The sequence below is a fragment of the Trachymyrmex cornetzi genome, unplaced genomic scaffold, assembly GCF_001594075.2.
Source record: "Trachymyrmex cornetzi isolate Tcor2-1 unplaced genomic scaffold, Tcor1.1 scaffold345, whole genome shotgun sequence".
Classification (NCBI taxonomy): domain Eukaryota; kingdom Metazoa; phylum Arthropoda; class Insecta; order Hymenoptera; family Formicidae; genus Trachymyrmex; species Trachymyrmex cornetzi.
In genome coordinates, this window is record NW_017298164.1 from 57816 (window position 1) to 178204 (window position 120389).

General features: G+C 33.5%; 1 protein-coding gene across 1 annotated transcript; it reads right to left on the reverse strand.

Annotated features, from left to right (window-relative positions):
- Positions 1 to 29982: 29982 nt before the first annotated feature.
- Positions 29983 to 105436, reverse strand: LOC108763202 (uncharacterized). The gene is made up of 3 exons (XM_018510630.1): positions 104429 to 105436; positions 41585 to 41822; positions 29983 to 30527 (listed from the first exon to the last, which is right to left on the reverse strand). Exons 1-3 carry the CDS (start codon positions 104549 to 104551, stop codon positions 30196 to 30198), a joined length of 693 nt encoding a protein of 230 aa, XP_018366132.1. The 5' UTR covers positions 104552 to 105436; the 3' UTR covers positions 29983 to 30195.
- Positions 105437 to 120389: the final 14953 nt, after the last annotated feature.

A 120389-nucleotide genomic window follows, 5' to 3' on the forward strand; every position in this document is an offset into this window, starting at 1 on the left:
GTTCACTTCAGGCGGCTCTTTTATAATAGACGGTTTCCTGCAGCAGCTTTTTCTCTTACAGCCTTCGTTTATTCGAGAGTCAAATCGAGCGGAGCAGATTAAAATGGTGAGAGCACACGGAAGCTCATACACTTTGTACCCCGGGGTCATTCACACAACAAAACAGCTTCAGCGTCTTCCTATGCTACTATACAATGTGCTAACAAACAAGATGTATACATACTGTAATTGTTACATAATTAATAAAATGTTATACATATAAAAAATAAAGACATATTTTACATTTTAGCTTCTAATCAATAATTTTCTTAGCGACATTTTGTATATCAAATGAAATTTGAAAGAATTTATAACACGCTTAATGAAAATTAATTTTAAATAGCACGTCTGAAGATAAACTCAAAATGTATCGAATCATTTCAATCTATGCCGTAAAATATATTGTTCAAATTTATAAATTCACTAGTGGCCCGCAAACATAAAATACAAGGAGCATTTAGCCACGCGCAGGGTGTTTTTTACGAATGTCTTGTATTTAAAATTCTCTCTTACGTTAAAGATACACATTATACTATTAATGTACGTAATGTTTTAATTAATGTATGTAATGTTTTCTTGATGTACGTAATATTTTATTTGGAATTAAAAATCTGTTTTATCGACAACGATCAAATTTGGCCGTCGCTCCAGCATCCCCTTAAGAATGTTTTATACATATTTTCAAAATGATAAAATTATGAAAAAATTACGGCAAATTAAAAATAATACGACAAATTTGGTGACGGTTTACTATCTGGATTATAAGTTATTTTAGTATAAATAGTAGTATTTTTTAAATATATACTTTAATAAAAATAAATGGAAATGTATTATAAAATAAACAATAAAAATCTCAATTTTTTAATATAAGTACATTATATATTCAAGATTCAAGATTATTTACAGAGTTATATTGCGATTCATGACCTAGTTGTCCAGTAAATAAACAAAATATTTATTTGTTCTATATCTTTGTAAAAATAATCAGTGAATCGCAATAAAACTGCATAAATTATTTTGAATATTTAAAGTACTTATAAAAGAAAAATGTAAATTTTTTTATCATTAAAAAAATTTTAATTTTTAAAAATAATAATAGATAAAATAAACTACAAAAATGTGTTATAAAAAAATATAATCTTATTCACACAACTTTCATATGTATATAATTTATTTGAAGTGTAAATATTAAATATACTTCCATATTTAATATTTTTGCAGGAATTGTACGTCTAATACATCCTTATGTATCGAAGAGATATATATTTTTGCAACCTATTGAGATATATATTTATTTCAATTTATGTCATAATATTGTTTAGAACAAAAAAATGTGTAAAATTTTAAGTCTTAAATGTATCAAAGTTATATATCTTTTATCGTCTATAACACGTTATTCACAATCGATTCTATATCATCCACAGCCAATCTTATTTTCAAGAGAATCTTAATTATTTATTCGACATTCAAATGCTTCAAGATGTTTCCTAGACAATCAGAACTCTTATGAGAGTTTCGAACATTCTGTACATTCCAAAGATTGTTTAAGATCTTCCAGAAATTTTCAATTTCGAACAATGTTCGAAACAGTTCAAATCGTATTGTAATCTTTATACAATTAAATTATTTAAAAGCCTACGTGAGAAGAACTCGAACAATTCTCGCAGCAACCCAGTGAGAAATGACAATGGAATCGACGTCGAATCAACGTCGATTCGACGTCAACTCGATGATTTTGACGTCGAATCGACATTGATTCGATGTCGATTCCATTGTCATTTCTCACTGGGAAAGACATGCATGTAAAAATCGAAATCCTAAACCGGGGAGTTATCATGTTATTTTTCCCTAAAACGAAAACGAAGAAAGTGAACATTTTTATGGATATATATACATATACACACATATATACAAAAAATTGTCACTTTTCCCGTTTTCACATTAGAAAAAAGTAACATAATTGATTCCCTGGAGAAAGGCGGGAAAATATTTCTTAACCGGTCGTTCACTGGCGAGTCATTTTACAGTCGCGCGTCATTAGCAGCGCGAAGTGGCAAGCTCAACCCTCCGATCCCTGGTATACGTGCCTGTTTATTCACCTGCTATCGACGATCCCCCGCTAAAAGGATCGCTTCATCGGCGCGTAAGGGAATTGCTCACGATCACGCCTCCGCGAATTTTGCACGAACCGCCGGATAATGCCGCAGGCACAGGTACATACACACGGACGGAAACATCGCACACATACGTCGCGATCGCCTGTGGGAGCAGTGAGGCGTTCTCATGCGGAGTGTGGAAAGTGCGGCCGTTGTGCAACAGGATTTCCCAACCGCCGATCCGGTCCGGATGGACCGCGCTCCGGGATTTAATTTTCATTACGCGTTTGATAAGCGCCGCCATACTTTCGCGGCGATTTAATCGTCCGGCGCTTATGAGATAGCCGCAAATGAATATTATCGTGCGATAACATTAATAACTTATTAGCCATTATGATTTATTGGCGAACGGTCTCTTCCCTGGTTGATAGAGGCAATACCCGCATAGAGTGTCGTTCTCTTCTCTTTTCTTTCTTTCTCTCTCTCTCTCTCTCTCTCTCTCTCTCTCTCTTCCTCTTTTTTTACACTTTTATCTTTTTCTTCTAAAATGCTTTTCTTTCTCTTAATTATTAGCTCATTTTTGAACATGTTCTTTTCCTACTTTGCTTTTATACTTAAATGGAAGTTTGTTTTTAAAGGGCTTACTTTAGAACACCAATAAATGCACCGTCTCTTTCTCTCTCTCTCACTTTCTCTTACTTACTCATTGATTTAGATTGTAACATTTAGATTAATTTAGTAGTAATTTAGATTTAAGCTTACTTGTACTACTTGTATTTTTTAAATAGCTGAGAAAGCAAATAAAAGGTTCATTTTTATTATCATTCTCTCTTTCTCATTTTCTCTTATTTACTTATTGATTTAAATTGTAACATTTAGATTAATTCATAGATTGAAGATTACTCCGTATGACTTGTATTTTTTAAATAGTTGAAAAAGCTAATAAAAGCTAATAAAAAGTTCATTTATTATCACTCTCTCTCTCTCTCTCTCTCTCTCTCTCTCTCTCTCTCTCTCTCTCTCTCTCTCCCTCTCTCTCTCTCTCCTCTCTTTATCGATCAATACTATCCTAGCGAATATGCAAACGTGATGCGTTTCTGTGGCGATGAGGGTGACAATGAACGTGTTGTCGAGCTTGAACGTTATCGAGATGTGTGTCCATTACCTGTGACGGATGCGACATCCACGTACGCGGCATTGTCGCATTCACCATCTGCGTGGAACAATCGCGATACACGCGCACTGCTCATGAAAATCAGCAAGGGAAAGTTTGGGGAAGTTCGCATCTCGGGCTAATGCTCTCTAAAAGAAATACTCGTGTAATAGACTATCGTTTACACGGACATCCTTCATCGGGTTTAATAACATACTCGTATCCGTAGTTATGAAACTGATCAATCATACAGCTATTTCTCTAAAGAATAGAATGACTGTGATTAACCAGTTTCTAACTACGGATGTTATTCAACCCGATTAAGGGTGTCCATGTAAACGTAGTCATAAACAGGTCTTTAACTTAATATCGATTGACGTGAGGCGTTTACCGCATCTATTTTCTATCGTCGCTGTAACGAGACAAGTTCTTAGACAGCAAAGATAAATAATATCACGTTTAATTTAGGTACATCATATTATATTGGATTTTGTATTAATATTATATTATTACATAATTTCATAATTGTTATTGTTATGATTTATGTACGTATTTTGTTGAAACACAGTAACCAAAGATATATCAAATTTCGCGGCGTGAATTTCATTTAATATTAACTTGTAATACATATATAAATTAAGTGATATATAAATATTACTTGTGTGGATATCAATATTATGCACGCTTGTCTATATATTAAATTTAAACTACCTCGAAACCCTAGAAAGTTTGTGTCGACCGCAGCCGTCGACGGTTTTTATTCGACCACGAGAACATTAGATGTATGTCCACTCTAAAGAATTACATGTGTTAAGTTCAGAAGCAGTTCGAGAGAAATAAAAAGAAGTCTCCGAGAGCGTGTGGAAAGAAAAAGCGAGAGATGATGAGCGACGGAAACGTGTGCTACAGAAAGTGCTACAGAATAAGACAGAGGATAAAAAAGAATTAAACTGTCTACTTTTCTCCACGGACTATCACGAGTGATAAAGAACATGATCTCAAAGTATCTTATAAAGGAAACTGGGGAAGTTTGACCACCAGAATTTCAATTCTGTATTTTGAATTTTTTGACCATACACATTAAAATATACTGAAACTTACGATTAATAATATTTCATCAAATATTATTTTTAAAGCTAATCATGATGATCTTTGCTGTTTTATCAGACATTAAAAATATAAAGAGAAATATAAAACTGTTTTTGTAATAACTGTTCTGTTAAGCTCGCTTTAGATGATTTCAAAATAAAAATCTGACGCATTTTTATTTGCAATTTTTATGCTGTATTTTAATATATATAATATTGTTTATATTATAATAATGTAAGATACATTAATAATATGTATTTCAATATATTGTAACTCCGGCAAATATGCCGCGCTGGGATTTACGCCGCAGAAATCAGAAAAAATAGGAGTGAGGGTAATTTCCCCGCAACTATTCTATATTACATGCCTTTATGTTATACTAGTGTTGTGTTATAATATATTTTATACATGAATCTCTGATTATTTAATTACTTTTCGTATTACACAATAAATTTTAAATCGACATCAAATTCGAAATACTTATAAATTTTAATACAAATTATAGATTATCTGAAACTGGTTTTATGATAAGTAACACTGGAATTATATATTTTCCAAATGCAATATGTGGACAGTCAAATTTGAGCGAGGGCATCTCGTCGAAATTTATTCTACAAGTCGCTATAAACCCATAGAACAAACGCGTGCAAAGACAAATAAATAAACTCGTACGTGTATTCGCTGGATGTTAAGCGCTAGATGTGAGACGATCCTGCGGGAAGCACAGATCCAATGCATACAACGTTCCAGTCCTCTCTATGTATGCAGTATTAACTACGGGCACCAATGTAAATATATAATGTGTCTCAGCGGCTCTTCAACCCCTGTTACGGTAACATTTCAACGGAGCTCAACCATAATACCCGAAACTATTGAAATCTCGTCCCCATGTGGATAATGCCGCGTGAAACGCCAACGTTACAGGTTTATATAATTCTAGGAGCTTTCCTTCATGTATTCAGCGACATTTCGTTCGCAATGTTTTCGAATTCGGATAGGTTGCTACCAAGTAACGAATCAAAAAAATAAAAATTTTAAGAAAATTTTTTAAATTATTTCTTAATCATCCACTTTTAATTATTCAGCGAAAACGTATTCAGCCCCCTTTTTTAAATATCTCGACACGTTTAAAAATTATTTTGTAAACTTGAAATGTGCAGAATACAAACTTTCTTTAAAATAATTTATTATTTTAGTCATTTTTAAGTGTATAATCACTTTTAAATTTCAAACAGTATTACAACTAAAAATTAGCTAGAAAATTTATTATTAAAAAATCGCTTTTAGATAATTGAAAATTCCAATCATAAAAGATCAATCAATGGTACTTCATGTCAGACCATATCAGATTATATAGAATACAATCAAAATTAATAAATGCTTCTGGGATATCCAGTACGTAATACATTTGAAACTCGAGGTGAGGATGTATCCTACCTGATCCTTCAGGATTTAGAGCAGCGGTAGCGTGAAATCAGATACCACATAAAAAAAATATTCCGACGACCGGATGCGTTGCTCGTACTGAAATTCGAAGTGGAACAGTGTCCATAGAGTTTTACAACGGACGTGAAAAAATATGAGCTTGTGTAAATTTAAAATATTACGCAACTCGTGAGTCGAGGAAAAAAGAGTGGATTTATAATGTGTATACATTATGAGATAAATGATACATTTTGCACAAAAAATTTATATTAATTAGCGCGTTTTGTATTTAATATGAACGAAATTTGAGATTATTTTATTAACGGCCGAGATGATTTCTGTAGATTTGACGTTTTGCCTCCCTTCTCTCTCTCTCTCTCTCTCTCTCTCTCTCTGTGTGTGTGTGTGTGTGTGTGTGTGTGTGTGTGTGTGTGTCATAATTAACTCAAAAATATTTATTTAACAATTAATAGAATTAAAGAGTGCAACTAAGATGTGCCTCCAATTCTGACAATGAGATTAAGGGTTAAAATAGATATCAAATGAAAGATCTCGTTGAGCTGCATACAAATATACATTTTTATTTTGCACCGATTTTTCGTTTCAAAGTTATAGGGTACACATTTGTATAATATTATGTATATATATTGCACATGGAATTATGTACATTTTGAGAAAATGTCAGTTCAATCATTTACTCACTTGTTAATTGTGTCGAGTACGATTGATAGACAATGTGAGCATTTCCAAACCTTCATTTGAATAATGTCATAATGTGACTACAGCATCCAACAGTGTGCGCGCCAGATTCGCAATCACAATAATACACCACGATGGCTTATCGACCTGTCTTGGAACTGTCCGCAAGGATAAACTGGTAGTGATCGACTCCACTTCGATATCCGAATTTCATTAAACTATACAGTCTATCCTCATTTGTTTATCCTTGTTCTATCGAAGCGACGAGATAGATGGAAGCGCTTTATCTCGCAAACCGAGTTTTGGATAAGCCTGATCTATACATAATAATGTGCGGCTGTACCGCACATAATAAAAAACCGTTTTAAATTTGGGATCCTATAACTTTGGAACGGAAAATCGGTGCAAAATAAAAATATATATTTGTATTCAGCTCAACGAGCTTCTTTCGTTTGGTACTTATTTTAATCCTTAACTTCACTGCCAGAATTGGGAACATTCCCCATATTCACTTGACTATATTTTTTATTCCATCGAATTAAATCATTTTAAATTAACAATCGTTGTATTAAAAACATTTGTCTAACAATTGATATAATTAAATTTATTTTGTTAATTTTATAAGCTTAGGATTGTTTTATTAAAAATATTTGTTTAGATAAATACTAGTTAACAATTAATTTAATTAAATTCATATCATCTATTCCAAATTTGAGATTACTTCGTTAAAGATATTCACTCAAACAAATACTTGATGATTAATCTAATCAAATTTATGTCATGCATTCAAATTTGAAAATATTCTGTTAACGGCTAAAATACAGATTTCACAATTTATCTATGTGTATTTGTTTGTGTTGCAATTAATAGACGAATATTTGTTTAACAATTAATTTAATTAAACTTACTCAACTTTAAATTTAAGATTCTTTTAAAAATATTTATTTAACGATTAATTTAATTTATTTATTTCATCAGTTAAAAATTTGAAAATATTCTAAAAAAAATATATTTGTTTATACAAATATTTGTTTAATGATTAATTTGATTAAATTTTTTAAATCAAAAGACTAACGCGGAAGAAAACTTTTGTTCAATCAAAACATTGCAGTTTCATATGAACGAACAGAAACAATGTGCATGTTAAAAGCATAAAATGCCGATATTTTAACAATATAAAAAAAACAGGATTTATTTTATACGCTCTTTCAAGTATCTCTGCGAATCCACGCGGACAGATTTGTCAGGTTCTTGAATATCATTTCAAGCAAATATCATATCATTCTGGGATTTAGTTCTGTTAACATACTCTTTTCCGTATTTTCACTCGTAGCGGTTGGATCCTTTAAAGCCCAGAAATATCTAATGCCAATGCGAAGGGATATACGATATGTACAGTAAGTTGAGATGAGATTGCTCCTGCAGGATTAACTTTATGCCACGGTAAAGAACGATTTATTGTGATCGCATCTAAGAAGGTAAATAATCATGGGCGAGTACCACGGACACTGAAGCTAAAGCCATTCGACGACTTTCTTCCGTATTCAGTCGTCGAATTTCTTTCTTAATGCTAATGCATGTTTCAAATCACTACTTACTAGAATAGATATCGAATAATAGACAAGGAAAGACTTCCTCACCAACTTTAATGAGACTTAGTCGATTTGTAGAGCAGATAAAAATATACGTATTTTTTTTATCGGCAACCAAATTTAACGTATTAAAGGACTTAGAATAAAATTGTAATCCTAAAAAATCGATTTTCGTTTCTTAGCTATAATTTTTTAATAAAGCATAATAGCAAATTTCGTAAATTTACAAAATGTACAGAATTTCAAAATCTAACTTTGTACGTCGAATTGCGTGAGTGGTCCCTCTAACGCAAGTCATTTTTTCGGCGTGACATCGTGAAATGGTATCTGCTAAGGTCATAGTTTTACGTGACTTTGGGAATGTCAGGTAATATAGGCGAGCACATATGGTTAATTTCTATACCAATGAATAACTTTCGAAATTCTGCACATTTTATATATTAACAAAATTGAGCTATCATATTTCATTCAGAAGTTGCAGCCAAAAAAACGAAAATTTGGCTGATTTTCAAGAACTGATTCCTCAAACATGCTGATAAAAAAATGCATTAAATATTTATATCGTCTACTTGGGTTCCATAAGCCTAGGTTTCATTAAAATCGGAAAGGGCTTCTGAAAGACTTCTCTTGTGAGTGAAGTACACCTGAATCTTATCACGTAGAAATAGAACACGTTTAAAAATCCCCGGTGAGCGGAAGAAAGGAAATATGCCTTCATAAATCAGGATTTCCGGCCGTTTCGCGATCACTCGGGGTTTAAAGCCTCCTCGATCGTCAACAAATCCACCGGTGTCCGAGTCGAGATCAGGGATGACGACGCGTGAATTTTACGCAACCGGAAATTATGTGCGTCAGAACATGCAGCTAATTGAGCATAATTCTTATTACCCGTATGTGCCTCATAAAACGAGTGAACTCGAGAATACATGTTCCGCTGTAAGACGCGCCCGGTAACTCCTACACAAGGGAATTTCGCCCGTAACCTGCTCTGTCACCCGTCCTACTTCCTGGTCCCGGAATTAGTCCGGCAATTCTGCCGATGCGTCCATTAGCTGATTTATTAAAGGACTTGTTTATTTCCTGACCGACGAAAGGTCGTGCTCCGCCGCGTAACGAAAAGTCGCATACCGTCGCGCCCACATCATAATTGGCATGTTAATTTCCTCGATGAAGTAATCAGTGTGTCGTTTAGGAAGTCGATCGTTAAACGAGATGTAAAAGTACTACGCTTGGTATGCGTGTCTTGCGCAATTTTTTCCCTCTATATTTTTAATAATTAATTCTACATAATCTTCTATTCTAGTAAATCTTTGGTAAGATGTTATTTTTTTCATTAAAACTGTATGTAAATTGAATTAATAATTACCAATGGAGTAATTATTAAACATTTCCGTCATAACAATTAAAATTAAAAATCCCCTGTTTAACTAATAATAGAACTAATTGTAAGAAATTAGCTAGTAAATTATTAATGGCTAATTTTAAAATCTTTTAACTTACTTGACCCAAATCTGAATAAATTTTTGCACAATAAAATTGTCTTGTGTGCTACAAAGATAAGATGTATATGCATGCTAATTAAGTATCAGAGAAGTATCAGAGATTTGATCTCGACAACAACAAATGATTGATACGATTTTCTCGTCTCGATGGGCCGATATTCTCGCTTCTCAAGATTCTCGAATTTTATCGCGAGACATTCAAGAATATCGACTATCTCGTTTCATTTACGACGGACGGTGCAAACGTCACGTCATAATACATAATTATAACGTTTTATTATATTTTCATTCAAAAGAATAAAATATTTTAATTTTCATTAAGATTCTGTAAATCTCTATAATTAATTAGTTTTCTTAACTAATATTATAGAATTAATTTGTTTAAATCAATTATTTAGTTTGATCTTGACCTCTTAATGTTTAAATTTAATTAACTTTGGTTACTATCGATGCAGAAATGTGTATTTTTTATTAAGTCGATGTGACGGAATCAACGACTCTCTCTCTGATCTGGTTTTAACTCTTTCATAGGTAATGTTTATTTCTTATTCCGATATTTCTCCGATTTTTTCGAGAGAGACGAGACGAGAAAAATGATAATCTCGGAAATGTTATTTTTAATGATACGAGAAATTCCGAGACGATATTCCGAGATTCTCATAACGTCGTTATATTTTTACAGTAATGGTAACAAATTTAGCCGTTGCTTTAGTTCCATATTATTTTCTTATTTTATAATTTATTCTTAATTTCTTAAAAAGTATTTTGTACTTAATATCTTATACTGTGTTCTAATAGGCACTGCCAATGTTGAAAATATATAATTCATATTACATATATATACTGTAAATTTTTGGTACGGACAATAAACATTGAAATACACATAATAGTAACCCTGGTGGAAATAATCGTTAAAATTGTTGAAAATCGCTGAAATCTCTATCAATTGACTCATTTCATTATGAATTATACTGAAATGGGTCTATTGATAAAGATTTCATTGATTTATTTCCACCAGGGAACATTAACGTTTAAAAACAATATATAATCTATTATCTGTTTAATCTAAATTCTTATAAAAATGAGTACATTAAAATAACGATATTATCTAAATAAAAAAGAATAAGTAAAACTCTAGGTAAGTTTAATATAGAGAAATGCTTGAGAATACAAGAGTTAGTAGAGCTAGTTAGTAGAGTTTCAAGTTTGAATATTTATTTCACATATTTAGTATTAAATTAATTATCAGCTAATGTAATTTTAAAATCTAATAACTTACTTTAGCATTATAACAAGAAATAACGAAAAAGTAACGAATCATTACTTTTCAAGTAACGGTAACGGTAACGCGTTACTTTTTTGAGGTAACGCACACAATTCTGTGCATGTCTAATTATATTGACAATTAATTACTTTTTAATAGAAGTAAAAAGGATCATCTTAGATTTTTGTATTAAGAACTCGCTTGATAAAGTAAAATCAGTAAAATACGTTGTTTAAAAATATAAATTTCTTTCCATTTGAAAAATTAAATTCTTCATAGGTTTTTACTAGACTAAAATGTGCAACAAGTTTAAATTATCAGTAACTTTCGCACCCTGTTTTCAAATATTGGAAAGTATGCTTGAAATCCGTTCCTACTTCCATCTTCGTTGTCATCTACTGAAATGCAACTCAAACTTTTCAGGAAAATACTGTTGGCGCTCTGCACGCCCGGTTCTTTTGAGTTCTCGCGACCCTATCCGGGTCGCAAAAGCGACGGATAAAGAATTGCTGACGATGAAAAGAAGAGAATCAACAAGGAAGAATGAAAACCAAGGAAGAAACGCCTTTAGTCGGTTAAAAAAATAGATAAAAAATTCATATGGAATAGCGAGGTAAGTATGTTGACAGGAAAAAACAAATGGTATTACGAAAAATGTGAGAAAGAATCAATCACTCGGATGTAGCGGATATACGCGAATAATTATTATTAGATATATTAGATATATTATTAGATATATTAGATATATTATTACATATATTAGATATGTTATTATCAGAATATAGACTGGCAGAAGATAACGTAAAGTGCTGTCAAACAAAAATTGAAACAATTCAGGATCAAATAAATTTATAAAGAATTTCTTCTAGATGATCTGTTATTTATACAATCGCATTAGAATTTAAAGAGAAGAGATTACATTACATGCAGAGAAACTTCTTCATTTCTACTTTGGTCACACAGTTAAAATTTAACTCGACGAAGTATAATTTATGTAACTGTTTCTGATAATCATATTTTTTTATTAGATACCGAACATTAACAATACATTTTCGAAGAAAATTACCAATAACTTTATGTATGCAAAGTAAGTACCGAAACAGTTTGCGAGTTGAAATGGTTTTCGCCTGTTGTCATCTCGAAATATTTAAAGCAGTATAAAATAAATTTATGTTTCAAAACAATCTTAATAAATGTGCTGTTGCGCGCGCGCACATCAAAATTAATAGTTATTAAAAAAATACAGTTAATATCAGTTTTTTAAAAATTAATCATAAAAATTAATTTATTATTGTTATGTTATGACACATTTTTGCATTGTGAAAGAAATGATATCTACTATGAGGGTATTTATGATCAAATAAAAATGTCTTTTAATTATTATGTCCTTAAAAGAATGTATAAGTAACTCTTTACAGACAGATTGTTGCGTTTTTATTTGACAGATGTAAATTGGAATTTTGTTAAATTTGAACTATATAAACAAAGTTTTCCAATTAAATTTTTCTTCTTATTTTAAATTTGAACAACAATTCTATTATATCTTATAAAAATGGACTAATCTATAAAAGACTTTTCACCACTCCCGTCAATTATAATCAACAGTCTTCTTTTTATATGGAAAGAACAGTTTTGCTGAAGTATCTACATATTTAGCTAGATACAAATCTAAAAATATTTTGTTGAGCTATCGAAATAATTATGTAGAATGTTCAAATTGATTACTAGAATATCAATATTTTTGCAGTATTGCTCATCGTGATTGAATTTGCTGCGTAATTGATAACCTAATAAAATCATTTTTAGATGTGTTTTAAATATTTTAGTAAAATTATTTTTTCCGTATATAAAAATGTTTTTCAATAACTTTCCATACAGCATATCCCTTCAAAGGGCGTCCTAAAGACACGTCTACACGATGTCTCACGTTCTAAAGACAATCTCAGGACGTCTTTCGGATAAAATGTGCTGTATGGGTTTTATTTTTTACTTTTTATTTATTATTTTTCATACAATTTATTTTACATCGAAATTTAATAAAATTAATGAAATATCATGGTATACAATTTGAAATGACAATTTGAAATACAATTTTACTCATACATTGACGATATTTTATGTAAAACTATATATATAAATATTTGAAATACACATGAAAATAAAATAAATACTATGTAGGTCGTTCCGTTTTACTAGTCACAGTTGCTGTTACAGACACTTTAAATAAACAGGTTTCAAATGTTTCAACAAAATATGTATATAGATACTTCCAATTCAAAATTTCAAACAAGATCTCTGGTAAAAATGGAACAATCAGTAGAGGCCCTGCTGATTCCAATCAGCGATTCTCTTTTATTTGCGTACCGTAAAATGAGATTTTGGTCTAAAATCGGCGTAATTTTGGGCTAAATTTGGTAATGCCCAGATAGCACGTATATCAAAATTGTAACATAACATATATTTAAAAAATTTTTAAGACTTTTTAAGACATATTGGACATTTACTATTAAGGCACTTTTAAAAAATTGAACCGACTAGAAAGTTACATTTTACGGTATATAAGAGACTTCTATTATTTATAATTTTTTAACAATTTATTTTACAATTTATTATAATTTATTACAATTTATTATAATACATAAAAGTTACAAAATACAATTTTACTTACTACAATTAGAGATGTATCACACGTACAGTCCCTGCAAAGAAAATTAAATTTGGAAGTATGTTTAATAGTTACACTTTAAATAAACTAAACATATATGAAAGTAGTTTGAATAAGATTATATTTTTATTTAATAACACATTTTTGTAGTTTATTTATTTTATTTGTTATTATTTTTATTGTTAAAAATAAAAAACAAAAAACAATTGGATTCCTCTATATCAAAACAAATTAAATAGAAAATTTTACAGGGCGTTTTAGGAATCTGCGCTGTAATTAAAAAAAAATGCGCTTATTTTAATTATACACAATATAATATTATACACAACATAATATAGCTCTTACAGCAACTTAATATACATATATCGTACGTTTCGGCTAATTTCTAGCCTTCTTCAGCGATTTAACACCTTATCATCTATCTAACATTCAAAATCACGTCCTTCCTTCGGCCACCCCACACATCTGAACTCCATATCAGTTAACAGGCTGAATGGTCATCAAGATCTATGTATGTCTAACCTCAGGAATATTTGTTACATTCATCACACTTTCTTACAATTCTTATAATTGACATTTCTACGATCGTCACATATTTAAAAACTTCGCATCTCTCTATATATTAACTTGATGTTTATGCTGTGGTGTCTCTCTTTGTACAAATAAAAAGAATTGTAAGAAAGTGTGATGAATATAACAAATATTCCTGAGGTTAGATATACATAGATCTTGACGAACATTCAGCCTGTCAAACAAAAAATTAAAAGCACTAAAATATTTGTACGTAAGCATATTTTTCGTCAATGAAATCAACAAGTAAACCGATTCTAGGATCTCCTATCTGGAAATGGTTTCTGAAAAGAAACTAAAAATTAAATACCAAAATATACTCGTACATAAGTGTATTCTTCATCGATGAAATTACCAAATAAACTGATTCTCCGATTGGATTAATAATAAAATTATTAATAATAAATTATTATTACTTAATAATAAAAAATTCTGTGTAAATATCATTATATTCATGTTCATAATATTATTGTCTTCTTATTATTAAGACAATATTGAGATAGTATTAATACTAATTACAAAGAACATTTAATGAGAAGAAAAAAGTTTTCTTAAAATATATAAATTAATTTTGTGACTCAACTTTGAAAGCTAGTCGTCGTTGACTTCCTATCGAAATCGCTTCTGGAAACTATCAAGAAAACCAGTGTTTAATGTCGATCTTGCAATAGAAATCTCCACTTTTCAACAGGGCACCGAACTAGTCATCGCAAATGGATCTCACGGACGCGAAATAACTTTTCATGAGGATTGTTATAACTCTACGCGCGCCGATATGAACCACGCTAGCGTTCACGTGATGCAAGGAGCAGCAATAAGACTTCATCGCCGAGGCAGCGATAGCAACCAAAAATGTGAAAAGAATAGTATTTACAATTGCCTTTCATAAATATTTACCATGAAAAGAAATCGATTTTTTAAATTTAGAATTAAAAAATTTAGAAGCAAATTTTTTTATTAGAACTATTTCGTAATTTTTTTACTTATAGTTGACGGTTACGTCGACTTCTAAATTTCAAAACTACTTTCTTGAAAGACAATCCAAAGATGTATAGGACACATAAGAATCGACCAAGTCAGATTGAACGCGATTGAGATGCTGGTAGATGAATGCAGAGAAATGAGTGTCCTGATCAGAGTAATGCAATTCCTTTTTAGATAACTCAGAGACGAATCCGAATCAATCGATCGCTTGTCTCCGCTAAGGGCCAAACCGTTTACCGACAGACAGAGCGTGTCCTCAATTATCCGACAGCAACAGTAATAGCTAAATCACGCGAACATTGCACCATTGCGGAGTGCGTGACATTACGTACGCGGCTGGCATCACTTCGTGCTCGGAGCATTTGGCGTGAGGGTTGCAATGACCGTGGCCACCTCACATAGCAACGCCTCAGTGAGGGTACTGCTTGCTATCAAAACATCGAAGATGCAATTCCATCGTCGAACTAGAATTCCATTGAATGGATTTTGTGAACAATCTATTAGTCTCATAATTTCAACGGCACTTCTGAAGCAAACGCGCGACGTGCTGGCGAACTGGCGAACTGGCGGTTCGTTCACTTTCATTAAATCGGCGACGAAGATACGTTAGCTTCCCCATCATTGAATTTATCCTCAGGGTAGTGAGCCCTCCCACCACGTCAAGGTTGTACCGGTGAGAGGGAAGATATCATCTGAAAAATGTAATATACAATTATCTAATTATTTATTATATCTAGTTTTATCTAGTTTATATCTATATAATTATTACATTTACGAAGTTATTACAAAAAATTCATTAAATAATATTAATATTTCTAGCCTCAATACTTATTGATGTGCATCTCATCTGGAAAAACATGGGTGCATGCGGGCGCTCTAAAATAAAAACTGTTTTTTATTTTAAAGTATATGAGTGTAGTGTCAGTTAAGCGTACTGATTTTTTGATAAAATAATTTTAGACAAAATAGCACTGTTTTAAAAAAAGAAGTCGCGATTTTGTGAAAAAAATCGTTACTTTTTTTTATTGTTTTTCAAAAACTAATAATCCGATTAAAATATTCGTATGCTTAACTCTGAAGATAATTTTGTTGTAAACATTCTGTCCAAAATTCAAGTCATTTGGATAAAAATTGGCCGAGATATGTGAGCGCCCAGTTACAAAAACGTGATTTCGAGAAAAACGTGTTTAAAGTTTTACAGCCGATTAGTTTATGCATCTGACACATGCTACTCCATCACATATTTACTATAGTTCCGTTACGAATTTCAACATAATATTTTAGGGACATATTTTTAAGACTCCAAACATTACAAAAATGCAAAAAAAAAGTCGATTTTTTTAATCCGTCACAGTGGTGTTCCCCCTTAATGTAATCGTGGGACAGAGTCTCCGAAATCATTATGAAATTCATATGAAATTTCAATGTATAATCCGATAATTATATATGCAATTACGACAAATAATTGTGTAATATTAGATAAAATCATTTATTTTATCAAATGACTTCATATAAAGTGAAGAAAATTAATTGTCATCAGACGAAATTATATGAAATAAATGAAATCTTACTATCTTACTATAAAAAAAAAAAAGGACCACTTTCACTAAGCTCAGTTAACTTAACCAGCCTAGTAACTGTAATGAAATAGAAAGAGATAAAACTATTTCTATATCTTTCTATTTCATTACAGTTACTAGGCTGGTTAAGTTAACTGAGCTTGGTGAAAGTGGCCCTAAAAGCTAGAAGAATAAATCCAACTTGCGGATTAAGCGCGAAGCCGACTATTCCCGCCGAACGAACAGTAGCGCCAATCGCAGAAAGCGAGTGGCGACGCACAAGACAGCCTCTCGTTCGAGCTTCGCATTGTGAATGATAGCAGCAATTTTCGTGAGTTTTCATGAGTAACGGTACGTCGAGAACTATCAAAAATAAATGTCAAGGCCGTGGTCGACAAAAACAAACAACGAGATGTCGCACGGCGACCAATTTGAAAGATAATAATCGAGGATTTACTCAACGAACGCGCCTAATGCGCCACAACGTATCAACTTTCCCGCCGGTGGCCAAGGCGGCCGAACGTGATTGGCTGGATCCGTGACGTCGTCGAAGTAGTGGCCAATCGCGTTGAGTGGCTCACAGTGTCTCTGCTCGGCGCATGGGTATGTTGTGCGACGCGTTCACGTCCTGCGAGGATGTACATATCGCTTGTGTAATTCTGTATTTGTGAACGAAACGAAATCTAAAGTTCTAGATATAATAGAGAAGCGCAACCGAGCACATATTTAAAAGTTATAATTAATCGTCCAAAGAAAAAATGGCGACCTGTGTTTACATCCGTCATTCCGCAAACGGAGTGCGATTTCTATAACAGTAGTGTTTCTGTTGTCTACAAAGAAATACTGATTCTCTTTGGAGACTACAGTATATATATCAAGATTTAAAAATAATGATATCGAAATTAGAGTCCTATAGAAGACTATCCGTAGAAAAAATGACGGAGCCAATCAGAAATCGGGACAGTGGTTGCGCTTCTCTGTTATATCTAGAACTCTAACGAAATCCGGTTGCAGAGACTTGCAAGCTAAACGTTTACCGAATACTCTGTTCCTTCTGATATATCTAGAACTTTAACGAAATCCGGTTGCAGAGACTTGCAAGCTGAACGTTTACCGAATACTCTGTTCCTTCTGAAATCGATGCCGTTATTGGACGTATTGGTGGATGCGTTGAATGTTGTACGTGTCATTTCCTGAACGCGATTTGATGGTTCGTGCATAGCTCCAAAATCGGTGAGTGAATTACAGTGATTTATATGTGTGCAATGAAAGTTACGGAGCGAAATATATCTGAACTCCAACGTTAGAGAGATAATCGTCGTCCTATATGTCGCGGTTGTAGTTTTTCTTCTGGAAAAACAAGTTCTTTCTAGCAAGAACCACAATTTATTGTAACTCAGCGATTGTTTAATTTTTGTTGAATTCTAACAAATAATAAGATTGCAAGGATTTATTGTGTTACGCTGTATCATCTCAATCGTTTGTACTTCTTATTGCAGGAAAAAACCTTTAGTGCAACACTGCACGTTGAGTACAATTGAATGCAAATCATTTCACATATTTTCAATGTTAATAATTTATTTTTTTAATTACATACTCTTTGTTATCAATAATCAAGGTAACTTTATAATCTTAAAAGATTAAATTATTTATTAACTTTCTCAAAATATGTAAACCGATTATGCACACAGTTGCATCAGTTGGTCTGTTCGACTTGCTTATACTTTTTTACACTTTTTACATTTAAAATGAGATATATATTTGGCGCTGAAAAGAGAGAAAAGTCAGATTCACAGATTTCAAAAATAATTAAAAAAGAATTCAGTCGTATGTCATCAATTATTAGTTTATTTTCAGATGCAAAAAGAATTCTTTTTCTAAAAAGTTCTGAAAAGAATTCTTTTTGCATCTGAAAATGAATTCAGAATTGATGACATACGACTGAATCGAGGACTGAATCCTTTTTGAACTCTCTATGCTATGTGGATATAGACAGCAAAAATACGAGCAAGCTCGAATATACATCGATCAATGCATTCCCTCTTTTATCAAATAACAGGCATTTAATAATAGAGACAATAACTTGTCGTAAATGTTTCAAATTTATTCATATATATATGTGTGTGTGTGTGTGTGTGTGTGTATATTTCTTTATTTTTCTCATATCTACAGAAAATTTTTTAACTTTAAATTATATTAACTATAAATAATTCTTTGTTTCTGCAGTGTGATAATTTTCCGTACATCATAAAAAATTTTCGTCAATATATTTAATGCTTAAAACATTTCTATTCTTTATTTAATTTTCTATCTCTTTGCATTCTATCGAATAGATTTAGAAAAGTGACATTAATATTAACCCAGAAATTGTCACTTGATTTTTTTGCATAAACGATCATTGCGATATTTTTGGTACATCCCAATTAACAATCATTATTATTCATTATATATTGTACATTATTGATTGTTCTATAATTTATTAGTATTTCAGATTATTTGTATATAGATTTACTAAAAATTTTCTAAAAAGAAGTAAGAAATAAAAAAAGCGTAAAATCTTCTCGATCAATATAGAAAGCTATTGTAATGAGCTTAATTTCTTTACTGCTGGAGTGTAAAAATTACTTAAAGTGATTATTCTCGGGATAAAAAAACATTGCAAAATGGAAACTGCCACATAAATTATCTTCTGATAGCTAATACACTCGGTAATATATTACAATACATACAATATAATAGTTAATTTCCATTATCAATGTAATCCTTAATGTAATCCTCAATTTAAATTTTAATTTTTGACACGACAACTGTGTTTCAAAAATTTGTAATCGCGAAGAAGGATAGTTTATTTTTATTTATATATACAGGGTGTTTGGAATTTAAATGTCAAAACTTCGGGAGCGTGTAAGGGATCGATAAACCAAGAAAAAAAGTCCTGTAGAGATATGCCCGTTTTGCTTCATTTTGGAGAAAATCTAAAATGATATGTATCATTAGATTACATATCATTAGATTAGATTTGGATTGGACACTTAGATCTTTGAGAAGCTTGTATATTCTTAACGCCTTTTTTACCTTTTTTTAAGAAGGTAAGTTCGTTATATACAGGATGTAACAGAGGGACCATACCAGGCTGATTTCTTGAAAAATATGCATTTTTTTGAAAAATATTTCAGACAAAAATTTTTCGACTTTAAGAGGAACATAAGATGATACCATTGGTTTAACCTTGGGTGGCGTTGTCAAGGTCAGGGTAAGGTTACCTTAAATTTTTTTAATGGAACCATTTTTCATTAAATATTCTTGTAGCTAACCTCGAGAGCTTTTTAAAATACTATAATAAAATTTTTTTATGAAGTACATTTCGAGTTATAAGGCTTGAAAGTTACAGTACCGCCGGCATTAGCATTACGCAAAGTGTCCGATGGCTAAAAACTTCTTGAATGGCATTCAACATCATGTCCTGGATAACAAGACTATTAGAGATTATCCCTCTTATTTTCATTTTTTGCACTAAAAATTCATTTTTACGTAAAAATGAAAATAAGAGGTACAACCTCCAATGGTCTTTAAAATAGGGACATCTAATGCTGTTGCTGTTCAAACTAAATTTATTAGTTATTTGCACTTATATACTGTAGCAACAAATTTTGCTGCTAGAGACGTATGATGTTTAGCTGAATGCTACTTTATCTTTTGCTGCAAAACTTTTAGGTACGTCTCACATCTTTTTAGCTGTTTGTACTAATATATGCTTTTAATTTCAGTTAATAAAGTTTCACGCCACAGTGAATGTTTTTTATCTGTAATAATCAGAGCTTAGCAATGACACTAAAGCAGTAGTTCTGATAGCTAAATTTGATTCAGCCATTGAAATTTTGCTGTTATTGCCAAGTCATTTTTTTCCTGAAGTTGAAATTTTTACTTCTAAATATGTGTCCATTATAATTAATTCGCATTTGAAAGGTATATGTAACGCAAAGGTGTCACGATTGATTCTCCAAAAATTGAAAGAAATATTTTCAAACACTGAGACTAATGACACAGATAGCAGAACTATGAGAATAAAGAATTAAGAAGGAAGGGGATTTATAAGGAAATGGAAAGGAAGGGAGAACGTTAGGTAGGAGATTAGCTGTAATACACACTGAGAGAAAAATGTTTGGTATTTGTAACTATAATTACATATCACTATAATTATGATTATTACTGCTATAATAATAGTAACAGTAACTATGTACATAGTTCTATCAACAAATGTATATAGTTGGCACCTAAAATGACTATAATTATAGTTGTTATAACCATAAAATAGTTGAAACCATAAAAAATATGATTGTCCCCAAATATAACTATAAAATTATAGTCACTTGAATCATTTTTATGGTAATTTCAACTATTTTATGGTTATAACAACTTAATTATAGTCATTTTAGGTTGCCAACTATATACATTTGTTGGTAGAACTATATACATAGTTACTGTTACTATTATTATAGCAATAATAATCATAATTATAGTGACATGTAATTATAGTTACAAATACCAAACATTTTTCTCTCAGTGTAGACAAATATGATTCTGGACTTCATTGCTCCATTTGTTTAACCCGTGTTTCTATCTCTTGATATATACTATCTCCGAAATTTGTCTCTTATTATAAGATGGTTCATTATCCAAAATTTTTACATCTTCCCAATCAAAATCATGATCACACAATATTCTATGTTCGGTTATCACTGATGGGGAACCAGTTCTTTTATTTATATTCTTTGAATGTTCTGAAATCCCAGTTTTTATATAAACTAAGAGATCAAAGTTAATAGTTAACATACATTAGTAGAAGTTGATATAATACAGTTTAGTTAATTTTTTGGAAATGAAAGATTATTCTGAGTAAAGAAACTTATGTATGCAACAAATAAATTTGAAATAGCGCACGCCGTTATTTTGATAAATCGCCCAGTATCTCCAACGGTGTCTGACATTTACCATCTCATATTTGCCGTCTGGTTACCGTCAATGTGGTAGAACTTCCGTTTCGCACTATCGCTCGTCGATGCAAATATATGGGCGGCTCAGAAAGCTTTTTCGCCCTCTCGACTCGGTTCCCACTTGTTCGCCAGACTTCCCACGCGAAGAGTAAGTTTCAAAACTTTCTGTTGCATTTTGTAGAACCGAGTTTCGTGACGTAACACGTTACGTTAGAATGCATTATGTTGCTGGCTGCAGCATTAAAGTTACTCTCGTCGACATAACGCCTACGTTAGTGCATAAGGCGACTTCCATAAATTAATATCGTAAGAAGAAAGCATATCCTCCATTCAGAAACTCCTGCTTTTCTATATATAAAATGTTTAATTATATACATTATTACCATGGCTGCGTTCCACTTAACGTTCGCAACGCTCGGGAGTACCGTTTGTCCTTGTTTAACATTTGATAAACGACAAGGATGAAACAATTTCACGAGCGTTGTGAGCGTTAAGTGGAACGCACCCCATGAGAGAAGAAATATAGAAAGAGATGGGAAATACAACGGATAAAAATTCATGAAACGTCGAAGTAATTTTTTATTGGTTCATATTTATACACATAATAAGCATACGATTACATCGTATTAGGTACTATAGATCATATATGTATAACTTATACGTATACTTATATGTATATATATATCTATAATATCCAGCATTTTGTACAATAAATAAAGACTCTAGAGCATTTTAAACATAACATCGCACGTTCCCGCGCGACCATTGCGTCGAGTATACAATAATTCAATAACGAGCTCTCTAATATATCCCTCATTACACTAAAATTATCGCGAAAACGCGAATTGGCGATGATTGTGGGCAGTTTTCATGATCGATATCACGAATATCTTGTCTTAACTTGAAGTCAAGATATATATAGATTACATCCTCGCAATAGATTTTTGTTTCATCACGTCTCTTTCGTATTAATACATCAATTAATTAATAATTGTAGAGCGATGGGCTAACAAGCCCTTTCGTTTTTTTTTTTTTCGAATATTTGACAAACGTTTTAAATCAACGTTATTCAAGATCGGAAAATCTCGAAAATCTAAAAACATACACAACAATGAGAATTCAATGCCCATCTTTAAATATGACACGTTAATATAACATATAAATTATATGTTACTTTGTCGTTACTTTCTATAGTAAACAATTTGATGACGATGTTGCAATTTTTTATGACGGTAACGCTAACTAACTAAACGCTAAGGTTGTGCTAAGGTTAGAAAAGTTACTTTGAAAAGTAATTTGTCGTCATTATGTGTTACTTACTAAAAAAGTAATAAGTAACGAGTAACGTGTAACGCTACTCGTTACAAGTAACGCGAGTAAAAAAAGTAATGCGTTACAAATTAATGGAAAAAGGAGTTGTTTTTTTCAACAACGAATGACTTTTTCAACCCGTTACTAGTAACGATTGATTTTTCTAACTCTGATATTACCATTACCATCATAAAAAATTCACAATGTCATTATCAAATCAAGGGTAATTACCTTGTCATAATAATGATTTGATAATGACACTGTGAATGTTTTCAACAAAGTAACGGCGTTATAAATAACGCTTAATAATCCTAATTAAATTCGTCCATAAGCGATGCTAAATTCGGGAATGTTAAAATTCGATTGCCTGAGCAATGCGATTAAGCAATAAATATCGGACAGTCGGCAAAAGCACATACGTTGAATCGCCGTCCCGTTTCGAGATTCGAATTTCTCGAGTTATGGGAGACGAATCTGGGGCCCCGAGGCGCCGGTAATAATCCTTCAATAAATGACGAGATATTGAAAAAAGTAATAGCAGCTCATGGATGTGAAAAATATGCAGCCGGGTCGTAGCGCAAGTTATGGGATTTTCGTGTAATCGTCCGATAAATTCGCCATATGCTCAAAAAGAAATATCGTGTTTAAGCTTAATTCGGAAGTGAGTGTGATAAAAATTGATGGCACACGGCTCTCGCGTGGTTAGCGCCGCGGCCTCGTAAATTCTGCATAACGGCACGACGTTACGTTACGGAAACAACGATAGCTCTCGGGCATCGGGAGATCGATAAGTCGGTCTTTCCTTCCGGAACTATCGAGCCCCATCGGATCTTAATCGCGTCCCATCGTGAGCTTTAATTGTTTACTTGCTCCTTTATCGTACGACGCTGCGCCATTGCGCAATCGATATTAATTTACGTAATCAACACGGCGTCGACCTTAATTAATGATAATTTCTCACGCGTCCGTAGCTTTTCTTATATCTGTCGGTACAGATGATTATTTTGCACTTTTATTTTGTGACAATATTGTTAATACAGCTGCGAGTTGCTCGACATTATTCTAAACAAAGAATAAAAATAATTAGAATTGGTATTTTTTATCTTAATTGTCATTTATGAAATTACTGTTTGGGATGTATTTTTGATAATCTTGCATAATATATCAAACTTATCAGATTTTTTTAAGGAATGTATTTGCATAATTGTTGCGATAATGATATTAATTTCAATTTAATCAATTTAATTACGTCGTTATTTTCACAATCACTTCACACTTGATATTAATCGTTCAATAATTATTATATCATATTTTTATCGCATTTTATATATATATATATATAAATATGATTATTTTAACAACTACGTTATTTTATAATAGACTTTCTAGTAATAACGGCATCCCGATAATCAGTAATAAATTTGTTTTATAGAGTTATATATAAAACAATTAACAAAATAATAAATATAATTATTGTATTTCGAATAGCACTTTATATATTTCAAATAATTATTTCAGACTGCTTCTCAATTATTATTCGCAGTCGAATTAAACTATTATTTTCCCTAAATACTTTATATAATTTTCTCTATAATTTCATATCAATTTAGCAAATTGAAAAAATAATGAAACCTAAATGTTAACAATAAAATTTGTGTTACACGCAATAGAAAAGCTAAGAATTACATATTTTAGTAATGTTCGCAGCTTATCAGATAACTGACGTTCTTAATCCTAAACGACTGTAGAGAAAACATTTGAGAATTGCAGATTGAAATGGTCACGGTACATCGATATTTTTCTCACGCGTTATTTGGTTCGATAGTTTAGACTTTAAACATTCGACAATTTGCTACACCTATCCATTCTCGTAGAATCAGCTTGACCGCTGACATCTATTGTCATTTTATTCGCTAACATCCGGAAACATGTACGACATGCATTTCTGTCTATCGTGTCTCGAGTTCATACGGAAGAACGATCGATTCGTTTTTTTCTTTATTCAAAGACACGAATCATTCATGTACATACGTCGTGATTATTTGCATCCATACGATTGGAAACCGCATAAATCAGATCTTTCTGGAGAGTTAACTGCGAACAGTATTTTATTTTGTAAAACATTTGAAGAGTGCAGAGAAAGAATGTTGATTCAACTAATCAAACATCCGTTTCTAGAATAAAATTCTGATTGTGACGAAATTTTTTGAAAAAAAAAAAAGTTATTGTATTTACGCGACTTCCAGTCGTACTGACTCATTTAAATTGAACACTTAAATCTTTCGCTTAAAATTACAAGCAAAGTTCCGAAAAGTGTATTTACCTTGAATTATTTTAAAGTCTAGCATTATAAATAATAAAATCACTTGAAATTTTATTTAATATTTAGGATCGCAAATTAAATGATAGCATGGAGAGCAAAATATGGCAATGATAAATTTTACTTTTCATTTTTCCGTAATAGACGTCGTCGGCAAATTCGTAGGTGGGGTAAAAACCTTTTCGGAACTTTAGCCAAAATTACAATTACTTATCGTAAATACGCGCAACGTTGGACCGGTCTCAAGTGTAGACATCGATTTTTCGATAACGCGCGTGTAAAAATTCAGAAGCGATACATCTTTTTTTTCACTTTAAACGTTAGAAACACTGAGATGTATAAAAATTCGACAGTCAAAGCTATTGCTGGTCTTCATATATTTTTTTCTTAATATCCCGAAAACGGAATATTAATTCGATAATCATTTAAAAGACTCGATTTGTCCGGATTCGTCCCTTTCGGCGCGAATCAGGCTGATAAATCTATAATTGTTGATGGTATCTTGAAAAACGTGCGATTACCTACTTGCGTAGTTGTTTGAAAATTCCAGGCGTGACTACGGAGGTTTTGATTTCGTTATGCGAAGAGCGAAATAGGACGACGCCGACGTCGCGACGACGACGTCGCGACATTCGCGAGTTATACGTGATTCGAACTGGATGATATAGGGTGTCTTATTGAAAAAGATTTCATAAGTTTTTAGATTTTTACAATACTTATCCAACTCTGTAAAAAAGTCTATTATGTATCATGATTACAATAATAGAAGAATGAAATGATCTTTAAAAATGTATCTGTAACTTGTTTGCATCATATGATAAAAAAAAAGATTAAAATTCTTATGAGAAAGATTTAGTCTTTATTTATGAAAGAAAAAATAAAAAAAGAATTATGATAGATAAAAAAAGATCGTGATAGATCAATTGTCACTCAAATAGGCACATAGGCAACTTTTATCGTAAACCGCAGCGTCTCTTTAGTTGAGTTTACCAGACAAAATAGATCAGTGATTATTTATTTATACGATTGGTTCTACATTTAGCTCCAATATAGAATTAAAGGTGAAAGCCAATTATATGCACCCTTTGTAGACATACGTATTTTTACTTCATAAGCACTTTAAATAATTTTTGTTCAGCCCCAATTCTTATAGTGTCCCAGACTTTCAAAAATCTAGAAAAATTCAGGATTATTTTTGCTACATTTTTCTACTACATTACCAAACAGTTATTTAACTCAAATGTTAAAACCTTTATTCAATAAAAATTCAAATTTATGCAAACAAATTTGAGAGTGAAATTTCGCCTGGATAAAAAAAACCCAGCGTGCCTACAAAGAGTATATTAAATTAATAATTACTGAGCGCTCACTGCACTGGCACTGTTTTGTTTGCTAACGCAAACCTTTAGATCTGTTCGCGTTATTTGAACTTTTTACACTCAGCATCTTCGTTTTCTCTCTTTTTTTTAACATTTGAATATATTTATTTCATTTTAAGTGCAAAAATTTGTGAAGATTTCAAGCAACGCGACAGACCTATCGTTTGAAGACGTAAACGGAACTGGATCACAGAGACCGCAGTGTACATTGAGAAAAAAATTGTTCATTTGTTTAAATTAATTAGTTCGTCTTTCTTTTTTTTATGAAGAATATATTTAAGTCAAACGTATTATATTTGACTTAAATTACACGTACATTCTATAACGAAAGAAATCAAGACGGACTAAAGTAATTTAATTAAATATATATATATATATATATGAACAATATTTTTTTCTTAGTACATGCTCACCAGTACAGAGCACTCCGTATACGAAAAGCTCCGGAAGAGGCAAGAGCGAAACCCGGGGGACTTCTTGCCACAGCATGGCATTATCGCCGTTCAGACAGTTCTGCAATCTGCATGAGGTTGCTGCATCAGTGGAAATCGTCGAGAGCGTACCTCATTGTGCTTGTCTTTCTCCCTTTCTTTCGTCTTCTCTATCTCTTCGTCTATTTGACGGAGACACATAAGAATGCAGACACCCACTGGTCCTGCATTCCCATTTTTCTCCCCCGTAATCCGCGCTCTTTTATCGACGAGATGCGACTCGGGGCACATCAAGATGTTCTCCGCGATAAGGCAATTCAAGGAAACTTTTCTGACGGACAAGTATATGGTGAAAGGGAATAGAAAGATAGAAAGAGAACGTTAGTATCGTGCTCGAACATCTCTCAATGTGGTCAAAGAGATGCCAAGGAGTGCGTCAAACGGATGCGCGTCCCACAGCTATCGGAAAAGTATTTCGGAAAATCCTAGGCTTGGTTCTCGCACAAGAGATTCTGATGTACCGTCATTCTTTCTCTTTCTGTCTGTTACAGATTTCGTTGGGATGTGCGCTATTAAAGAAAGGATAGGAAAGACATGTATTTTTGCAATGAACGCAAAGTGATCTTAACAACTTTACTGAAATTGCGGAAGTAAAACTGCGGAAATAAAACTGCTCTTTTCCTCCTGCCTTTTCCTCTTCTTACGCCAAATCTATTCGTAGAAACTGAAATCCGTGTCATAAAAAAGTAATATTACGTTTGAAAAATAATAATTGCAAATAAAACGCTGTTCGACACTCAAATTCTCTTCGAAGTGTCCTAGTATATATTTTTTCCGAAGATTTTTTCGTTCTGAACACGATGCCGTTAGCAGAATTTGTATTGCACGTCAAAATTTTGAGTAAATTGGGGTGAAATGGACAAAAAATAACATTTTTGGCCATTTTCAACGTTTTTTATCGACAAAATGAAACTCTACTATGGCACCTAAAACTGTAATTCAACAGTTTTCAAATTACTTTTAGTTCATTGTTAGATAATTGTACTTATTTTTATCAAGATATACCTGTTTGAATGTTAGATTTGCTGTATAATTACAGTTTAAAACAAAAAATCACTTTTTTCTCTCTTTGAAGTGCCATATTAATACATACCTCGAAGATTTTTTTGTGCTGAATACGATGCTGTCGTCAAAATTTGCATGACACATCAAGATTTTTAATAAATTGGACAGTAAATTGGGATGATTTTTTTGCTTATTTCTCCTCAATTTACTAAAAATCCTGATATGCTACGCAAATTCTAATAATAACATCATATTCAATGCGAAAAAATCTTCGGAGCATTATGGAACTTCAAAAAGAAAAGAAGTGACTGACTGTGAGTTTTGTCAAACACACAATGGGTGCTTTCCATTTGATGACACAAGTCGACACAAGTCGGCACAAGCGTCGTTCTATCCTTGTTGACATTCAGAGAGTGACAAAGATAGAACGACACTTGTGTCGACTTGTGTCATCAATTGGAAAGCACCCAATAATTATTGAACACACAAAATATAATTATTTGCTAATATAACTATAAATATCTAATACAGTTACTTTAAGTAGAACATTTGAAACAAACTTTTTAATAAAAACGGATGTAAAATCACCTTGTTTAGCGAATTTGTTGCGAGAGGGAATACGTGTTAGGCATATAATTCAAGAAAATATCAGGAAAAAAATAAACTTTGTCGCAATACACGCGTTTTGTTAGCGGCAAACTTTTTACGCTCGTTACAAAGGCTTTTGATTAAAAACCTTGCGGAGCGGGATGTCCACGAGCGAGGGTCCACGAGGGAGAGAAATCTCCTAATGGATAATTCATTCTCGACGAAGGAACAAACGACAGCAGACGTCGCTGAAAAATATTCGTAGGGCCGACGATCCGAGGAATTTATTATAAGGGAATAGAACAGAAGAAGCTTCCACGGAAATCGCAGATGATATCGATGTTTCTCTTGCTCTCGATCTCAGCTGCGCTTCTCACGATCTGATCCCCTTAAAAGTCGTCGAATCACAAATCTCGTGGTTCACAAATTGACGTGGTATATGTTCTTTCTATGCGATTTACCTGAGACCGGAAACGCCGCGAATCTAAATCGCAATTCTGCCTTCTATTGATGTTGATGAGTATCCACGATGACATTAAATTAAGTTAATAACGACAGAAATTTTCGATGTCAATGATCGAGCGTCCGTCGCCGTGCAGTATAGTAATTTTAACCCTTTGGATGCGACTTCCTCGTTTCGATTAAAATTAGTTCGTGTATCGATTGACACGCACTGAAAGTATGTTAGACTGATGAAAAAAAAAATTCTCAATAAATAGAACTTTTTAATTGCTTCGTGTGAGATTAATTTTAAATTTAAAAAACTCCACTGCTGAATACGTTTTATTAATACTAATCCTTAAACGCTTTTACGTTATTATCGGCTTTATTTTTCCAATGCTTTTCCAATACTCTTTTCATTGTTTTCGATTTTTTCATTAATAAAGGTACGAACAAATATTTGTTTGGTACCGTTATGTCCCTAATGCCTGCCATTTTAACTTAATTGAAAAAAATTTTACAACATGTCAATTTTTATGAAAGTTACAAGCAATCGATTTGAATTGGGTATGCCTGTACTGATCAGTGTGTTGTTTCCGTAATGTGGCGTTTAAAAGTTAATATGTGTAACGTGGTTTGTAACCACGTAGAGAATATTTGTTTTTTTTTATGTAGCAATAATTTAAAATAGTTAATAAAAACAGTTTATGGTAATGTAATAAATCATAATATAAATTTTTTTCGAAAGAGAGATACGTAATTAAAAATTGTTCCATGCAAGAACTTAAATTACGCAGAATATCGCGACGGGAAAATTATTATTTAATTCGGCGCGAGGGCATCTTAGATACGTAACTAACATAACACGTGTACGAGTGCAGTCAACGGATTTCCGTAACTCGGCGTAATGTTCTGAGATTACTCGCGCGGCAGCATCCAAAGTGTTAGTATAATCGCGTTAATTAGTCCGAGACACAGTCGGGCGCGATTTGAGCGTCTCGAGATCGATCGATCGTCCGTCTGATTTCACTACTGCCAGGATCTGAAGAGGACGCTCGACGAGAACAGGCCGACGAGGGTCATCCAGACGACGAGATCGAACGCGCTTCGTCTTGATCTGGCGCCGCCGTTCACGCAAGTCTCACGGATGCCGTTGATCTTCAGACCGCGGCGTCCCAGGAGATTATGAACGCCTCGTTTGTCGCTCTTCTGCAAAGTGTGCTCACGTGACAATAGGAGGGAATAGAGCTGATGGTCGGGAGTCCGGGAACAGAAAGTCAACACCATGTCCGAGGCAACGGCCTTCATTACGTGCACAGTGCCGGCGAACTGCTTGTAGTCTGGCCTGTCCGCCAAGGTACCTGCAAATTAAATCAGCAGCCGGGTTAAAAGAAGCGAGCGAAGGGGTGCGATACGCAAGATGCGAGGGTGGAAAGGGACGAAAGGGGTGAGAGGAAGAGGCCTCCCTATCGAATTTCCTGCCCTCGGCTTTTCGCGTCAGCTTCCGTCCGCTGCACGAAGTAGAATCTCTTGTACAAACGGAACTGTCGCGACTGTAGAAATAAATGTCTGTCGACGACAAGTCTATTTTTACGAAGTAGTTTTATCTTTGCGTGGAATGCTTTCGAGTGAAATAGGGAGAAGAGTATGCGAGATAGAAAGCGGGGACACATTTTGTACTCACGGATTTTTGTTTCACGTGAAGAGACATGATATGAAAGATAAAAACTGACAAAATTGAAACTCTCCGCGTCCGAAGATTATTTAAAGATTCTAATTATCAAGTTTATTTAAAGAACGTGCTGTTTTTAGCAATGTTTAAACGAGAATTCTCTGAGATGTATTCGGTAAATTTATCTAGTAATTAGATTTAGTCGACAAATTTGACACGTACGTATTAATGGCAGGAATGATAAATGAGACTCTGGCCCGTAAAGCTTTTTGAAATAGGCATCTAAGATATTGTCAGGATAGGATAGCGCGACAATGAAGAAAGATCGAACAAGCAGCGAAAGCTTGACTTTCCAATTTCCTGCTTCTACTGATACGGTGAAACATTATACAGTTCACTTATATATAGAATATATGCTATGGTTCTATATATAATATAACTTATATGTATTATATCCAAGTATACGTACGTATACAGTGGATAAAAAGAGCATTTGGCCATCTCGTTTCTTTTTTTGAAAAAATTTTATATAACAAGGAAAAGTGTTTCTATAATATATTTTATTCAGCATACTATAAGCAAAACATAATTTAATAAAAATACATTATGATATTACTTTCTTGTTGGTATAAAATTTTTCCAAACAAGATAGGATGCGCAAATATTGTTTCACATACTGTACGCGTGTGTACTGCACTATGCCAACGATATTAAAAACTTATTACATTTTCAAGTTTTGTATTGATCGCTTAACCTTTAGGTGGGGCCACTGCACTTAAAGATACAGTGTTCTTTAAAAGCTAGAAAAGGAAAAGAAAAAGTATCACCTAGAAGTTTAGAGTTCATTATTTTTACATTCCTTTACTTCATAAGAATATAATTAATGTAAATTTAACCGTAATATAGTGTACTAGTAAAAAATATAACTATTAAAATTAAAATTGTTCTTAGAGTGTTGTGAACATTCCACCTATTAACTTGCGTATTTTTTACTTTTAAAGCTCGTTTTCACGATATAAAATATTACCTAAAGATTAAAGGTTACCTCGAAATTCATGAATGAATTTCACTGATGAATCTCTTGGTAACTTTTAATCTTTGGTAACCTTATATTGTAAAAACGGGCTTTAAAAGTAAAAAATACGCAAGTTAATAGATGGAGTGTTCAAAACATTCCTCAAAAAATTTTTATTTTATTATGAAAATCATCAATTTTTTTACTAGTATGTTATAATTATATTCACATTATTTTCTTATAAGATAAAGGAATATGAAAATAGTAAACTTGAAAACTTCTGGGCAATATTTTTATTTTTCTTTAAAGAAAATTATGATATGATTTCGTGTGACACACTTCATATGAAAATGTATTACACAAAATTGATATATGGTATACCGTTAAGCTCTTGAACTCAGTTAATTTCTGTATAGTATTTAAGAAGTGATTAAGTAGCTTGGGTAATGAGTACGAGCATTGCGAAGCAATAAAAAGGTTGATACGAGTAATACGAAATTACAAAGAAGCCAAAGTGTTTCCTTTAGAAACTTCCACAGCGAGTAACAAATAGTGCACAATACCATTGAATTTAGTATCATTTATCACGGACTTGGCACTTTTATCTGAACACGTTTAATGGACTAAGTCGAGGCTTTGACAAATGTAAGTTGCAACCACTTCACCGGACCCCAAGACATAAACTCCAACCTGTGCAATGTTTAATCTGCAGAAATGTTTGATCTAAGTGAATTGACCAGAATAAAGTGCGATCAGTGTTTCGCACTAGATGTTACCATGTGTCTTATATGGAAGACGTACAAAAAAAATTTCGAGTCCTATTTTTATTTATCACGCATTATTCTTCATGTCTTACAGTTCATGTACCTATATTTTACTACACAGAACGAACGGTTTTGTTCTAAGAGAATCTAAGATTTTTAATTAGTTACAGATCTGAAAATAATTTTGTTTGTATCATCAAAATAATTATTTGACGCTTAAACTGCTTGCCAGAAATGTTAGAATGTTAAAGCTTTTCACGGAATTGTCGAAGCTTAAGCATTTTAAATAATTATTTTGATTTCAATAAAATTATTTTCAGATCTGTATCTGCCAAAATTTTTGAATATTTTAGCAAAATTGTTTGCTATGTTTACTAATGCACTTTCCATATATATTTAATTTGGCCACGATTATTATCTGCGGATACAAGACTTGTTGACTAGTCGAAATGATTTGATTACGATTCTACTTGCTGGCTTAGCAGTTCAAACGGATTCGATGATCATTCGTGACAACTCGAAATATACGGGTATACCGTGGAAATACGCAATATTACGGCTCATTACATAGTTGAGGACGCACTTAACGTTATGAAGGGAAATATACGGAGACGAGACGGCGAGCACGTGTACAATCTATATGCGTAATGTGCAGCGACTATAAGCGATGCATGTAGGCATCCCACATTTCGCAGGATCATCGCACGATGTTGGAAATATTTCACTAGAGATAGCACTTTAATACCGGCATTTAGGAGCATCCGTTACGTTTCCAACTAAACTTATTTACAGAACGGACAGACCGATCTACATCTGTCGGATCAACCGCTAATCTTTAATGTAACTTAAATAAATTTTTAATAATTTCGAAGTCGATATTTTTTAAAGCAAAAGTATCGAGAAAAGTTTTGGCACACGACTTTCCAATTTTCTTACATTCTTACGCTTCTCAAATACATATATAATACAGGATGTAAAAAATAAAATAGAAGATTTTAAGAGATGATTCTCACATTAATTTAAACCTTTTCAAAAATTTCAAAAACTGTTCGGATTCTTTTGGTAAAACTTTGTATGTATAAAGATCATGTTTTGAAGACTTATTTTTTGGAAGACGTACATTCTTTTTTTAAATAAAATATTTCCTTCAACTTTGATACTCTGATCTTTATAAGAGTTGTTTTGAATATATAATCATACGTTTTCGTCTTAAATCGATGTGAGAAATCACTCTTTAAAATCTTTTAGAATACTTTTAGAATACACCTTGTATATGTACGTAAAAAATAAAATGTTAATTTTCATTTAAAGACGTACTTTCTGAGACATGCAAAAGTGTTAAAATTACTTGAGAAGCGTAACACAATTTGAAATTTCAAGCGTACCAATTTGGAACAACTTCAATCACGAGCAACGAGTATAAACTATTTTAGACATATATATATATAATATTTTACACTGGTCACTTGTAATTGAAGTTGACCAAATCGTTAAAACGACGATGTTTCACGTACATATGTAACATATCGATCATTGCCGCAAAACATTGTCGTACCCTGGCAATTCATTGAAATGACTGTTCACTGGAACGGTTACGATTGACATTTACTGCGACTGGATTGTTCCGGCTATTAAGCAAAGCGACGTGAATAGCGCGCAGGCAATGAAATCGAAAGCGTGTTGCGATGCTCGTAATTACATTCATGATAGCAATTAGATGTTTATCTATTCGCAACATTCTTCCCAATTGCGCCAATGTCACGGATTATATTAAAACGACATGGTAATTGAAACGCGTACGACTAATTGCATGTGTCGCGAATGTATCAGCAACGTCATCGCCGTAATCGCTTCAGCCGATACATTGTCCTGATTATTATTCAAATTCGTTCCCATATAGCGCGACTATCATTACATTTTGCTAACTATCGCTATGTACATCGCTGTTCTAAATTGAGCGATGAATTAAACGATGATTGCAATTTACTCCTCTCTATGCGCGTAAACAATTATAAATTAACAGCTAAACAGTGTGCCTTACCGATAAATGAACAATCGCGTATATTAATAAGCAAATCAATTAACTGATTAGTTTAACGATTACATTCGTTCCTCTCTGTTTCTCTCCTCCTTGTCGCAGTATTATAACGTATAATGTAGTTGTTTATATGTAGTTCTTAATTAGTTTTCAACAAAATATGCTTTAAAATACATTTTTTTAACATTTACAAGACGGGAAAGCCACTATAAATCTGCACTGAAATATTATCATATTTTAAAGCAAGAAATACAATAAAAAATCATAAATTATAACAAATCTTAATCAAGCAAAAGCTATGATTTTTAAAACAGATCCCCATCCTAACAAGGTTAAATTGATTTTCATTAAAATTTTATTTTATTGAAATTGAATTGAATTTTACGCAATCTTTGATTATGCACTTTTATGTGTTATCTTCTCTCGCACAACTTTTAAGAAAGAGTAAAACTGTCCGTTTTTACCCGAGTTGGAAAACTAGGTCGTATAAGTATAAGAAGGTTTTTATCTTCTCTGGAAAGTTGTTCCGACCGCGTTTATGTATTAGATCTCGAATAGGCAGCACTTACATCCATACATTAGTCTCCCCAGGGTCTCCTCGTCGTCTCGTCAAGCGTCGCGTCCAATAGCCGCGAAGTACGTCGCACGAGAATTATAAATTCCATCGCGAAAAACTGCCCCGGATCTTCGTTTTTAATGCTCAAAGTACGGCAGCTGCAGCTCTGATGAGATTCCCGGAGGCCGAAGTCGGGGGAAGTTAAATTTAGTGAAAGGAAGATGTCGGAGGAAAGTTTTCATTCCGCGTCGTCCGTAAAACGGCAAAAACATTCTCACGGGCAAATCCTCGCGCAGTGCTAGTGCTTTCGGCTCAAGGAACGGCTAATGCACGAAATTGATTTAACTTTCCGTAATAAAGTCGCTTATGTTGCACGAAAAAGTGACCGTTGATCGCGTGCATTTTTTTTTACACTAAGAAAAATAACGCGGGATGCAACACGTTTCGCAGTTTTTGTGTAATCAAACATTTGTATGTGCGTATGTGCGAATGTAATTTTACCCAGCAAATATTCAAGACACGTAATTTTTAAATTCTGTGTGAGCCAGAATTATATTTTGAATTATAAAAAGCTTGTTGTTTGTCAGATAAATACTTGACATGTATTTTTTATTATTTTTTACTTTTTATCTGCCACGCTGTCTCCAAATTTAATTAACCATATGGTAAATTTTATTGTTCACAAACGTACATATGTACTTTTAGTTATTTTCATATTTATACGTAAAAAATAATTATCGCGTTTGTATATGCAAGTAAAAATATTTCGAAATTTTATTGTTTCTCGCTTCCTCCTGCTCGCTCCTCTTTTTCTCTCTGATATAGAAAGATATTCCCCAGGAATTCTATTACGCCGGAATTTTTCTGGTGCCTCGATATTGAAATACTAGGTCAAAATTGGGTTTAACGAGAACTTTCTAACGGCAAAACGTCAAAATTAAAACATGCTCTCCAGTAATTTAATAGAAATGCATTCTTGCTTGAAAGAGATAATTAGAATCTTTACAAAGAAGATTTACGATCAATTAAGGTTTCACTAACGAAAAATCGATTTTAAATTGGTCAAAGAAGAGATTTTTATTTAATGTATTCGAATTTTTAAAATTATAAAAGTCTATTATATTGAATTATCATAAAAGTCTATTATATTGAATTTAACACAGGCGAATAACGAGATAAAGGAATAAATTTTACTCTTTTTTTTTCCAATTTTATTAGAACACTTTTATCTACATTGCATGTCGATTATAAACGACGTGTATTTATCATTTTTATCTTAAAAGCAGAAGATTAATGGCCGTTTCTACCATTGTACATTAACTTTAATCTCGGTTCAACTTACTCTCCATTTTTTTTTAATTCTTAAAACTAGAAAAAGATGAAGAGTTAGTTGAATCAAGATTAAAATTGAACTACATTGATAGAAACGGACATTAGAACCGGTTATTTCATCTTTCGATAAACTATATAATAATTTATCTAATGGATAAACAAAAGAGTAAAAGGATAAGAGCATAAAGAGTATAGGAGAGTTAGAGAGTGAGCTAAAGTTTATCGAGAGGTGAAACAACCCAGCTTTATACAATCTTCCTGCTCTAAAGGTACGTGAAGTCGCTCATTTCAGAGAGACGTCGTTTTCCCGAATGAAGATTCATTCGCGGGAGTATTAATATAAGAGCGAACTCGTTAGCTGTCGTTTCCTAAAGTTTCAGCGACTTCGCAAACAACGTTCGTGCATCAATCGGGTATGTGCACTCTTGCAGTTTCACGATGCCGCGGCATATTATCCTTGGCAGTTCGGATCGTTTTCGGTTTTCGGATTAGTATACTTCGGCAGACGAACTGAAACGAAATCCAGGAGAAACCTCAATCCGCATTACGTTCCGCATCTGCTCGCGCTATTATACAGAATCCCGTATTTGCTGTTGGCCGATAGCGAAGAATAACGTCAGACAAGCCACTCGGTAGAGTGGTTGCTGGGGGAGAAGGAAGAAGAGGGGGAAGGGAAGAACTTGCAGAATCGGCCGGAAAGAAATTAGAAAGAGCAGATGGCCCTGCGACTTTTGAAAAATTATTTTCCGCGTCGACGAGCGCTTTCTCCTCGAAGAAGCGCCTCGCGACGAATTCTTCGCGTTTCCCGTCATTCTCCGACAGCCGGCAGTCGTAATTGGATGTCTCGACTTTGCCAGCTTACGACGGCTGAATCCTATCCCTGCTTGGCTGACGGTTAACCGATAATCACACGGACGATTCCACGAATTCATTAAGATCATTAGCCGGCGCGTCTTGGGAGTTTAATTGTCGTTGGCGAATCGTGTCTTGCCGAATTACATTGATACGCGATTTATTTGTTCCATCTGAAAGGAGAGAATTATCTTGTTTAATATTTCCTTTACGTTCTTTTTATCTGAACATTTTGTGCGGATAATAACTATATCGAATCCTCCAGCTCCCGATAATCGAAGTTTTCTTGTACTATTGAGTGATTTCACCAACTTCAATTTAGCTAGAAAGGATCACGAGGAGGTAACCACTAGTTGAAATATTGTCCCACAAATTACACGATTTCATTTGATTTCAGATGATTTTATTCGACGACAAATAATTTTCTTCATTGTATATGAAGTCATTTGATAAAATAAACAATTTTATTTAATATTATGCACAATTATTTCTCATAGTTGCATGTGTAATTGTCGGATTATACATCGGGATTTCATATGAATTTTACATACAATGATTTCAGGGACTCTGTCTCACCATTACATTAAGTGATCATACAAGTCCACTTGTAATACGTTTAAAAAAGGTAGATATCCAAAAATGTAGATTTTAAAATATAATAGTAATTCATTATTAACAATCGTTTCCTTTATAGAAACATTACCTTCGTGTTTTCGTTCAGATCTTAGAAATCAGCATTCTGCTTTTCACTTAACAAACTTCAATCTCTACGCTTTTAATCCACCAATGGAAGCAAACATAGTAAAGAGGGCGAAGTTGAAGAAAGTATCCAGCGAGCCAAACAGTTTTGTTGAACCAATTTAATCTCTTTCCTTTTTGAAATCTTTATCATTCAGTCTGAATACCGAACGAGTGCAATAACCTGTTTCCATTCATTTTTTATTTTATTTTTTTCTACTGTTCAATCATCAGTCTATTGCAATATTTTTACCATAATATTACTTCATTTTGTTGTAATTTTCTTTCTCCCAAAGCATTGAACAGATATAATTAATTCTTTTGTCCGATTTATAACTATTTTAATTAATCTTTTTATTATTATAATTACCTTATTCTTTTATTATTTTAATAATTACTTATTGTATTAATTTTCAATATCAGAATTGAAGAAATCCATACATAAAAAGAAGCACGCTTGATTTAGAATACTGGATCCTTTTTTTATGTAGACGTCATATTGTCCTTATTTTATAGCTTTCCTTTTCTCGTTTCCTTCATGTTTACAGCTTCTCTCGAGGTTCGCAATGCAAATCTCGTCGAGGAATAAATTCCGATTGATTCTTCCGTGATAGAGAAATGTTCCTATTTCCTTGCGAGTTTGTCTTCATTTGACGATTCATTCAAAGCGCATATTTATCTTAAGAGCCGCCGGTCTAATGGCACGTTCCTAATGCCGATGCAACTTTAGGCGTGAGCTACCCAACCGAATCGTTAATCCAATTTACTCCTCTGTGAGGAGTTGCCTGAAACTTTCGACCACACCCGTCCGACAAGCGCGGCGTGATCGGTTATTCGGACTAGCTTATGATAATCACCTTCGAAAGAACTTTGAACTTCGCACCAAAGTTTACATACTGGATATATGTGTTTCCCTAGCTCCTCGTTATTGAAACAGAGAGACTCTAATAAACATACGAAATGAAAATTCTACTTTTCCATTAATATATTGTAATATCAAAAACTTTCATTACTTCTTTAATTCTTTTATATTGATAACTTTTCTTCCGATATTCATGTTTAAAGAAGAGGTCATTAAGTCGTTTTTTTAAACTCGTAAAAAAAACGTAACGTTTCAATAGACAGATAATTCGGATTTATTATCAGTTAGTTACATATTTCTTTCAAAATTTTATAATATTTTTTTTATTTTATTATACAATAAATCGATAAAATTCGAAGCATTCAAGAGAGAGAAAGAGAAGAGGAAGAAAACGAGAAAGGAATACTAATGCGAGACGTGCAAAAGCGCAACACATTTTCGTCACAATTTGAGACAAATTGGAAAATTCCAACGAAAACCGAGTTTTAATTTTGTCCATTCACGAAAAGTTATTCGAGATACAATAAAGCTGTGAATCGCACGTTAAAATTATTACACGCTTTTCGCAGAGATTGTTCGTCATCTTTCCTTTTTACAATTTTGAAGAGTCCTTCGTAATTCTATTTCTTCGTTTCTAAAGAGACACTTGGCAAAAGATCGTCTGGGCAAAACGCTGCTCAAGAGTGATTGAAAAATTAAGAATCCCAGTTTTATCACGAAAGATTTCTTAATTCGGCTAACTGGGTAACATGGAAAATCAATCGCGATGAGAGCCGTAACTTGTCGTATAATTGGAACGAACGGTCGAGATACTTTGAAAATTATCGAGAAAATCGGAATGCTGAAAGATTCGATTAAGATATAAAGAAGTAAAGCCCACCCACTCACCCGTTCGATTTCAATTGATTTGTCTAAAAGAAGTTATAATCTGAAACCGTGTTACCCTAATTTCGCCAGATGTTATTAATCACAATTCTCGTTTTGTGCAATTGTTCCTTATGCAAATATGTTTTTGCATCAGATTCTCACTAGAACTAGTTTACACGGTTCATTGCGCGGATGTCAAATGTACAATACAAACGCATTAATTTGCATCACTGATAATTAATGCATCTGGTTTCAATATTAATGCACGTATTCTAACCGAGAATAGCCATCGTCTACTTGTTAATTAAATCGCAATGTTGCACTGTTGAATTATGCTCACAATTAGATGCTATTTAACACTGTATTAAAAATTTGAAATGAGAATTATATTAGAACGTAATGAGAACTGTTCTTTATGAAAAGGAATGTTTTCTCATTATCGCACAGAAATAAGTTTTGCTTAAATATAAAGACTATTTAGTACATAAACTATTTTGATTTAACTATAATTTTTTATTGAACAAATATTTACTTAAGTAAGTGTTGATTGGTATTATTCAAATAAATATTTATTAAAATTTAATACATTTTTTCTCGGTGTAAAAATTGAACTAGATACAAATCTGAAAATAATTTTATTGAACTATTGAAATAATTGTGAAGGACGCTCTAGCATGATGAGCAGTACCAAAAAAAGTTTTGATATTCTAGTAACTAGTTTGAGCGTTCTAATAATTGTTTTGATAGTTTAACAAAATTATTTGTACATCTGTATCTAGCTAAATTTTTAAATACTTTGGCAAAACTTTCTTTCCATGTGATAATAAAATATTTCAAAATTAAAAATTAAGACAGCGAATATGTATACCTATATATATAAAATATTTAAGTTTAAAATTTGACAATTACATTCGTTAAAATGTTGTTGAATTGATTCTGGACTCAAAGTTACGAAATATTACTTAGGACACTATTAATAAAAATGTGACGACATTGCATAATGACTCAAAGAAAACATGGGTGATAATGTGGCCTTCCATAAAAATAGCCTTTAAAAATTAATTTTGTTTAGAAAACAATATTTGGTCACAAAATTAATAAAAAAGTAAAACATTTTAGAATGTATGCAAATAAATGTATATACATTCACATAACTTTTGCATATAAGATGCTCAGTACTAAAAATCTCAGTACTAAAAATAGTACATGTAATATAAACTATATGTTAACAGTAGAGCTACAATCGATCATCAAATAATTATTTTGATATGAAAACTTCAAAAAAGAAGCCGTGAGTAATCAATATTTATAGAGGCCCACATTAGCAAAATACCATGCTATTGTTTAAATTTGCTAACTCAAAATATATACAGTCAAATAAAATGTTAAATAGCAAACAACACATTTAAAAATACATATATTGAAAATACGCTCAAGTTTAAGAAAAATGAGGAAGTAGGTATAATTAAATGCTAAAATGTATCTCAGAATTCAAAATACTTGAAAGTAAAAATGCGTTGTAATAAGTGCTGGCTTAAGTATTGGTATATTAGCGTCATGTAACGGCGAGCTACTGAACAAATAATTCCATAAGTAATTAGGATTCGCTATATAATAGCAGAGATCTTAAGGGAGGCAATATATATATATATATATATACACTGACCATAATACCACTTTTTCCTCTATAAATACGAGAATCAAAATAATATGAAAATTTACCGTTCTGCGGGTACATATTTCGCCAAAAGCCTTTTTTCGTGTTAATATTTGGTATCCGGAAGGTAAATTCCAGGTCTCCAGATTCTTCACTCCACCACAGTTTTAATGCAGAATATTCAAACGGTCTCAACTTCACAATCGGACAAAGATCATTGCTGACAATGACATTGGTCTTCACTGGCTTTGTGGGGTCGAGGTTGTGTTGCAGTACTTCTACGACGTACCATTTGCCCATTATCTGTAACGAAATGTTTTCGTAAAATCGACCTGAAAAATCGCATGATTGAATGGAACATATATCTACTAAGCGCTAAGCTAAGTGGATATAAATCGATATCTTTCCGTAAACATGATTTGCACTTGAACCTCAATTCCCAGGATATTTGAGATATTAAAAAGTTGAAGAGAAAAAAAAGATAAGATTCTAGCTCGGGAAAAAATTGGTTCTAGATCGGTTAAAGAGCTTGCGAAGACGGAAGAAAGTGCAGAGACACCGAGTATGTGCGCGGGGGAGTAATCTAGTAACTTTGGCGAAAGTAGATATAGATAATACCGTGAGGAACTTAAAGCAAATTACGGACAATTTATTGACCGGGCGATCGTTAATGATTAAGTCCGTGGAAATAATATCGTCGAGAGTCGAATAACCGCCGAATTCCGATCGGCATAATACGCGCGGGATTTCTTTTTTTTTTTTTTTTCAGCCCGATCATTTCGATTTTATATCTCCGTGAAATCTTTTATACCTTTAATCGGATTGTGCCGGATAATGCTGAATCTCACTCAAAAGTATCTAGTCTATATATTTTCGTCGGATTTATTTTTATTATCCGGAGTGTTGATCGATCTCGCAATTTCGCGACTTCTTGCTTCGCAAGCTTTATGATAAACAACAGCAGCGAATCTTAAATAGAACATTATATAATAGTTGCGAACATTGCCTGCCAAGGGAATAAGATGTTCGTCAATCTTACTCGTGACTCTCCTTAGTGACGTTGACCGATGCTTTAGAGAAGTAGAGAGGCCAAAAGTTAAGCGTATAAAGAATTAGTCTCAACAAAATGCTGAGAAAATCAAACGCCTATTCATCTCCGTTGCAGTAATAATAACGTCGAATAGCGCAGACTACAAAATCGGTCCCAGAGTTTATCTCATGAAAGCTAATCTTGACAATTCTTCCCGTGTAACGCGGTGATTTTGTGAAGAAACTTGATCTTCAGAAAGCGCAAAGGTCAATTCTCATTGGAATGCAATAAATGCAGCTTTTACTTGTTACGTTATCTAGAGGGAAAACTCGCTTTAACTGTCGGTTTAATTTATGCGCAAAGTCGCATGTTATGTACAAACATAAGTAATTGTTTATTCAATTCGCTCGTATATTAAACATGATGCTAATGTACCCACTGAAAGCGCTTAGGTCCGAAGTTGATGTACAGCGGTGATGCAGATTATCAACTTGTTGAGCTCAGATGGTACGATACTCGGTTTTGCCCGCGGGAACCAGCTAAGGAGAGTTCGTTGAACAATGACTATAATAATCTTTGCGGAGGTCCGAGGTCCATAAAGGCTTCTCTGCTTTGTCTTTGCGATACCAGTGAATTTCAGTCTAGCGCAAACGTGTTTTGTTGTTTCTCAAGATTAATCAAGAATATTCATAGTAAATGCTATGCGCGAAATGCTATGCGCTATTTTTATTAGCTTTGTGCTTATTAGTTTTTTTGTCATTTTTCTTCTTAAATCCTTGTGGAGGGAGAAACAGAATTTGTCGAAATTTCTTTATGCTCAATTAGTTATTCGAAAAATGCAGACATTCGACATTTCTTATCATATTTTCACAGATCGAAAAATCTTCAGTGAAAATGACATCCGGTAATTTTGAAGCACTCTGTACGGACGAATGAAATGGCCAAAATAAAAGTAGACGAGGTTTTCGTTTTTGCTGAGTAGATACGCGCATATTGCGCGCATGTACGTGTGTACGTGCGTACACATCTCTGCTTTATTGTACCGGAAAAGCGCCGTAAATCATTGTCGTCGAGGTGTATGTGATACTGGGTCACACAGCGTGGTTGGGGGATTAAAATTAACGAGATAATAAATATGGCCTTTGTCGAATAGCCCGCAAAAAATTTCAATTGTCGTTTCGTCGGGAATCTCGTCGCATGAACAATCGCGGTCGTTTGTTTGAAACTGTGTTATTTTTCCTTTCTTTTTTTAACAAATGTCGCGACTATGTGCAAACGATGTTATTATTAAATGGAAACCAGAAACTATGATGACATAAAATTTACGTTTAAACTTTGTTCTCTTCTTCTGAATTAGGAAAATTAGTAAATTAAATTATAGAAAAAAATGAATAATAATTAAAAAATTAAAAATTCTCATGAATTCTCATAATTTCTGTAGTGTTATACATTAGGAATAAAAATATAGCGTCTTTAGCAAAACTGACATTTTTTAACAGCAACCAATTATTTTGTTTGTACAATAAAAAATTTAGTTGCTTCTACTCAATACACTTCAGCTTTTTAAATAACAAAAATATTTGTTTATGCCAATTAAATAGTTTAATTTATAAATAATCAAAGTAATAAAACAGGTTAGTTTGCGGTTAAATATTTTGTATTTTAATCAAATATTTTGTTAGTAAAATATTTTTCCTAGTATAACAGTAGATTACGTTATTTTGTTCTATGAAATTTAAAATAAACCGAATCAAAATATTCATTTGTACTGACTAAACTGTTTAATTGAAATAAAAAAATTTTTTTATTATTTAAAAAGTTAAAAAGTGCATTGACCAGAAATAACCAAAATTTTTATTATACAACTTAAATATTTGGTTGTTATTGCTTGGTTGTTAAAAAATGCCTCAACTAAACAGTTTTGTTAAAGGTATTAAATCTTTTTTCTAATGTGTGTGACTTTATCAAATTTTTTAAATATGCTCAGCATAATATTTTAGTATAGTATGTAAGAGACAACGATAAGAAAAGATAATAGAGATAATTTTAATTTTGTACAAGGATCTTTATGAAGTTTTCTTCACTTTTAAAAATGCTGACTACGTTATTAAAGTTTGTATAAACTTGTTTTGTTGGTCTTTATGTCGCTTCTTATTCGTCTTAAGAAACCCCGATATGCACCCGATAATAAACTTCGCCGAGTTGCTTTATTATTCAGTCTTGTAAATAAGACATATAATGCCGAGATAGCCGTATGTTGAAATTACGGAAAGTTTAATCAGTATCTATCAACTTGAAAAAGATGAGACCATAGAGCGCTCACAATAGATAGCCCGCATCGTCATCGCGTTGGTCTTGTAATTTATATCGCTGACAATGGTTGAATAAACACAAGCCTTCATTCAAGTTACGAAAGTAGTTGGAAAAGTTTAATTGGTATTTGGCAGCCAATGCGGCTATTATCACGTGTAACGCGATTACATTACACGTTCTCTTGGACACTTCCGATTATAGCCACTAAACTACGATGGAAGATACTTATAAATTTTGATCCAGTTTGGATGTTCGCGTAATATAACAAGATTTAAAAGAATCGTGTGTAAAATATTATTAATTAAAAATATAAGAACGCGTAAAATGTAATAAATATACGAATAAAAAAATTTAAGAAATTATCGATTTTAATTAAATAATATATGTATAATATCTCAGAAAAAATTTATCATCTCTTCCAATTAATTGAATAATTAATTTGATAATTTATATTAATTTGTTTTTTTAATGAGCCTTTTCTGGTATATACATACCTCGTCTTTCATTGCTTGCTAGATTCATTTTGTTAATTACTAAATTTTCAACATAATTTCTATTAATTTATGAAAATTTTGCAGGTTTTGTAGTCATAAAATATATTCGGTAATAAAAAATTATATTATTTGTTGGATAAACTGATATATTCACCGTGGCATTTCGGACGACGCGAATGTAATAAATGTATTTTTTGCGAATTGAAAGCACATCACCAACGTGAAATGGTATAACAATCGCGCAGGGCTTTAAAAGCCCAGTGTTCCGAATAATCTTATATCCCTTTAGTAGATTTAACGTTCATTTATTTTAACCAGCAGTTTTTCACGTGGGAAGATTCGCCGCATAAAATCGGATAAAAACCACTGCCAGGCCACAACGATTTTAAGCTCGACGCATTGCCAAACTAAATCCGCGCTACTTGCGCAAAAGTCTATTTAAAGACACCTACAAAAAGGATTTTATCCTCCTCTTTTTTTCACATAAAAATATAGTACAATCTATGTTATAACTAATTCACAATGGTAATCAATACATTTAATTTTTTTATTTTAAGAGCTAACTCATTTTACGTTTGCATTTGAAGCCTCGTTCTTCGTATTTAACATCCATAATTAAGACTATTATAACTAATTCACACAATGGCAATCAATACATTTAATATTTTTTTATTTTAAGAGCTAACTCATTTTACGTTTGCATTTGAAGTTTCATTCTTCCTATTTAGTGCCCATAATTAAGACTAACGATTAATACGAGGCACGTTGAGCACTCCAGTGTAATAACTCTTGGTGTCCAAGGAATTACCGACGAACTCAGCTGACCCTGCACAAATTCGCAAATTATAATTACAAACCGAATAATATACATGCGTTTTGTCTGGGCACGGTGACACGACGCTGGGTAAAATTGCCGGCAAATAAACCGGCGCATCGCGCGAGGATAAATTTTCGTTTATTAGACACTACCGGACACCCGGCACGGACGCGCTTCGTGACTTATGCATTCGCTATCGTAACGAGAACGTCAGCGTTTTCACGAGAATATTGCAGTAATTAGTAGCAAGGTAAATTACCGTACGCGTACGCTAATAGCGGGTAATTTCCGAAATAGTAAAAAAAGGAGGGGGATGGAAAGCGACGTGACGCGTGTTTTTTCCGAGTTCCACCTCGTTTCAGTTGCCTCATCGATCACGCAGTGAAAGAAAGAGAGAGCAGCCATCCAAAAAATATATATTCGACTGCCTAAACTCGGTTCGCTGCTCGTATATTTCCTCACGTTTCGAAAACTCTCTTTCTCTCCTTCGCAACAACAGCAGCGTGTGCCTTATGGGGTTTATGCGGGGAATATCCCGAGAATATACGAAGCAGGGATGTACGTTCGGAGTATACGCTCGTACTCTTCCAAACCGTCTCCGAAATACTTGCCCTTTCGCCTCTCGTAATACATATTTGCGAATTGAGGAGCCTGGCTCACGTTTCCCGCGAGACATAGCTTTCAGGGAGGCATTGAGAAGGCTGGTGGATTCATCGAGTGGGTCTCCCCGGCGGTTTCGGGACAGCTGGCAATCTCTCCGGGAGAGACGGTGCATTTGCATCTTTACGACTTTCGACGGCGCTTGTCGTTCGCGTCGCGACGGACGAGAGACGAGCGGTAAAAATTGGGGTAGCGCACGATCACAAATTGGGAAAAATGGGGAAAAAAAAAGAATGTGTAAGGTCGTCTCCCCACGGGGCCACGTGTGGCACGTTATTGTATTTATGTCTTTATTAAATTCCACGCGCGACTGAACGCTGAATTTTTAATATTCTTACAGCGTGACATTTGCGATATGAAATTCTACTTTTGGCGACGTAACATATTCCGTCTTCCCCCTCCCTGACTATTCAATGAAACAAATCCTTTAACATTAGCAACGATAATATAGTATGTCATGTCGTGATAAATGGTTATCACGTTAAAATATGTGTGTGATATGTTATAATAACAGATGTTCCTTTTTTTATCAGATATATTAACAATTAAAGGTACCGATATTTTCCAGTTTTAATCTACATGTTATTTTTATTTATATTTTGTTATACTCGTATATGTATATGTTATTTTAAATGTTATTATTCTTTACGTATAAGCATCATCTAAAATTTTCGAATAATTGATAACGTCAAAACCAAATGTAATTGTCAATATTAAAAGCCATAGCGAACACGTGGTAACGTCATACGGCAAAAAGTAAATCAGTTCTATGTTACAGCGGGTGTCGATTTTAAAATAAATTGTCACATTGCTGTGCCTGCACAAAAGGAATTTAATTAAAACACGGGAATTTGCCTCTCATCGATTCGGCACCTCGTTCGAACGCACATTGACTCGTTATCGGTAGTTTTATGTACAGGGTGTCTCAGGTCTGCCGAGCTAACTTAATTTCCCAATCAATTTGTGGTTTATGTTCCATGAAGATAAATGTTGAGGTTCCAATAGCATCCGAGTTCCAAACGATTGATAAAACTGTTCGATAAAATTTGACCTTTTTTTACGACACGAGATACTCTCTAAATTTCTTGGAGTGAAATCTTACTCCAAAAGCGTTAATAAAATGCTGCCATTATTGAAAAAGAGTGCAAATATTTTGTTCTTTTCCAATAGTGGCAATATTTTAACTCTTTTGGAGTGAGATTTCACTCTAAAAAATTTAGAGAGTAGCGATGTATCTTACCTGCTGAATACAAATTTATTGGCCAAATTTGACTGTCACGTCATAATTTTGAAAAAATCGTCGAAGAGGCTAAAAATGGCAATTTTCAGAATTTTTATGATATTGTTGCTTTGCCAATAAACTTTATTCTAAATTTTGTTACTGCCACGCAAAAGTATTATTTTTATCTTTACAATATATTTTGTTTTGTTTCGGCGTGATTTGTCGTTGGAAACTATTGTCCTTGTACGTGGAGAAGGAATTTTGTTTCATCGTAATACTGGAATTATATGAAAAATAAGTGCTTTTGTACTTGCAAAATATAATCGGATCGTACTAAATCATGAAGTAATATAAAATTGACGAAATATTATTTGACAGGAAGGTTGTAATTTTAAATGGAATTATATGGAAAATAAGTAGCTTTGTACTTACAAAACGTAATCGGATCATACTAAATCGTGAAGCAATATAAAATTGACGAAATATTATTTGACAGGAAGATTGTAATCTTAAATTATACGAGATTGTAATCTTCCATACTGTATTTTGTCAATTTTATATTATTTTTTTATTTGATATGATTCTATTATATTTTGTAAGTACAAAAGCACTTATATTTTTTCTATAGTTAATACAGGATTAAGATGGAATAAATGCCTTTTCCATGTATAAAAAAGAACTATTTTTAAATTGCTGTATCTCGAAAATGAAAAATCATACCAAAATGGAACAAAATACATTTTAAAGTTAAAATTTGATACTTTCGGTATTAATACTAATATGATTTACGATATTAAAAAAAAATTTGCTACAACGTCATAAAAACTCTCAAAATTATCATTTTTAGCCTCTTTGATGCCATTTTCTCAAAATTGTAATAGCCAATTTTAATCAACAAATTCGTGTTTAGCAAGCAAAAATATATCGAAAGAAACTTTCACATTCTTGTTGAAAAATGATGTTGCAGTAATTAATAGCTTCTCTCTTGAAAGTAAAAATTTTTCGTCATTTCCTTACACGAAATGAAAAGAGAAAAATATTAGAGTATTATCAAAAATAGGAACGTTATCACGAAAATCTTTTAGGATTCTCGTTCTTGAAGATGTAAAATTTAACAAGCTGCATGTTTATATAAAATGCGTTGTTTTCGTGCATCTAAAGATATTTTTCCTAGTCGTCACGTTTTCTTACAGTCCGTCGAAAATAAATCGACTCGCGGACGTTTCTTGTGTACCAGACAAAACACAAAGGGAGTGCGGGAGTACGGATGGCTTAGGAGAGCGTAGAGAGAAATCTCGAGGTTCATAGGGACAAGCCCTACCGTCCATAGGACAAACCCCAGTCTCGACGGGACGGCGAGCTTAAAATGAAAAAAACGAAGAAGACTGTCAAGATACTGTAAGCCTCTCGTATATCTTTCCGCCGGTATCGTTTTTATATTTAAATCGATATTCCCTCGACGGTATGGATGACAGTTAGCCCTTTTTCATCCCGATACGAAGGTCGATCGCGAGTCGTTGACGGTCTCTCAGTGGCCGTCGCTTATCCTCTTGAATCTATTTACCATTATAAATTTTTTGCAATAATCGCGCTTGCAATATGCAAGTAGGATCATTTAACTTTAATTACTTTCTTCTTGAAATAATGCAAAAGACTATGATTTATGATCTCACGGGCTTTCCATTATAGTTCAGAACAATGGAGCTCTCGATGAATTTTTATTTCCTATTTTAGGGGTTTTTATGTACTTAACAAATTACTTAATCATTTACCAATAGCTTTATAACCGAACTCTCCAAAAGATTGACAGCTGAATTTCAACTGCAATGTTTGCTAGTATTTTGCAACAAGCCACTCTTACACAGTCAATAACATTTCAGTCACCCGTGAATTTAACATACAGCCCACGATAACAAAAACAGCGAACGAAATTCGACGGATCTCGTACGAACTGAATGAAAAACACGTAGCAAATAAAGCATTAAACTATTAAACTTCTATCGCATACAGCTCGTGGGATTTAAAGGTTGATTCTGTTGTTGACGGACATATTTTGCCTTCTTTTTTTTATAGATTATAGAATTTGTTAGCTTAAATTCGCACTTAAACAGAATAATCTGAACAGTTATTCTCATTTATTTCATCCGTGTCACACGTCAAAGTGGATTTTATTATCCTAATGAGCCGGATTAGAGAGCGCGTGATTCAACAAGAATGTAATTTGTAGCGACAGTTTGCACGGAAATGGCGCGTTACTTCTTCATGCATCGCAATTTTCTCAAGCGTAACAAAACGTGCTCGTAGATCGATCCGATCGGCAACAAAGCCTGTCGACGACTTGAATTAATCAAACTAATTTTACTTTGTAACAGTTTAATATGCGCTCGGCCATGCAACCACAGCGATGAAACGAAACGCGCGCTATATAACCATATAACGTTTCATACGACGTTATATGTAAGTTATCTCGGAATCACCATTCGTTTCAAAACGATACACCGAGAGAAAATCTGTTTGGTATTCGTAATTACAATTATTACTATAATTACAATTATGACTATTATAGTATTAGTAATAATAACTATATGTACAGTTCCTATTAACCAATGTATACATATATAATTGACAACCGAAAATGACTATAATCATAGTTAATTATAACCATAAAAATGGTTAAAATTATCATAAAAATAATTCAAATAAGTCATTTTTTCATAATTCTTCTTATTTCAGACAGATTTCTAAAATGCGAAAAGACGAATATTTTTAATTAAGATATATCGGGATACTTCGACAGTTTTGTTAGGGAACCATCGACACGATCTATTTCTATCTATCAAGTATTTTAATATGCTACTTCTTTCCATCAAATCTTTATTCTCTCTAGTTTGTTTTTCTCAATGCAACTACTTGTTTTATCGTCTCATCAAATTGGACTGCTTCTCAGTATAAGACTTACTTGTTGTCGCTTGCTTTGCCTTATCGTGATTTCTTCTGCTTGTATCTGTGTGAATGTGTGTTTATTGGAGTTTGCATATGTAAACGCTGTGTATGTACGTGTGAGTGTAAGGCCCGGTTTTTCATTATCTGATGATTAATTTGTGGTTAGGCTAATCTGATATTTTATCCTGATATTATTATAGGCTTCATCTATGATGATGTCATGGATGAAGTCCGTTGAGTGAAACATCAGGTTAGTCTAACTATAAATTAACCAGATAATGAAAAACCGTACCTAAGTGTGTATTATGTGTTTCGTAACAATGTATGGACGTGTGTTTTAAACTCAAATTGTAAACGCTAACGAGAGCGTTATTTCGCTTGTACTTTGGCTTTATAATAGCAATTTGCTAGTGCCTTATCATTTGCATGTGTACTATTCTGTTACTCACAGTTCTTCTTTATTAAATTCAATCTTTACAAAGTACATTTTGTAACAAAGTTGTACATTTTGTAATAAAGTGGAAGTAAAAGGAGTACATTTGCAATATAAAATGAAAGTAAAATAAAATAATTATTATTTTTAATATTATTATTATCTTGCATCGAACAATTTTGCAAATTAACGATAGCTTGAAACGGAAATTCTCATTCTACAGAGTTGGAGGTACTATGTCGATTGCAATCTGCTCCCATAATTATATATGTTATAAAACAATGAGTTGAAGTCGGAGGGACCAATGCAGTCGATCAAATCGAACGGCTATGAGCGTGAGGCGTATATAATTTCGTATGTAATCCGACGCATTTCCATTGCTAGGTATTTGCAGCGGTATAACACTGTTCGGAATAGATGCACTAATGAATGATCGTTCATCAATAAACAATCACTGTATACTTTCTCATTTCCCCAGGCATATATAAAATAAATACAACTTTATTTCAAAGCCGATAATATAATACGATTATATGGCTATTATTTATGTGATTATTATACAGAGTAATAATTGCATAATACTTGAATGTCATTTTCTGGATATTTCTGGCTATTAGGAGAGAAAGTGTAATTGAAAAAAGATGAAAATATCAGTCTTTTTAATAGTCTTAAAAGAAATAATTTTTGCACATTTTGAGCATAAAATTTTGTAATATGTCCAAATAATTATAAAATGAACTCTATCACATGATCCAAATGATTATAAGTAGACCATCAAAAGAAGAATAATTTAAAAGAACTTCTTTTAAATTTTTATTTGATGTGTCATCATGTAGTATTTGTACTCTTAATTTAAAATAGATAAAAATAAATATCTGATAATTCATTTACAAATTCATAAAATGGATAAACTGGAAAATAAATTATTGCAAACGATATGTGAAAATATGATACCAAATAACATCAAAATCCATAAAATTATATTTTTTAGTTTCATCTTTCTAGTTGTATCTTTTTCTTTGGAAGCACATCGAACTGATTTTTAAAATTAATTTTTTAAAAAAATAAGTAGATGAATATGAAATGATATTAAAAAATTATTATTATGTCAAAAGTTATGAGCGATAAAACTTACAAAAAATTAATACTCAAATCATAATTAAAATTCGATAGAAACTTGTTTAGAAAAAATATAGATCAAAATGTAATCGATTACATGAAGAAAAAAATATAAAATAGATCATTCGAGTATAATAATCGTGATAAAAAAAAGAAATATAAAAAGATAAATAGTTTTATGATTTTGCACCGTCTTTCTTGTTAAAATGTTCTTCAAATGTAAAAAGTTTAAAAAAAAAGGTCAAATTTTAAGAAGTGATTATTTTTATATATTTTTTCAGAGTTCATGCACAGTAACAATAGCTAGAGAAGGTTATTAAATATGCAGCGCATGAATACTTAATGCAACACCGAATTCATTAGAATATTATAACAAAACTGACGTTAATTTGCGCACATTTTACGCTGTGTTGATATCAAGGGAACTATTACCTCACGTAAGACGTCGACGTCGGTTTGTTTTAGTTACGCAGGTTTATTCCGAAAGCGCTTATTTACTCATTCCTAGGCCGAATTTCGACATGCGGGCGGAGAGAGAGAACTGGAACTCTCACGAATATCATTATCATTTTCAATTATACATCTTCAGGCAATGCCACTTCATTTCAAAACGACAACGAAGCGGCATTATAATGAAAGAGGCGAAAATCCGTCGCGGGTATTGAATTGAACTAAATGCAATCAAATTATCACCGAGTAAAATTGTTGAGTATTTAAATTAGCGATTAAAGATTATTATTACACATAAATTTAACATTTAATTCGTAATCCGCAACTATATATAATATATGATGAAAATAATTAGGTGAAATAATCATCAATTGTGATTAAACTATCATTGATTAAACAGGAAATTCCAACTATAACGGTTCAATAAATTCGTGAATGTTAAAAGGGTACTTCGAGCTTTCTATAATATATAATTAATTTGTGTCGATAGGAGAATTAATTAGAACGAAGCAGGCAAGAATAGTACATTTTATGCGATTGAAATATATATTTTTTCGATATATATATTTCGATCGCATAAAACTAAGTTTTAAATTTTATAAGATTTACAGAGATGAATAAGACTCGTTTCGGATAAAAAAAATAATTCAATTTCGTTTGAATGCGTTCTAAGGTGAGAAATCCTTTGATCTTGCATACATTTCTCTTCCGAGACACATTCAATACAGGCTCAGTTGTCTTAACACCCTCCAGCCGATTCACGCGAGCAGCCCTTATTTATGCTAACTTATGCGCCCCGCATTTACATGCACGCTCGGAATATCTGCAATGAAACGCTGAGGCGTGAGGCAGACATCGCTCTTTTCGAGATCCGATATTAAAACCTCCGGTCGAATGATACGCGCGAGCTCGCGGGAGACAATCGCGCTTCTCGGTCATGGCTTTCCTATTGTTACAGCGACTCACAAACGCGTGCCCGTAACGCGGTCGACTCTGAATTGGAATTGTTAAGCGTCTGTGTTTCCTCGATTTGCTCGATGCTTGTCGCTGAAATCGGCCACATCACGAAGTCTCCTCTCGGGAGGAACGGAAAGGTGAGCAATGCTCGTCGAGTTCTGTTGAAATCGACAGGTTTCCAAAGTTTCTCGCTTCACGTTTATGGCTTCACGCTCAGAAACCCTGTTCGCCCAAGGGGTTGTTCGCAAGTCGCATGAGGGTTGCAGTTCGACCCGTGACTAGCTCTAAGATTTCGTGAAGTTATACGATCGCAGTTTCCTCGGACGTCGTTCAGTGCAGAAGATCCTCAGGTAAAAGAACGAGGAAACAGATACGAAAAAAGAAACCACTGCGATAGTCCAGTGGCTTGATTGGATCGGTGACCGCAGCTAAACAGCGGTCCAGACGGTTCATCGATACCGATTCTGAGATATCGCCGCAGGTGAATTACGTTGCATTCACAGTTGAAGAGAGAGTTTCCCTTTCCAATTAACTGCCCCGAGCCTTTATGGGTCCCTAATTGTATACCCTTAAGCGTTGTGCAATACAAAATGCATATATAGATGCACGAAGCGATCGCAAGTGCGTTACATCAGCATGAGACACTATACCGTGTCTCCTGATATAAAAAAAATCACGGTGTATACACTGGGAAAAAAAATTAGTAAAACTGACATTTTCAGAATTGCCACAAAACCATGGAAAGCAAGGAATTGTCAGGGAAATTGAAAACGGTCGAACAAATCAGGAAAAGGTCAAGAAATTTTGCAAAATTTTTTGGAAAATTCTTGGCTTTAAAAAAGTTTAATATATTATATATACATCACACCTACGCAGTTATCGAATATTTAATAATTAAAAGTACAAGCAGTGCATTTTTAATTACAGCAACGTTAACAGTTTACATTGCTATGTTAAATTAATCTCCCTTAACAAAATATTTAACGGTTTCCAAATCAGGAAGAAAATACAAAAATATTTTTAAATATTGAAAATTAGGAAATTCAATGAAATATCTGTAAATCAGAGAAAAGTGGAATTTTAGAATAAAGAATTTGTGACAACCCTGATTTTTTAACAGCAACTAAATATTTTGTTAATGTAAAAATAATAGCTAAACAATGATAAATAAAAAATTGTTTCTGCTCAATTTTCAGCTTTGTAAATAATAAAAATATGTTGATATCTCAATTTATTTATATCAATTATTAATTGATATAAATAATCGACGCTAAAAAGAGTATAGAATAGAATGGAAAAATGCTTCGACTAAACAGTTTTTTTAAGATATTAAATTTTGTTTTTTTTTTTAGTTTAGTGTATACATTAAGAAATTAGCAGAATTTAGCTATTGCTAACGTTATTTAAACAACCCTATTTTGCATAAAATTTGATTTGACAATCAGATCGAAAGTGTTTTCCAGCAAGAGATTAGACACAGATGACACAGTTTAACATACAGTGACTCATTTGATTTTTGTTTAATTAGCAAACAACAAAGATATAACGATTCACTATGTTACACTATGTCTCTTGATGGAAAGCACTAGAATTAGAACTAATTTTGCACTCGACAGTTTACACAATACTCCAGTTATCATGCCACTATTTCAACACGCGACTTAATCCATTCATTTTTCACGTACACGTTCGCGCTTTGTATCTACCGACCCAGCCTAACGGAAGTCATTAAACTTTCTATTAATCATCCAACTGAAATAGAACACCGGCGATCCGCGGGGCTATTGAAAGCCGATTAATTGCAATCCTTTCTTCTCTTTCAAACACTACGGATTGATAAAGAAATCGATCGGAAACACTTGACGATAAACTGCTCGGGGAACATTCCGGGCTGCCATATTCCGGTTCAATTCGGAATAGCGACGGAAACTCTGCGGCAGGGTAAAAGTTTTTCAATAACCCTTTAAAAGCAACGCGCGTCCGCGATGATGTCAATTTGACTAACAATTTAGCGTCTCGTGATTGCCTCGGTGAACCGAACGAAACAAACGATAACCCCTTGAGTGCGTTGAAATAATCTGACGAAGAAGCGAAATGAAATAATTAAAGGAAGGTGAAAGACTTAAAGAAAGGAAAATCCTGATTCGAGATGCGCAAGTGTCTCGAAATGAAATTCAAAATAGACGAGGATTAGCACATGCAAAAACCCTTTTTCTTACGGATGCAATCGCACGGCGAAACGTTTCGCGGATGAAGAGGACGTGACAAAGCACAGAAGAGTCCATTATGCAAAATACGACACGTAAAAAATTAAATGGCCATCCGCAATATTCGCTTACTTATGAAAAGTCGTAAAAAGGAAAATTCTGTATTATTTTTCCACTGAAAAAAGTGTCTATAGTAATAGCTACCAAATATGAGAGAAATAATTTCAATTAACTGTTCGATTAATATAATAAAAAATAATTTTAATTTTCTAAATATTTAGTCAATATTACCAATAATACAACCACCCATAGTGAATGGTTATATTAACCGAATATTTAATCGAAATTATTTCACTCAACATTTAGTAGCTATTACTTTACTCTTTTCAGTGAATGGCGCAGGATAAAATAATAATATACGGTTAGCAAAATAAAAAAGGATACAATTAGGAAGGAAAGGAGGATGTTAAATTAGGGCTGTTTTTTTATCAAAAAAATTTCGAGATGTACAAATTACATATTATATATTAAAGGGCTATTTTAACCTATCTCCCAATCATTCTATTTATAGGATAGCATCATTTTGATTTTTTTTCCCATATGAATACTCTATATGGAACAGCTATTCAATTTTTTATACATATGGATTATTTATGAATGAATATACATATATACGTATATATAGAGAAAGAAGAACTAAAAAGATGCTGTCCTATAAATAGGACGGTGGGAAGAAATGGGTTACGAGTCGAGTGGTATATCGCTTATTTTAAGGAAACATTAGAAACGTACTATAGAAGAAATCGTTAGTAAAAAGACAATAAATCTAAAAGTTGTTGAGATATCAAGATATTCTGACAATTGAGCAACAAAAACTGTATTGTTAATATTTAAACACATAAACTAACTTGGTTTGTTATTTAAAGCTACAATCGAACAATTATTTTGTATCGAACTTTTCATTGCTTGTTATTCGAAAATATCCTCCAAGTTTACACAGTTTTTATTATCTTAATTCTCAAAGTATCTTGATGTTTCACTTATCAGTTTTTTATCAATAAATGTGATAACATTAGAGACTATTGACTTTTACCATGATTTTTTTCATAATCCCAATGTTTCCCCAAAATAAACGATATATCACTTAACTTCGCTTAAATAGCGCTTTAATATGATATACATATAATTTGTACATGCCGGAACTTTTTAATTTTAACCGAAAAACAGCTCGAACAATATCCTCCTTTAAAGGTGACCCTACACGGTCAACAATACTGTCAGTATTAACAAACACTGGCGATCTTTTTGATCGTGTATGATTCATATTGACGAATAGAATACTGACGGTGATCTAGATTTTGATTCTTGAGCATCAGTATTGCTTTATTAGGATCCATGTTACAGTATGTTACAATGCAATAGATAATGTACATGAAATTAAAATCAAATATATTGTGTTAATAATATTAATCGTGTAAGGTTGTAAAAATGCTAAAAATATTGATACATACTGTCAGTATTACTGATTTAATATTACTGATTAGTATTATTGATCGTGTAGGGTCACTTTAACACTTTAAAGGCCGATAAAGACGCCATATTGGCGTTATCTTAGTTCCTATCGTACACTACCTGACCTATATAGTGTTAAGGGGATGCTGGAATAATCAAATTAAAAATTTTCGACATCACAGTTGTATAAAAATCTCCGAACGGACTGAAAGGAATAAAAAATCTTTTTACAGGATGAAAGTAGACACAAAATTAGGAGGTGGTGCGGTGAACTTTATATTAAAATGGAAAAAAAGTTACTTAACCTCCTAATTTTGCGTTTACTTTAATACTTAAAAAATCTGCGCTTTTATTCTTCCACGGACAAATGCCGATCGTATACGATAGTAAGAGCAAAGCTAGACTGAAGTAATTCCAGAATAGGCTGTTTTGGACTAAGATAACTAAAATCAAGCGATATGTATCCCACAGTAGAAAAAAGTTCAATACCACCATGAATTACGTCGCATAGCGGCACGACTGGTGAACGTTATAATTAAACGTCTGTGCCCGACGTCGGAAGAAACGCGGAAAGAAGCGGTACCGTTTGTTCCACTTCTGCTTGTTTAAGGAGAACTTAATTAATTCCGCAAATACCGGTCGTTCCTTTTGCATCCGTCGTCGGCAAATATAAATACACTTCTTCAAAAAATCCTCGCGAACTTTAAGTTTCAAGAATGTAAGTGATTAAGTAAAACACTTCCCACGGATAATTTTACACAATTCTCGTGGACTATTTTTGCACAGTGCTACATATAGAAAGAGTTTAAAAAATTTCGTCGCATAATAACCAACTAAAATATTGGTTTTAGATTTATCGAAAAGTTCATAGCGCAAAAATGCAATAATTATCGGATCCATTCTGTACGTATTAAACGCATCAATCAATATTATTACTTTTGTAATAAATTTTGCGAAAAGGAAGTAATTAATAAGGAAATGCCAATAACATTTGCTTTTCTAATTCATAATTTATTATAGTTTAAACAAAATGCGGAAAATATCGAATTAAGCTATTGTACTTTGATCGGGATTTCATTTTTCAATAAAAATGTTCAACGAATAACAGATATTTAATGATTGTCATCTTTCTTCTCAATTATTCTAATCAGACCTCGCGTCGTTTCCAATTTTAATGTCACTTCTCTTCTCCTCTTTTCTAAGAATTAATGCGTTTTTATTTCACCGTGCATACCTCATTAGTACCCTTCTCGTAAAATAACAGTGAAAAATTACTACAGTTGACATAAGAGAGATAATGATAAATCATCGAATGTGATTTAAACCACCAGCTTCAGGCGAAATTTGATGAAATAAAAAATTCTGCTAGTAAATTAATGGATTCAGACTTTTTTAATATTATGTGCAGTTGTTAACGAAAACCATTGTGCATTTATTAACAAAAATCACCACAATGGCGAGTTTATCTTGGCACCAATTATATCATTCACGTAATATTTATATTATTAATTTTATCAGGCCTGGTACGCGCGTGATTACGCAGGCCATTTTCCTGGCATTAATTATCTGCTTCGCTGGTGCATCTCTCATTTATATATGAGTTTGATAAGCGCGATTGAAAATATATTTGTCATGTTGCCAGTTTATGATGCATGTACCGCATGACGCGTCGTGCGCATAATTTGCATAACACAACATCGGGAACAAGATCTAGTTTACCGTGCGGAAAACGTCAAGCTAATTAGCTCGCGATGTAAGCCGGCGTGACCTTTTGATAACAAATTCAGCCACTTATATAATGCTGCTTATTTAACGGCATCGCGTGCGCGTATATCTATATCTATAATACAAGTACACATATGTTGTCAAAGTGTTGTCGCGAAAACTGCAAATATTTTCCAGCATCCTTCTAGTCTGTGGTTACCGCGAGCGAATTTCTTCCGAGATGCGCGCACACGTACCCAGTCGAATATTCACTAAACTCGCGTCTCGCGAAAGCTATTTACGAAGACCCGCGTGTAAAAGCGGCGATACGCGGCCGACACGACGCGACGGACAAGTCCACCCCGTGAATTTGAATCTTATACATATACTGCAAGAGTGTCGTTTCCTGGCATCGTGATATCAACGCTCGAGTGCGTGTTTGTTAATCTCCGTAAAATCCCCGGATTGGCGTGGGGCTGAAATCTTCTGAAATCGAGAGCTTTCGACATAGCGCTTCGCTCCGACGCGCGGATGCTTTTTAAGCCGCTCGCGAGGGATGCACTGCGCCGGGGCGAGTGGCCGAGGATATTTTTAATGCAGATTTCTTCGTGTGTAATGATAAACACGAGTAATTGGAATGAAATTGAATAGCGACCGCAATATGATGCTGGATGAGACGGGTGGATTAAAAAATAATATACGAGTCAACGCACTCAAACACACACACACACACACACATACACGTACACATTATGGAAATCTCATTTGAAAGAATATCAAGATAATTATACGAACATTTAACCGAAAAAAATATAAACGTAATAAATATCAGAAAACGTAATAAAGGCAGCCATAATGAATTCATTCTAATTTGCTGTTATTTTGAAATTTATTATAGTAAGTGAAAATCGATCGATAAATAATCGGCATGCAGTTAGCTTGAACTATACAGAAAAAGATTTCTTTACATTTAATAAATATAATCATTGAAATAGTCCAACCAAATCAATTCTGTAAATTAAGAAATGTAATTGATTGCATTCAAGCTAAATTTCGGGAATTAAACAAAATAGTTTCCATTCCAAATTAAATTATTTTAATGAAATAAATATAAATATGTGAGTTTCGAGTTTCCAAATAAATCTTTCTCCTTCTGTGGAAATTGTAAAAATTCACACAAAAATATTAGGCATCAAGACCCGTTTGATCGAATGCATACAGTTCCTTTCGCTTATTTATTTTGAAATGTTTCATATGAAACATACAAAATATTTGTATGTATCCTTTTAAATGTGTTTGCCGTATATTTTTTAAAATCTCATTTCGCGTAAATTACTGCGTAAATCATAAATATAATTCATCTGGATGAGAGAGAGAGAGTGACAAAAATTATGAGACAATTATAAACCATACTGTCTGTATGCCATTTTGACTCGTCGGAAAAGTAATCCCCTGGTAGACGTGAATGTCGAGCGTCGAAAAATATTGACTTGAAACCGAAGTGGTTGTTAAATTGACAATTTCAACTTAATCCGCCCAGTGCAACGTTCCGAAATCCGACAACGAACGTGTCCGTAACTGCGCCGGATTGTCAGTCCTGCCGCGGGCAGTCCCTAGAATTTTCGCCATCGTCGCTGGATGATCGATTAATTTTTCGATCCCGGCGATGCGAAATAATGATCATGCGCGCCAAGTGGCTTGCCACGTGCACAGTAATTTGCGCGACGGGTTTCCAGCCGAGTTCCCTCGGGGAATAATTAGACAGCGGTAATTTTGGTGCCGTGCATGCGTGATTAATTACTGGACCGAAAACTTTATGGTAATGAGCAAGCAAAATATCATCTTCGTAACAATCTGAGATATAAACAAGTGATACGCAATAGGTCATGCTGATCAAGTCTCGGAGGAGTCAAGAAGGAGTTTAGAATGCATTTAACTCTACAATGAGTGCTATCGATATGTAAATTTTACGTACACTGAAAACATTCATCAAATTTTAATAAATAATAATATGTTATGATAATAATTTATAATAATGATGATAATAAATACCTATTTGTTTAAATACTAACTAAATATTTACTAAATGTAAATATGTATTTATTTGATACAAGAATTATAATTTTATCATCTCTTTTCATTTACTGTAAGTAAATGTTTATTTAGTATTGTTGAAAAAAATGTATTAAAATTTAGTCAATTTTTTCCTCAGTGTAAAAATGAGCGATATTATTGAACGCTGAGCTTCAGTGACTAAAAAATAGGAAATCCAATCTGCTATACTAAAATCTAGGACAAACTTTTAAAAATTGTATATCAGTTTTTGGATTTTCTAGTGGTTAGTACTATAACAGAGATGTAGTAAGGGATTTCAATTTTTAAATAGTTTGTATTGTTATTTTGTGTTATTATCTATTTTATTTAAATGTATAAGGATCATATTAAAAATAAGCGAAAATTAAAAATTGTTTGTATTGTTTGCTCAAAAAGTATTCGTACCAATCGAGAAAAACTTTTAATATCAGAGATGCACGTGAAGCTCGTTTATTTATGTTAGAACAAAATCTACCATATTCATTGTACGAAATTGCTAATTAATGTTTATTTTCTTCAAATACGACTTTTATAAAACATTTTCCTTGTACGAATTATATCGCATAAAAGTAACAAGTTATTTTTTAAAAGTTATTTTCCCAACCTTGACGTTATTATTATTGTCCTAAAAAATTGTGACATCATTACTAAATTGTTATTACAAAAAAGTGCGTACGCTAAGTACGTACGTATGTTATTAACGACAGTTACTATTTAGCGACTATTGAACGATTTTTTTATAAAATCGCAAAATTATAAATGCGCTTTTTTAACCCTAGTATATTATTCATGGGTTCAATGTATCTTGTGCGATTTTTTTGCATTGCTTTAACTTTTTTATAATATAATTTGAAGACCCGAATAAAATTTAAACATTTTAGAATTTATTTCCGAAGTGGTCATTGTTTTGCGAATTTTTCCAATAACATTTCTTTGAAGCATTGTAATTAATTGAAAATACAATATTATTTATTTGATTCATATTTATCTGTTTTTGTTTAACTTCGAGATATAAATTTCACACGTTTTTAAACTAAAAAATTTAAACTAAAAAATACCTATTCAGTCCAGAGACATAGCGTGACAAAGTTGCAGAGTTTCGCAAACCCTAATGTGACCGGGCAGGTAACCAAAAAAACAATAACTTACTAGAGTTAAATAACGTCATTTTTTGCATTTTTTAAAATTGTAACGTCCCCGGGAGTCCCTGGCACGTCGGCACCTAATAGGGCTTAAGTTCCAAAAGTCCATATGTTAACACACTACTATATATACTCCATCATTCTATCATTTAAAGATGAATTTGATAGATTACTTATTCTTTCTTTCCTTTTAAGTTAATAACTAGATTATAATCTGTGTTTATAAAAGTTTATATTAAATATTTTGTCGTTAAAAGTTTGAAATGTATGAAAAACTTCTGTTACATTAAGAGTGGCCTATTTCTTTGGACGTAAAAGTTACGATAGCAATCGATAGCTATAATGTATCACTCAATAACGATAGCATTTTAGTATTAATCTATATATTATGTACGTTAGAGAGTTATAAAGTAGAGACCGTTATTTATCTTCCTACAATTGTAGGTTAAAAGTTACTTATTTTTCCTCGTTTTTTTTACATAAAAGAATATTATTTTGTGAAGTTTGTAAATGCCTGTAGCGTGATCGATTTAAAAGGACTACGAAGAACACAATAAAAAAAAACTCCAGCTTTCGCGATTGATTCACACTGGCAGCTCGCAGCAAAACGCAAACGGGAAACAGAAATGTAGGATCGTATCGACGAAAACATAGTGGTCGCTTTCGATGCCAAAAAAAAGCTTTGCAGTTCAATGTTATCCATTAGTGGTTTGCTGACACTGTCACATATATGCTGCGTAATCCTTTAATCAAACATTATTTATCAAGCACTTCTCGAGGGATAAGAAAGCATCGGGTGGAACGAAGCTCTGGTGGGACTTCGGCTTAAGAGACTAACGTTAAATTCTATTCTGTTCGGAACAGCGAAAGTTTTCCACCAAGTTGGACCGGATGCTATTAACGTAGGTTTATTGTGTCGTACATTCGAGTGAACTCCGCCGATTTAGTATCCATAATGTTCTTATTGTTCATAGAATCTTTAATAAAAGGGAAGAACGGAATTAATTTAGAGCTAATGAAGGATTCAAGCGTGGAAAGATTGCTCCCTCGAGAGTTTTGAGAATTAACATTTTCTCTGTGTAAACCGGGGTTTTCTTGAAATTGTAAATTGATATCTGGAAATGATGTTTGTAGCATGTCGCACCGATGCGAATGGATCGTATCAAACATCAGGTTTCTTGGAATTGACTGTGAATACGACAAATTAGCGCGGAATTACCATTTGAGTTACGATGCGATTGATTCAGGGAGCCCTAGCTTTCACAAATCGACCGTAGCTTGGGACGTGCTTCGACGAAAAGAGCAGCGGTAGACAGAGAGACGAAGACGGAAATGCAGGAAGGACGATGGAGGAGGAGAGCGCGCGCTAAAATTTGCATTTAAACTTAGGCTGACGCAGACCAAGTTTTCTATGGCGTCGGTGCCGCGCGCCATTAGCGCGGCCCACGGCATTATTATATTTTGTATTTAACGAAAACTTCGACTGCCTGTTCCCGAAGTTAAGCCTCTACTGCTGCCACCTCGAGCAGGGCCCACCAAGGACTTCCAAGTTTTCACAGCAGCTTTCGCGTTTCGTTCTCGCCGATGAAGGAATTCAGTACCACGAGAAAGAGAAAAATAGAGAGAGAGAGAGAGAGAGAGAGAGAGAGAGAGAAGTAAACGTTGCCGTTTGCTTTTCAAAGGGACGGACGATTCTACTCTCTTTTGTTGATCCTTTTGTTACGTTTGCGCACGTGTCCCTGAATGTACGCTTCTGTTTGCTTTCTTTGCCGAAATAGTCACTAGAACGATGGCCCGAAATGTTTCAAACTTCTCCCATTTTGCGCTTATTGCACCATTATGCTAAGCGTTATAATATATCTCTCCCTATTTTACATTTTACTTATTTTTTAAAAGGTCAACTGGACAATAGACATTATCAGATTATTCTGAAATATCATGTCGCATATATTTCATCATAATAATTGTATTATTTATTAAATCACCATTTATTTATGAATTTATTGATGCAAAAGAATGCAACGAAAACAATAATAAATACGAATGTTTTCTATATTTTCCAATTAATCCCAAAATCTGTGAACAAATTGCGATACAAAAACAATCCGGATTAAAAAAGAAAAATAAAATGCTAATAATTGCACGCAAAAATAATGATTTTTGTCTCGTGTAGTTTAATTAAAATAATTATAGCACCAAGTTGCGTGTGTTGAGGCACAAAATATTAATAAAAGAATTGGACTTTTCTTTCCTTTATTTCGGAGAAATTTAAGTGAAATGAAATCCAAAATTGCAGACGGAGGACTAACAGTCCTCGATAAAATCATATCATTTTAAGATTAAATTGTCATGAAATATACAGTGTTTTCAAATTCGCATCCGCGAAATACAAGACGTGATACTTTATGTTAAAACAAACAACTTTTTCCTTTAATGAAATTGCGTCCGATAAATAATTTTTGCGCTTATTTGTTGACTTCAATCTGCTCTCCTGCAAAAACTACTTATCGGATGCAATTTTGCTAAAGGAAAAAATTGTTTTTTATGTTAAAACGAGCAACTTTTTCCTGTGATAAAATTACATTCGATAAATAATTTTTGCTCGTACAACTTCAATCTGCTCTCCTGCAAAAACTACTTGTCAGACGCAATTTTGCAAAAGGAAAAAATTGTTTCTTATAGCGTAAAGTATGACGTCTTGTATTTCGCGGGCGCGAATTTGAAAACACCCTGTATATAATGCGAAATTAAACGCGACTTGTCCAAAAAGATATCACCTATCTATCAAAAGAAATTATCATTGAAAAACAAAAATCGTATCTGCTGCGTCACACAGTACAATATGACGTAACAACCGCGTGGGCCGGTTATAATGAATCGTTACGATGCTGTGTCTCGAAGCGTCTTGCGGCACGCCATAACATTGAAGTTCGATATTTCATTATCTGGTTAACTTGTGGTTTAAACCTAACATCACTTTACTTGGTAATAATGTAAAAATTGTGATTTTCTAGCCGTAAATAATTACTAAACTAATGGTTTTGTAGTGGTAATTTTAAAAGTTATTCACTACAAAACTATTAGTTTATGGTGATTAACCAGGGTACAAAAATACAATTTTTACATTATTATCAGTCTAACCAAGTTAATCGGCAAAATGAAAAATTGGATCTGAACGGTATTCTGTGTATATTTTTCCTATCGAATAAATGTCATGTTGACAGTGTCGAAATCACGGCGCGGCGGTGCGTCAACTGGTGCGTGCTCGGAATCAGTGATGTTCTCCAATATTCGGTGATCGAAGAGACTGGTTAACGAGACGATCAGTCCATAGCAGCTGCATGATGTTCAAATCGACATTCCTTGGGAATTCGAATTTTCCACTTACGTCGTAGTGCCTCGGCAGCAAAAGAAGATCCGTTCCTCAGGTTATTTGCTCGCCTCAAGTGCATGCGTGTGAGTTCGAAGCGGTGAAAGCAGCAGTCAACTACGAGCTTTTTTTGGAGGAGATGTCGACGTCAGATACCTGCGACTTGGATCGGTGAGTGAACTGCTTCTATTTATCTTTTTGCGAGCAAAATCCTTCATCCGTTTCTGTCAGTACGTCACAATTTTTCGCGTTCTCGACAACGAGTGCGTGGCAATGAATAACAAAGCATTGTTTGAGAAAGTGGCTTGCGACATGTACGGCGTACTGCGGCGGTTAACGTCGACGGGGAATTTGCGAAATGGCCGTCGGCGTAAATTTCGTCGGCCGTTTCGCGGGTCGCGATGTCTGACGCTCGCATAATTTATAATTTTAATAACCGCGCGGCAAGTGCTTGGAGCCTCCACCATCGAGGCCTCACCGACTTCGCTCGTTTCACCCTCACGTGACGACAATCTGCTTGAGTAATGGCACTAACGAGTAGGAGAAGAACTTTCGAAGAAACTCAACCGCTAATCCGGCATCCTCAACCACTCCCCGACTTTTGCAGGGTTGCTGCAACCTATTAAGCTAATTGAATCACAGTTGCTTTTGCTTTCTAGGAATCTCAGATTAATGTCAAAATTGTTAAGCAAATTATGTTTCATCAATCTTGTGCACATATTTATACCCCACTTTTAGAAGAAGAATATCAAAGAAACGACAATTTCTTTTTAATGTAAGAAACTTGTGAATAATGGAAATTCAGTTATCAACTTCCGGCGTCCTTGACCGCTCCCCAACTTTTGCACGTTTGCATGCTGCAACTTAATAAAATGCTATAATATATCGATTTTTAATTGAATCGTAATTGGGGTTTTGTTTTTTAGAAGTCTCAGATAAATGTTGAAATGTTAAACAAATTATGTTTTATTGCGATCTTGTGCAAATGTTTATGTCCTATTTTTAGAAAAAGAGTATCAAATTAACAATTTTTTTTAATGTAAGAAACTTGCGAATAATAGAAATTCAGCCACCACTTCGGCGTTCCGACCTTGACCGTTCCAACTTGCGCATGTTGCAAATTATTAGAGATTATTCTCGTGTAGTACATCGATTTTAAATTAAATCTCAATTACTTTGATTTTCTAGAAATTTTAAATTAATGTTAGAATTGTGGAACAAATTACTTTTTACTACAACATATTCTTACATCTAAAAAATAATGATTTATTTTTCAGAAAAGAAATATCAAAGCAATGTATTTTTTTTAATTTAAGGAATTTATGAATCAAAGAGCTTTCGGTAATTAAGCCTTAACAAATAGAAACAGATAGAAAAATTTTAGTTTTTTGTTTATAATTCAAATATTATTTTAACTGACTTTTAATTTGTAAATTAAGTGCAATGGTATTCAATACCAAATTTTTAAATTGCGATGAATAGTTTATAAGTGTTTTTTCCCAATGTTCATAATACTTCATCATTTACGTACAACACTTAATCAATTTCACAACAATTTTCAATATAATCCTCGTCTTTGATGGCATAAACGCGCAAATTTCGGCCATGTAAACGCACATAAGATAAGATCGTAAAAGGGAACAGTTACGAAAAGTTTCATAATCTTAACTATAGTCGCTCTTAAAAACTTTCCAATGTCTTTGGACGAATAGCTTCCTGGGCAGTATGATCTTATTAAAGTATCATCTTTAAGTTGTGCTATGCCTGCGCCTGAAAACTTAAATGAAAATTTGTAAGTATCAGAAAAGTCTTTTAAGGCAGATGTTTTTCTTTAGTTATTGACTTTCGGTTACCACCATCAGCTCCAGTTTACCATAAACCCCTTTTACACACGCAAATGTAATCAAATATTTAATCCTAGCTACGTTACATCCTTTGTCGCAATATTTTGCCATAGATCGATCGTGACACGTTTATCCGCGCTGTAAGTATGCATAAAGCGTTCAACAATCTGGCTCAATATGTAACGTAAAAATTAGGAGCAAAATAACGGACATCAATTTCGCAAATTTTCATCCGTCGGGACGTAAAATATGTGTTACGTTAACAAACAGTCGCGACAAATATGCTTGTTCTTCGATAATATGTCGGGACGTCGCTTCAAATGTCCTACTGGGATCTTGTTAGAGCAATGGCAAGCAATTACTCGCAAGCAAGTTTACGTATAAGCGACGAACTGGAAAATATCACTGTGAAAGGTCATAAACAATTCTGAACTGTTTGCGTTTTAGGTTGACAAACAGCTCGATATCGCATATATTTTATCTCTATATATATGTTAATGTCATTTTGTCTCGTCTTGCAATTGTGTCTTATCAAAAATGGAATATCTGTTATTCTGTCTGTTATATATTGTAATCATAATAATATTATTACCACAAGTGTTTCTTGATAAAACGTGATCACAAGGCGAGATAAGATGGCATAATATATTATTATATGTAATAATATATATATATATCACAGTATGCTATTTTTAATACATAGAACACGATTACAAGACAAATAATATACAAGACACGTAATATATTACATTATAATATATAAAAATTACAATATATCACGTATTTAATAGAACACGACTGCAAGATAAAACGACACGTAATATAATATATTATAACACAATAATCACAGATATTCCATTTTTGATAGGACACGATTGCAAGATGAGATAAGATAGCACTAATATAATATAAATGTGAAAATAAAATGTAAATATATATTTGATATTATGTTAACTTTGTCAAATTAGAACGCAGATATTTAAAATCATTTATGAGTTTTCACAGAGATATTTTTCAATTTGTCGTTGATTATATATTATTATATGTATTATACATATATATAATTATTATAAATATTATTACTTATAATATATACATATATTTATATATATAATAATATTTAGTTGTAATGATACGAAGAAACGTTATTCCGCGACATAATACAGGCAGTTGAATGCACTCCATTTGCATGTGACGCGAGAGCAAGAATTTAAAATAGAAACGCAAATTAACATCACAGTCCGTCCGACGGTATAATTTCATCAGAATTGTCGGAATAATATAGGCAAGAAAGCGTGCCATTTTCCATGTTCATAGCAAGCAAATGAAATTATACAAACGCGTATTCTTGTATACTTTTCTCTTTGTGCTGCACGTTTTGAAAACAAGATTTACTTTTATATTGTAACATGTTTCTGTGGTTATTGTAGTACAAAACGTACTACAATAAAGAAGCAAGTTAAAAAAAATTGCCACAACGAGAAGGAAAACTCTTTTTACATTTTTTTTTCTTTTAAATTTTTTACACACACTCGATATAACTGTTTAAAAGAACACGAAGGAAAAGGTTGTACGTTATACAGAATTAATACGCGTCGCGGTGGAATGCGCGAGCGTTCATTCGTGGAACGTCCGAGCCGAGATACAATCATCGGAGATTTTCCTCGGTACGTCGCATGTAATCGCGTTGTGACCTAAACGCGCCGCAGTACACAACGATATAGTCACGTGCAACACCGGTAATGTTGGCGATTGCATTTGCGGAAGGGAATCGGGGCGGACTTGGGAGGCGCCGAATGTAGGTCATGGCACGCGAGTCCTTGTCTGTCGGTGCATGATGTGACGTATCTACATTAGGGCGCACACTGTAGAGATGCGATCAAACTCGTATCGCACGTAGACTAAAAACGATAAGGTCGAGGAACGTACGAGTTTTCATTCGCAAAAAAACGAACTACTCGAGGTCGAATCGTATAGGTACCTAAAATCATTAAGTAATCTTTCAACAAAACAATTTCAATCCTTTGCCCATCTTTAAAGTCGACTTTTTTTATGTCATGACATTAATGTTCTTCGAGTTACAAATGAAAAAAAAGTTTATCGTGAAATTATATACGGAAAGGACAGTTTTGCTAAAGTAAAAATTTAACTAGGCACAGATTTATGGAAATAATTTTGTTGAACCATTAAAATAATTATGGTTGAGAGAATGTTAAAACTTTTTGCAGCACTACTCATCATACTTAAGATATTATTGTGTAATTATTTCAATAGTCCAACAAAATTATTTTCAGATCTGCATCCAGTTAAATTTTTAGTTATTTCAGCAAAATCGTTCTTTCCGCATAGAGAATCAGATTTTAAAAAACACATTTTTCAGTTGATTTTAAATAAAAAGTTTACTCTAACAAATTTTTGCTTTAAAATAAAATATCGTAAAAGATGCAAAAACTGAATATAGTTACAACAAACTATAATCTTTTTCCGGTTTTTACTGAATAAAAGTTAACTTCGAATTGAGACCAGAGAATTTATTAAAAAACAAGAGTAGTTATGAATCTTACATATAAAATTATTAAATGTTTGTAAATTACATTTAAAAATTGCTATAAAAAATTTTACAAATTTCTGCTTCACTAAATTTATATATATTTTGTTTATTTAATTTAATCTAATAGAATTATTATTTCTCTATCTTCCTCTTTCTCTCTTTTGCAAAATTCTTTCGAAGAGGAATATATTCAAATTTGCATCTCTCTGCTTTTCATACATACATACATACATATGTATCCATCAATCTCATTTCTAGTGAATTGAATGACCTTAAAATGCTGTAACTGCATCGGTCGCGATGCAACATTTTCCCATAGGCAGGAAATCATTATGTAATCGATGCCTGCAGGCTATTTTTATCTCCAATTTATGCGCCCGTCGAATTTACGACATGGCTTGCTGTATGGAGCATAATCACCTACATAATCCTCCAATAAATTCGATTTTACTTGGATGAAGTGAAACAATCCATATTATTTACCTATTGCAGAATATAATTTCCATTTAGCAATTACCTACTTTGTAGATATGTTCGTTATATTAATTAAGCCCCAGGGGATCTAATTTGCTAATGGAGCCTTGACATATTTCCTACACGATCTATAAATTAAATCAGAGCCATATATGAGTACCTCAGAATTATAGCCGCCACGATAACTCGTTTTCCTTAATATTCTCGTATTTTTATCAAAATCGATTTTATTACGTAAAGTAACATATTTAAAGGACAATTGTAATCATGTTACATCCCATGTTTATTACGTTAGTCCGGCACGTACTTCGATGTTGCGGCTACATTGAAGTTTAGTTTCCTGAATACCTGCTGAAGTTATTATCCTGCTATCACATGCAGCTACATGCAGGCTAGTATCAGATAATTAAGCATTATAATCGTGTGTTAATGTGTAATTAATATCCAATCTCTCTCTCTCTCTCTCTCTCTCTCTCTCATTTATTTACTCGATCATCACAGAAAGAATTTTGCTGAAATATCTAAAAGTTTTGTTAAATATAGACTAGAAAATAATTAATAGACTATCAAAAGAATTATACAGGATATTCAAATTGATAGCTAGACTACAAACATTTTTTACACCATTGCTCATCATGTTTGAGTTTCCTATATAATTATTTTGATGATCTAACAGAATTATTACTCAGCTAAATTTTTTGATACTTTAGAAAACCGTTTTTTCCGTGTATCTTTTCCTTGAATATCATATCTCTTACTCTTCGTCAATATTCGTTCATCTAATGACAATAATCTAAGTACTATTAAATCGCGTTAATTTCATTTAAATGTTCTTAATTAAATTTTGACTTTTTACTTCTGGACTGTGTACATTTCCCTTCTGCGAGAGCAACATTCCATATGATGTAATGATTTAACTACATATGCGATGTCTGATGTGCAATTATCCCTAACAAACACGAGGCACTAAGTCGCGTATTCCACGAATGTAGTCCCATACTACAATATAGCGTTAGGGAAATCACGGTACGGTCCATAATGCAACTGCACGGATGCACGATTTCCAGATTCATATCGCATATGAAGTTACTATCTAGCAGCACATCGTATAGTCTAGTACAGTCCGTGACAAATAAAACGATACGAGATTAAAGATTAAAGTGACTTAAAACTAAAAAAAAATAGTAATTGGGGTATAAAGCTTTTCTCTTTTTCAATAAATATTGGAGAGCGAAAGCAAAGGATGTTTCTAAAACATATAGGTATCTACAAATTGAAAATTCCCGCAGAGATGACTGGATCCGCATAGTCATTTGGGCTTAGCGAACCCACGGACCCGAGCTCAATATACTGCGGATATTCATATACACTTATTCATCATGTATGTACACCAAGGTACACACACATTCCTGCAAGCGATATTGCAATAAATATTTGAGGAAGCAAAATATAAGGTAATTAAAAAATAATAAGAACAAAAATTAGATCCATATGTGTTAAACATAGATAAAGCAGGACAGTCGAAAGCTGAAACTCACTTTTATATCCCTTGATTTAAAAAATAGAAAAGAAATATTAAAAATATATATTTCTGTTTTATTTACGTAAAAGTCTGCTATCGACAGCAATTATTACATTCGGATCGAAGTTATTTGCGTAGTGGTTACTCTAAAATAAATATTCGGAGAAGAAAATACGACTTCTAATCGATAAAAATACATCCCCGATACAGATGCACGTGACACGAGTACGAAAGCCATGTATGTCGGGTATGTAGGTCACGCGGGTACATTTTCTTGCACCCTTCATACGATCAAATGAACGGCCACATAACAGGCAGTTTAGCCTAACCGTAATAATGTTTTGTTCGCCAATACAATTACTCCCTATAATCGGTTTTTTATTTTAACACATTTTACGTTAAATTATAAAGGGATAAGCGTTACCTTCATTCCATGAATTTTCTGAAATTTAAAGAAGACAGAACATAAAAAGCGTGATGTAAAAATTTTGAAATATCTGTATAAAATTAGCACGAATAAAATTGCATATTAATAGACGTTTATATAATCAAGTTACATATTTTAACACCTACGTCACTTTATAATTTTTTCAAAATGTAATTCAATTTGAGCAAAGTTTGATTGGCTACAGTTTTCAAGAACCCTTCAATTAGTGGTCAAATTTTTTCACATTGTACATAAGAGCAATGCAATTAACTATAATTAAGTAATTTAAAGTTGCGAACAAATTTTAACTAGAATAGACTTTTACGCGCAACTGAAATTTTTTAACATAATAAGCGTAGTTTTTATGATGAATAAGTTAATCTTTAACATATTTTACAATTATCAATATATATTTATATGTTGATGTATAGAGATCTTTTCTTCAAAAAAATTATTGCTGTTATAAAATATATTTAACTGCTTCAATTTGATGTTTGTTTTCACGTATAGATATACATATTTTACAAAGTAGAGAAATATTTATTGTGAAAAATATTTTTAACATAAATTTTTGAACATAGAAGCGAAAGATGGTGAATTTAAAATCATTATCTTTAAACATATTTACTGCAATCAGGAAATGATAGAAAAGTGTTATATTAATATTCCATTAATTATTATTATCGACTATCGTTTACAGGGGAATAAATCCGCGAGAATTATAAGACGAGAGGTGTCTGAATTCTAGCACTGACTATACACCTTCATCGATTTAATCTATATGCAGTCAAAACTCGCGCATGCACATGTCGTATAAATGATTCTGACTATCGAAGTTCGCCGTTCATAGACCAAAGCGGCGGTGACGTTGAAAGGAAGCCAGTTAAAAAAAAAGAAAAAGAATACAAGAACGCAATCGATACTTCTTCCCTCTCATATGAACTTCCCTCCGAGCGTCCCGCATCGGTCGTTGATGCACCTACGTATACGAATTTATCCCGGCTCTTTCGCGAGCTCTTCTCGGTCCGACGTCACAATATAGAATGCACTTCCGTTCACGGCCGAGCCGTTTCGCGATCCCTTTTGTACGCGGGTCTTTTTCACGCCAGATTCTCGCGCTCAACCCTTCTCGCCCCTTGTTCATCCACGCCGGGAATGTTTTACCCAGTGGATGACGTATATCCCGAATGCATTCTCGTATGCAAATCGCGCGAGGGAGGAACGAGATTCTACCGTGAACTTTTAAGCTCTAGGCTATCGATGAGAAATGTGGTTACCAACATAATTTCAAGTAACGAGAGATCACGTGAGCATTCCTAGATTTTAGTCTCTTCTTTTTCGAACAGAAAATTTATCGTATATTATCATATTCACGTACGAATTTTGCCAGAACCGATATTTCCGTGGCCAGTATTAATTATAGCATGAAAAAAGATAGAAAAAGATGAAAATTAATAAAGAAAATATATACACTCTAAATTTCTTATAGTGAAATCTCACTCCAAGAAAGTGAAAATACAACTTTGAAAAAAAAAGTGAAAATATTTCACTTATTGAAAAAGAGGGATAGCTCTTTTTAGAGTGAATTTTCACTTCAAAGAAATGAAATCTCATTTAAAAAAAGTGAGAGTTCACTTTAAAAAGAGTGAAGATCGTAATTTTTTTTTTTTTCAAGAAGTGAAATATTTTTACTTTTTGTCAAGGGTGGTTGCATTTTCACTCTCTTAAAATGAGATTTCTGCAAGAAATTTAGAGTATAGGATATTTAAGAGTCAACCGCAGAATTCATTGTGTGCGTTAAATAATGAAAACAAAATATAGATGATGTCCAACCTCATGAGTTTGTTTTGTATAAATTGTTTCTTGACATGTTTCGGCTACGTATTTAATAATTAATTTCCATCGAGTAAATTTAATCTAAATTACTTGTCAGAGATTTGAACGGCTTTTAGTGAGAGTCAAAGGTAATACTATATTTGATGCGTGTAGTGTTTCATGACGTTACTCTTTGTTGTTTTTGAGGTTACAAAAGTTTAAATTTGTAAATCGTTTGTAGAAATGATGTGCTATTTCAAGGAACATTCCAGTCTTCTTTTCTGAATATCGTTTCATGGACGTGCAATTGCGATTGAGGCTTACGATTCTATAAGCTTTTCGCGGTCGTGGCTGCACTGGAGCGAGAAGTTACGCCAGCTTTATTTACGGTCTATGGGAGAGTTAGTTATGAAGCACTTTTTGCGGTGGATATTTCGCAATCGCTTTTTTATTTGCTGACCGCCTGCAAGCGATGTAGAGTGCCTACAAGCGTGGATCAAGAGGCCGCGCAAGAAAGCTCTTAAGGGAAAATTGAGGCTCTCGTAAATCGATGCGGTACACGATCCTTGAACTCTTTAGGAATTATGTTGTGCGATAGGTTTTCCATTGTTGTGATATCCCCTATAAACCTTCGCGAATGGAAACGTGAAAGAAAAGCATCGAGTCTTCGTAGGGATTTTTCAGTAAATCTCCTACGGCACTTCGTCAAAAATTACAACATGATATTACAAACGAAGATTGATTATCTTTGTTGCGGTGCAATACTATCCGTGTGCGAATGGACAGATGCATTTACATCCGATTCAATGCGCGAATCGCAGTCGATGCGGATTAGTGGAGCATTAATATCATCTAAATCGGGAATACAGATCACTACGTTCGAAAATTCACCACGTTGCCTGATATACAATTAAATCTGTCCCCGTATGTGACATCGTGCAGAAAATAGTTCTTCACATTAGCCATTAACGCTTCCGTCAGTTGCAAGGCTTTTTCCGTGCAAATGGATATTTATTACACGATCGCTCCGCTGACGCATAAAATTTTTACTGCGTTCTTAAAATGTGCACATTTTTTTCAATATTCGAAATGCATGGCGCTTCATTACGACATGAATACAGAATAACGTTACAACGATGTGATGAATTAAAAGCATAAATATTTCATACAAATTTTCCGTAGCTTTATGGACATGAAGAAACTAAAAGGGACACTATTTTTATGAAAATTCAGTCATGTTCATAAACATTGTATTATTTTCCATCAACTGTTTTTAATTTAAACAAATTTGCGCAAACCGAACGTCAAAATTTATAATAAATAACAAAATATTATTCTTCAAATAATTTCGAAAAATTGCGCTTAATTATATTTTTATTTCAAACTTTATTTATAAAAATGTATTTTAACACTGAAAATTACTAATTATACGAAAAGATGATATTTTATAAAATTTTTTTTAAAGAAAATAAAATAATTTATGAGTTCTGTTTCTAATGGAAATAAACGTTAGTTTGATAGACAACTAATTTGTAGGATTCGTGTATTGGGTCATGAACGTATTTATTTATTAATTAAATGATGATTTGTTCACACACAGTACTAAACCAATATTGTCTTCAATGATATTGGATTTTAAAATCGATAATGATTTTATATCATTATAATATCATATGTACATATTATATATATTTCCCTTTTATCGAGCTGCCCTTTCAATTATGATATGCAAATTTGTCTGATAACCCCTATGTAGGAAGTTTTTTTTTCTATTAAAACTTCTATCAACGTCTCTAAAGCATATACGGCTCAGCCAATGTATTTTATTTTTATATATCGTAAGCCTACAGGTTCTCTATAATTTAATTCGTTCAATTTGTTTCATAAAAGACACGCATCGTTAAGTAAAGAAATTACGAGGAAAGTAAATAACAGGGGAGAGTGGTCTAAATCGGACAGTACAGTGAATAACTTATAGGCCTGGTTGTAGTACTGATGATCGGCTGACCAGATCTGGTCCAAGCAATTAAATCAGTAAAATATCATGAGTCATCAGACTCAGATTAGTTGAGTTTTATTGATTTCAATTCTAATAACATAAACAGTCAGTAATTTCTTTTTCTGAAAAAATTTGTATCTTTGACTGTCAAATTGCTCGTTTTTATTCAATATTAAGAAAAATACATTAAAATATTTTAAAATTCTATCTAAAAATCCATAAAAATAGGAGTTTTCGATTCGAATCAGGGGATCGGACCTATTTGCAGTTTTTGCTCTCTATAAGGCGTAAATAAAGTCCGATCGTAAAATCGAAGGTGCCATTGGAAAGATCATTTAATTCCCTCCATTTTTGGTTCAGACCATTTTGACGTATTTCTCACCTGTGTTGAACTATAATGGAAAATGTAAAAATGCTTTTTCCGGTCCGATCCCCTGATTCGAATCGAAAACTCCTATTTTTATGGATTTTTAGATAGAATTTTAAAATATTTTAATGTATTTTTCTTAATATTGAATAAAAACGAGCAATTTGACAGTCAAAGATACAAATGTTTTTGGAAAAAGAAATTACTGACTGTTTATGTTATTAGAATTGAAATCAATAAAACTCAACTAATCTGAGTCTGATGACTCATGATATTTTACTGATTTAATTGCTTGGACCAGATCTGGTCAGCCGATCATCAGTACTACAACCAGGCCTATAAGTTATTCACTGTACTGTCCAATTCGGACACGGATCCTTTCGAACTTTAGAACAAATTTTACAATAAACCGCAAAAGTGATCACAAAATGCTTGATATTTTCGAATTCTACACTCTTTAATTATCTTAAATCAATTACTTTTCAAATTTTTAACACCTTTTAAATAATAATTTACAAGGATTTTCTTTTTTAAAAAAATTTTTGCACGGTTACTGAAAATATATATTTGCGTCTATTTTATGAATGTTATGACAGAGAACTGTCAAACTGCTATCACATGTGCGGTGTCTTATAAGGACTTTACATTATAAATAGTACGCAAATTTGCTTAACCGTATTCATTTAAATTAAAAAGGTCCTATTTGGAACACGGTCCAATTTAGACCACTCTTCTCTAATATAAAACCTAATAATTTAAGAACATACGCGTACTCATTACTTATCTTGATAGACGCAGCGTCTGCAAATTAAATCTGTGTAGCAACAAAATTGGTTTTATAGATTTCAACCGGGTACATGCTTGTATTATTCATGATGTACCCACGATGTACGTTCGAGCGGTGTCAAACTTCGGAAGCGTGTATCTGACGGGCCGTCGAAACAAGTTAGCATGAGTAACGTACCATTACTTTACATTTGAATATTTAAAATGTGTCACGATGATGTCCTCTTATGCGCGTGCAGTGTGTGAAAAATTCATACGCGTCCATTTCAGTGTGAACGCTGTCTATGAAATGTATAGATAATGGAAGGACTGTCAAAGGACAGTGAGAGTAATCGATTATTCCTGTTAGATCGAAATTAATTGTTTCAAGCACAACGTAAACTAGTATATTATTAAGATACTTGTATCATGGGACTTCGCATAATGGTTGCTCCGCCCAAACGCATTTCCATTCTTGCACCCTGGTGACCCGCAGGTTTGCTCGATTATGCAAGTAATATGCGAATACCATGCACATGCGTTCAATGTGACCCTCTTTCCCACTGTACCTCTCTAACGCATAACGGACAGTTCCCAAAACTCCATGCGAACAGGATTTTTTAATTTGTGTCAAACCCGCAGCTTTTTGTCATCAACCTTCCTTTGCATGCGTCATCACGCGTCGCTTTCTGCGCATTGCAGGTTTTTTCCATTTCTTTCTCTTATGGAAAGCGCGCGCTTGCATTTTATACGCGCGGCGCATTTCTCGATTGTAAAAGCATATTGGATGTAAAATAGTAAATTCGCATTTGCAAGGCAGAATGTGAAAATATAAGTTATTATAACAAGAAAGTTCTCCAAAAATTAAGAAAAAAATTTATTTTTTATTTTAAGCAGTTTTGAAGTATAAGGGGTTAAATTTTTACTTTAAATATTTTTGAGAGGTAAGACTTATAATATGATCAATTACAGACTACCGTATTGAAACCCTTATTATCTAAAAAATTATTATTTAATGTAAAAATTTACAAATAACTTTTTATTTAATTTTTCGAGAATTTTTTTGCTGTAGTATTGAATTGCGAATTTTAGGACATCCTATATATGGTTGAAGACAATACATAATATATTATAATACAAAAAGATAATAAAATACAAATTACAAACATTTTTTGTAGAATGTAGGTTATCATGAAATCTCACACACAACTAAATCAAATATAAAATCTACGTTTTAATTTTTATTAATTGCAAAATACTGTTTGATTATATATAAGTATAATGTCTGTTGCCATAATATAACCTCTGCAAATGTAGAATTTATTTATCCCTTTAATCATGTATAATAATTATTATAGGTATATAATATTTTAATTTTTTTAGTTAATCTGTAGTACTGTTCTTATTTTTTATCTTTGTCTTATCTCTTATCACATAAACTTATTTTTCTAAATGAGTCGAATAAATCTTTGCGTTTTAAAATTAGGCTCTTTTCCGAAGAAACTCTGTAAGGAGCAAACCTAATTGGATTTACTATTTTTTTTCAGTTAGCCTTTCGGAATAAATCATTCTTGCAAAAAACAAAATGTAAACGTAACGAAAAATCTTGATCGCATCGCCCTTCACGTACATTGACGTTATCCTTTCACGAAGACAGTTTTATGAATCCAACCTACCGTGTCGGTCGATGCATTTTACGGGTCAGGCCTTATCGGACAGTCGTACGTGAGTAATGAAACAGAAACGAGCCACCGTGCCATCACAGCCAGCTAAAAGGCCGACTAAAAAAGAATAGCGATCCTAAATCTCATTACATTTGCTCCTTTAATGAATTTTGTAAACGGTACGATTGAACAATTTGTGCTTTCAACAAATCAACTGACAGACGCCTGGTTGTTCACACATCATGATTTGCTTAACAACGTACCGCCTGGCACTAATAGCGTGCACGCCATTAAATTATCAACAGTAATTACGTGTTTCACGGGCCGCGCTGCATGCATCAGAGAATCGATGAAAAAAGAAGGCCGAAATTTGTTGCCATGTAATTTACCAACAGTTATTTGGCACGGGCGGCGTGGCATCGTTTCATCGAACAGATTATGACGGGAAAATTTCGACATCATCATGAAATAGTAAATAATAATGATTAGAAGTTTTGCACGTGCAATAAAATTATTTGTGAAAAAAAAACAAATGAAAGCTGCCATCAAAAAAAGCTTGCAATATATTTCTAATTAATGATTATTATGTTAACGATTAAATTAAAATTAAAATTTATTATTAGCATGCGCGATAATTTATATTTTATTTATATGAAATATTTAATTTTAATTGACTGACTCAGAAATTTAATACGTATATATTTAATATATATTTATTATTGCGTTCGAGATGATAAACTACAAAAATTCCAGAAGCAGACAAAAGAATATTATGGCATGTTGAGCTTAATGTGATCGTCTATTATCTGTTTCGCGATATTGTACTTCTGTCAGCCGCGTTCATTATTCTAGGTTTCACCGCGTTGTAAATGCACTCCATTTGCATGTTGGTTTATGAAACGCTGTATCACTATTAGTTACTTTACTTAAATTGCCGATGTCGTAAAAGTTGCGCCCGTGATAAGGAAAACCCATTTAAGTTGTGGCCGTCGCGATTAAATCACTTTCGTCTAAATTTCCTTCTGGCGACTCTCAATTTTCAAAGTTACCAAGAAATTAAAGTACTCTCATAAGTATGGGTACATGAGATCAGAATTATTCGATTCCTTTTTTACATGACAGATAATAAAAGATATTACTCCACAATATTTTGCAGCAAATAAACAATAGTATTTACATTTACTTAATTTCAATTAACAAGATATAGAACATTGCGAACTGTGCGAAATGCTGCTATGATTATAACATATAATTACTAAAGACGACTATAGTTTAAATTAATCTAATCAAGGAATTTGTAATTAAAATATCAATCAAGAGATTTGAAACTCTCAATATTATAATTTCTACTATAATTAAATTATCTAATAATATTATAATTAAATTATCTAATTTAGATCTTAATAATGAAAATTATAGCACACAATTTCTTGTAAAATTAAATGGGATTTATTATCAGTTTATAAACAGTGTAATATGCTTGCACTTCGAGTTAATAACACATTCAATATTCACTTAGAAGAGATCTGCAGAAAATTCCGATGAAAATAAATCACATATTCTCTTTACAAAGCTAAACTGTATGCACCACCGTCTATTATCCATTTTACGATAGTGTATTTTGGTTGCGCGCGGCGTTCGTTATTCATGCAACAGTAATGCACTTCAATTACGCGATCGTTTATGAAATTCCGTCATCGTTATTGCCAGTTGAAATGGTCGAAAGTTATCATCGACGAGAAAAATTTTATACTGACAACATTACTAAAGGATAGGAGGAGAGAAAGTATTTTTAAATATTGTAACATAGAGTGAAATAATTTAAATATCATGTATTACAAATATCGGACAGTGTTGCCAATAAAATATCTTCAATGTTTTTTTTTTCGTTAAATAGAATTGCAGTATTCGTTAAATATTTTTACAGTAAATTTAAATTGTTTAATCTATATTTAAATAGAACGAAATATATATTAAGTTTATATTTACAAACAGCTATAAATTAATATGGTTCATGAAGAAATCAAAGAGAAATATCTTCGACATTCTTTTTTCGTGAAAAAACGAAATATATTTTTTATATATTTTTTATTTCAAATTATTAAATTGCTTTTTAATTTAATTCGCGATTACTAGAGTAGTTTTAATTGCGTTTATAGTTCGGAAAAACAATTCGGCGCGCAGTTTGAAAAGACTACAATATGGTGTATATGCAAGTATATAGTGTATATTAGTAATTCAAGATTGAATTATTTAAAGCAATGAAGATCCAACTTCGACCGTAATAGGCATTTTAAGTTTCTCACATATGAGATCTAAAATAAAGATTCTTAATATTGTTTATATTTTTTATGTATCGTCGAATATTGTTTATGAGCAATTTTAAAATCATGTGAAGAAAATAGGTAATACTTTTACAATTTCTAGGTTTACGATATTAGGCAGGAATTTGCTAGTAAACTAAAACTCGATACAAAAATATGAAATTGCGATCTCTCTCTCTCTCTCTCTCTCTCTCTCTCTCTCCTCTTGTATTTTTTTTCGTACGAAGCTACAAAATATTTGAAAACAATAAAAATGAAAGTAAAAATGAAAGTTATTAACGTCAAAATGATAAGAAGTAATCAATTGAATTTGATAAATTAAATAAGTAATAAAATTAATAAAATAACAATTCAATTTGCTCTTTTTTACGCGGTTTTCAGCTTCAACTGTTGAACAAGTTTCTCGCTTGCTTTGTTTTACTATCAGTATTAATTGGCTGATTCCTTCAAACTTCCTTGAGCTATTCAGATTTCGGTATCGGCGCATTGATGCGTAAACGCTAACTCGGCGTTATATGCGTTCGTGCATGCCGATGTACACACCCATTCGAGTAATAAAGAGAATAACGTATATCGTGAGGCATCGTGTATAGAAGTACATGGAGTTTCGTGAGGTACATACCGTGGAGCGTTATGTATCGCAGGGTGATGCATGCAGATTGGATTAAAGTCATAAGAGAAAAGCGCGCGCAGCGACGATTTTAGGATACATCGCGAAGGAGATGGTTCGTGACTCGCGGCAAAACCGGCAAGAATAGCTTCTTATTTCCTGGAATAAAATTCCGTGTGCTAAAGAAAGATTTGATTTTTTAGAATTCTATTATAAGAAAAAATTTTTTAGAATCGCGTATTGAAAAATTCGTCCTGAGATACTACATCGGCGCGTATCGCTTTCTCGAGTTACGCTCAATCTCGGGCATTTTCAAAATAGAAAAGATTCAGCGTGTCGCATGGAAACCTCGTTTTGACGTTGACCAACGACGTGGTCGAGCGAAAAGTCACGTGTAGCAACTTCGAGCACTCGAAACGACAGCGAATCCGTTGTTAAAAGCTCGCTACTTTTTCCAAATGCATCCGCGAATGCATTTTCTCAGCGCGGGTTCTCCAAACTTATGGAGTTATTCTTGCACGGAATTATTCAGCCACTCGCCCGTTGGTTGTTTATCTGCATTATATACACGCGCGTGTACGCGTGACTCCGTTATTAGTATGAACACGTGCGCTAGTCAAATAATTAAGCTCTCGGTGGTTTCGATTAATATGTGCCGTATTTGTGTGTGAGGAGGATTGCATTGCATTAACTAATACCTATATAATCTGTTATATATTTTATTATTGTATTTTTATTATGTTTTATTATATTATTTTATTATATTATTGGTTCCTCTGAGCGTTTTATTGTAATTATTTGATTTATTTCTTTAAAATCTTTATTCTCTTTTATATAGGGTTTTTATTGTATTATTTTTTGCCTGCTTTGTTTTTTAAAACTTTCTAAAAGTAACATTTTTATTAATATGTACACGTGCGCTAGTCAAATAATTAAACTCTCGGTGGTTTCGATTAATATGTGTTGTGTTTGTGTGCGAGGAGTATTTATTGCATTGCATCAACTAATATCTATAATTTATTATATATTTTATTATTATATTACATTTTATTATATTACATTTATTATATTATTTTATTATGTTATTTGTTTTCCTCTGAGCTTTTTATTGTAATTATTTGATTTATTTCTTCAAAATCTTTATTCTTTTATATATGGTTTTTATTATATTATCTTTTGTCTGCGTGTAAGTTTTGTTGTTGATTTTGTTAACGCCTTTCCTCGTTATAAACCACAAAGTAATATAATATTTCATAGATATTATCAGAATTATTATTTGATAACGTTTTTTAGTCTTTTACGGATATTATCTTCAAAGATACCAGAAGGTTTTTGGATTATCGAAAACTTCCGTGTTTTTATCCATTGCTAATGCCAGCGTTTCGCGAACCTTGCCGTTTACTTCATCAGAACGAGGAGCGCACTGATACAGTATCGCTGATAAGTGAACGGGAAAGTTTACGAAACGTTGGCAATGGATAAAAACACGGCGATAACCCGCAAATCCTGTGGTATCTTTGAAGACTTATTATTTTATCGTCATGAGCAGTGCAGAATTTAGATTGCACAACAGTTCGTTTCGGGACACCGTCCCTGCGCAATAATGCAGTGGTTCGTGAAAGTATTCGAACGCCAGTATATCTATAAACTACTTTCGCAAGCCACTGGCTTTGTTTGCTCGCGGAAATATCTGCCGTTGAACTTTTTTAACTAAATCTATGTTGTATACAAAGTCCGTGGGGCGCGGAAGCTATTGCATTGTCGCCGAGTATAAATTTAATCGAGAAGAGGAAGCTCTCTCGCGATATCCAGCATGATAATATCTTTCAAATAAAGTCGATGTACTTTCTATTACATACGTATATGCTTCATATTGTATTCGACCGGTACGCGCATTACGATTGACAAATTCATTTCACCGTCGTCGCGTTCCATCAGTTGACAATTTCTATCAAGAGCAGCGTCCTTCGAAACACTGGTGGATATGCGGAAAAAAAGTGCACGAGTGTACGAGACGTCTTTTCTTCCTCAAGTATGTAGCGCGTAGAAAAGAGTCTACCGTCAGCGCAAGTTTCAATAGTTTAACATTTTTATTTCTACATCTTATACACTTCTATTCTCAAAATTCTATTACGCATTTCTATTCTCAAAGTTGTGTCGATTCAACGAAATTTGACATAGTCATTGCAGGCTCAATAAATATAATATTACTATCTGAATTATGTCGTAATTATGACGATATTACTGAATTATTGATTTTCGGAAGTGCAAGCATATTTTGATGTAGATAAAAAAGTTGAGAGTATGCTTTCAATAGACAAAAAACGATTTAAAACAGCATTTCATAAATATATGAAAATGTAGCTTTCATAAATATATTAATGTTGCTGTTATATGCGACATCATCTAGATGAAATCTCTGAGCGACTGGTGAAAGTACGCATTTCCTTTTTTGACGTAAGACGTGCGTCACAATGGCATGCCTCTGTTTCAAGAAAATATGGCCGTTGACTTGCTCGCTTTGTTTTTCGGGTCAGACTACGCGGATCTTGAATACAAACGAGGCTGAGCACCCTGTCTGTCGTAGAAAAGCATGTTCCTTCGCTGCATCTATACAATGACGGGCAAAGTTTCTTCAAATTCGAATGTTATAAAGAACATAGACGTTTCACAAATGTACGACGGTATAGCGGTATTTGCATCTTACATGCGAACTCCGAGTTTAGGGATTTAACTTTCAGATTTAGAATTCGTAATTTGTAAGATTCTCGAGGAGATTTCCCCTTTTGAAGTAAAGTTCTCTCCCCTTTTAATGCAAGCAAATTGAAATTTCCAAAAATTAGATAGCGTACGTTTCACAAATTCCCTCTGGAAACGCTGCACCGACAAGATTTTTACAGTCGTCTCCGAAAAGAGCTTGCACGGCGTAAAAATGTATTCGATCGTTTCACGTGTACGTTTTCTGTTCGTTCTATTAAAACATTGCACAAGTGCACATTCTGGAGCAGGCGTGTGCATATGAAATAGCGATCGCGGCGCATCTGCGAGCTCACGTTGTCGCGACGTCAGGTCGGGATGTCACAAGTGTGGTCTCGGGGAATATTCCCCCCGTTCTCGTGCTAGAACGTTCTCGTTTTCGCCGTTGTCACGGAATCTTGAACAGCTACGGCACGAGAAAGCTCGGGTTTCGGTCACCGGGAGCACGGCACAGAAAGTCACGCCGAAATTTCTTATGAACCTTGTGCCTCGAATATCCCACCACTGAGAACTTGTCTCGAGGATGTAATCTTGAAATGCAACCGCGAGCGAAAACGACGAAGGCAGCTTATGTATATTATGCGCTTACTACCGCTTTATTAATGCCACCCGTGTGCTTTTCAGAGAGAAAGATTCCCCAAGCATGCGCGCATTCTGATTCTCGTGATCTTTCTCTGTCGTATCTGTTCTCCTGTCTTCTAACGATTTCGACTGCAGTCGCATCTTTTCTCTTTGAAGCTAAAAGATATTTCAAACGTAACTCTACACCGAGTTATATTTGAAAAGCCTTTTAACTTGACTAAGCGAAGAAACTAGTAAAATGATATATTACAATAATATTGTATAAGCCGAGTAAAATTTTTTTCTTAGAAAGTTTATCGGTATGTATTTAATGCTGAATATTTTGGATTATATTGGCGGATTTAGATCCTACAAATGTATAAATTAGGAATGTAAATTAAGAAGTTTTAGAAAGCTTTGAAATTAAGTTGAATATTATTTTTCATTCCCCATCGTCGGTAATGTGAAATTTTTATTCTTATGTCGTAATCTTCGAATTTCAGTGCAGATTTTTATATTGTACCAAACAGTATAAAAATTTGGAAAAATTCTTGTATTCTTATAAAGCTACAACGAGTTTTTACTAGAATTTGGAGTATATTTATTTTTCATAGATTTAAATTTATCTATTAGAATTTAGAATTTACAATTTACAATCAACAATGAAAAATTAGTATATGGCTCTGAACAGTGTCATATTTAAAGGCAAGGAATACAATGAAATAATGAATCATATAACATCTTGAGAAGATTTTAAAAATAGACCTCCGCTCTCTAAAGGTTAAAGTCCAACAAAGCCGACAAAGATTTAAATTACTATAATTAAACACTAAATTGAATACTTAAATAATTAAATACTGAATTAAATACGCCCAATTATCAAAGATTTTAAATATATTCTTGATAAAATTGATTTCTCGAAAATCAATTGATGTCAGTCTCATTATTAACAATAACCGTTCTTTCTATCTGTGAAAGTATAATCATATATTATACGATTAAATTTTTTAATTCTGTAATCAATAATCGTCTAATTACTTTTATCTACACTGTTATATCTATAGTGTTAAATTTAACCTAATGTGAGTCGCCACTGCTTCTACTAAATATATCGTTATTTTTTATGAAAATGATAATTAAATTTGACATTATTAGTGTCAAATATAACCATTGTTTTAATAAAAAATAACGATATTATTGAGTAAGAGCAGTGGCGACTCACATTAAGTTAATTTGACCCTATATAGAATTTAACAGTGTAAAAATTTCACATTGTACATCCATATGTACCTACATGCATCATGATGCTGGATGGCTTCGAGGGACTTTACCCCAAGGTATAATAAAACGTTCTTTTTCACACACATGTAAAAACACACATTCTTTCTCTCCCTTATGGCTTGCACGAGCGTGTTAAAACGATGGTGAAACAAAAAGCAATGCCCGTTCATCTGTAGGACTTCCGGGTCGATCATGATCGATCGGGAAAGAATCGCAGGGGCTTTGCGCTGTCGCTCCCCGATGGAGAGCTAGGGATAAAAAGGGGACGTTTCTTACCCTGTCACAGCAGCAAGTTAACCGCTGTCTGGAAAACGTTGAAAAAGTTTCTTTCTTACGTTAGAGAGATCCGGACGAAGTGCAGGTCTTGCGACGAGTCGCAAGCTCGTTTCTGTACTATCGAATCGAGTCGTCGAATCGAATGTTTGTCGCGAATTGACTCTCGTCTGATTTTTCCACGCGGCTTCAATGGTGTGGGGGAAAAAAGCGGATTATACGTTTGCAGATGATGAATCACGTAATTCGTCCGCACGACAGCGAGAGAAAATATGCAGTTCTCAGATTTATATCAAAATTATCAAAAGTTTGTAATTTAATTTGTTCAATTAAAGACATTGAAATTACATAATTTAATTATGTAATATATTTGAAATAACATGGCGTTTTAACTTAGTTTCTCATTACGTATAGAAAAGATTTTTCCTATCCCTTTTCTCTCTCTCGCAAAAATCGATGTGAAATACCATCTTCTAACTCATCCCACTTTTGTCTGAGAGGAGACCCATCAATTCTTCATGAAATCTAACGGGGTGGAAAACAATAGGATTGCCCAGTTTTGCTGAAATTTTGATGTCGCGCATAAAGCAGATAAAACGTCGCTTGATTTTCCTTCTTTCACTTCGAGAAAGAAAAGGTGATCTAAACTGAATTTTTAACACGAGAAATACGAATGTCCTACACGGTTCTATTAAAAATCGAAAAATGCTACAAAACTCAGAGAGAGAGATTTAACTATATTAAATATATATTACGACTCTACTTTACAACTTTACATTTCTAGTTACAGATATATACTTTTTAGCGAGACATAAATTGGTATCGACGATAACCAGATTGCCAATCAAGACGAAGTAGAAGAAGAAGAAGAAAAAGGGAAAGAAGTATTACGTTTTCTCGTTTTCGTGCTGTTAGAAAATTTGATCAAAAGTTATCGTCTCGTAGTAAAAGTTAAACAAATGTTAGAGTTCTCGCTTTTTTAATGTCGTGTTTATTTCACATCAACCTCATTTCTCTTACATACGTAACGCATTATCTGAATTACCTGTATTTCTATGTTCTTCCTGTGCGTGCGCGGAATGTTCGCTTTCGAGATGACTAATCAGAAGTTTTACGGAACATTTACTATCGTTTTTATTCGCAGCATCTTCCTGGCCTCGATTCACTCGACAGCTACCGATCGATCATTTATCCAATACGTATTATATAAGAGCCCATCAAGTTGATCAGTGACATAGACGCACCCAGAGTATTTCTACGAGTATCAAATGGCACGGGGAATAAAAACGCCGCACTCGACAGTGCGCTTTGTCTTTGCCTGTTGAATATACATTTTGTCACTTAACAACATTTTTGCACGCACAAGTACGCATTTAAAAATATCCTGCTACGAGACTTTGCCAGAAACATTACACTGAAATTGTAAAACTCTTACAAAAATTTAATATTTGAAAATAGTGATTAATTACTTATTTTGAGTATTAAAAGCACTGAATGCTTTTAATATCCAAATAATTAATTTTTACCTTCCAGTATTAAATGTATGTAAGGGTTTTATAACTCAAATTTTGTAAGAATTTTAAAATTCATAATTTCAAAGAATAAAAAATCCAATTTAATATTAGCCAATTTAATACTAAAGATTGTGATTAACTAATTATTTTGAGTATTAAAAGCACGTTGTTCAGTGCTTTTAATACCCGAAATAATTAATTAATTATTACTTTTCATTAGATATTAAATTGAGCGGTTAAATTGGATTTTTATGACAATACAATTTTTAAAATTATGAATTCATGTAATAATATCTATTGTCATAATTATCACTGATCAAGCAATCTTATTCATATAATTACTAATTATCAAATAATCGCTTGCATATTTGATTACTGAATAATCAAATAACATGCGCTGTGCAATACTATTAAATGCTAGATTAAGTTTATTTTAATTGTTACAGACGTAACATATAGATTGTTACGATTTATACTAGATATTAAATTGCAATAATTGAATATTACAATAATAATGTCAAAGAGATATCGGTCGATATGCATTTAACGACCCGCCTAAATCGTGAGATTATCAAATTTAGCGAGATTTCCAGGACCATTTGCTCATGCTCTAATTAGAGCATGAACTGAAAAGATTTTTTTTTAATGCCCGTAAAAAAATCTCACCAATGAAGACATCCGCGAAAGCATGTGGATTCTTCTCAGATCTCTGATGGTCATAAATCTCGGAGAAAAGCTACTTCCTGGATTCTTCTCGGCTTTAAAAGCGAATTTAAAATAGATTCCGCAGTAATCGCCCAGTATCCCGCTTTGTTCGAAGCGATAGTTACGACGAACAGATCGCGCGCAATCCGGCAGTCTCTTGAAATCTATCCATTGAACATCCTCGCTCCGAGGTACGCGTAATTCCTTAATTCCACATAATACGTGCGGTAATTAGTCTTTATCAGCTGGAAAATATTCATACTGCATATAAAGGATTATTCCGACTTAACAATATTTATCGAAACTGTACACAACGATTTAGCTGAAACATCTTAAATATAAAATTTAGTCATACATATAAATCTAAAAATAATTTTGTTAACCCGGGGTTGTCAGATTGGGTTACTTTTCACAATTTAGGCTATTTGACAAGTAAAATTGCAATAAAAAATGTCTTCTATACGATTGGTCCCAAATTAAGTTATAGTAATTCAATTTATTACCGGTCATACAGAAGCTATGTTTCATCGTAAATTTGATTATTATAATTGTGAAAAGTAGCCTAACAATCCTGTTGTATGTGTGGACCATCCAAATAATTATACACTCAACTAGTTGCTAGAATGTCAAAACTTTTCGCAGCATTGCTCATCATGTTTATGATTCCTATATAATTACTTTAATAATCTAATAAAATTATGTTTAGATTATTCCGACTTAATAATATTAGGAGTGTGATTTAGTTTTGAGGATTTTTTTCTCAAAAACTGATTTATTTAAACAACATATCACGTAAATGTTTAATGACTGTACGATCAACATTTAATTCTCTGGCAAGTTCTAATGTATAAATAATGGATTGTGCTGGATTTTCGTCCAATAATATTTGCAAATCTGCATTTTCCAGCTTTTATCATTGACATTGAAATCACCACTTTTGAATCTATAGAACCAATATTCACACATTTAATTGATGCAGCAACATCACCATAAGTTTCTATCAAAATTCTATATGATCTTCAGCTGCCGTTTTCTTCTGATTAAAAAACAACAAAAATATATATCAAAAATACTCTTTAGGAAGCTCCATTTTTTTAATGGTATCAACATGATGTTTACTGCGTCTGTTATTAGTAAAAGACTAAATATCGTTGAGTAATATTAAAGCATTAAGAAGTAATAGCTGTGATTAGAATGTCTTCGACAACACTGACATTAATGCCATCTCTTGCAAAACCCTCAAAACTAAATCACACTTCTAATAAAATTTAGTTAGATATAGACCTGAAAATAATTTTGTTGGACCATCAAAATAATTATATAGGACACTCAAAGTAGTTACTAGAATATCAAAACTTTATGCAATGCTTGAAACTTCGACACAATTATTTTAATAGCCCAACCAAATTATTTTCAGATTTACATTTAGTTAATAAATTTAAATTTTTATATACTTCAGCAAAATCATTCTTTCCATTTATAAACGCCATGATATATAAAAGGATCATAACGAGAATCAACAAAGAACCAACCACGAACGGATGTTTCGCCTACGGCTTATAAATTGAACATCATACAACGATACTGAGGCGATCGTGTTATCATAAGTGTAATTGAAGATATATTTTATACGAAATACCCCCGCCGTTTTTCCTGACAGTCGATTCATCGCAGGCACGGCACGAGCTTTTATTCAAACGCGGTGAACACGCGTCGAGACGAGATCCAAAGTCACGACGGGGGAGGAAGGTCCCCTAATAAATCTCCTCACAATCCCGATCGATCGTAAATCGCTGGGTTACAAAGAAAAGCGGGCATTTCCGCCCGGTGGCACGGAAACATTGGATTCTTTTCCACGGGCTCGAAAAGCGAACCTCACGAACGCGGCTGCGACGATGCATCGAAGCGTTACATCGGAGGTAGCCGTTGTACCCACTCTGCAAGAGAATGCGTCGTCACGGTGGTTTGTACATAAGGGCAAACGAAACGCGGCTGCTCACCGTGTGCTTTTTAAGCGGAATTTATGTTAATCCGTTCGCTCGCTCGAGTAAATATATCATAAATGTACGAGAAAGGATACTTTTGGCGGATCTGAACGGGTAAACCCAGAGGATTAATCGTGGAACCAGTGTACGAAATTCGCCGCGCGGCATGCGAAACAATATTAATTACATACACAGAAACTCTGAAGAAAATAATCACTATGCTAAAGCACATATATTTTACGTAATAATTTTAACCTATAATATAATAATTATATTTCCCAAATTGATATTACATTATAGATAAAAACTCTAATTTAAAAAAAAACACTGATAACGATATTATCTAACAATAATAAATGATTTATTGAGCTCGTATATGTGAATACACAACAAGTTAGAATTTAAAGCTTATAATGATCGAAACTGGATCTTTAATTTAATGCTTATCAAAATAATTCAATGTGAATTACGCAATATATACTGTATATGTATATGCATATATACCATATTTGTATTAACGTTATCTAAATATAGTATAGTAACGTATACACTGTTAAAAATGTCATGAAATTTAATGTACTTTTAAGTTACACAAATTAAATTCAGTTTTATGGCACTAAATTTAATGTATCTGCAACTGAAAAGTATATTTGTGTACGTGTACATGAAATGTAGTGTATTTTTCATAAAATTTTACGAAGTTTAGTTCATTTTTTATTAAATTTTATGTAGATTTGCATAAAATTTAATATAAGTAAACGTTAAATTTGAGTTACTTATAACTTCATTTTTATTGACAACATTAAATATTTTTAATGTTTCTGCTTGAAATTTGCTTCCATTACATGTAACGGAAGCAAATTTCTTTTTTTTAACAGTATACAACAATTATATAGGATATACAATATATATTTCATATTCGTGAGGCATTACTCTGTATTCACTAACAAAGCTTGATACTTTTTATTATGGAAAATATTCTAGTCCCAAAATATATTTTTGGTCTGCTTTTTTTCAAAACAAGATTTATAAAAGGAAAGAAAAAAATAATTTATTCAATACTCGCGTTTCACGTCGTCCGAGCGCGAGTATCAGATTTGAAGATCAAACGGATTAATTGAGAAACGTTATAACATTAAAATAGTTACGAATGTAACTCATATATAGTAAGTTAAATAGAGCAGGTTTAGCCACTTGAGTTGCAAACGCATTTAATCAGAGTTTGATTCGGGTAAATGTATTCGATCGGAATTTGATTTGTGCGGGTGTGTTACCACATTTGATGCAACCAAGGAACAAGTTACAGCGAATTCGGAGGACGAAATTGGGAACATCAAGTTGGTTGAAATTAGAAACTTTCGCTGTCTCAATATGGTGGTCGTATAATCCAGTAATCCTGCAGTGTGTAATACTTCACATTAAACTAATATGCAGAGTAATCCTATATATTAGTCTTAATATAGTTGTAGGATAAGCCTGTATTAATGCCGATAAACGCCACGCAGAAATTTATTAATTATGCATAGAATATTATTTAGAATTAATTATATTAGATACTAAATTTTATTCTAAAATTGTATTTAGCAAAAATTACTTGGAAAGTTTATTTTTTTACATATTATAATTATAAAAAACATACTTCACTTTCTGGACAAAAATATCTAAATACATACACACACATTTCAATTTTTAATTAAAATTAAAATACAATCTCTTTTTAAAATCACATGACGATAAAATTACATTTTGAAACTGACTCTCATGAAACATGATGATGTAAATCATATGACATTCTAAGTTTTTGGAATATAATTTTTCTCTAAGTATAATATCATATTTCTACGATTTCAAAACTGATATGATGTAATTAAATATGGAATTATATATACGTTTATTCATTACAGTAAGAATTAAAAACCTTTATCTCTGTAAAAAGTTTTATACGTTTGCTTCAGTCCTCTCACTGTTAATACAATTAAAATCTTAAGTAAGTTTCAAATATTAAAATTCTGACAATAAAAATTCACTTAAAGTTAAGGGAATGACGGATCTCAACAGAATACTTCACTTACTGTTAAACCACTGAATCTCGCAAGATTGTCGCGTTATGTCTCCTGTAATACGCGATACTCATGCTAAACTGTTAAAAATGTTCAGAGAACTCCACGAAATAATGCTCTGAGAGGGTCGGACTCCTTCTCGTAGAGGAAAATTCTCTGGAATGCAGTTACGGATGTATGTGACGCGGCGTGGAAATGCAACTTTTGCGACAGCTTGCACGTAACTCGAGATACGACGACGTTTCCACGCTGTATGTCCAAAATATGGATCTTAACGAGTCGTAAACGCAGTTTATCTTATAATACTATGAGAAGTTTAAACATAGGATTTATTACGACTTTTTGAGTCTTCGTTGCTGTAATGTAACTTTAGATAAACCAGGTCTGCGAAGTTGACAGTTCTAAATGTGAATTTTTACAAAATTCTAGCGTTTGATTATTGTCCATATTTGTCATAAATAATTATTTTTTGTCCATCCTGCAAAAAAAATGTTAAATAAACAAACAAAGGAAGCGGAGTAAATTTCGGCAGGAGCACTCATATAAGTGTGCAAAAATAAATGACAAACAAAAAAATTTGTACAATTTTTTTATTTGTTATTCCTTTTGCAAGGTTTATAGACAACTGTAAATAAAACATGAATATATTGTGGACATTCGAATTTCGTATTAATTAAAAAAAAAAAAAAACACTTGTGAACGCTCCTACCGAAAACTCTTATTTATTTATAAATTCTTTCTGCAGGGTGAACAACAATTATTTAGACAAATATGGACCAATTGTGAACAATCAAATGGCATATGAATTTTGTAAAAATTCACAATTAGAAATGTCAACATTACAGACTTACTCACATATAAATCCCTTGAACATACAACGCTGTTTCGGAAAAATCGAAATAATTTCACATTTAAATTTATCATGAAAATACTCCGATCGTAAACTTTGACAGTTGAAATACGATATACAAATAGTGCCAATAATTTTCACAGCTGTCGTTATTATTTGTTATATTATCTGACACCAACAGACATTTTCATACGATATAATGCAGAGAGCCATAACTTTATCCTTCTTTGACGGCTGTATTCGGACAGACGGTTTATTGCGATCGTGCCCTTTTGCGCGCACACGATCATTTTCGATATCAGCAGATGCGCCTTTGACGAGGGAAAACGTTGTTACACCCAAAACTGAAAAAACGATATCGCGTTGCCCTTTTGGGGTGGAGATGAAGAGAGAGGAAGCGAGTGAGAGCGAGATGGGGGAGGATGGCAAAGGGAAAAAAGGGTAGGCCAGCTCTTTTTCGTCTCGTGGAAAACTGCCAACGCGAGCACGCTCGCAATTATGAGTGCACTGGCACGTCGTTGGAACCAATTCAATGCCCGCAACAGCTTGCCCGTAATTTCGGTCGCGACGGCGTGCCCGATGTCGCTTTGCATTCAGCTCGTGTATTTCTAACGAAATTAATGTTAATCGCTAATAGCGGCGGAAAATTGGAGAGCCCGCAATGTAAAGTGAATGCCCGAAAATTCCGAGCTGTTGGCACGACGCGCCGATTTTCCATGGTATTTTTCAGTAACCGCACTTCTCCTAGGCGGAAACCGGATTAGAGCATCGCCTTTCAAGAATGCATCGTAAAATGCTCCTTACAGATCGATAGATACAAGCCGGAGAGTCGAAAGGGAATAGAATGGCTATAATGTGTATCGCGAAAGCTTTATTAATAATAAAAGCGACGAGGAGTTTTGATGTTTAACTAACGGGAAACTGTCTGCTACGTTTCATCGTGTGACCATGTGACAGGTGGCCATTTATCATCCCGGAGGTACCTTCCTTTGGGATAAATGACACCTTCATCATATGGAACGGTCAGACTTATTTTACATGCGTTACACACATCCCACGAAGTCGAAGCTTATATTTCTCTTTATTTGAAGGCGGAGATTTCTCCGATGAATTATTGTGATACGCGCGACCGGAGATTTTTATATTAAAATTTGTACACGTATAAAGTTATAATGAAGATTTGCAATGTACATATTTTTACATAAACTCGCGAGCTCTAAGCGTAAGTAAACTTTAGAGAATACGCGATAATCCACTGTTATTTAACCAAACACACTTGGAATACGTATTCAGCCTCAAAGGGATTGCACGAGACGAAGGATTCGTTTCAGAAGTTCAGATACGGGTGAAAAGAGAAAGTTCGCTTCTTTCCCTGCCGTTTCCACCCCCGCGGAAGTGTAAATGCATGCGTCGCTATACAAAGCATCAGAGGGCGAGCGTTTCGCGCTGCAACAGCTTGCCCATAAGCCGTCTCTACATGCACCACTATTGCTATAATTTATATTCAGCACGCAGACTTTCGCGTATAACCGGCTTACGTGGCCCCGTCATGGCGACGAAAGAGCGATATGTGCTCCGGAAGAAAGCACTCCGGCCTCGCGGATGCGATATCCTGCCTCTCTCAACCTCCCCAATCCTCTGTTAGGCGGAGACGGGTCTTTTCAAGTTTACGAAGCGTTAGTCAAATTGGCCGCGTGGAAACGCGCCACGTCAAGAGGCAAAGGCTTTTCCAAACCCGTATTCGGTTGGGCGAAGCGCGAGAGATCGGACGAAGTTTTAGATCCCCGGCCGCATTAGAGAGGGGATTTCCATAAATAAAGGGAAGAGAACGGAGAACGAGCGCTTTATGAAATTTCCGAGATCGCGGGAACAAGTTGCTCCCAAGATACTCGTCCTCACAAAGCGGCGATTGTGTGAAAGTGACGGATAAACATTTTAACGGTGATTGTTTCACGCGCTACCGTAACACCAACTTTCGCAAAATGGAAACCGGAACACGTGACTAATCGGAAGCGGAAATGACCAAAAGTAGAGGAGCCTCGTTCATCGCGAGAAGAGGAACGCGGAGAGATGATCTCTAAAGGAGCGACGACGGATGAACGGCACAATTGTGCTCGTGCTATGACACATACCGTACGATATATGTCACGACGTTATATTTGCACACTATTATCAGCACGTACATACACTAATCCACGTTCCACCGGCGTTCCACCCGTACGTCCGCTAGCCGGAAAGACGTACAGCCGACGACTCGAGGAGCACGCTTATTATGACATTCTGAACTTCAGATTAAAATTTTGAAAAGAAGATTCTCCGCAAAGTTGGTCATGAAGTAACTGCCCTATATAAGCAGTTTGATAAATCAGTGATTTTTTTACAATATTATTTTTGAGATACTAATTTAATACTGAAGATGGTCATATTCAAGGCCGAAACGTTTATAAATTTTTTTCTTTAATCATATGTTTTTTATTATTTTTGTAATAATTATATTTATTTATTAATTTTTGTAAATTTTATACTTTAATATATGTAAGATATTTTTCACTAACAAGATCTAGTATGTGGCATATGCTCGACCTTTCTTATTGTTTATTTGGTAGCTACGTATTTGATGACAAAAGTGATTTTTTAATTTTTTTTTATATTTTTTTTTTACCAAAATTTAACTTATTTTTCAACATAGCCTCCTTTTAAAGTATCACATAACTGCACGGAGAGAATTATTTTATTGCTCTCTATCTAAATCTGAAACAGTGGATAATCACTGATATCAGTGCCACTGGTAATCAGTGAATGAAATGTGAGATCCCTAACCTAGCTCATCTTTATTATGTCATTTAACTAACCTTGTTTTAGTGCATAAATTCAACGAATATGGCATTGGAAGATTGAAATTAACGTGTAAATATCAGTATTTTAGTTATGTAGTGCTCAAACATTTTTCCTTTTTTAGTTGAACTTCACTGATTATCTGCAGTGTATGCCAAGTATGCCACTGGGTAATTGGTGACTATCCACTGATTCAAATTTAGAGAGTGAGTATCTAAAAATTTAGCTAGATTTCCAAAAATAATTTTATTGAACTATCAAAATAATTACGTAGAACGCTCAAACATAATGAGAAATGCTGCAAAAAGTTTTGATATTCTAGCAACCAGTATTAAGATTAGAAACAGGTTTATATGAATAAATCAACTAAATATGAGTAACGCCAATTACGGCCAGAGTTAGATGTTACTAGATGTACTCAGAGAGAGATGTACTTAGACTAGTACATATATACATATATGTATTTTAAGTAAATTTATCTCAGAAATATAACTGCGCGCAGTGAAATTTGTGTTATGCAACCAGCTTGTACGTCCATAATAATTATTTTCATGATCTAACAAAATTGTTTTCAGATCTATATAGATAATTGTTTTCAGTATCTAGATAAATTTACATACTTTAGCAAAACCGTTCTTTCCGTATTACACGCAAAATCCTTATTTCGGGACGACTTTTCGTTTCCAAAATGAAAGAATTAGTCATTATAAAAATTAATTTTTAAAATGGAACTTAAAGTCTCCTTTTTCTAAATTGAAACTCACCCGACTTGAGAGACTGCACTTTAATATCTCCTCAATTTCGTTGCTTATAATGCAAACACCTGCTACTTGTACAATAAATTCTAAGCCACGCTAATTACTGATGCGAAAAGTTTAAGGAATAAATCCGGAAATAAATTTCGATGTCGTCGGTGAATACCCCCTCTCTCAATGCGCCATACAAACGGAACAATGAGAAATGACCGTGGTTTATTGTCTGCCGCGAAAACTTACACCGAAAGCCTTTTCAACGGAAAGCGCGGAGGAAAGTTTCTTCCTTTTTTCCCTCTTTTTTTACAAGCAAGATAACGCCTGCCGTGGCAGCGATTTTGTGTTCTCCGTTACGATGCGGTTGCAAATGAAAGCGCCACAGATGCAGTTTGCTCTCAGCATTCGCTCTCAACACGTGACAGACGAACCATTTACAGGAACAGCTTATTTCATGCTATTTTCTAGAATTCTAGACCGACTGTTCCGAAATACAAGCACATAAAAAATCGACCTCATTAGATATTCTTTTATTTCTGAAAATAATGACAAACAATCTCCTAAATATAAACATAGAAAAATAGAAATTAGAATTAAATATTCGCGACTCAAATTATGTTTTTGTGAATTTGAATTGGCGAGCATTTCATTCGTATTATTATAAAACGACAAATGTATTTGGAATTTTGAAATTGTGATTTATAATTGTATCAACCCTTTTTTATCGCTTAGCCATTAATTATTATTTTAATATCAACTGTCGATTTTTTTACCACAGATTAAAGAAATAAAAATGTGATTTATTTGGCTATAAAACACGATGTGCACTGGAAACTATCCCAGGTTTTATCCGGGAAAATAATTTTTAGACCTCTCAGTTTCTTTTTTCTCTCTCTTTTTTTCTTTTATTTTTCCCTCTCCCTTCCGCTTTTCTCGGATATAGATATTATTCTTCTTTCCCACAAATAAGTTGGACTTTTCTCTTGACTCATTACACTGTTGTAAAATACAGTTTATAAGAATCCTGTTGACGAAGAGAGATACGTCGAGAGTTTATCGTACACTGAAAAAAAATCTTAATTTCGAAGAAATATTTCTTTGCTCGTATTAAACAAAATTATTTATAAAATATCTTATTGTGTGTGTGTGTGTGTGTGCGTGTGTGTGTGTGCAATATCTTATTTTCTCAAAGATATTTTTATTGATCCAAATAAATAATTTTTTTTAATACAAGCAAAGAAATTTTAAATTAAGATTTTTTTTAAATTAAGATTTTTTTTCAGTGTACTACGACGAAAGCCTTGATAATACGAAAGTCCGGTTTATGCGAAGGATATCGGAAAAGATACGGGAAAAGATAGCCTTTTCAGATGTTAACTCGACAGCATTAAAACGAAGGCATAAAATAATTCTTGAAATACATTGGGAGACAAATTTTGTTAAGGTTGCATCTGTAAATGTGTGCGATATATCTCCGCAATTGCTGATTGCCTCTTTTTCTCTCTGTTTTTTCTCTTTCCCTCTCTTTAATTTGTAGGAGAGGGTAAAACCAAAATAATTCAATTTACAATAAATTCAATTTGTTCGGAAATTGGTAGCACGCAATAACACAATAAAATAAATCCTTGTCGAAGCAATTCCTATAAAAAAATGTAAAGAATTGCTGTAATTTTTTATGAACACTGTATTCAAACAAAAGTTGTATACATGCGTTATTCTTTAAATTTTAATTTATTTATTGATTGAATTTATTTGTATTTGTATAATTTACGAAGCTTAGCGCATTTTGTAGAAAAATTAAAGTCAAATTTATATAACTTCTCTCTCTCTCTCTCTCTCTATGTGCTTCTATGGATAAAAATACTATTCAACAATTTCAAAGCGTTCCTAACAAATTAAGTCCGGTACATTAGGAGATAATTAATTTAATACTCTGGTATACAAATTTCCGAGAAAACTCACTAATTAGCTTTGGCGTGGGCATTAATGAGAAAATAAAGTTATAATTCATTAAATTTAAATCATATAAAAATACTTTATTAAAATTTTTAATGTCGATTGTTTAAAGTTTTTAAATTAATCTAAGCGATTTTTTACATTATAAAATTATGTGAACTTAATTATTTATATGTATAAATAAAATAAGCAATCAAGAATATTTTAATTAAAATTACATCGTAGATGAACGTACAGTATGTATAGTTGCTTTAGGATTATTGATCGCCGCTAATGTATCGAATACTTAGAAAGCACAGCACCATAGCCATGTTAGTGTACGGGTAACCTTGCTCCATTGAAATAACGGGTCTTGAACACGACGATTTAATTCATAACGACCACTTAATGCACCCTGCGTGATGCCCTAAGCTAAGCATGACTTAACCTTTACACTTTGTGTGCCCAACAAGCATCGATAATCCAAATCGAAATTCATATATATACGTTAGACATATATATTAATATTCCGATAGAGACATTGGTATTCCAATTATCGAATAGCGTAAGTTCCGAATTCAAATACTCGTAATAATTCGAATTCGTGTATGTACATCAATTAGATAATTTTGTAACCGATTCGCATAATTCTTCAAACATTTTAATTGTGCATTTAGCAATTTTTTATGGCGTTGCGACTTTCCGCTTTGTATCGCTGCAACAAAGAAAGGTTTGGTACGCGGTAAAAAAAGTGATTCATTTATTACATGTACGGCTAACCTCGTGGGATTGGAATTACAAGTCTTGGACGCGACCATTTAAATTATGACCGGCACTTAATGCACTCCGTGTGTAACTATAAGCCGGAGCAACTCGACAACTTCATAGAGGCAGCGTGCCAGGAACTCGTAATTGTTTTGAATTAACGATACTTTAGGCTGCGCCCAACTGCGAACCATTATGCGGTTCGTCCATAACGATTGTACGGTCCGATTGTAGTACTGGTACATATATATATATATATATGTACATATATATATATATGTGTATATATATATACACACAGCTGCATCCTCTGCTTTAAAAAAAGTAATTTTAAAAAATCACTATTTTTATATTCGTCGTGATTTCGAGGTATTAGGATCTCATTAGCGACGCTCGCGCATTTCGGTCTGTTTAATCACGCACAGTTGCTTTTATTACTTTAAAAATAATTGCGCAACGGGAGCTGGAAGTGGCGTTTCATGTACTAGAAAAATGCAAATTCGCCGTACGTCCATTAACTGGCGAAATAAATATTTCGGCGGTTTTTTTCGTAAAGGAAGAAATGGTTGACCTGCTTTTTGAGGCCATGACACACAGTGCCGTTAAATCTAGTTTAATCAATGGACGTGCCATGTTACGTACATAGCATATACAGTGCGCGAGCATATACATCGTGCATACAAACGATACGGTAACAAGATTGGCGTTTACCGATTCTCTTTTTAGAGTGTCTTCAAAATGCATGTTTAGTAATGGGGGGCCGATTCGATTGACTTTAAATTTAAAAATCTGTTAAATTAAATTCATATTTAAATGATTTTATCGTCAATATATGCTTTTACAGCTTAATTCGTCGAAGTTTTTCCATTTTCAACTGCTTGTACATGAACATTGACGCTCCTGTCGAAAACGAACGTTATTCTTTTAGTTTAACATGTAAAATCTGTAGCCAGAGCAAATTGGGTAGGGCGCTGTACAAACGTTTGAATATAACACAAAGGTTCACGTTTCAAGCTAAATATTATTGAGTTAACGAGCTTTTTTTGACAACTCTTCTATTTTCTTTCTTCAATGTGATTACTATTTTGTTATTAATAAAACAAATGTTATTTTAAAAATGCCGCACTGGAAAAAGCGTCTGGTTGCATTAATTTTGGAATTTTGGTTGAAAATGAACAAATTAGATTTTGTTGAATCTATTAAAATTCCAGTTGAGATATATATAATCAGAAATCTGGTTGATATGAATCAGAAGCTTCTGATTCGTTTATTTCCAGAAATTGTTCTCAATGCATTATTCATATTACATTCATCAGTGGTACATTTATTCGTTTAATATATCCGGAGGGACGTATCCGATTTATTTTAAATTTGTGGTTTTGCATTCCAAGTTTTGTGACGATTGATTAAAAGGGGCTTATTTTCGCATTTTCGATTATACAATTTAAATTGCATCCTTCACGCACCTCGAACGATTAATGCAAAATATTTATGAATATTTTAGGCACATTTACGAGACGTTTACTGATGTATGTAACGAACGTGTTAGGCTAGGATAACTGGGACGGCGATATTAATATTGATAGAGTTTATCTTTATTTAATGAGAGGTGAAAATTAAACGAAATAATTAATTAACGTGAAATCAATATGTCGTGGCAGTAGTACGTGAAAATCACGTTGACAAATTTTAGTTGTGCTTGCCCAATATCGCGAAGGTGCAATGGCGCGTTTGCGCAACGACAAACATTTTTCTTTCCCGATATTCGCGAGAACGCCGAAAGTTTATATTAAGGCAAATGCATACACGGCCGCGGCGAGTGATGCTTATGACGCACCGGTGAATTATTGGCGGGCATCGAGTAATGCTCGTGACGGGGAACATATTAAAAGTCTGATATATTATGCCGTTACCCAGACATCTTATCCAAACGCCATTTTACGTATCTGTAACTAAACACTTTGTTGAATGTCTCAAGAACTACAGATCTTTTATAATTATCATCCTTTTTCAGGCGCGTACTCTTTAAATTCGCGAGAGAAAAAGACCGACGCGTTCTCCAAACGTTCCTAAACGCTACATATCTCTGACAAGAGTCGAGAATGAGTTAAATTTATGACACATAAAAGACGGAAACGCCTGTAATTATATGACTAATGTACTACAGGAGAGGAGTGATAAAAGTTACAAAGAACAAGAAGATATTTTAACATTTCATCTTTTCCTGCATAATTTAAAGAAGAAATTTCTTACCGTCCCAGACAGCACAGAATATTTATGATAAATATTTATTACTACTCATTTTTTTAAATGTTATATAAATATTTTATACATATTTTATGTAAAATTTTATTCGTAATATTATATAAAATATTTAGTCTATATATTAAAATATACACTAAATATTTTCTATAATATTTATGATAAATATAAATAAAATAATTATTCAAGGAGCATAAAAGCCAACGCAAGATATTAGTGCAATGTCTATTTATCCTTCATATATAACGATAATATAACGATAAACGTTTCGATCTTATTGTTAGATTACATCATCTTTAGTATCAGAAAAATTATAAAGTATCTATCTTTAGTCTTACATTATTTAACGCCACATAAATTTTACATATACTTGTATGATGTTTTAATAGTCTCAATTAATCCTTTCATTTCGTCCTATAAGATTACACCTATCTTGTGTTATCAGTCCAGATTTTTCCATAAAACGATCTGACATCTTAATGTCTCACACAAGTCCCAATTTCTGTGAGAACAATAAGCTCGTCAATTTCTTTACAATAATTCTTGTAATGTTAAGGCTAGTCCTTGGGCTAGTCATGCGTAATAAATTTATGTGGCGTTAAATAATGCACGACTGAAGATAGATACCTTATCATTTATGCTCTGATACTGAAGATAACTTAACCTAAGGTCGAAACGTTTATCGTTATATTATCGTTATGTATGAAAAATAAATAGAACATTGCACTAATATCTTGCGTTGGCTTTTATGATTCTTGAATAATTATTTTTATTTTTATTTGGTCGGAAAGCCGCTATTATATAGAATTTAATATAAATCGATATTTCATGATATTTGTAATAAATGTTTATGATCTATTAAATCTAAGACCACAAAAATATTTACAGATTATTTAAAATAAGTTTTATATATAGAGCGATGAAATAAGTATTTTTGTACGCCCTGCATCTTCAGCGCGAGATAATTTTATACTGGGTAATGTATCCTAATCTCTTAACAGACAAATATTTCGAAAAATATTCTCGAAACCATTACACTTTTGTCTAAAATATTTTCCGTATCTTCTATATTTTTCGAAATATTTGTCTGTTAAAATAAAAATAAAGAGAGAAGTACATGTTACTAAAATGACATCATAATACGTTATCTCAATTAAGTACATGATAAAGCATTATTATATCTCAAACAACACACAATATTTAGAAAATATTTGCAAATATGTAATATATATAAATATTAAAAAATATTTACGTATTATATGGTGTCACTTCAGTAACATGCACTTCTCTCTTTATTTTAATTTTAACAGACAAATGTTTCGAAAAATATGGAAGATGCATTTGAAACATTTTAAACAAAAGTGTAATGGTTTCGAGGGGGATACTTTTCAAAATATTTGTCTGTTAAGATATTAGGATGGATTACTCAGTATAAAATTATCTCGCGCTGAAGATGCAGGGCGTGCAAAAATACTTATTTCATCGCTCTATATTTCCACCGGGTTTACGTAACGACAGTAAACAGCGATAATGGCAGCATACACATACCTTGTCGATGTCTATCTCATCTTGAGCATTGAGATCCGGACAATTGAAGATGTTGTTCGTATCGATGGCATTATCGCCCCTAGTCAAACCGGCGAATACCAACACCAACACGCACCACTTCATCGTTAGACCCCGAACTAATTAAACGCGAACCTTACAAAACCCAGTTACGACAGGGCAATTAATACAACCACTCGCGCTCGTCAGATCTCCCAATCTTTTGTACTGATCTCGTACGTCTTTACTTACGCGCGCGTATGTACCGTGCCCTTCCACGTGAATGCTCAATTACATCTGTTCTATCCGTCGTTATCAATGTAATGTACTTTAAAGGAGATTTCTGCTCTTCGCTTTTGCGTCTTTCACCATCGCCGCCTTGGGTGATATCTCAAAAAGATTCCAAATATTCTCTTTTTCCTCTCACGTTGTATTTAAGTTTCTTTTTATTGAAACAGCAAAACGCTTCTTCGCGACAGTATAGCGACGTCGTGAACCAAGTTGATCAGGTCACGCGACTCTGTTCTAACTTCAGCTCTCTTTCTCTCTCTCTCTCTCTCTCTCTCTCTCTCTCTCTCCCTCACTCGCCTTATCACTATTACACTATTTGCCCGTCCCGTTCTCGATGCCGAAGTGATTTAACTTAATGTCCAGCGCGCCTGTAGGCCGCCCCGCTTTTGACCCACAATGATCGAAGCTCCTTCAGCGCATCGTGCCCGATCTCCCGCGAGCGCCTCCACTTCTACGCACTTCGGTTCTCTTCAGATTCGCCCGCGGCTCGCGGGGAAAATCGGAGTACCACGCGTGGAAAAACGCGCCACCGAAAACTTTACGAGCGTCACTTCTTCCAGATGTCCATCCTAAATCGATCAAGTGTTTCTCGAGTGGAAGATAAAAAATTTTTCGCTTTTCACTCGAGAAAACTGTAAAACGTGTTGTATTCACTTCACTAAGAATCGAGCGACGCAACGAACCGTCGCCGTTGACACGTAGCGATAACTTTGAAATCCTACGAACGATCGCGCGGAGCTCCTTCTCTCGGAAAGAGGACAATTTTTCCGACGGTTACTCCTCTCTCACTGGTATAGTAAAATCCCCAATAATCAGACAGGACGTTTTCGCCGACGGATTTTCGGAGATAATTCCTGAGATACGGACAGAAATACCGTGGCGATGTAATCGAGAGAAACTCGAAGGCGAGCTTCGTAATTCCGCGCGGAATGAGGTTTAGTTTCTCTCCCTCTCTCCGATCCGTTTGGTCGGATTGCTGTACCGTCGTTTTCAATTTCCGTTTTCGCCCTCCCCTCTCTCGTGGCTGCGAAAGCGAGCGGGCTTTCTCGGACAGTCGCAATATCACAAGCGTATCCACCGAACGATAGACGGATAAATGGATGAGACCTATAGGTATCGTACTATTCGTTCCCGTTCGCGTATGCGTATACGATCGCGTAACACGATTCGCAACACGTCGCCGATATAGCCGCGATCTCCGCAGGGAGGGATGTGTACGCGACGAAGTCGGAGGGCACTCTGACGTTCCAGCTGCTCTGTGCTGCGCTGGTCCTCGTTCGGTACAGCACGGCACGCCACGTCCGTCCTTCCTCCGTCGCGACGCCAGAACGGAGCGAGAGAGTAAGAGAGAGAGAGAGAGGGGGGGGGGGGGGGGGGGAGGGGGAGAGAAAACGACGTTGGGCGGAAAAGCGACGGAGGAGATCGCGAGGGAATCTGAAAACGGAGACAATATGGGATGGCCGACGGGACTGTTATCCCCCGCTGTTCGCTATGGGACCATAGTCATCTCATGATACCTAGTATCGCGCGATAAAGATGTTGCAAATTACGAGATACAAACGGGAAGGTACAAACGCGGGTGGAATAGAAACCTGTGAACCTTTTGAGAAACTTTACTGATACGCCCTATTTGTGCTGCGGAAAGAATTTGAATTCTTTCTTTAAAAGAAACAGTTAATCGCCGTTTTGATCTTAAAGATGTGGTTCTTGAAAATATAATTATTATATTTTATAAATAAAAATTATATTTGAAAATAAAAGGATTATCCTCTGTATAAGGTATTCTGCTTTTTAAACATGAAAATACGAAAAATGCGAGCTTTTTTAAACCGAAAAGAATATTATTTCTATGCGATGTTTCCTCCGTGCTAAAGAGAAATAATTTTAACTCAAACGATCTTATGACATATACAATCCATAAACATTGAGATAAGTGAAACACTTTTCTTTTTGAGAGCCTCTTCTTTTCCTCATGGATTTATTTCTATAGAAATAATTCACACGGATAATTCGCCACAGATGAACGATTCTCTCGTAGCCTGTTGCGGATAAAGCGATAAATTACGAGAATTAACATTAAATTTTTTAATACATTTAATACGTTTCCTTATATAATTCTAATTTTTATGTGCATATAATTTTATAATTCTTCATATGCTTATATAATGGTAATTTTTATATATCTATACATCATTCTTTATTCGAAAAATGCACAGATATATGGGAAAGGAAAAAGATTACATGTGAAAAGAAAATTTCACGAATATTTCGAGCTTTACAGTTTCCTTGGAAACTTCTCCTTGAAACTTCCTCTTTCGAGTTTCCACAATACCATCGGGATCATATCGACCGCACCAAATATCTTACACCTCAAATCGTACTCATAGAGCCACAATAGCCGAATCGGGAATTTCTGCTGGGCAAGATAGGGCTTTGGATTGACCGACATCTTAATGTTTCACGTCTTATTACGCGTTATCGTTCTGAAAGAGCAAAGAACCATTATTACCGCAATTGAAAATTACACGATGATATTAATTTTGAAAAAAGAAATATCTAAGACGCAGCCATTACTTTCACACCTCTGAAATATATAATAATGAGAAAAAGATTAATTCAAAACCAAACTTTGTTAGGAAAGAAGTGATTCTTCACAAAAAGATTGAAATGGTCTTTGCTTAGAAAAATCGACTTTCACGGAAAAATCAGTTTGAGATCTTTTTTTAGGAGGTCGACCTTTTTAGAGAATCAGAATAACCTTTATAAAGCTGTGATAGAAATCAATCGACTTGCAGACCTTTTGAAACTACCTTTTGAAAATACGTTCAATTTTTGTGCTGCTGAAAGAATTTGAGTTCTCTCTAAAAAAAAATTAATCGTCATTTTATTTTATCTTAAAGAGACTGTGTCGATCATTTTATATATTTCCGTACATACATATTTATCTTCCTTTATTTATTTGCATAATTTATCTTTAAAGTGCATGGTTGTGATTTTGCAAGTCCAGAAAGATTTTTTGTTTCCGAAAAAAGTCTTCCGCATTTACACTTTTGCATTTACATTCTTTTGCTTAGACGCGCAAATATTCCTCTTTGTAATTGTAAACCTTCTTGCTTCTCTTTTATATAAATGAACGAATAATCTCTTGTAGTTAATACATGTCTAATTACGAGATCTAAGAGTGACGAGAAGTATCTCAAGGACAAAGTTGTAATCGTTAAACCGACAATTTCATGGCTTGCAGAGCACAAAATGCAGCGAGATAAAAAACGCGGGAAAATGCTGGATCCGCAAAGAGATGTGTGAGCAATAATAGAGAAATGAGAGAGGAAGAGAGCATTGTACCGGAAACGGCAAAGAGGAGGATAGAACTCGTGAAGCTCTGCAGACCAAGATGATAAGACGTGAGAGAGACGAGGAACGGGACGCGGGGAATGAACGGCCCGGAGCTGTGTCCATCGCCATCGTGGTGACCGCATCGCTACAATGAGAGTTTAATTCGTTCATTGAAACCGCCGTATGGCGCAGTCCGCGTGCTGCCATCGTTGATAGAGTAGCAACGACGAGATCGTGAGCACCCGACTCTGCGAGCCAAGATGTCTGGAACGAGTCAGAAGTGCACTACGTATGCCACGAGTAACCGTGTAAAGTATCTGGGCAGGTACATGTCTCTTCCCAAGTTTTCCCGCTCTCACTGGCGAACCACAGGAGGTCATGGAGGCTCCTCTTTTTGGTCTCCTTTTTTAAAAATATTTACAGCAAAATGTTATATATATTTTTAATATTTTAAAAATGTTCACTCACACAATTCTAATATTCTAAAAATATTTTTTAATTTAAAAATTCCTAGATGTAAAAAATATAGATTTTATTATTCTTTTTTTTTGTATTAATATGATTTTAAATAAAATGTTTTATGAATACATTAAAATAATACTTTTATGTTCATACATTTAAATAAATTTTTTAATGTAATAATTTAAATAATAATTTTATGTTCTATCTTTTTATATTTGATGTTAAAAAAATTTTCACTTGAGGCGAGCCAATGGCCCGATTCACAAATTTCTGGATCCGCTAATGTCTGTTCTCCACACACCTGCGTACTACAAGTAAAATATTTTTCACGTCGCTTAAGAGAATAAAGCGCGTTTACACACATGGAGTTCATTTATATTTAATATTTCCGTGGACATAAACCACGCCTGTCCAATTTGAGCTCAGGTGTCAAAACACAAAGCCATCGTAAAAGAATTCAATGTATGTAAAATTTCGGAGACTGTAAAGTGTTGATACGCATCTAAGTGACGCTTATTAAATACTTTATAGTTCCTAAAATCTTACTCACATTGAATTTTTTTTATTTCGATGGCTTTGCGTTTTGGATGGGAGTTCAAATTGGACAGGCTTGACACAGACTCTCTTAAGAAACGTCGAAGATCATCATGTTACTGCGAGATCTAATTGCGTTTTCTGCGTAGCACGAAATAATATTATGCTTTGTATTAATGGGTTTATTTTGCATTTCATAAAGATATTAATTACATGCGTGATATAATTCAAATGTAATATGTCACGTGAGGCAAAATACTTGTTGGGAAGGTGCTTGTAAATGAAGAATGCGAGATAGTGGAGCTTCTTGTAATATCTACTATATTTTTTCAAAATTAATTTGCAATTTCAAAATAAATTGCATTTTCAAAATTAATCTGTTCTTTTTTATTTTATTTTTTTAAATCGTGTTTGTTAAATATTGTAGAAGTCTTTCTACATTTTTTCAAGGTATGTCAAATGTCAATTAACTTTACAAGGATGGAATTAATATTTAAAAAACATTTTTTCAAAAATAATCATTTTCTGTTCTAATAATTGATAAAAAATAATTTCTTGCGAACGTCGAAGGAATTTATTATTAGGATATAAAATTTTTAAAGTTACAAATATTGAGCAAATTCTATCACTAAGTCAATAGGAATAATTACTGTTTTTTTTTCTTAGTAACTTAATAATAGTAACTTAGTAACTTAGTAACCTAATATTTTAGCTGAATTTTTGTTAAGGCATTTTATGTAAATAATAATTACTAATAATACTACACGATATTGACCAGTGTACGAAAGTATAAACAAAATTCTTTACTGGATTATTAAACAAATTAATATTTCCCACAAAAATTTACAATTTATAATATTGCGAAATGTTTATAAAAATGTAAAACATTCGAGATATTTGAATAACTTCAAAAATGATTTTTATACTTTATATTATATATATTATATATTATATTTTTAAACTGTGGAATTAATTTAAATTACTGTGATATATCGATTGAAATAGAGCAGCTTACTACAGAAAATTATCGTTTCCTGGTATTTGTTACGAAACAATCGATGTAATTCACGATATAAAAACTTTGTTAAGCTTCTCAGGCAAAAAGGAAACGAAAAGCAAAATGCAATATCATCCTCATTTTCTACCATTCGGCTTACGGTATTATTAATTCTCCTCGCTTCAGAGACGTCACGAATTCTCGGCGGAGAACTATACTCCGAAGTTGTTAGCCCGTACTTACCGGAATGACGTGCTGTCAGTCTTGCTCTCCAAGGAGATCGATTGTTAACTCGGCGTTCGCAGCCCATTCCTTTTTGCTGGTCGACCGCGTTTCATAAGTTCACGAATGTAAGTATGACTAATCGCGCAGGCGAAGATGCATGACTCGTGAAAATAATTATGTACATGTCGTGCGATACAATAATTGGAAGTCTCGCAATTCAATTTTGCACTTCGTCCTTCACGCGACCTTCCCTCATTTTCGCGGCTGCATTAGCAGTAATATTTTATTATAAGATTATTATTACCAGATTTTGTTGACTGAATCTGAGAACAGGTTTTTCTTTCATTTTTTAAAATAAAAGTAAGCCATATATAAAACTAATGTTATTTTGTATATCGTTTTAGTCTACTTAACCAACTGCATTAAAATTAAACCGAAATTTAATATTAAAAATGTTTTTATTGTTTCTCATTCTTTAAATTACTATCAATAAGAAATAAAAGTCTGGAGATTTTTCCGAAAAAAGGAGCGTCTGATAACTTTACTTTATTTTGATTTAAACAAATAATAAAACAATTAAAGAGACATTATGAATCCGCGCAGAAAACAGTGTGCAAAGTACATAACAATCAATACTTCAATAATTTACTGACAATGTACAATGTCGAATCACAATAAAAATTCAAAAATTTATGTCGGTAAATTATTAAAGTATTGATTGTTACATACTTTGCATACTGTTTACTGAATACTGCTATTCTTAATGCACCTATAATTGTCTCTATTATTTGTTCGAATAATAAGTGTTTAATTTTTTGCTTTATTATTTATTTTGATTAAATTCTGGTATGGCTTTATAATGATTGCAAATGTGTAGAATGAAAATTAAACAGCGTATTTGAACGTAATATCGTTCGGTTGCCTTTCTCGTCGACGTAATAATTTTTTGAGAGTTCAACTAAAATATGAATAAGGAATTAAGTTAAACGTGCTTGCGTGTTTGAGCCACACAATTTTGTTGCGCTGGACTGTTTGTCACGTGTTAAATATTTATGTGTCACACGCGCAACGCAGTCAAACACGACGTATTTGCCAATGATATTCGATGAATACAAAGCATCAGTATCGATCAATACCGAATTACGTTCCATCATCGAATGCTGCGCCGTTCGCTCTCAGCGTGAATATTTATATGCGACAATTTCATATTTTACACTTGCCCATTTCGTACAACAAGACTAAAATTACAAGCTTTACCAAATACTAATTAGAAATTACACCTCATGCATATTTTCCTCGACTTTGTGTTCTGAAAAGGTACATTAGCAGCGGGGTAGAATAAACTTTTTTGTTGCGCTTTCCCATCAGTATCGCGAAATTATTCAACGTGGAATTAATAATGATTAGGTACAGCATCAAACACGCGATGTAAACGCAGGATAACGCGATCGCTTATCGAAATTACGGCAAGAGTATGAAAAGCATGAAAATATGATAAGCTCGTTATATTATGCGCTCTTCGACATTTTGCTCATGCTCTCTCGTCAATCTCTCATCGAAATGCACTTCTTGCCTGCATTTCGCACAAGTGGATTAATTAAAGCAGGAGATCATCAACTGCGCTGAGTACTATCAAGGTAGTTTTAAAAAACGGGAACGTTTATGCGCGAGCATTAGTAGGGGTGAGATTTACAGTCGCAACGAGAACGTATACTAATTTTTTCCCGGAGAAGAGAATCTTCTTTTTAATAAGACACTCTAATGCAATCTGATGAACTAAAGGCTGAGATAAATATATTAGTACATAAAATTTTAACAGTTTTAAGTAGAGACGATAAAAATAAAAAAGTAAAAATCGATTAAGATAACTAAATAAAAGAAAGAATCCTGTTTACGATTGAAGCTGATGCTCACTAACATTCGTATGCAAATTTTGCAAATAAATTTTTCATCTCTATAAACTGCGCGCTGATTCGGTTTGTCGGACGTGAAACGCAATCGCTAACTGAAATATTAATATCTCAAATTAGATTGATTTCAATCTTATAATGATGCGTTAATTTAATAATGATGCAAAGACAAGAGAGAGAGAGAGAGAGAGAGAGAGAGAGAGAGAGAGAGAGAACTTATTATTTTGTATTCCAATCTAATTAACACGCTCGGAAATAATAAATAATTAAATTTACAGTTTTAACTGGCAACGAGCGGGATGTCTGCGAGAGTAACAATTCAAATCTCGGTGCCGGTACGCTTATTTGTTCGCGGCGCGAACCGCTTATCCTGCTTGTCAAAATTTTATCAAATGCGCCCGGATATCACGTGCGCGGGGATACCAATTAACTGCTCGAAACACACAACGCCGGCATACGCGATATTTCCTTTAACGTTAATGAACATTCGCGGTACAGGCGGGCAGAATTATTGTTACGTTTAGTTTAAAAATTATGTTCAACGATTAAATATTTGCTGTTATACGGAAAATGTAACTCGCGGAATCAAAACGCGCGCCTCGTGCATTCTCGATTTACCTCGCTAATGAAAGCTAAAGTTTTGTCAGACAATACTTGCGAGACCATTCACTTCATTTCCGTTATTACGTACGCCCGCTGCGATAAATCTGCTTGTTTTCATTATTATGCTGAACAAAATACCCGCGTTGGACCGACAAAGTGCGATCATTGTAACGTTATCTTTTCTTTGATTAGCTATAATTTTATCAACGCGAAAAATGATAAAAATATACTCTGCACTAGCGTGCAATATCGTATCTATTTAAAGAAATTTATATCGAAATGGAGCAATTATATTAACATTTTCTGAGAATCTATTTGAAACAGCTGCAAAATAGTAATGATAACGTAACAGCGTTTCAAAGAGCCTTTGGAAACCTACTTCGTTGTATGCGTAAAGTTATGAATATTCGTCTCCGTTATTTTCCATGATATTTTCGCCGTAATAAAATTACGCCGCGCGTTGCTCCTCATTTTTCCGCCCGAGAATTAATACATATCGCGGTGGGAAAATTCATATCAAAACTCTTCGCAGAGGGAAAATTGTGACATATATACCCAGGGACAGGTCGCGTTAAAGTAGATTTTAAAATCCACACAGTCAGTCGATCAATTGCGACACTTTAATGAACCACAAGAGAGAGAGAGAGAGGGAGAGAGAGAGGAAGACAAAGAGAAAATCGTGAGTGCGGTTAAGCCGACTTGTTTCGTTCGGACTCGACAGACTCTTCGAGTCTTCGTCTTTTTATTTACCAACGAGAGAGAATGTGCGAAAGAAAAGGACAATGATTATTTCTCCGTAAGTCCCCGACGACGACGTGAAATAAGAGGAAGATCGCAGTAACTGCTCGCTGAAACGTGCCGCATCGTCCTTGCAGCAAGTAGTACGAGTCGACGACGGGTCCGACCATTACTGCCGGCGAAGAACGAGAGGGATAACGGCGCATCGTTCTCTCGCTTAAATTAAACTCGACAATATCTTCGACTTTGCCATCCCGTCCCCCTTTTTAATTTCGACAATACTCCACGAGTTTTACCGAAGGATTCTGGGTCCGCGTTAACGACGGAGTAACCGAATCGACGTATTCTCGAATGAATGTGAAACGGGTTTGGCGTTTAAGATGTACGAAGTGAGAGAATATATATACAGGATGTCCTGAAATTTGAGAACAATATTATTACAGCATGAAATTTCGTGAAAAATTAACTAATAAAAGTACATTCCATTTTTTTTTCGCAAAGTAGCTTTTAAGTATAAATGTTTAAAGTTTAACCAATCCTAAACGTTGGTTAAAAAGTCATTGCATTGGTATTAGATGTCGAACACTTCGCGATCACCGACACGAAACAAAATATTTAATCAACGTTTAGGATTGGCCAAACTTTAAACATTTATACTTAAAAAATTACTTTGTGGAAAAAAATGGAATGCACTTTCGTTACTTAATTTTTCACGAAGTTTCACACTGTAATAATATTGTCCTCATATTTCGGGACACCCTATATATATCGCAAGATTGAGATGGGATTATTTTAGAACTTGGACAGACTGCGCTCATAATAGATTTCTATATTTACGACTTTCCGTGAAATAGTCCGAAAAACGCTTACGGTTTTATATTTCCAGAGTAAAATTTATAATTGTTCTATTTTAAAGCGGATAATTTAGTTACGTATATTAGATATATTTATACGTATTGTGTATAAATGAGATAGTTTGAACCTGATGGTTTCTTATTTTTAGAAGGAAGCGATACAAGACTAACAATAAAATATAGAGACGATAAAACTTCGATTACACTGTATTATTAATGAGAAAAAGTAATTTTAATACTCATTAAGTTGGAATCAAGAAGGGTGATAGGTAATTATCCATTTACCATATTGCATCAACGTTAGTTTTAAATAGCTCTGTAATGCAATAAAAATTACGATACAATTAAAATAATTTACAAGATTGTGTGTGTGACGATTTTTTCCGTTTACATAATTACCAATTCTCACAATACACGTTTAAATAAAATTATCAGTTTACAATACGCGCTAATTTGATAAATTATTTTACTAGCAAGATGAATGTTATAAATTATAAAGCGACTAATTAAACATTCTTCTTGTTAATTTACATTGAAGGAAAAGATAATGAAAATATTATTTCTCAATGACTGATATTTTAATCAACTTATTTGAGTGTTGCAATAATAAGAGAGAGAGAGAGTAAGTTTTAATATTAAGTTTCCATATAAATAATAGAACTATAGTTTATTACTAAAATTAAAATTAACAGAATTTTAATAGAATTTCATTGTGTACTTATTAATACCAGAACCGCGGTTGTGCCATTTTTAACCCATCTAATAGTCTTTTTCAAGTTAATTGGGATTTGCACGTAGAGCTTTTTGTGACCTTTCATAAATAATCATAATTAATTACAAGTAATTTTACTTTTATGGTGACAACCCTCCCTCGTAAAAAGGTAGATTTATCTTGAATCGTAATTAGGTTAATTTAGAACCGCGGTTCTAATGTTAAACTGTGTCATAATGGAGATTAAAATGTTTTAATAAATGTTTTCATTATTAGTTCGACTTGCTCTGTTTAAAAAAAGAATATTAATCGAGAAACGCGCTATTAAAAAATAATGCTGTTTAAGTGGAGCGATTGAATTTAACATTATTACATTTCGTATTTTTCTTACAACAGAATTTTTAATTATTCTAATTACGAAATAAATTACTCCGACATGCGTTTTGAAATAGCACTCTCCGGAATTTGAATCGGAAATTCCGGGATCCTCGTGAAAATATCGATCCATTTGGCGTGCGGCGTTCGACCAACTCCATGAATAAATTTACATCCATCGAACCGGGAAGTCTCTACTTTTCTAATTGCAATCTCGCTTATTTGCTCGACACGTTGCACTTCTATCGTATAGGGACACAGAAGCGGAAAGCGTGTATGAATGCTCGCTAATATTTTAATAGTCATGACGGTAGCGCCAGGCTGCTGCCATTGTCGATGACGAGAAGGGATTTTATCGACGTGTTGACTTTACCGCCATTTCGCCAGGCTGCCGACTACCGGGTCAATCGCACCGTGAAAATCGGATATGACGTTTGCTCTGCCTGCTATCGCGAGTGTTCTCGGCAGCCAATCAGGGTCATATTACGCGAAAGTTCGTACGCGAAATCACGGTACCCAACGGAGCGCAGACCACATTCGTACTTGCTCCTCACAATTTTATGAAGTAGAACGATAAGGAAACTTCTCCCACTGTTCCACTTATACAGCATCATTTTTAATATTGCATTTTTTTACCAATTTGAAGTCAGTCTTCTTTTAATGAAAAGGAAATCTAGATTAAGTTCAACATTTATCGGAACTTTCCACTTTTTATTATTAGATATATAATTAAATAAATGAATCTTGAATTAAAATTCAATTGATATTTACTTTAAATTAATTGAAAAGTTCTATCGTATGGAAACTTAATTTACCGAAATTCTATTACTTTTAATTATTATTCGAACTGTTAGCTACTTAAAGCATCAATCATAAAAATAATACAATTATTTAAAACATATATCTATTATTTTTCCTTGTACTATAAATTAGATTTTTTTAAAACGTTAAATTGTTTGCTTTGTAATTTACTTTAAATAATAATTTTTTTTCTAAATTTTTACTTATCTTAAATATAAAGTTATCTTAATTTGTCTGCGATTCGCTTAATTTTTCTTAAATAAATCTTTTATAAAAATATAATCTCAGGAAATAATTAATACAGAAATATATATAAATCGATTTTCAAAAGATTTTCAATACATTTCGATCCACCATTTATCGCAATATCCTCTTACTATTGTTTCAAATGATTTTTAGCATTCGGCACTAGAACTTGTAATGCTTTTTCGAAACACCGCGTGCCTTTGACGATCTAGCCGTAGTCCGCAGACCGTAAAGTATTAAAGCCAGTGGAAAACTACCAAGTTAGATCCGACAAATGCTAATACTTCTCCGCGCGAAATCCGCCGTTTAATCCCGGAAATCCTCCGCGACGAGAACGCGCTGAGGTATCTTTCCGATTTTCCGGTGGCGCGGCTCCTTTAAATTTTTCCGCACACAATGGTCTCTTACGGGAGTCAATAAATTTGCTTTTCCATTTAACTTCGCGGCGCGCTAGACACAAGCACCGGGTTTTACAAGAGCCGCTGTAAGGAAGGAAAGAAGTACCTACGACGATTGCGAGTGAGTGTCAATAGCCAACGCGCAAATACTCGAACAAACAGCCGGTGCGGAACGAGAAAACATTTTCGGCAACAGCTCAGGAAACTGCTTCTCTCTCTTTTTCTCTCTCTCTCTTTTTTCCTCTATCCTTCTCTCCGGATGCTGTCCTTTATGGCAAACACGATCCTCGTTCGTCAAGTATACCCGAGAGATAAGCCGGAAAATACGGTGCGCCCTTAACGCACCCGCACTCGAGATACCGCAACTCGGCACGAAAAACTGATGTATTATGTATTTATTTATTTCTCCCCTGTCGTATGTGGAAAGAACTGGTATCTGGTACACGGTAATGAATTATGCATCTGATAAGATTACAAACACTTCGCCGGGTTACGCATACGCGAACGTGCGCAAAAAGTTTCGTGATTAGGTAAAACGTGCTCGAGGCGTTGAATCAAGGCTCGAGTAAAATTATTATCCTGTTATTGCATGGATATAGATCGAAAAATCTCGTTTGTAAGTAAATCACGTCTCGCGATAAGATTTACACTGTACTTCGAATTCCGATAGTAATATGAGTAAATTATATTTATACTGAGCTCATTTTAGTTTCCATATGTTAAATAAGCGTAAAAAATTCTTCTAAAAATTAATTCCTTCATGGAAAGAACAATTTTGCTGAATTATCTAAAAATTTAGATACACTGAGAAAAATATTCGCAAGCAAATGTTACATGACATTTTCTTCGACTACACAAGATTTATTATTATTATTATTCTCAAATGCTTTTTTTTATTATAATGTTATATAATTTAATTGTATATTTAAGGATTATCTTTAAAAATATTTGAGATTAATAATAATATAAACAAATAATGAAGTATACAGAAAAAGAAATGACAAATAATGAAGTTTTGTGTAAATGTCTGGACATAGATACATGTCCGGTCGGTGAGACATCTATCTTATTGGTTTAAAAAAAAATTTGACTGATGTGATGAGAAAATATCTATTTCTGTAAAATATATCTTATTGATTCTAAAAAACAAAAATAGGTAGTTTATTTTCTAAGAATAAAATTTTATTTCGCTGTATTTAAATGAAGACATATTTCAGTGAAATAAATATTATGTTGCAAATAAATATTTAAGCATCTTTTTCTCACAATCTATGTAAATACAGATCTGAAAATAATTTTGTTAACCCACAAAAAACAATTATATAAGAAATTCAAGTATGGTGAACAATTATACTGCAAAACATTAGTCCAAAAATTATCTTCTGATCTGTATTTAACTAAATTTTTAGATATTTTAACAAAACCATTCTTTCTATGTGGGTAGAAGGGAATATATATATGCATGTATGTATGGAATTCGCTGATAAAAAGTGAAACAATTTGTTCCTCTACGGCACAACAAAGCGGATGAAAAGAAAAAAATGTGAACAATTCTATCATCCCTTTGAAGAGATTCGGCAGATTTGTACAACGCAAGCTAACGCGAATAACGTCGTGCAACTGGTTTGTATAACAGGGAAAAAAGTAGGAGAAGAACTCAGCAAGTGGGCGGACATGTGGATGGAAGTGCGGCGGAAACTTGAAAGTAGGTCGCCCGAAAGTCGCACGAAACCCCTTCGAAGTAGATCGGCAAGGGCGATGTAGCCGGGACGATAATTAATATCAGTTTAAGCGGCAACTTGGAGGATGCAATAAGTTAATAAGCGAAGCCGCTCGCGCGAAGTTTCGTACCCACGATCGAGCATCCGACCCGCCAAAGTCTGAGCGCACTGTCTTTAGCCACTTATACATCCATACGTCTTACTCGTACACGTACATGTGCATATCCCGGATATCGCGACGCGGTTAGGGTTGTACCCCGCAGTGCTGTGCTCTGCGAACTGGGAAGAGATTTTGAATTGCGCTCCAGCTGCAAGAATTGAGAGAAATCGTGAAGCTCGTTCATTACTGCCTTCATTAAGGTTTCTTCTCGGAAATTTCGAAAATCGTACTCATCCAGCATGATCTCCGCTAATTATTGTAACAAACACTCGTCAGTATGTTTCCCAGAATTTCGGAATGCGTCCCCTATGGACACGTGTTTTCCGTGTGTTACCAAGTTGGTTACGGCGCTGGGCGATCCATGGAGAGTGTACGCTAGAGCGGAGCTGCGCTCACGCAGCAGGAATCTCCAGTTTCGGGTTCGAAGCTACCCCGCAGGCATGCTTATCAGCCTCACGGGTTCTGCCAAACTATTGCTCGCATCCTCCGCAACCGATATCCCCCGCTTTACCCTCCCTTCTCTTTATCTGTCCGTCTGTCTGTCGACTTATCTATCTCGCTACTTCTCCTGCGCTCGATTAGCACCGTGGTATTGATCTCAATGCTTCCCGCAAATCTTGCTCGTCCTATCAAACTTGTGATGTTTCTCAATTCCAAAGAGCAAGAGGAAGGAACGCATTACTTGTAATACCGTTTACTATGTTAAAATAATATGATAATTTGATAATGACTTTAATTAATTCCTCATGAGAGTAATAATAACGCTAGGATTCGAGAAGTAACTCTTTTGATGAACATTTTTCAAAAGTAATTCATTACTTTTCATTGCTAAGTACGTTTTATCTTTTATACTTTTCATAGTTTTATTCGGTCATATGATCTAATCAATTTTAAGTATGTTGTTGTTTGTAATTTTGCTGAGGAAGGCTCAAACCCGGCGCCGAAACATATAAATTTTATATGATATTACAGCAAATTTTATTAAATTCACTTTGTTGATTTGCGCACCGTTTCCCGCGCTGACTCTTATAGTCATTATTTTGTTATTTATTGTAATTCGTTACTATTTTGTGTCATTATTTAAAAAAATTAATTCGTTTCTTTACTCGTTACTCTTTAAAATTTTTAGAGTTGTCAGTCTAAAAAGTGAAACCTCACTCTTAAAGATTGAAAATTGAGCCACTCTACTCCAAAGAATTTAAAAAGTTCGTAACCAGAAAACCAGTAACAAGTTGCTTTTTTTAATGAGTAACGCGTAATGATAACAAATCTCTTTTCAAAAGTGGCTTTTCCAACCCTGACGTCAGGAAAAATTTTATAGTCATTAACGAATCGTTTTTATAGAAAAAGTATCAGTAAGAATAATAGTAGTACAAGTATCGCATTACTTCAAAAGCTGTTAGACGAGGCGTTCGCAACTTCAGCGCAAATTAGGAATTTAGATCCCCGATAGGTTGGATTCTTCAAAAACCTCAACCTATCCAAATCTGAGCAAGGGCATAATAGATCTTTTTAGATCACAGTAACGAGCTGACTGATGTGTTAGACCCTCTCACTTGATAATAATAATAACAATAATATATATATATATATATATATAT

Coding starts and splice junctions, on each gene's coding strand:
- LOC108763202 (XM_018510630.1), bottom strand. CDS start 104,551: ATGAAGTGGTGCGTGTTGGTGTTGGTATTCGCCGGTTTGACTAGGGGC. Junction 41,823..104,428: donor ATGAGATAGACATCGACAAG/GTATGTGTATGC, acceptor ATTTCGTTACAG/ATAATGGGCAAATGGTACGT. Junction 30,528..41,584: donor AAATATGTACCCGCAGAACG/GTAAATTTTCAT, acceptor TTTAATTTGCAG/GTACCTTGGCGGACAGGCCA.